Source organism: Astyanax mexicanus, chromosome 15, assembly GCF_023375975.1.
Source record: "Astyanax mexicanus isolate ESR-SI-001 chromosome 15, AstMex3_surface, whole genome shotgun sequence".
Classification (NCBI taxonomy): Eukaryota; Metazoa; Chordata; class Actinopteri; order Characiformes; family Acestrorhamphidae; genus Astyanax; species Astyanax mexicanus.
In genome coordinates this window covers 54,728-170,861 of record NC_064422.1, presented here as the reverse complement: position 1 = coordinate 170,861, position 116,134 = coordinate 54,728, and the positions used below count along the sequence as shown (strand labels likewise).

Here is a 116,134-nt window from a genome sequence, read left to right as displayed (position 1 = left end):
TGACACTCAACTTTTCACGGGGTTCCAGAGGTCAAATTGCCTCCAGATTTTGGCTACCCCCCATTCTAAGGGATGCTGATCACAACTATGTAGGTCCCATGTAGGTCACACCTACGGAACTACGTCAGACAGAGAGATGCTGAGAGTAAATTGCTGATTTCTCCACCAGGGGGCATCTTACGAAAAAAAACTAAACTCCACTGCCCGAGACGCATCCAACGGTACCCCACTGGTCTGCCTAGGTTGACCGGAAATGGGGGCTGCCATTGAAGCCCCATTCATTTTTGGACTTTGGTTTTGGAGAGGTCGGGGTATTTTTTCGTTATATTTTGAATGGGGAGCTATGAGGAGAATGACACTCGACTTTTGACGGGGTTACCCATGTCACATTGCTTCCAGATTTTGGCTACCCCCCCATTCTAAGGGATGCTGATCACAACTATGTAGGTCCCATGTAATAAATATGTTAATGTTTAAGAAATGTCTCTTTTTTTCTTGTAGTGTAATACATTAATAACATATTAACAACATTATAAAATAAGTTTAATTATATTCTAATAGGTATAAGGTTAATGAGAAGAACTGGTAAGTCAAGGTAATGCACTTTATTAGGGTGTAAAAGGTTTTTTGAGCTTCCTGAGACCTTTGGTTAGGGAGTTAGGGGATGTGTTTACTAAAGTGTCTTAGTTTACAAAGGTGTATTTTTCAAGTTTTTTTATAATGTTAATTAATATGTAATTATATGAAATTATTGGTAATATTAGGTTTATTTGGGCAACTAGACGGACAGACTGACACATTTTGAGCTTTCCAAGACCTTTGGTTAGGGAGTTAGGGTGCATGTTTACCAAAGTGTCTCTGTTTACCAAAGCGTATTTTTGTTATTTTTTAATAATGTTAACTAATATGTATTTATCGGTAGCATTAGGTTTATTATGGCGACGAGACAGACAGACTGACACATTTTGAGCTTTCTTTGATCTTTGGTTAGGGAGTTAGGAGGTTTGTTTACTTAAGTGTATATGTTAACCAAAGCGTATTTTTATTATTTTTAAATAATGTTAGCTAATATATATTTTTCGGTAGCATTAGGTTTATTTGGGCGACTAGGGTTAAATCAATGGAATAAACTGCCTAAATGTGTCATTTGATCTGCCTGGGCGCCCTGAAAAACAGTGGTTTGGTTCACGTGACACTTAAAGGTGAGCTTAAAGTGGAAAAATAACACTTTGGTGAACAGCCACGCTTATGTGTACATTTATCCTAACAATGTTAACAATTTAATTAACTATGAATAATGTGGTTGGGCAGTGTGGTTGGGTGCTGTTATTCAGTTCTCATATTACAGCTGTCCCTCCAATTTTAATAGCACTGTAGCTTTCATTCATCCTTCTCATTATACACATTCATATCACTGCAACATGCTGGGTGGGGGGAGGAGGGGGGTCAGGTCTTCTCACACCCTGGTTTCGTGCACCCTGCCTGGGGTGTGGGTTGGGTGGTTGTTCGGGGCCGGGCTGGCTGCTTCCCTAGGTTGCCGCTGGCTCGGTACTGGTGCCCGCATGCCCGCATTAGGTGTTTATGTATGTTCTGTGTGTGTGACTGGTGTGCGTGACTGCTGTGTGTGACTGGTCTGTGAGTGAATGTGCATGTGTGCGACGGGTGTATGTGTGACGGATGTGTGTGTGACAGGTGTGTGAATGTGCATGTGTGCGTGAACAGTTGGTCCTGGGTTTGGGGCTGACTGAGCATGGACACCTGTGGGACATGGTTGCTGAGGGCGGGTTTTTGCCCTCCCTACCGCTCCACGCTGCTCTCCGCCGATCGTCACCGCTGTTCCTGGGGGGGTGGGCGTCCTTGGGTCCATGGGTGCGTGGCCGGATGCCCTAATGTGGTCTCTGGCCCGCCCCCTTGGTGGCCGTGGCCTGGGGGTGGCTTGGGCCCCCTTGGCGTGGGGGGGGGGCGTGCCGGGTGTCGGGCTGTTCCCGGGTGCTTGGGATCTCGGGGGCCGCATGCTCGGCTCGTGCAGGGGATGCTGGCCTGCCGGGGGGGTGGGCTGCTCGCTTCCTTTGGCTCTCTGGACTCTTGCTCTTTGCCATGGGGGCTTCGTCTGGAGTCTCCCCCGTCCTCATCTGGGGTGTGCTCATGGTTACCATCGGGATGTGTGGCCGCGGGTCTTCTGGGCTCCTAATGGGCTGTGGATGGTCTGGGTCCACTGGGTTCTTCCCTATCTGCCTCTGGATCGCAGGGGCATGGTGGCGGTTTCTTGCCTCCATTGTGGTAGGCATTTCATGACATAATCCGTAACACATGACATATTTTTGCAAAAAACAATAGAATAGAAGTAACTGTGCGTGTGTGTGTATGTATTTATGTGTATGTATTAATATGTATGTATATTTATGTATGTGTGTATATGTATAAGCATATGTATAGTTAGATATGTGAGTATGTGTATATATATGTTTGTTTATTTTATGTTTATTTTATTTTATTTTTTTTGTTTGTTTGTTTTTTGTTTAGTTTTTTTTTTCTTTTTCTTCTTCTTGTACCCCCCTCCTGTACCTCACACTCCGATCCTTCCAACCCTGAACTCCCACAACTATATCCACACAAAATATATATATATATATAAAAATATATATAATAATAATAGTAATAATAATAATAAAAAAATAAAATAAATAAATAAATAAATAAAAATAAAGTATTAATTGTCCTCCGAAGAGGGGGGGTGGTGGTTGGGCCAAAAAAAAAACTATGAATAATGGAAACAAGTCATTTCTTAAACATTCAAAGATTTATTTTAGCATTTTAACAATATTTAAACACACAAACACAACACACTACTACAATATTAAATAAACTACTATAACACAACTATTTACAACAATACTCAAGAAAACTCAAGAATATAAAAAAAAAAGTGCAAAAAACGAAAACTATTTACATTAACTGACCAGGTTAGGGTTATTTACAAAAAAAAGCAACATTTACTGTTGCCGCTCCGCCGATCGCCGCTCCGCCGCTTGCCGCGCTGGTTCCAGCTCCACCGCCGGCTCCGCCACTGGTAGACGGCCAACTGATGGTCCCCCCGCTGGCTCCGCCACTGGTAGATGACCAACTGATGGTCCCCCCGCTGGCTCCGCCACTGGTAGATGACCAACTGATGGTCCCCCCGCTGGCTCCGCCACTGGTAGACGACCAACTGATGGTCCCCCCGCTGGCTCCGCCACTGGTACACGGCACACTACCGCTGGTAGACGGCCCGCGGATGGTCCCCCTGCTGGTGCCCAGCCGGCACTTGCTGGCCCGATTCCCACGTCCAGCACGGAGACCATGGGGATCGCCGGGGACGATGCCCTCAGTAGCGCCAGCTTCTGAAGTATAAAATTCTTTTTGGCCTTCTGAATAGCCCAATTAGTTTGGGCAGGCTATAAAGCAAACAAATGGATAAAAAAGTATTCACTAAGCATGTTACTAATAATGTACAACTAATTAAATAATAAAAATAACATATTAACAATATTATAAAATAAGTTTAATTATATTCTAATAGGTATAAGGTTAATGAGAAGAACTGGTAAGTCAAGGTAATGCACTTTATTAACTTTAACGGGGCCACGCCCCTTTTCACCCACAATGCAGTGCGACGTGTTTTTTTTTTTTTTTAAGTTAGGAAGTTTACATATGTGTCTCTGTTTACCGAAGCGTCATTTTTTCCGCTAATACCGTTATTTCTCCGTCTTAGAGGCATTGAGGCAAATAAAGGTCTATATCTCGGTCACAGTAAGTCCTAGGGTCACCAAAATGGCTATTTCGGAACAATTGTGGGATGTTACCTATCGATTTTGGTGGCTATTGAAGCATTCTAGCGCTCGCGCGACGCTAAAATGCAGTTTATTTATTTATTTTGGCGCAAGTTGCGCAACTTGTGACGTCATGGAAAAGTACAAAAAAGTTTACGGCGCATGTGTGAACACGACGGACACTGCCCCGGACAGTCCAACGGACGAAGAGCCATTTTGTTCGAGGGAGAGAGAGGAGAGCGAACAAGTACAGTGCGAGAGTAAGAATTTTTCGATTTCATTGGTAGTTTATAAATTAATCAAAGTCATTTAATTTAGTTTAGATTAGAGTTAGATTAGATTAGAGTGTTAGATTAGGGTTCGATTCTACGGGGTTTTTTTTGCAGTTTCAGTTATTTTGAAGTTAAAATGGTTAGATAAGGTTCGGGGTTAGGGCATTATTCACCAAAGCGTGGAAAATGAATGGGTTTGTATAGCCGATCTGTCATCATAATCTGAATGACAGAATGGTATTTTGGATCCTAATTTTCCCATAGAGTTTACCATGAACCTGTCATTCACGAATACGTCGGTACTGCACTTTAGGGGGCGTATGTACTCAATTTAGACTTGAGGTTCTCCAATGAGTATTAGGTGGATCTTAGGAGATTGACAAGTCAGACTCCTCCCAAACTTTGTGGGCGTGACCCTTGGGGTCAGGTGATGTTCACCAAAGTGGCATCCCTACAGTTGGGTGAACTTTACTCCTAACCCTAACTGAACTTTTTTCCAAATATGGTGGGATGAGTCATAGGGGGTGTGGCCAAGTTCACCAAAGTGTATTGATACCGTTTGGTGAACTTGGTTCCTAACTATTTTTTTTCACGCCCAAAATCACTGAGTGTGGTCTGGGGGGGCGTGGCCACGCCCCCAAACGGGGTTTCAGGGTGATCCAAAGCTAACTTTTGAACCATGCCTCATACAGGGAAACCAAGAACATAGCCATATGTTGGACTTCAAGTAGGTTGTCCGTGTCCTGCGCCACGCTTTTGTGAACCGTGACACATTGGTGAACGTTGCTCCTAACTCATTAACCATGGGACTCGGACCGAAATCAAGGGCTGATTTCGGTCCGACCTCTCGCGCTTAATAACCTACTTCAACCGAGGGGTGAACCCCTACACATTGGTGAACAATGCTCCTAACTCAACAACCATAAGACTTAGACCAAACTCGAAGGCTGATATCAGTCACTCTTTCCGCATGTAATAACCTACTGCTACCGAGATTTCCATAGAACCACCGGAAATTTCATCCTCTGTGATCCACTTGTAAACGCAGGAGCCTCTCGGACATAGACCCAGCAAGACCGTTGTTTGGTTTCAGATTGAAATAAAAGCTTTCTTTCCAGCGGGGGAAAACTCCAGATATGCGTTAGAGGGGCTCCCCGTGAGTAACATATCCAAAAATGGGGCCCCTAGGTCAAAGGGTCGCCGAGATACGGCCCCTAGAAGGTTTGAAGGGTAGGCCCAGGGGCCAAATCGGGTGTCTTTTTGGACCCCGCGAGGGCCAGGAAGGTCGTAGGGTCACCAAAATCGGTAGGCTGAATCGGACCTAAGGTCCGATTCAGCCTGCCAAATTTGGAGTCCCTAGGTACAACCGTCCCCGAGATATGAACCCTTAATCGATTTAATTTATGCCTAAAATTAGGCCCGAAACCTTCAAACGGCCGTATCTCGGGAACGGTTCGAGCGACAGGCACGAAATTTTAGAGGCTGAATCGGACCTTGGGTCGTGGGAGGGCCAGGCTTCGGACGTGGGAGGGGCCTGCGAGGGAGGGGGAGGGGCTAGGGCCGCAGGACCAATGCAGGCCACAAGGGAGCGGTCGTGTGCTTCACATATCCGAAGCACTTGTCCCTACCACCTAAGGTCTAGGACTTATGGGTACCAACGTGACGGTGAACATTGGTCACACATTGGTGAACTTTGTTCCTAACTCCATAAAACCATGGCACTTGGATCCAATTCACCAGCCGATTGTAGTACGTCCTTACCCGCCGGCCAACCTAACGCCGTGCCCGAGTCCGTAGGGGTACCCGCTCTAGACTCCGCCCACCCAGGGGGCCGGGCTTCGGATATGTGGTGCGGCCTATCCCAGGGATGCCCCCCACCGAAACTGGTGACTCTAAGACCGATTTTACAATTTTTGGTATTTTAAACTGTTTTTTTGGCCATGCACCTGGTCACAGACGTAAAGACTTTAAAAAAGTTTTTTCCGGCTTATTAAAGTGGCAAAATAACACTTTGGTGAACCCCCACGCTTTGGTGAACATATGTCCTAACCATGTTTTTTTTTTACAGCGTAATAATTGTAGTTATATAGTAATTACATAGTAATAATAGTATAAAATGTGTTTAATTATATTCAAATACGTATTAGGTCAATGATCAGAACTGGTAAGTTTAAATACATTCTTACAACTATGTAGGTCCCATGTAGGTCACGCCTACAGAACTACGTCAGACAGAGAGATGCAGGGAGTTAATTGCTTGTTTCTCCACCAGGGGGCATCCTACGAAACAAATTTGTGTCTCACTGGACTCCACTGCCCAAGACGCATCCAACGGTACCTCATTGGTCTGTCTAGGTTGACCGGAAATTGTGGCTGCCATAGAAGCCCCATTCATTTCGGACTTAGGTTTTGGAGAACTCGGGGTATTTTTTCGTTACATTTTGAATGGGGAGCTATGAGGAGAATGACACTCGACTTTTCACGGGGTTCCCTAGGTCAAATTGACTCCAGATTTTGGCTACCCCCCCATTCTAAGGGATGCTGATTACAATTATGTAGGTCCCATGTAGGTCACGCCTACGGAACTACGTCAGACAGAGAGATGCAGGGAGTTAATTGCTTGTTTCTCCACCAGGGGGCATCCTACGAAACAAATTTGTGTCTCACTGGACTCCACTGCCCAAGACGCATCCAACGGTACCTCATTGGTCTGTCTAGGTTGACCGGAAATTGTGGCTGCCTTAGAAGCCCCATTCATTTCGGACTTAGGTTTTGGAGAACTCGGGGTATTTTTTCGTTACATTTTGAATGGGGAGCTATGAGGAGAATGACACTCGACTTTTCACGGGGTTCCCTAGGTCAAATTGACTCCAGATTTTGGCTACCCCCCCATTCTAAGGGATGCTGATTACAATTATGTAGGTCCCATGTAGGTCACGCCTACGGAACTACGTCAGACAGAGAGATGCAGGGAGTTAATTGCTTGTTTCTCCACCAGGGGGCATCCTACGAAACAAATTTGTGTCTCACTGGACTCCACTGCCCAAGACGCATCCAACGGTACCTCATTGGTCTGTCTAGGTTGACCGGAAATTGTGGCTGCCATAGAAGCCCCATTCATTTCGGACTTAGGTTTTGGAGAACTCGGGGTATTTTTTCGTTACATTTTGAATGGGGAGCTATGAGGAGAATGACACTCGACTTTTCACGGGGTTCCCTAGGTCAAATTGACTCCAGATTTTGGCTACCCCCCCATTCTAAGGGATGCTGATTACAATTATGTAGGTCCCATGTAGGTCACGCCTACGGAACTACGTCAGACAGAGAGATGCAGGGAGTTAATTGCTTGTTTCTCCACCAGGGGGCATCCTACGAAACAAATTTGTGTCTCACTGGACTCCACTGCCCAAGACGCATCCAACGGTACCTCATTGGTCTGTCTAGGTTGACCGGAAATTGTGGCTGCCATAGAAGCCCCATTCATTTCGGACTTAGGTTTTGGAGAACTCGGGGTATTTTTTCGTTACATTTTGAATGGGGAGCTATGAGGAGAATGACACTCGACTTTTCACGGGGTTCCCTAGGTCAAATTGACTCCAGATTTTGGCTACCCCCCATTCTAAGGGATGCTGATTACAATTATGTAGGTCCCATGTAGGTCACGCCTACGGAACTACGTCAGACAGAGAGATGCAGGGAGTTAATTGCTTGTTTCTCCACCAGGGGGCATCCTACGAAACAAATTTGTGTCTCACTGGACTCCACTGCCCAAGACGCAACCAACGGTACCTCATTGGTCTGTCTAGGTTGACCGGAAATTGTGGCTGCCATAGAAGCCCCATTCATTTCGGACTTAGGTTTTGGAGAACTCGGGGTATTTTTTCGTTAATTGGAAAAATAACACTTTGGTGAACCCCCACGCTGTGGTGAACATATGTCCTAACCATTTTTTTTACAGCGTAATAATTGTAGTTATATAGTAATTACATAGTAATAATAGTATAAAATGTGTTTAATTATATTCAAATACGTATTAGGTCAATGATCAGAACTGGTAAGTTTAAATACATTCTTTAATGGTTAAGAAATTACTCTTTTATTGTAGTTATATAGTAATTGCATAGTAATAACAGTATAACATTTAAATGTGTTTAATTACATTCAAATACGTATTAGGTCAATGAGGAGAACAGGTATGTCAACATAATGCACTTTTTGGGGGTTTGAAAGGTTTTTTAGTTAGGAGTTAGGAGTCAGGTTCACCAAAGCGAGGCTGTTCACCAAACTGTTTTTTTTTTATCAATTTTGGACAAATGAAAGGTCAAAGATCAAATATTTTTAGTGTAGGTTACTGTAGGGGAGGAGACTGTTCTAATGACATATTTTTTTGCTGTGTAAAATCTTTTTTTCAAGTAGTTAGGAACTTTGTTCACCAAACTGTATCAAGTTCACCAATACGTAGAAAGTTCACCAACATGTCGTTGTTACCTAACCCTAACCGAACTTTACCAAATATGTTTGTGGATGAGTGTGGCCAGGTTCACCGAAGTGTATTGTACCGTTTGGTGAACTCCAGGTTCACCAACATGTATCCGTTCCCTAATCCTAAGTTCGACTCTGATATTAATTGATAATATTAAAACCTTATACACCCACATAAAGTGCATTACCTTGACTTACCAATTCTCCGCATTAACCTATTACCTATTTGAATATAATTAAAATCATTTTATACTGTCGTTACTATGTAATTAATGTATTACTCCAAGAAAAAAAGAGACATTTCTTGAACATTAACATATTTATTATATAAAAAAACACTGCAAAACACAACAAAGAACAACACTGCACACACACATACACCAAACTTCAGATAAAAAAAACAAACAACAATAACTATTTACAAAAAAAAAAAAAAAATTAGCTGCCCAACCATTTCCGTTCCCACTCAGGTCCACCAAATAAAATTCCCATCCCTTAATATTTTTAAGGAGAACGGCTAATGGATCTTTAAAAGCGTAGTCACATCGGCTGTCATCATCTTCTTCTAAAGCAGCAGTTTGGACAGACTTCTTATGAGACTGTTTTAAGGTGGAGGACTGCACTGGTTTCTGTGAATCTTCTTTATGTCTGGATGCCAAAAATTGCAAAAAACACAACTATTTACAATGAAAAAATTGGGGGAAAAAAAATTCAACGATGCATGACAAAAAATTTCTCAAGATCTGAAGAGCCAGATTCATCCAACGACACTTCAACGTCCTCGGGCTCTTCTGCAAAAAACTTAGATATGTCCCTCTTAGCGCGCTTTTTCCCCTGGAGTTTGCCCTCTTCCTCCGAAGACCTCTTTCTCTTTTGACCACTACCGGATGGCGCCGATGACTGCTCCGGCATGCAGACAGCTGAACTTTCCGCCGGCGTGGTCTTCGGCGGCGAAGTTGGCGGCGAGGTCTTCGGCGGAGAGGTCTCCTCTGAGGTCTCCTGTGAGGACTCCCGTGAGGTCTCCTGTGAGGACTCCCGTGAGGTCTCCTGTGAGGAATCCTGTGAGGTCTCCTGCACGGTCTTCTTGGAGGTCTCTGATGAGGTCTCCGACGAGCCCTCCTGCAACTTCCTAACCTGTGCAGCTTCGTCGGCAGTGTTGAGTGGCAGGTAGAACAGCTTCGCTGTGGCACATCTGCCTGTGCACAGCTGCCTTCTTAGAAGGGCTTAGGTCCTTAGTCTGAAAAAAAATCAAACAAATAAGCAAATTATTAAAACTTGAGTTCAGTCTAGCCTTGGTTATTTAGTGTATGTCAATAGCCCATGTACTTACGTAGTGCACCACTGAAGTTCGGAGGTTACGGAACGTAAAGGAGCCCTTCAGCCCCATCTTCTTCCACTCCTTCTGGAAGTAATACACAAGCTTTCTGCATTTTCCTCCAGAAGCAGAAAAGAAGTAGGGGCTGTCGGACCCCTCAAAGTTGTCTCGCATGTCAAGCAGGGACATGAACCAGCTGTATTCCTTTTCGTTCACTGACACCTGAGCATGCCCATAGGTGCCCGCAGATTTGTGGCTTTGAACCTATGAGAAAGGGGAAAATAAAAAACATAAAAATAAAAAAGCTGTAAACATCCGTTTAGGGACAAAGTTCACAAAAGTGTGGCTGTTCACCAAACTGTATTTTGATCAAATAACACATACCTCAATGATGCTGCGGTTGTCCTCAAGTTCGGCCTCTCGGACCTCGGACACGAGCATGTTTTCCATCACCCCTGTCCGATGTCCAGAGAGGCTGATGAAGTACCCCGCCAACAGACCGAACACTTCACAGAGTCCCTTTCTGGAAGGATCCTTCTCCAATGCACCTATGAAAAGGATATGGCACTAAGTATGCTTGTATTAAAAGAACAATTTTTTAGCCTTTTTTCATAAAAATAATACTTACTCAGTTTCATGGGAAGGATCCTCCGCGCCTTCTTTCTAAAGGCTTTTGAAGAGTCAATTGGCACTATATTTCCTGTAGAATAAAGAACACATAAAAAAAATAATAATTACAACAGTGTTTAGGTAAACAAAAAAAAAATAATAATAATAATAAAATAATTAGATACTTACTTCGGCCGGCTTTCCGGATCTTCTGCCGGTGAATCGTCACATCTCTGTGGAGGTCCCTCAGCCGCTGTTTGAGCTGGCTCAGGAGGCGATCAAAGGCCTTATCACTGACCTTTGTGACCCCGACCGGCTGGTCTTTCAGGAAGAGCACGAATTTCCTAATATTTATTAGGTTCACCCTGATAGTAGTTGGCTTCATGCCATCCTCCTTTAGGACCTGCACCCAGCTAAAATAAATACATAATAGAACAAAGCAAACAGTTAATAAAAAGTAAAAAAAAAAAATAATAATAATAATAATAATAAATAAAGTATTTAACAAATACTTACTCAGATACTACTTTGGCTTCCTTAAGGAAGGCAAAGTCCCCTCTCAACAGCTGCCCCTCTCCTGAAAAAAGCAGGAAACGCCGTACGTGGCTGCGGCACGTGTTTCCGTTGTCTTTTACTTTACTGCTCGGGTTAGACCCGACACAGTATAGAAAAAAAGTCATTGAGCATTTGTTCTGTAACACACTGTCATGGTCAGAACAGAATAGCAGACAAGCGCAGATACTGATAAAAACAATAGATGTTTATTATAAGAATAAACAGATGTATTCAGGGTCGATACAGAAACAAGGGTGATCACCAGTAGACAGAGCAATGAAGACAAAACCATACCATAAACGAGAGACAGTCCAGAGTTCATACACAAGCAATCCAGTATCAGAGATAATCCAAGAGGCGGTGGTGAAAGCACAGTCCAGGTCATACACAAAACAATCCAATATCAAAGGCAGAGGCAAAAATCGGCGTCGGGAAACAAAAGGCAAGGTCATACACAAAGTAAACTGAGACAAGAGATAAGTAACGCTTTGTATGAGGATAACCTACAATACGCGGCGATGAAGTCTGTTTGGCTTGCACCTTTATAGTGCCAGTAATCAGTATTCGGGGCTTCCTGGTGGAAGCAGGTGAGGTGTCACGTGATCAGGTGAGTGCGTGATGTCAGCGGGTGGTGCATTCTGGGTAGTGTAGTTGTTAACCTGAGAACCTCCGTTAGAGCTGGGTGTGGAAGGGACAGAGGAGCTAACAGCACCAGACGTGACAGTACCGCCCCCCAAGGGAGTCGGAACGGAGCCGGAACGGGGACGACCACGACGACGTCCACCCGACGGGCAGGGAGTACCGGCGGGAGGACCAGGCGTAGCCTCAGAGGTGACGGGCAGGCGGGGGTTGCGAGACTGGGAACCCCTACGCACCGGAGCCGAAGAAGAGAGTGAGCGCTTGGGACGCCCACGGGGTCTAGGAGCAGGCTTACCAGGGTGACGGGCATGAAATTCGGCCAGAAGAGCAGGATCCAGCACATCCCCAGCGGCAACCCAGCAACGCTCCTCAGGGCCGTAACCCTCCCAGTCTATGAGATACTGGAGCACACCGCCACGCCTGCGGGAATCCAGCACCTCTCGAACCGCATAGGTAGACGAAGCCTCCCCCTCCACTGCCGCGGGCGGCACGTCTTCTGGAACACCCTCAGCCAGCGGACCTGGGACAAGAGGCTTGAGCAAGGAAACATGAAATGAGTTATGCACTCTGTACTGAGAAGGCAACTCAATCTTATAAGTAACGTCATTGACTTGTGAAAGAACTTTAAACGGGCCAATATACTTGGGTAGTAGTTTCCTACAGGACCCCTCAAACCTCAAGTCCCGGGTCGACAACCACACACGATCTCCGGGCTGGTATTGGGGGGTGGTACCTCGGTGTCTGTCAGACTGCTCCTTGTATTTGCGCAAGACCTCAGAAACCTGCTGATGTGTTTCCTCCCACACCTGCTCACTCCGCTTCATCCAGTCATCCACGGCGGGTACATCGGAAGACACAGCTGTCCACGGAGCTAACGGAGGCTGGTACCCCAGAACGCACTGAAAGGGTGTAAGACCAGATGTGGAGTTAGTGAGTGAGTTTTGGGCTATTTCCGCCCAAATGAGATACTGAGACCACTCTGTAGGATGTTTGAAACAGTACAATCTAAGAAATTTTCCTAATTCCTGGTTAACTCGTTCACATTGACCATTGCTAGTGGGGTGAAAACCAGAGGTGAGACTAACGTGCACTCCTAAGTGTTCAAAAAAGGATTTCCATACTCTGGAAGTAAATTGAGGACCCCTATCGGAGAGGATGTCCTCCGGAATACCAAAGTGTCTAAAGATGTGTGTGTATATAGCCTGAGCTGTCTGAAGAGCAGTGGGTAGTGCTGGAAAAGGGATAAACTTTACTCCCCTAGAAAATCTGTCAACAACAGTAAGAACAGTGGTGTAACCCTCAGATTCAGGTAGGTCTGTGACAAAGTCTACAGCAATGTGTGACCAGGGTCTGTCTGGGACGGGTAGAGGAACTAGCTTACCGGCTGGAAGGGTTTTGGGTGTTTTGCATTGTGCACAGACAGAACAGGAAGCTACGAATGAGTGTATGTCAGCTCGCATGGTTTCCCACCAATAGCGAGCTGAGATCAGTTGCAGCGTACGTGTAACCCCTGGGTGACCAGAAGTAAGGGCAGAATGTGCCCAGCCAATGAGTCGTTCGCGAAATTGCTCAGGTACAAAAATCTTGTGAGGAGGACAACCCTCCGGAGGTGGTGTGTTAACTGAACCTTGCTGAATAAGATCGTCAAGTTCCCATCTAATGGCAGCTATACGAACTGTGGGTGGTAGAATGCGTTCTGGTTCGGAAGGGTGGCTACCCTCATTTGACGAACTGAAAACCCGGGATAATGCGTCAGCTTTAGTATTACGGTGACCTGGACGAAATGAGATAGAAAAATCAAATCGCGAGAAAAACAAGGACCAACGAGCTTGACGGGGGTTTAGACGTTTAGCAGTGCGTAGATATTCCAAGTTTTTGTGATCAGTAAGTACGGTAAATGGGTGTGCAGCCCCCTCCAGCCAGTGACGCCACTCCTCTAGAGCCAATTTGACAGCCAATAACTCTCTATCCCCTATACCATAGTTGCGCTCAGCAGGTGACATTTTACGAGAGAAGAAGGCTATGGGATGTAGCTTAGGCGGTGAACCGCTGCGTTGGGAAAGAACAGCCCCAACGCCAGTATCAGATGCGTCGACCTCGACTGTAAACGGTAGTTCAGGTTTGGGGTGCATGAGAACTGGAGCTGAAACGAAAGCAGCTTTTAACTTATTAAATGCCTGGTCGGCTTCAGGAGACCATTTAAGGATCTTAGTGGCGTTCTTAGTGAGTGCGGTGAGTGGGGCAGCTATACTGCTGAAGTTACGAATAAAACGCCTATAAAAATTTGCAAATCCCAAAAAACGCTGGAGATCTTTGATGGACAGGGGAGTGGGCCAACTAGTGACGGCGTCTACTTTACAGTCATCCATAAGAACTCCCTGGGAGCTGATAACATAGCCGAGAAATGCGACTCTCTGAAGATGGAACTCGCATTTCTCGGCTTTAGCATAGAGATTGTTCTCCAATAAACGTTGGAGGACCGAACGAACATGCTGCACGTGAGAGTCAAAATCAGACGAATAGATCAGAATGTCGTCTATAAAAAGTGTGACGAACTTGCCAATCATGTCTCTAAAAATGTCATTCATAAATGACTGAAACACGGCGGGGGCGTTAGCGAGACCATAACTCATAACCATGTATTCATAGTGGCCATTAGTAGTAGTGAATGCAGTTTTCCACTCATCCCCCTCCTTAATGCGGATTAAATTGTACGCACTACGCAAATCGAGTTTGGTGAAGTAAGAGGCGTTGCGCAACTGTTCAAGTGCACACGGAATGAGAGGCAGGGGGTACGCAAATTTTTTAGTGATAGCGTTTAAACCTCGGTAATCTATACAGGGCCTCAGTCCACCGTCTTTTTTCTTCACAAAGAAGAAACCCGAACCAACAGGAGATTTTGACGGGCGAATGAAACCCTGAGCTAACGCTTCGGAAACGTAATCTGTCATAGCCTTCTCCTCATCGAGAGTAAGGGGGTAAACTCTAGCTTTGGGTAAGGTGGCACCCTCCACTAGGTCAATGGCACAATCACATGGGCGATGAGGAGGCAACTTAGTAGCATTGTCTTTACTGAAAACCTCAAGCAAATCAGAGTATTCGGGAGGAATAACAGGAGATTCAGAAACATGGGGACTTTCCACAGTAGTGGACTGAATAACTAAACTATCCAGAGCTAAACAATGTTCATGACAGTGAGCAGACCAAACCGTGATATCCCCATCGCGCCAGGAGACAGTGGGATCGTGAGTCTTCAGCCATGGCATGCCCAGGATAACAGGATGTTCGGTGCAGGGAAGCACGAAGAGTGGTAGTTCCTCATAATGGAGAGCGCTGGCTTGAAGAGTGATGGGCAGAGTCTGCAGGGTAACCGGCTTGGAGCGAACAGTCTTTCCATCAACAGCATGGATGGCTAATGGACGTAGAAGTTCTCTGGTGGGTACTCCATGCTCCTTAACTAGGTCCAGACTGATGAAGTTCCCCTCCGACCCGGAATCTACAAGCGCTGGGACAGAGAGCATACCAGTAGGTAACATAATATTTACAGGCAAAGAAAAACATTTAGAGCGAAGGATTGTGTTATGCTTACGTACCACGTTAGCGCGTGGAGAGCACTCCACGCGCTGTCCCAGGGCTGGAGCTTTCACAGGTCGGGTCAGGAGACCACACTCAGCCTTGAAATGCCCGGCCTCCCCACAATAAAGGCATAGGCGAAGCCGGATTCGACGCTGTCGCTCCTCTGGAGTTAGCCGGGTTTTCTGGATATCCATGGGCTCTGGGGCAGGCAGCGCAGCTTTCTCCGGAGTGGGAGCGCGGGTCAGAGACACAGGAGTGTGTTGAGTGCGAGGACTGATCTTGGGTCGGCGCGAGAGAAGTTGATCCAACCGGATCGACAGTGAGATGAGCTGATCCAGGGTCAGTGAATCATCTCTGCAGGCTAATTCCCTCTGTACATCTGGGTTAAGTCCGCATCTAAACACGTTGATCAAAGCAGCGTTATTCCACCCACTACCAGCTGCAAGAGTGCGAAACTCCAGAGCATAGGAAGCCACCGGCTTCTGACCTTGCTTTAGAGCCAGCAAAAGTTCTCCATTAGATTGTCCATAACGCGAATGATCAAACACTGAGCGGAAAGTAGCTAAAAAGTCAGTGTAACTAGCCCCAGAAAGTTCTTCCCAAATAGCTGTAGCCCACTCGAGTGCCTTACCAGAAAGCCGTGAGATAACAAAACCGATCTTAGCTTTATCGGTTGTAGGCGGTGAATTACTGAAAAACACGGAGCATTGTAAAAGAAAACCGCTGCATTTTTCCGGATCCCCATCAAACAACTCCGGTTTAGAGACAGAAAATCCAGGCACAGAAGAGTTAGCGTTAGGCATACTGGGGGTAGCTAACGGGCTAGGGCTAGGCTCAGTTACGCCTCTGAGGTGAGCTAGCAGCTCAGCTAGTTGTTGCTGCTGCGTGGTTTGCTGGCGGGCTAGCTCCGAAACAGCTTGGGTCACACCAGCGAGCGTTTGCTGGTGCTGACCGAGTAGCCTCCCCTGGTTGGCTAAACCAGATCTAATAGCCTCAGTATCTGCTATCTGATCTTGTACGGCCGCGTATTCTGTCATGGTCAGAACAGAATAGCAGACAAGCGCAGATACTGATAAAAACAATAGATGTTTATTATAAGAATAAACAGATGTATTCAGGGTCGATACAGAAACAAGGGTGATCACCAGTAGACAGAGCAATGAAGACAAAACCATACCATAAACGAGAGACAGTCCAGAGTTCATACACAAGCAATCCAGTATCAGAGATAATCCAAGAGGCGGTGGTGAAAGCACAGTCCAGGTCATACACAAAACAATCCAATATCAAAGGCAGAGGCAAAAATCGGCGTCGGGAAACAAAAGGCAAGGTCATACACAAAGTAAACTGAGACAAGAGATAAGTAACGCTTTGTATGAGGATAACCTACAATACGCGGCGATGAAGTCTGTTTGGCTTGCACCTTTATAGTGCCAGTAATCAGTATTCGGGGCTTCCTGGTGGAAGCAGGTGAGGTGTCACGTGATCAGGTGAGTGCGTGATGTCAGCGGGTGGTGCATTCTGGGTAGTGTAGTTGTTAACCTGAGAACCTCCGTTAGAGCTGGGTGTGGAAGGGACAGAGGAGCTAACAGCACCAGACGTGACACACACAGGTAATAAAACTTTGTTAAAATGTTATTAAACAGTCATTACAATAAATAAAACATTCAGTTAAAATTCTAAAACAATTTTGTATAAACAGGTAGAATGAACATATATGCACTTACCATATTTGGGGTTATGCTCATCTTCAAAGGAGTCTTTTCTTGTGAACTTTTTCCTTGTCTTCTTCTGGGGGCTTGACATATAGAGCCGGACCAGCCGGGCCAGCTCTTCGTCTCGTGACTTGCAGTCCTGCCTGGGGCAGGCCCCCGGACTCAGCCCCAAACGTGCCATAAGCTCCATATTTTGGCGGCGGAGGTCCTCCTTCTCCCTATCGCAAGCCTCATTCCCGCAGGATGTGCATGGGATGAAGGGGTCCTCCCCGCCGCTTGCCCCGCCTCTGCTTGCAGCTCCTCCGCTAGCCGCGCCGCTGCCGCTTGCCGCTCCGTCGCCGCTTGCCGCTGCGTCGCCACCGCTTGCCGCTGCGTCGCCGCCGCTTGCCGCTGCGTCGCCGCCGCTTGCCGCTCCGTCGCCGCCGCTTGCCGCTCCGTCGCCGCCGCTTGCCGCTCCGTCGCCGCTTGCCCCGCCGCCGCTTGCCCCGCCGCCGCCGCCGCTTGCCCCGCCGCCGCTGCTGCTTGCCGCGCCGCCGCTGCTTCCCGCTATGCTTCCTCGTCCTCCGCCGCCTCCGCGACTGGTGGACGGCCCGCCGATGGCCCCCCCGCTGGTGCCCAGCCCGGCACTTGCTGGCCCGATCCCCACATCAAGCACGCTGACCATGGGTATGGCCGGGGAGGACGCCCTTAGCTTGGCCAGCTGTTGCAGAACGTAGTTCTGTTTACATTTTTGGATCTGCCACTGTGCTTTTGGGAGCTATAAAGTAAACAAACGTATAAAAAAGTATTCACTAAGCATTTTACTACCAATGTACAACTAATTCAATTCAGAATGCTAAATATATATACACATATAAACATATATATTAGTTTTACATGCCTCAATATCGCCGTGGCAGTCCACATAGTGGCGATCCAAACGCTTCACTGTTTTGCCACATCCTAGCTCCTGGCAGACGAACTGCCCAGAGACACTAAACATCAAAAAAAACATTAATATTACTTCAATCCTATACAAATGTACTCGGATAACACGTTTTTTTAAACTAATTAAGCATCAAGTGTAACTATTACTAGCCTAATATGCGTAAATAAATGAGTTTTTACCGTCCGCTGGAGAGGCTAAGCAATAGCAGCTTCTCCTCGTTTGCAACGTTATGAATGCCTGAGAGGTGTTTAGGCAAGTTGCTATACACCACATGGCACAAAGGGCACAACTGTTGTCTCATTTCTGCCACAAAACATAAGCAACATCAAAACAATCACTTTAGGTTAAGACAAATCCGTTTTTATTCTAATTTATCACTAAAATCTGAAGAGCTCTAATGTAACGCTACTTACTTGGTCAAACTCCGACGACTCCACTGACTGACGAATACGCTTACTCACTGTAACAAAGAGGACTCCACTGACGCATGCGCTCTTCGGGTGTCGCATTGCGGAAAAAAGGGGCGGTGCCCCGTTAGCGATGACGTGGCGCTATGTTCACTAAAGGGTGGATGTTCACTTAACTGTATTTTGATCAGTTTTGAAGAAATGACAAGTCAAATAACATCCATTCTTAATGTAGGTTATTTTAGGCAACTATACTGTTCAAACTACACACTTGGTGGTGTTAAAAATGTTTGTTTAAACTTAGTTAGGAAACATGATCACATAAACGTGGCTGTTCACAAAAGTGTTATTTTTCCACTTTAAATCCACCTGTAAGTCACACCTTCACCAAACCACGGTTAGGTTGTTCAGGGTGCCCAGTCAGATAAACTGACATTTGTAAGCTGTTTATTACGTTGTAAAAAATCATGGTTAGGTGGACTTAAAGTGGAAAAATAACACTTTGGTGAACAGCCACGTTTATGTGAACAAGTATCCTAACCATGTTTTTTACAACGTAATAAATAGCCCAAAAAAAGTGTCATTTGATCGGCCTGGGCGCCCTGAAGAACCTAACAGTGGTTTGGTGTATGTGTGACTTAAAAATGGCGTTAAATTGGAAAAATAACACTTTGGTGAACCCCCACGCTTTGGTGAACATATGTCCTAACCATGTTTTTTTTTTACAGCGTAATAATTGTAGTTATATAGTAATTACATAGTAATAATAGTATAAAATGTGTTTAATTATATTCAAATACGTATTAGGTCAATGATCAGAACTGGTAAGTTTAAATACATTCTTTAATGGTTAAGAAATTACTCTTTTATTGTAGTTATATAGTAATTGCATAGTAATAACACAGTATAACATTTAAATGTGTTTAATTACATTCAAATACGTATTAGGTCAATGAGGAGAACAGGTATGTCAACATAATGCACTTTTTGGGGGTGTGAAAGGTTTTTTAGTTAGGAGTTAGGAGGTTAGGAGTCAGGTTCACCAAAGCGAGGCTGTTCACCTGTTTTTTATCAATTTTGGACAAATGAAAGGTCAAAGATCAAATATTTTTAGTGTAGGTTACTGTAGGGGAGGAGACTGTTCTAATGACATATTTTTTTGCTGTGTAAAATCTTTTTTTCAAGTAGTTAGGAACTTTGTTCACCAAACTGTATCAAGTTCACCAATACGTAGAAAGTTCACCAATACGTAGAAAATTCACCAACATGTCGTTGTTACCTAACCCTAACCAAACGTTACCAAATATGGTGGTGGATGAGTCACAGGGGGTGTGGCCAAGTTCACCAAAGTGTATTGGTACCGTTTGGTGAACTTCATGCCTACCCCTAACCGAACTTTACCAAATATGTTTGTGGATGAGTCACAGGGGGTGTGGTCAGGTTGACCAAAGCGTCCAGGTACCGTATGGTGAACTCTTTCCTAAGTAACATTTTTTTCATGTCCGAAATCGGTGGGCGTGGTCTGGGGGCGTGGCCACGCCCCCTTAACGGGGTTTCAGAGTGATCTAAAGCTAACTTTTGAACCTTGACTTGTACAGCTAAACCAGAAAACTTAGCCATTTATCGGATTGGAGTAGAGTGTTTTAGGGTTAGGGACCAGGTTCACCGAACTGTATTAAGTTCACCAATACGTGGAAAGTTCACCAACAAGGTATTAAGTTCACCAACATGTTGCTGTGACTGAATCCTCAAACAGACCCTTTCTTTCCAAGTTATGAGTGTTTGAATCTTGGGTTTTCTAGGTTGTTTTTTGAGTTCAACATGCCGACTTCTGCCAAAGGTCACTAGGCTTTTCCGTTAGGTTGTTCAGGTCAACTATACGGACATTCTGACAGTGGGTTCGAGTGTCTTTGTCCCATACTTTAGGAGATAGGACTTCAAGTTCACAAATCCGTTATGGGTTCACAGAGGTGTTATGACTTTGGTCTGTATGTTTTTTTCACGCATGTATAACTTTTTGCCCAAACATCCTAAAATTATGGGACGCCCATGAGGGCGCCCTACGCGTCATGAGGATGATGCCTGTGTCATTTACGTGCGAATCGGAGACATTTTGTTGAATAGGTGTTAGGACTGACCAAGACAGTTCAGTGAACCAATGACAGTTTGGTGAACTTTCGGCTATGGACTGATCATGGTCTCCTCTTTCAAATTAGGAGAGTTAGGAGTGACGTTTACAAAAATGTTACTCACTGTGAACGCCATCTGGTGGTTTGGCTGCGGTACTGCAATTTTTACTAAAACGGAAACGGAAGTAGATAGAAACGCCATTCCAATTTAAAAAAAAACTAGGGCCTCCCTGGATCACAGTTGGAATGGTGTCTCTAGCTCTTTCCTACGATTTTTAAAAAATCGTCAAAGTTTTTCTATGGGATTTCCCATTCATTTTTTTTGACCTTTGAACTTCAATAACTTTTGATAGAAAGGTCAAAGGTCAATTCTGACACCACCACTGGATTCCATTTTTCGAGTAGATAATTATAGACCCCATGTTCACAAAAGCGTATCGTGCCCTAATTAGGGTTAGTGTTTAAGAAATTGGCTGGGCTGAAGATTCTGAGCTCGTGCTTACGTCCTCACATGTCGCGGGAAGTTCAGTGTTCACGTGTCTTCAGTGAGAGCTGCTCCCAGGCAGAGAGCTACATACGTTTGGCTCCACGTTTCTCCGTGAAGAGTCATTTAATTTACATTTTAAAGTCATTTTCTGTTCCTTCTGTGCGTCATAGAAGATTTTCCTCCACCTATACCCAACGTTCTCACATACGTCAGCAGCGCATCACTCTGCTCGGCGCAGTTGTTTTGAGAAGGACCGCTCTTCTTTCACCATGCCTCACTCCAAGCCTCAGAGATGATCAAGTCTGGAATGAACATTGGTCGTTTGAACTTCTCCCACGGTTCTCATGAGGTTTGGCCTTTTGTTTTTCCCACTATTTTTTACGTCACTGTGACGAGCAGACAGGCTTCTGTGCTTGCTAAATTTCCTTCGTGATCAATAAAGTATCTATCTATCTGTCTGTCTGTCTGTCTGTCTGAGCCCAGGCAGCCGCAGGAACGTCCGGTTTCCTTTTATGCACCACATCCCCCGTATCCCTTGGTTCTGGAGGAGAGTGGTCCAAGGCCTCATTACAACAACTTGGAGGATAAGGTAGACAAGAACGAGATGCCGATGCCGACCACTGACATTTTCTTCAAGGAGCTACCACACACACGTAAGTATTATTCCTATTGAGAGGTTTAACAATTGTTATTTTAATAGAAGCATATTAATTGTTCTGTGCTTTTAATAGACTTGTTACAGAAGGACCCAACACGGGTCCGCCTGTGCGGAGTGTTCGGCCTTCTGGCCGGATATTTCATAGGAATATGCGGCCACAGGACAGGAGTCCTGACAAATATGTTGGTCTCGGAAGTCCGGGAAGCCCAGCTAGATGGTGAAACTGTGAGTATGTTACAGGAATGATTCTTACATATTTGGAAAGTACACAGGAAATTTGGCAGTGTTAAATGAACACTGTTAGTGTAAAATTAACACTTATTAGTGTTAAACTTTACACTCTCAGTGTTGATTTAACACTGCCAAATTTCCTGTGTACTCACCCCCTGTGTTACAGGAAGTCTAAAAATACGCTTTGGTAAACACAGACACTTTAGTAAATATATTTCCTAACTCCCTAACCCTAGCTCTCAGGAAGCTCAAAATGTACCAGTCTTGTCTGTCTAGTCTCCATAATAAACATTATATAAACGATAAATACATATTCACTGAAATCAACTTTTAATGGGTTGCTCTTGTTTTGTTTCTCATTTTTCAGGGAGCAGGGAGAAAGTGATAGTGAGGAACCGGACCTTCGCCAAGGACACCATTATTATTATTATTTTTTTTGTAAATAGTTAATATTTGTAAATATATTTACAAATATTAATAAAAATATGTTTTTATATAGAATAGCAAAATGTGTCAATCTGTCCGTCTAGACGCCAAAATAAACCTAATGCTACCGATAATTACATATAAGTTAACATTATTAAAAAACTTCAAAAATACACCTTTGTAAACTAAGACACTTTAGTAAACACATCCCCTAACTCCCTAACCAAAGGTTTTGGGAAGCTCAAAATGTGTCAATCTGTCCGTCTAACCCCCCATAATAGCTGGTATTCCCCCCTTTATATTGATATACCATTAAGAGAAATTTATTTTTCTTTATTAACAAAAGGTATTATGTCTAATATAAAAATATATTTATATTTATATCCAATTAATAGAAGATTCACAGTTCACTTTTTTTTTTCCTGTTTCCCTTTTTTGCCCCAGGGAAGAAGAACAAATTGCGAGTGTATTATCTGTCCTGGCTGAGGAACAAGATCTTGCACAATGACCCGGAGGTGGAGAAGAAGCAGGGCTGGACCACAGTTGGGGACCTGGAAGGCTGTGTCCACTACAAAGTTGGTAAGTTCCAAGTTCATTTCTGGACACAAGACAGTAAAGCCGTTTCAGTTTTAAAGAATTAACTGAATCCTGCTGTGACTTTAAAGAAGTCATTTCTTACGCTGGTGCGGTAGATTAATGCACCCCCTGTGACTCATCCACCACCATATTTGGTAAAGTTCGGTTAGGGTTAGGCAGACAGTAAAAGTACAAAAAGGAACGTTGGACGAGGAGTGAGATGAGGAAGTTAGGAAAAATAAAAATACACCCTGGTAAACACAGACACTTTAATAAATACATTTGCCAGTCTTGTCTGTCTAGTCTCCATAATAAACATAATATAAACAATAAATACATATTCACTGAAATCAACTTTTAATGGCTTGCTCTTGTTTTGTTTCTCATTTTTCAGGGAGCAGGGAGAAGGTAATAGTGAGGAACCAGACCTTCGCAAAGGACACCATTTTTTTTTTTTTTGTAAATAGTTAATATTTGTAAATATAAAAAGTTTTGAAGTTTGCTGTGTTTGTGAGTGTGTGTCTCTGTGTGTGCAAATAAATATGTTAATGTTTAAGAAATGTCTCTTTTTTCTTGTAGTGTAATACATTAATAACATATAAACAACATTTTAAATTAAGTTTAATTATATTCTAATAGGTATTAGGTTAATGAGAAGAACTAAATAGAAACTTTAGATACTTAATATTCGAGGACTCTGTTAAGAAAAGGTGTTATTTAAACATATTTTTGATGTTTTTATATAGAATAGCAAAATGTGTCAATCTGTCCATCTAGACGCCAAAATAAACCTAATGCTACCGATAATTACATATAAGTTAACATTATTAAAAAACTTCAAAAATATCACGTTACATGTCCCAATGTGTCATGATTTTTCATTTCTAGGGCTCTGGCAACACTTTGGGACATTGTTTACATACTTGTTAATCTTGAATAAATGTTATTAATGGTTAAGAAATGTCTCTTTCTTGAACATACACATCAATATAATAAGTCAATATAATATACACGATGTATAAGTAGTGCAGGGTTCTTTTGCAGGGTCCATGGTGGTAAGTTAAATGTAAAACCTGAAGAAACACCCCTTTTAAATTTTTCTTTTTGGTTTAGGACTAAGGATCACGAAAGCGTGGCGGATCTCCAAAGTGCTTATTTGTCATTTTTGGCTAAACCTTACGTCCTATTTTCACCAATCCTATACCTATGTGTTGGGGACGGCAAGCCGCACCAGATGACACAAAATTTTTGACCAAAAGTATTTACTGTAAGGAGATAGGGCCCAGTTGTTTTTTTACAGAAAGCGAAGGGTTAATCCACTAATTCATTGGTCACTTGGTCCGGCTCGGCGTGCCGACCCACCCCAACAAGTTTGGTAGCGGTCAGACTTACGGCTTAGCCAAAAAATGCAAAAAAGCGCTTTGGAGATCCGACACGCTTTGGTGATAAAAGCCCTAACCAGATGATTTTACACTTAAAAAAGCTTTTTAATTGCAAAAAAGTGAAATGTGTGGAAGAAGACCCAAGTACAATGAACATATGCGAGTTTGGTGACCCTAGGGTCAAAGGTCGCTGAGATACGATTTTTTTTTTTCAAATTTTTTTGAAGCCTGAGTGTAGGCCCGAAAATCCCTTTTTTGCTCCCATGAGGGCTAGGAAGGTCACGAAATTTGGTTTGCATATTGTATTCATCATTCTGAAAAACATATCCAAATTTGGTGAGTGTTACGGCCTGGAAAGCCAGACCAGTAACATATGCTAGGACGACACCCGCTCACGCATTTTTAGCCCAGACCAAAGATGATACCAACCACAGAAATACAAGCCAAAATGATTTATTTATAATAATCAGTAGCATTTACGTCAGGGATAAGTAATGCCTAAAATAACAAACCAACAAAACTAACTTAGAAATTTAGAGCTCACTTACCTAACAAAAAAAAGGAAATAAAAATACATAAATCTTCCCTCCCTCCCTAACTAACAAAACACAGGAGAAAAGAAACCCCCTCCCAAAGAAACAGGCCTTATCCCCTACAGTGCTACCTTGGCTTTTAGTATTATTTGAAGTGTATTTACAGAAGTAGTATAACAAAGTTAAGTAACATATTTTAGTTATCTAAACAGCTCCGTTTTGACTCACGACAGCACAAACAATCAGAATAGTACGACAGGTGGTTTGGTCTGGGCGGCGTGGTGGTTGAATGGGTCGGGTGTCGCGCTGCACTCCACATCGGCCAGCGCTTTATAGTGACGCAGGACCAGGATCAATTAATCAGCTCCTCCCTCTCACAGGTAACCTGCAGGACTGATAGAAAGAGTGAAGGAGAGCGCAAGAATGAGGTAGCTTAGAAAAGGGAAGGCAACAAAGAAAAATATAAACATCTCCCTCCGTAACACCCCCACCCTTTAGAGCAAACTATGTTTGAGACTAAACCTCTCTATAAGCGCGAGAGAGCGCGTCAGCAATGACATTCTCAGAACCCTTTTTATACCGGATTTCCAAATTAAATCCCTGGACCAGAAGAGACCAGCGCATTAAGCGATGACTGGAATTACGCATACGGTTCAAAAATACCAGCGGGTTGTGATCCGTATATACAATAACAGGCAAACTACTAGACCCAACATATACCTCAAAGTTTTGCAGTGCAAGCAACAGTGCCAATGCTTCTTTCTCAATAGTGCTGTATTTCACCTGGTGTTTATTAAACTTCTTGGAATAAAAAGAAACAGGATGATCAATACCATCCGCATGCTCCTGAAGCAACACCGCCCCAGCACCTACAGCGCTAGCATCCACTTCTAATTTGAACGGGCGTGTGAAATCAGGGGCTGCCAACACGGGCGCAGTACACAATAGCGCTTTAATCGAATTAAATGCAGTAGTACACTCTACAGACCACACAAACTCCCTTTTTGTACTCAGCAGATCTGTTAACGGGGATACCACACTAGCAAAGTTTTTGCAAAACCCCCTGTAATACCCCACCATACCCAGGAAGCGGCGCAGCTCTCGTTTGGTGGTGGGCGTGGGAAAATCAGCGATGCTTTCCACCTTCGCATTCACAGGACACACTTGTCCCTGTCCAACCCGTTTTCCCAAATAAACTACAGAAGCTTTCCCAAATTCGCACTTAGCCAAATTTAGAGTTAGTGATGCCTTACGTAACCGGCCGAGCACTGTTCTAAGCAGCTGAAGATGTTCACCCCATGACGAGGAGAACAAAATAACATCGTCCAAATACGCCTCACAGTGGTCAACACCAGCTAAGACAGAATGCATTAAGCGTTGAAAGGTGGCAGGGGCATTTTTTAAACCAAACGCAAGAACGGTGTACTGGAGGAAATTATCGGGGGTCACAAAAGCAGATACTTCGGAAGCTCGGGGCGTCAAGGGTACCTGCCAATACCCCTTTAGCAGATCTAACTTGGTTACAAAACGAGCACCCCCAATCCTATCGACACAGTCATCCATCCTAGGAAGAGGATATGAGTCTGTCTTTGTTACTGAGTTCACCCGACGAAAATCTGTACAGAATCGAGATGTACCATCGGGCTTAGGCACTAACAAACACGGAGAGCTCCACGGACTAGTACTAGGTACAGCCAAACCGTGTTGGAGTAAGTAATCAACTTCCCCTTTCATAAGGTTTCTTTTATGTGGGTTAACACGATATGCATGCTGTTTAATTGGACGGGAATCACCAACATCAATATCATGTTGCGTCACAGTGGTTCTAGTAGGAATGTCAGCAAAAAGATCCACATGATCTTTTAAAATGTCAGTGACATCCGTTTTCTCAGCCTCGGACAAATAAGACAAGTACGAATCAAGATCAGATAAAATAACTGAGTTTTCCAACCGTGCGCAAGAGACTGGAACATCACGCATCACAATGTCGTCATCTTTACAATTATAATCAGGATTAAAAGTAACAGTCGCAGCTGGAGTTACCTTCAAATCACAGTCAGGCATGTTATCTTTAGCACTTGCCACCGCGCTATTGCTCTCTCTAGATACATACCGTTTAAGCATATTAACATGACAGACACGAGTTTTCTTGCGCCGATCAGGTGTACAAATGACATAGTTGGTTTCACTCAATTTTGAATCAACAACATAAGGACCGGTAAACCGAGCCTGTAAAGCAGAACCCACAACTGGTAGCAACACAAGTACCTTATCACCCTCACTGAACGTGCGGGGTACAGACTTTTTATCGAACCTCTTCTTCATTTTCTCCTGAGCTGAACCCAGCTGTGTCTGAGCAAATTTACAAGCATGCTGAAGACGGTCACGAAACTCACTAACGTAATCCAGCACGTTTGTCGGCACATGTCTTTCAGACAACAACTCTTCGCGAAGAAGCCGAAGTGGACCTCTAACCGTGTGCGCAAAAATTAAGTCCGCAGGACTAAACCCTAACGACTCTTGCACGGTCTCCCGGATCGCGAACAGCAACAAGGGAATACCCTCATCCCATTCCTTACCTGTATCTAAACAGAAAGTGCGCAGCATGGATTTTAATGTCTGGTGGAATCTTTCCAAAGCGCCCTGGGATTCAGGATGCCATGCGCTAGAGAACTTATGCTCAATGCCGAGCTGTTTTCGAATCTGCGAGAACACCTTGGACATAAAATTTGTCCCCTGGTCAGTCTGAATAACTCTCGGCAAACCGAAAGTGGAAAAGAATTTTACAAGAGCTTTGGTCACAGCTTTGGCATTAATTGTGCGTAACGGTATAGCCTCGGGGAATCGCGTGGCCGCACACATTATAGTTAAAAGATACTGATGGCCCGACTTAGATTTTGGCAATGGCCCGACACAGTCCAATATTATACGCTCAAAAGGCTCACCTATGGTGGGAATAGGATGTAATGGAGCAGGAGCTATGTTTTGATTCGGCTTGCCTGCAACCTGACAAACTGAACAAGACCGACAGTACTCCCGAACGTCGGATTTTAGCCCCGGCCAAAAGAAATAACGAAGTATGCGCTCGTACGTTTTATTAATACCCAAATGACCGGATAGAACATGATCATGGGCAAGAGCCAGGATGTGCGAACGGTAAGAAGCAGGGACAACAAGTTGGTGAGTTGTATTACACTGACGTGCATTACTTTCGGTTGGTGACCATTTTCGCATTAACACCCCATCATCCCAATAATAAGCCAAATTACAGCGATCGATATTTTCTCTCTCTACCACAGAGTCAATACACTTAGTTAAAGAAGGGTCTAATTTCTGAGCTTGAGCCAGTTTTTCTTTGCCAGAATAAGCATTAGAAGTACCGTGCCCTTCAGAATTCAAAGAAGGTTCAGCTTTGTGTGATGGCAATTTAATTTCACATTCCACAGTCTCCTGTGGTGAAAGCATGAACGTATCGGCCAAATTAAAATCATTATCCAGCTTACGAGACTGTGCGCGCGTCACAGCACATGCAGGAAACACCGTGGGAAATTTCTGAAACAATTCAGAGGATTCACTCACATTTCCTTCCGGCGAGTCAACCACAACAGGTAAAGGGAACACTTTTCCCCCAGCCAAATCATTACCCAACAACAGGGTTACACCATCCACTGGCAATTTGGAGCACACACCTAATTCTACCCGTCCTGTTACGAGCCCTGATCGAAGGTACACGGTATGTAACGGGACCTTCATGCAGCCCAGCTCCATGCCGCGTACCAGCACGCTTACCCCACATGACGAGGAATCAGAAAAATTCAACACACTATCCAGTATAAAGGATTGAGCGGCCCCAGTGTCTCTAAGAATAGTAACAGACGTCCACTCACTACTGTCACAATCAAAGGAGACGAAACCATTTAATAAAAAAGGTGCGTAACTAGGATCCGCTTTACCAAAATCGGCTTGAGGACCAGCTGCTTTCTGCACAAAGCCAACATTTTTAGCACCACTACCACCTCTCTTGGGGGTTTTCTTACTTTGCCAAGCCTTGCAGTCTGCAATAAGATGACCAGGATCCAAACAATAAAAACACACTCGAGAATCACCTGAACTATCACTTTTTCGTGCTGTATTTATTTTAGTAGACGCGCTACGAAAAGTCTCGACTGGAACACTACTCTTTTCAGCAACACGGCGCGCTTTCGTTTCCCTTCCTAACGAAGGAGAAAACTCGGTTTTGTGAGTCAAAACAAATTCATCAGAAAATACAGCAGCATTAGCAACTGAAGTAACTTTTCGCTCATTTAAGTATACAACAATATTATCCGAAATACACTCCTTAAAAGACTCTAATAAAATCAGCTCCTTTAGCTGTTCCATGTCACTGATTTTACTTGCATACAACCATTTTTCAAAAAGGGCTCTCTTTTCATGAGCGAATTCCACATACGTTTGGTTGGCAGTTTTTACATGGGCTCTAAATTTTTGTCTATAGGCTTCTGGTACCAACTCGTAAGCTCGTAAGACCGTAACCTTCACAAGATCATAATTTAAACTTTGTTCAACTGAGAGAGTAGAGCACACCTCTTGCGCTTTCCCAACAAATTTGCTCTGGAGCAACAGAGACCAAACTTCTTTTGGCCACTTTAACGCAGCAGCAATGCGCTCAAATGAAGAGAAATAAGCATCTACTTCAGTCTCTCTAAACGGGGGCACCAAGTTAATGTACTTGCTAACATCAAAAACAGCAGGGGTTGCAATACCTGTTGGCGTTCCAGGATCCACAGCAGAAGCGTTTACAGAACTTGGGGAGCTAGATGCAGCAGGTGCAGGAGAAATTAAGAGCCTCGGTTTTGGGACTGGTTTAACAGATGACGCCACCTCTAACTCAAGCCTTTTCAACTGCAGCATACGATCAGTTTCAAGTTCAATAGCCCGGAGCCGAACTAACTGTGTCTCATACTCCTGCCTTTTAACTTTAAGATCGAGCTCTTTAAGCTGTATAGCTAAAACAGCATCAGCCTGAGATGTTACAGGAGCAGCAGCAAAAAGTTGAGATGGCCCTACAGCCGGTACGTCTTCCCCCGGAGGGATTACCTGTTCCGGAGAAGCGGCTTGATCCAGGCCAGGACTTGGATCCGACACCGCCGCAGACGCTTCTGACCCGCCCACCCCAAGGACCGCACGTGCAACTGATTCAAGCTCTGCAGATTCTGGCAATACCTGCAGCTCCACCAGCTTAGTATAAAGCACAGCTTGGATCACGTGCTTTGACGCTCCACCAGGTACAGAAACTTCAAAGAAGTCAGCAATCCGCAACAAATCCACCTTACGGCACCGTTGGAACTCCTCTATAGAAGGACAGAGAGTGAAAGTGGTCAAATTAAAGGTACCAGAAGCCATAATTAACACTTACCTCTACCGCCCCACACCAAAAAAAACTGCCAACCAAATAAAAACGCTCATACAACAGGCTCAAAAAGGCGTTTAGACGAGCCCCCAATTATGTTACGGCCTGGAAAGCCAGACCAGTAACATATGCTAGGACGACACCCGCTCACGCATTTTTAGCCCAGACCAAAGATGATACCAACCACAGAAATACAAGCCAAAATGATTTATTTATAATAATCAGTAGCATCAGGGATAAGTAATGCCTAAAATAACAAACCAACAAAACTAACTTAGAAATTTAGAGCTCACTTACCTAACAAAAAAAAGGAAATAAAAATACATAAATCTTCCCTCCCTCCCTAACTAACAAAACACAGGAGAAAAGAAACCCCCTCCCAAAGAAACAGGCCTTATCCCCTACAGTGCTACCTTGGCTTTTAGTATTATTTGAAGTGTATTTACAGAAGTAGTATAACAAAGTTAAGTAACATATTTTAGTTATCTAAACAGCTCCGTTTTGACTCACGACAGCACAAACAATAAGAATAGTACGACAGGTGGTTTGGTCTGGGCGGCGTGGTGGTTGAATGGGTCGGGTGTCGCGCTGCACTCCACATCGGCCAGCGCTTTATAGTGACGCAGGACCAGGATCAATTAATCAGCTCCTCCCTCTCACAGGTAACCTGCAGGACTGATAGAAAGAGTGAAGGAGAGCGCAAGAATGAGGTAGCTTAGAAAAGGGAAGGCAACAAAGAAAAATATAAACATCTCCCTCCGTAACAGTGAGTTTGTTTTGGCAATTTTTATTTATTTATATGTTTAGGACTAAGGATCACGAAAGCGTGGCGGATCTCCAAATTGCTTTTTTGTCATTTTTGGCTAAACCAAGTTTTGGCTAAACTAAGTCCTATTTTCACCAAACCTATACCTATGTGTTGGGGACGGCAAGCCGCACCAGATGACACAAATTTTTTGACCAAAAGTATTTACCGTAAGGAGATAGGGCCCAGTTGTTTTTTTACGGAAAGCGAAGGGTTAATCCACTAATTCATTGGAGTAAATGTGACATAGGGCTTTGGACGTGGGAGGGGCCTGCGAGGGAGGGGGAGGGGCTAGGGCCGCAGGACCACTGCAGGCCACAAGGGGGCGGTCGTGTGCTTCACATATCCGAAGCACTTGTCCCTACCACCTAAAGAAAGGAGAGAAGAAAAAGTGTCCTGAAAGACGACCTGCAGCCTTTCAGAAATGGTATATCAAAGGAGCTGATGCTGAACACGGTGCAGCGAGGTGTGGGAACACATTACCAGGTTATCGGGCACAAGCTCTACCGAGAACAGGACTGCATGTTCCCGGCAAGGTGCAGTGGAGTGGAGCATTTTATCCTGGAAGTGATTGGACGTGAGAGATAAATTTGAAGGGGCTGAACGTTAATTTTAATTAGTTGCTTTTGTTTTCTTATTTTTCAGACTAAAAACCTCTCACCAACCAAAAAGGCGGCGGTGCGCAGGTACATGTGCCACTCGGAGGCAGTAGCCTCCAAGTTTTATGTGCCACTTAGCACCGAGGAGGCCCGGATGAAGAGGAGGAAGAGGATGTACAGGAGGAAGAGTAGGTACAGGAGGAAGAGGACAGTGAAGAAGAGGAAGAAGAGGAAGAAGAAGGCCCAGAAGAACCAGAAGAAAAAGAAGAGGCCGACCGCCACTCCGGAGAGGCCATTCTCAGTTCTCCACGCTATAAAACATACAGCAAAAGACATTTTAAAATATTAAGGGATGGGAATTTTCTTTTTTGTGCAGTACATTGCTTTAATTTTTTTTTTTGTTGCTTTTACATAGTTTTCATTGTTTTTGAATAGAAACCTTTTATATTGTGTAGTATTTTTAAAGAATGAAAACTTAATGCTTGCTTTTATTTGTTTTCCCCATTGTTTATTATTATTATTATTATTATATTTAATTTTATTTTGTTTAGTGTCTTTTTTTTTGCTTCTTTTTCTATTTATTTTTTATTTCTGTATTTTATTTATTTATTTTTTAACATTGTTTTCCTATTTAGATTTGGTTTTCCTTCTGTAGTTTCTTAAAAAAAAAGAATGCTTGCTTTTATTACATTTAATTGTCCTCTGTTCATTTATTGTTGTTGTTTTTTAATAAAGTCGCTGCTTGAATTATTTTTCCGCTTGTTTATTGTGCATACTTTATTGCATCTTTCTGAAAATAAGCAATTTTATAGTGTTATTAAAACACAGACAAGCATGCTATTAGAAAATGTAACAGGTTACTAGCAATCAAAACAACTAGCTAAGTTAGCCGATTTTGTCAATGAATGTTTTATATTACAACACAAACCTATTGCCTACATCACAGTCAAACCTAGAATCTCCTAGGTATTTAGTTCGCTAACCAGATATATTAATATTCAAATTCCACAAAAACGTTACATCTCAGTCAAACCTAGAATCTCCTAGGTATTTAGTTCGCTAACCAGATATATTAATATTCAAATTCCACAAAAACGTTACATCTCAGTCAAACCTAGAATCTCCTAGGCACCCCAAACCCAAAAAGTATAAAATATATTTGTAAAGTATAAAGTTCATTAAACTATTGTTGCTTGTTATAACCGTGGTTTCGTACAATGAGCAGTCGGCCAAGTTGACTTTTATTTTGAAGCATGTGAAAAAAAACTGTGGTGACGTCGTTTCCGGGACTCAGGGACGAGCTAGGTGTCGTAGAAGAGGTCGACTGACAAATGATATCTGCGGCCTGACGCTGTTGGCTGAAAACCGAGAATATATTTAGAATATATTCTTTCCTCCTCAAATTTTTTCAAGCACTAGTGGGATAAAACTGTGGATTATAGGAGACTGGATTGACTCTTAAGTTTGGACGCGTTTTGAAGGTAAGAGCTTGGGCTAGCGCTGAGGGGTGTTGAGGGGGATGTGGGGTTTCCCGCCGCGGTAAACAAACAGTTTTTAACTGTAAACATGCGCTTCGACGCGCTTTTTCAGCTCTAATTCAGTAAAACAGAGCACAGTTTCGGAATCAGGAGAGCCAACCGATTAGAATGGTGTATAACATGACCGCATTCGATCAAATATGAACGAACTATAAACGCAAATATGAGAGTTATGTATTCTTATATTCATAACCAAGGCATATTTCGCCCTAAATGTTTATTTTCTGAAAGGAGATACTGCTAAATAGGCTATATATTGTTTGTCTATAATGAGCCTATAAGTGTTCATAACTATTCATAAACACATCCATATATTATTTTTCATTTCTGGCCCGCCGGCGGGCCAGGGCGTGTTAAGAGGTTAACCTCTTAAGCTCCAAGCCTATTTTGACCATTTTCCGCCTGAAATTACATACTCACATTTGAAGGCTTATCGCTCTAATATTAAATAATTCAGAGTCAAATCTATGAATTAATATTGCTTAAAAGCCTTTACACAATTCATTTAAGACACTTTAATTATTCAATTGAACATGTAATGGCCAAAATATGGCAAAAAAACAAAACAGGAACATTTTAGGCGCTTTTCAGATTTTCTATTTTTTTTTTTTTCAGACATATAAAATGAACTATTTATATGGATGAAGGGTTTTACTAGCTAACATCGTAAAATTTGTCCGATATAGCCATAAAATTTTGGTGATTTTAGGACTTACTGTGGCCGAGATATTTAGCTTTATTTGCGTCAGTGCGTTTATAAGGGCCAGCGTTTGGTTAGAGAGTTAGGAGGTGTGTTAACAAAAGTGTATATTTCATGTTTTTGAATTAAAACTAATTTTGTCTTTTAAAAAGATTAAAACCCAATCTTACAAATTTTAGAGTACCTCCCTCCTCCATCATCAACCTCGTAAGGACACTTTAGGGACCCATCAGCTATTCACCTAGGTATTTCTCGGTATAAGTAGGTTTATTAGGGCGACTAGACAGACAGATTGACACATTTTGGGCTTTCTAAAACCTGTGGTTGGGGAGTTAGGGTATTCATTCACCAAATGGTCTCTGTTCACAAAAGAGTATATTTTAAGTTTTTGAATAATGGTAAATAATATGTATTTCTCGGTATGTTTATAAGGTTTATAAGGGCGACTAGACGGACAGATTGACACATTTTGGCATTTCTAAAACCTTTGGTTGGGGAGTTAGGAGGTGTGTTAACCAAGAAGCTCTGGTGAGTAAAATTTACCTGCTGATAGATAGCACTGATAGATTATGATGCTATCCTTAAACTGGTGTGTATCTAAGCAGAAAATGCAGAATAAATGTAGCTGAATTGACTGGGGCAAGTTAAAACGTCAAAATGCAAGTTACATTATTAGTTACCTCTTAATTTCAACAGTTGCATTCATTTGTATGTTTATAGATGTATAACAACCTGCTGTAGAATTATTTGTATATTATATAAGTAGTAGTCATTAACGTAAACTTGTAATTTTAAAGAAATTTTGTCTTTTAAAAATCTTAAAACCCAATCTTACAAATTTTAGAGTACCTCCCTCCTCCATCAGCAGCCTCGTAAGGACACTTTAGGGACCCATCAGCTATTCACATGTTAAGCACTTGAGGTGTGAACACGCCCCCCGTTATACAGGTATAAGTAGAAGCACACTTCTTCACTAGTTCACTTCTTTCCCTACAGACTGGAGGAACAGACTGCTGAATCTCCGCTGCTGATCCAGGAACACACCGCTGAAGCTACGCTGCCGACTGCTTGTTCTCCGTTGCTGATCAAGGATCAAGAAGCTCTGGTGAGTAAAATTTACCTAGCACTAATAGATTATGATGCTATCCTTAAACTGGTGTCTAGCTAAACAGAAAATGCAGAATAACTTTAGCTGAATTGAGCAGGCAAGTTAAAACGTCAAAATGCAAGTTACCTTGTGTAACTATAGTTAAAGCTAGTTTTTAGCTTGATTTTTTTTTAAATTGTACACCATAGAAAGCAGGTTGACTCAAGGTATGGATTGGCAATAAGTTAATGTGTGTTTCAAAAGATGTTGTTGTCATGAGTTTCGGTAAACTTATATATTTATTTATTGATTAGCACTTTGGCGTAAAATACACTTTTCAACTTCTCCAAAGCGCTGGATAGCACAATTTATTTGTCCTATGTTTAAAAATGTGCTCATTTATTTCAGATGGCTCCCTGTCCAGTTTGCCAGAAGGTGCTGTCCTCCATCTCTGCGCACCTTTCCACAGTACATCATGTGGAAAACGTAGAGGAGAAGAAGATCCTGATTCAGCTGGCGAATCAGAAAGTGTCGATCCTGACATCTCCGTGTCCTGTTCCGGGATGTGGGTATCAGAAGTCTCGTCTTGACCGCCATCTGACCAGCTGCCACCGGGACCTGTCCGACCAGGCCAGGGATAGATACATACAGACGGCACAGAGGATCAAAGCCATTACTCTCCTGAGAGAGTTGAGGGCCAGCAGTCCGAACGTGCCCATGGCCACTCGCTTGGACTTGGCTGCTGCTGACGAGTGAGTGGCACTTTCTAAATAGCACTGTTAGTTAAAAGTTCATATTTATTTCATATGTCTCTATTCTAATGTGTTTTTTTTCCCTGTCTTTCATGTTTATCTCTCTGATAGATCTTCAACGCACGACTACGACCGAGTACTCGAGTCAGCGAAACCTGGCGTCCTCGATATCAGTCGTAGACTGAGAATGGGACAACAGGTGGAAGAGAGTCTGCAGACACTGTTCCGGTACGTCTGTGAGGCGATACTGCTGAAGGAGCATCAACTGGCAGAGAGTGCTGTGCTGAACTTCAAGGTAGCTTTTCTTGCTGTCCTTAATGCCTTGCATTTCTCTCAAATGTTTTATAAATACAAACTGGCTAATGAAGATATATTTTTTTCACCCATACAGGTAGAGCATTGGGTAGCTCGAACCCCGTCAGCCAGTGGCATTGTCCTTGACCACTTTGACATCAGTCTGACTCCCCAACAGGAAGAGGTACAAGATGTATAATATAGATGTATAATTTAAAATTCAGTTTTGAATGTAGTTTGTCAAATACACTAAATGAATAATGTTCCTTTTTTATTTTTTGTTTCAATACAGTGGCTGGAGATGTACTTCGCTCACATCAGGTCATGGAGCGTGAAAAAGTCCAGCCCCGATGTTCACGATGGAGGCAGCTTCTTTCTCAGCCAGAAAGGAGCTCCTGTGGTTAATCTGCAGCTTGATATGAAGCGGCTATGGGAACTGTAAGTCCATCAGATTAAAGGCTCATCCAAAAGCACTGCTCCACATATAGCTTTATAATAACATTGTGTGTCTTTTGTTAACACAGGTATCCACAGGCTTCAGGGACCGACCTGCCAGCAGTTGCCCCCAGTAGCCAGCCGAGGTAATTTTAAGCAAGGCATCTTATATAACAAACGCTGTTGTTTTTTCACTGTTGTTGTTTTTACTTATGGATTGGTCTTTATAACACTCGCCCCATCTTTTAGCTCTGCTGCAGGTTCTGAAGAGGGGGACGATGAGCAGCCTTCCTGCTCACATGCTGTGGGACAGGCAACTGGACAGCCACAGGCTCAGAAGAGGGACCACTCCCCTTCATCCTCTTCATCGGATGGAGACACAGAAGAGCCTAGTGGTAGTCGGTAAGCTTTGTGTCATTTCATAAATGAATAAAAGGCATGTTTATATGAGCATGATTGAAAGCTTGTTGTTTCAGACAGTGCTGTCAATATGTGTTCTTATAATGTGTGAATGTCTATTTCAGCTCTGCGATTGCAAGGAAGCGGAGGGCTAAGTCCACCTGGCTTAGTTTTCTTGCCCTTGCCCTGACTGTTCATGCCACGACACCCACATCTGAGGAAATTGTCGGCGGTGGATTTGATCAGGAATCCCTCCGTTACTTTCGCAACAAATGGAGGACAGTCCAGCGTGAACAGCGCATCCAATATATCTTGGGTAATGACTTCCTCTCTCTTTTATCAACACACAGTCTCTGGGCAACAAGTCTTATCTATGAAGAAGATGCAAGAAGAAGAAGAAAAAAAATAGTATAAATTTAGAACCATTTGTTTTACATAAATATATGTACATAAAACATTTAAATAACAAAAAAAAATATTTACCCGCAAATAAGGGTGGTGCTGGCCATAATGACGCTGAAGGCTGTCAACAATGGCCCCACACCCACCCTCTGGGCAAATAAACTCAATTATTACTACTCTGTTACACAAGTAATAAAATAACCCATACGTGTATTTCTGTCACATGCTCACGTTCTAACCAACTAAAATGTCCTCTCTCTTTTTCACAGATAAATGCAAGTTCAGGAACCGCCCCTCAGACGCCAGGGTATACCATCTGCTCCGTGCTGAGAACTGGTCGGCCAACTGTCCAAGCGCCATGGATGTGGTCACGTCTTGGGTCCCCGTAAAGGACCACATCAAGAGTCCGGACATCATCCGGCGCATTCAGGAACAGTCTTGGAAAGGACTTTGCCTGAAAGACTTTGGGCCACCAAAGAACAAAGGTAAGGCCATTTGATGTTATGCCAGGATTCTATTAAAAGTGTCATATTTAAAAACATTTTTTTGCAATTTTTATATTACCACCCTAACCATTAACATTTTTAATATTACCACCCTTACCATGAATTCTTTTTAATAGTACCACCCTAACCACTATGTCTTATTCTCTTTTGAAGGGGTGATTGCGACGATGCCCTTTTCCAAGGGAGAGGTGGTGTGCGACTACCATGGAGAGTACGTCACCCAGGAAGAAGGGAATCGGTGAATGGAACAGCTGTTAGACGAAGCCTGTTACGTCTTCTTCTTTGCGGGATGTGGGGAAAAGGTCTGCATAGACGCCCAACATTCTCCATGCCAGTGTCACCCACACCAGGACACGTTTGGTCGTCGGATGAACCATTCAAGGAGAAGTCCAAATGTGAAGCCACACGTTTTCAAACTTCCACTCCCAGAGGGAACAAGATGGCATCCCATTTTCCTCGCGCTTAAGGACATCCAAGTCAACGAGGAACTTCTTTGGGACTACGGTGTCCTCTGCGACGAGGGATTTGGAGGCGAAGCTGCTGCACTGGACTGGTTGGCTAGTTGAAGTCCTGGACAACAACCTACCCCTCTGCCATCTCATACGAACTCACTGCACGCGGCACTTTACTTCACCCTGCACCACAACTCATTCTGTACCTGTACTGTCGCCTACTAGACTTCACACACACACACACACACACACACACTGGGCTTTGGGCTTTATTTAATTTGGTCAAATCTCTTAAAATGACAAGCAGACATTCAAGTGGGCTGATGTGGGTGAAATCTGTGGACTGACCATTGGGGGCGCTATTAATGATATACCTGTTTGTTAAATAAAAATAAAAAAAACTAATAAAAAAAAAAAATAACAGAATAAAGAAGCTAGCAGTTATCTAACAGCCCGTGGCTCTATCAAAAAATCTTTAATAAATTTTTCTGTTTTGGAAAATTAAGTTTCTAAATAAAGAGCATTTTTGAGACGGACAGTCCGATTTTTTTTTTCATTATAGTTCAACCTCACGGGCCAGATGTTTCTTGCTTGCGGGCCGCCTATTGCCGACCTATGACCTAATACCTATTAGAATATAATTAAACTTATTTTACACTGTATTATTATATAATTACTGTATTTCAACAAGAAAAAAGAGACATTTCTTGAACATTAACAGATTTATTATATAAAAAACACAGAAAAACACAAAAAAGAACAACACTGCACACACACACACACACCAAACTTCAGATAAAAAAACAATAACTATTTACAAAAAAAATAGCTGCCTAACCGCACACACACACACACACACACACACACCAAACTTCAGATAAAAAAACAAACAATACCTATTTACAAAAAAAAAAAAGCTGCCTAACCGCACACACACACACCAAACTTCAGATAAAAAAAACAAACAATAACTATTTACAAAAAAAAAAGCTGCCCAACCGCACACACACACACACACACACACACACCAAACTTCAGATAAAAAAAAACAAACAATAACTATTTACAAAAAAAAAAAGCTGCCCAACCGCACACACACACACACACACACACACGCACACACACACACACACACACACCAAACTTCAGATAAAAAAAACAAACAATAACTATTTACAAAAAAAAAAAGCTGCCCAACCGCACACACATTTTTTGTAAATAGTTATTGTTTGTTTTTTTATCTGAAGTTTGGTGTGTGTGTGTGTGTGTGTGTGTGTGTGTGTGCGGTTGGGCAGCTTTTTTTTTTTGTAAATAGGTATTGTTTGTTTTTTTATCTGAAGTTTGGTGTGTGTGTGTGTGTGTGTGTGTGTGACTCCGTTTAGAGCTTGGTTTGAGGCAGAGTCGTTACAGAGCCGTTTCTATCAGTCGGGGAGGAGCTTCTTCACGCTTCTTCTGGACGCTGTGCCAAACTCCATACCCGAAATAGATCAGCAGACCTGAGGTCAGAATGAGAAGAAACAGCTCAGTTTTTGCAGATTTTACCATATCTAGTGGAGTCCCACAGGGTTATATTGTAGGGCCTATGCAACTAATGGTAATTCTGACAATAATGTAGCTATGAAAGCAAAAGTAAGTCTATTTTACGTAAAATTGAATATTTCCAATCATTACTCAGATACTTAGAGTTAAATCAACTTATAATAACTTGAGTTTTGTCTGTTTTCTATTGGTTTTGGCACAATTTATTTGCATACTGGGTATTTCCACCAGTTGCTGACCCTCACCATCAGTGTGTAGTCACCCCCCAGGCTACCTTAGGTAAACTTGGTTTGATGTACCGTATTTTTCACACTACAAGGTGCACCGGATTATAAGGCTCATTATGCGACTCTAGTAAGGAACAGGGGTGTCCCCATGTTTTCCTTCTAATTCAGCTGGTCTATAAAGCTAAGCTAAGTTAAGTAAACAAAACTGTAATTCTTAAAAAACATTTTCTTTTAAAGTTAAACGAGCGCTGGATGTTAATCTACACAGATTTATCTCCTTAAAACGGGTTATCTGGGTGAATAAAGCACTTCTGTTTATTTACAGTTAGATACGCTTAGATTTCCAGAGTTCCACTAAGACTAGCTGCGGTTAGCGGCTAATGCTGCCCGACAGTGCTACACTGAAGAACCCTGAGTGTTCTGGTAATCCAGGGCAACATTAGCTAGTGGTTCGTCCTACCAATAATACTAGCCTCTGAACGTTGAAAGAGATAGCGTTTGGCATTGTTAGCAGCTAATGCTAATGTTCCAACAGTGCTAGCCAGGGATAGCAGCAGGCTACAGGCTGATTATTCTCACCTCTGAACGGCGAAAGAGGTAGAGCTTAGAGTGGTTAGCGACTAATGCTAATACTGCTGCAGCAATGCTAGCTGGGGTTAGCAGCAGGCAACAGTTCGATCATTCTCAGCTCTGAACGGCGAAAGAGGTAGAGCTTAGAGCGGCTAGTGGCTAATGCTAATGCTGCTCCAGCAGTGCTAACTGGGGTTTACAGCAGGCTACAGGCTGATCCTTCTCACCTCTGAACGGCAAAAAAGCTAGCACTTAGCACAGTAAGCAGCTAATGCTAATGCTGCTGCAGCAATGCTAGCTGAGGTTAGCAGCATACTACAGGCCGATAATACACACAATCTGACTGATAAAATTCATAATTTTTTTTTCTGGAAATTTAAGGATTTTAAGTGTGCCTTACAGTGCGAAACATACAGTAGGTTGTAGGTCATAAAACCAAGCTTAGCTGCTAATTCATATTTTAGTTAAATAAAATCAAAAGGAAGACTAAATACAAATCTATTTTTTCATCTGAACATAAAATTTGACATTTTTTTAATGGTGTTTATGCTGAGTGTAACTGAGGTGCTGGTGGATGTCGGTGATTCAGGGTCGCCCTCATGTCTATGTTACCTCCTGTCTCTCTCTCTCTATCTCTACCATTAATAAAGCTGTTACAGTCAGACCTGCTTTAGCCATTAGCCGCTAAAACTGAAACTGACGTACTGTAGTTTCAGCCCTCAGATGAGAACATTAGTCGTATTTGTTGGATTTGATTTGGTTTAATTAGTTAAAAAAACTTTCCAACACAACAGTGGAAACCCCAGCTTGAGATGTTCATCTTACCTATTGCCATCCAGACGGCGTAGCGGATCCACGTATCTGATCCCAGCTGAACCATCAGATAAACATTCACAAAGGTGCTAACCACAGGAAGCACCGGCAGCAGAGGAACCTGCAGAGTTTAGCATGAACAAAATAGTAAATAGAATAATATAGTATATTAATATAGCTATTTATAGGTTTATGTTTGAGTAAAATGAACATTGTTGTTTTATTCTATAAACTACAGACAACATTTCTCCCAAATTACAAATAAAAATTCAGAGCATTTATTTACAGAAAATGAGAAATGGCTGAAATAACAAAAAAGATGCAGAGCTTTCAGACCTCAAATAATGCAAAGAAAACAAGTTCATATTCATAAAGTTTTAAGAGTTCAGAAATAATCAATATTTGGTGGAGTAACCCTGTTTTTTAATCACAGTTTTTTTTTCATGCATCTTGGCATCATGTTCTCCTCCACCAGTCTTACACACTGCTTTTGGATAACTTTATGCTGCTTTACTCCTGGTGCAAAAATTAAGCAGTTCAGTTTGGTTTGTTGGTTTGTGATCATCCATCTTCCTCTTAATTATATTCCAGAGGTTTTCAATTTGGTAAAAACAAAGAAACTCATAATTATTATACCCCCATCTGAAGAAACTCAACAATAGATGAGAAAACATGGAACGCTGGTGAACCTTCCCAGGAGTGACCGGCTGACCGAACAAAATTACTCCAAAAGGGCATGAAGAACTCATCCAGGAGATCCCAAAAGAACCCAGAACAACATTTAAATAACTGCAGGATCTCACTCACCTCAGTTAAGATCAGTGTTAATGATTCAATAATAAGAATAAAGAGACAAACGGGTAAAAATTATCTCCATGGGAGAATTGCAAGATAAAAAACACTGCTTTTTACATACTGAACGTAAAATGTAAAACATGGTGGTGGTAGTGTGTGTGTGTGTGTGTGTGTGTGTGTGTGTGTGTGTGTGTGTGTGTGTGTGTGTGTGTGTGTGTGTGATGATGGTCTGGAGCTGCTGGACTTTAACTTGCTGTAATGGATGGAAGTAGGAATTCTACTGTTCTCTAACATAAAATCCTGAAGGAGAATCAGAATCCGTCCATCTGTTCCTTACTGACCTCAAGCTCAGGAGTACTTTACTTGGGTTCTGTAGCAGGACAATGACCTAAAGAACACAAACCTCTAATGTTCACTGTCTCTGAATGGATTAAAAACTAAAAACTAAATGAAGGTTTTGGGGTTAAAGGTCTAGTTAAAGTCTGGATGATTGAGATGCTGTAGATGATCTTAAACAGGACTTTTATTCTGGAAAATGCTCCAATGTGTCTGAATTAAAACTGTAATTCTATAAAGAAGAGTGGAACTAAATTCCTCCACAGAGATGAGAAAGGGCTAGATTGGTTTGGATAATCTGAAAAATATCAGTATTACAAAAAATCCCAGCTGGGTGACTCTCACCATGAAGGCAGCTTTGACGCCGCTTTTTGGTTGCCTCCAGATGATGATAACGGTGATGAGTAGACACAGCAGAGCTACGGTGATGATCAGGATCATCCACCACTCGCCCACCGACTGTATTCCCTTAGTCAGGATCACACTCAGAACCACTGCAAGAGCAACTGCACAAAAAAAACAGACCAAAAATAGGGTTTTTCAGTGAGACTGAGGTGGAACTGTATGTAGATAAAGGCATGATGTTGTACAATCAAACTACTGAAAACCAAAAAAAAAAAAAAACGTTTTATTGCTTTAGTTTAAGTGATATTAGAATGTTTTTTACATAAGTAGTAGTTCCCAGCTAGACATTGTTGAAATATTATGAGAATGTTAGAAGTGACGTTCCCAAAACTTTTTGCAACAGTGATGTTGCAGCAACGCTTGAAAGGGTTTAAACATTCTGAAAATTTCTGATATAATAATTGGTTAATTGTAAACCAGCTAGACATTCTGGATACATTATACTGTACGTGTACACTTAGTTCCGACCCTGCAATGTGATTGGCTGAAAGGCGTTCTATGAGTGCCGTTTTCAGCCTGTAATGCACTGTAACCAAAGCTCTCCATGTGTTACTCCACGTACAGGTAACCCAGCAACGATGCAGCGCTTACAAACCAAACACAAACCAAATACGATGTGATTATACACCACTGGGGGGCGCTGGTCTCCATAGAGGCAGTGCAGAAAAAACATGTCTCTAATAGGTGGCGTAGACAAAGACGTGGCCTTACGATTTAAAAATATGCATTAATACACACATTTTCAGCCACTAATATCAGGTTAAGAGTTGTTATTATTAAAATAAAAGCTTAAGTGTATATATTTTTATATTTTCTAGTTGATATTGGGTATTTTAAGCTGAATGTAATTTAAAGCTTGTAATTTCACAGTTCCTGCTGCTGGGGGGGCGAGGTAAACAAAACTTTCTTAAAAAAATAATAATAAATAAATAAAAATCAGTCAAACGAGCGCAGGACTTTAATCTACACAGATTTCTCTCCTGTTTATTTGGGTGAGTAAAGCGCTTCTGTTTATTTACAGTAAGATTAGATTTCCACAATTTTGACTGAAATGGTTGATAATGCCATGACAAGCAGAGCAGCAATTAAACTATTTTAACTGGCGGAGTTTTATAACAGATCCTATTTTCTCCTCCTCTTTAACTCAAAATCTTTTAATAAACAGTGATAATGCAAAACAAAGCAGTTACAGCACGAACTTCAAGTGTATTATTGCATTTATTATACCACAATTCCATTATCACTGTTTATTGAAAGATTCTGAGTAAAAGAGGAGGAGAAAATAGGATCTGTTTGGTTATAAAAACTCCAGCAGTTAAAATAGTTCCATTGCTGCTCTGTTTGTAGCTGCGTTTGTGCAGTTTGGCTTGTAAGCGCTGCATCGTTGCTAGGTTACCCTGTACAGTATGTGGCGGAGTAATACTGTACATGGAGAGCTTCGGTTACAGTGCATTACCGGCTGATAACGTTACTCATAGAGTGCCTCTCAGCCAATCACATTGCAGGGTCAGAACTAACTGTGGTATAATAAAGATTCTAAAAAATCGATGATAATCGATTAATCGTTGATTAAATGCAATAAAGAGCAATAAGTTTACAGGACTTACTGGTGCAGATGGTCAGGTACGACACGACGCTTGAACTTGTTGAGGTTGGTGAAGACGGCGGCCGTAGAAGATTCCACTTCTGCTTGTAGTTCATCTCATTTGGATCTGCTTGGTATCTGCAGTCATACAACGTTTGTTTTTTAGATTGCAGAATGTCCATGTTGGTTTTTCCAATATACTCAACTGGCCCAAAGAAACAGTCGCTAAAAAACGAGAACGTTAGCAGTGAAGTCTTTGTTCAGAAGAGTGGAACGTACCTGAGGATGAGGATACAGATGGCCACCAGGGTGTAGGCAAACAGTGTCCCAATGGACATCATGTCCACCAGAGCCTTCAGATCAAACACCAGAGCCATGATAGCTGTAAAACAGGTACACTGATTCCTCACATTCTGTTCAACTTTAAAATTACTGCTATCTGTAAGATTAAGTCCTATTCTATTGGCAATACTTTCCTACTATAGGAATTAGACAGGCTGTGTGTGTGTCAGCAATGGATGCAACTAAGTAGTTGAATGCAGCGATTTTCTCTTTCTCAACTGCAACCATCTGGTAACCACTTAGCAACCACCACCAATATTATAGCAACACCTTAACTACCACCTAGCAACCACTTAACAATGACATATCAACCTTCATGTATACCATTGCAACACCTTAGCAACCACCTAGCGGCCACCACAGATACCCTCGCAACACTTTAGCAACCAGTTGGCAACACCATGGCAATCACCCAGAAACCACTGAGCAACACTATAGTAATCACCACAGATACCATCGCAACGCCTTAGTAACCACCTAGCTACCACGTAGCAATGACATAGCAACCAATACAGATACCATACCAACCCCTTAGCAATCAGTTAGCAACACCATAGCAACCACCACGGTTACATTGCAACACCTTAGCAACCACCTAGCGCCCACCACAGATACCAATGCAACACCTTAGCAACCACCTAGCCACAACTTAGCAATGCAACAGCAACCACCACAGATACCATACCAACCCCTTGGCAACTACCTACCAACCACCACGAACACCTTGAAACACCGTAGCAATAGCAGATACCATAGCAACACCATGGTTACCAACCAGCAACCACCTAGCAACACCATAGCAACCACCACAGATACACTGCATCACCTTAGAAATCACATAGCCACAATTTAGCAATGACATAGCAACCACCACGGTTACATTGCAACACTTTAGCAACCACCTGGCAAACACTACAGATACCCTTGCAACATCTTAGCAACCAGTAAGCAACACCATAGCAATCACCCAGCAACCACTGAGCAACACTATAATAACCACCACAGATACAGTACCATAGCGACACCATGGTTACCACTCAGCAACCACCGAGCAACACCTTAGCAACCACCTACCAACCACCACAGACACATTGCAACACCTTAGCAACCACCTAGCAGCACCATAGCAACAAATGCATAGCAACACCCTAGCAATAGCAGATACCATAGCAACACCTTAGCAACGACCTAACGACCACCACAAACCACCTAGAATCACCATACCTAGCAGCACCATAGCAACAAGTGCATAGCAACACCCTAGCAATAGCAGATACCATAGCAACACCTTAGCAACTCCTTAGCAACCACCACACACACACTGCAACACCTTAGCAACACCTTAGCAGCACCATAGCAACCACATGGGATAGCATAGCCACCACCTAGCAACACCTTAAAAACAACCACATTGCAACCACTTAGTAACACTATAATATGACATGAGATGACCCTACTAATCAGTGTGAGCCACATTAGCTGTGCAATGATCCTCTGTTTCCCTCAGAAAATTCACTTTTTTTTGTTTTTTATTAAATTAAAACTACAAGTAACAGAGCTGGTGAATTCTCAGGTGTGTTACCTGCCGCGACTCCTGAGGTGAGGGTGGCGATGACGGGACTCTGGCGGGAGCTGATGTTACTCAGAGGTTTGAAGAGCAGTCCGTCTCTAGCCATGGCGAACAGGACCCGGGGCATCGGGAACATCATCCCCAGCAGACTGCAACAAAACAACCAATCAGAGGGCATTAGATCAACAGTATTCAGTTTATGTAACAAAGTAACAAATGGACATTTGTGCACAGCATAATCTTAACCGGAAACAACTGCGTACATTTAATAGGCTATATGTCATACTGGGGATTAGTGAAGAACTCAAAAAAAAAACATTTTGTGATTTTGTGAAAACTTTGATTTTCATTGGTGCACTTCTTTTCTTGATATTTATCAATAGCAATTACAGATTCCTAAGGTGTTTTCAAGCTTAGCAGCAAGTCTACGTATCTTATTCCCACACTATTGAAGCAATTATCGCTTGTAAATTATCGTAAACATCTGGGAAACCCTGTCATGAGTAGCTGTGTTAAAAAGAGTTTTGATTTTAAGATGTTGAAAACAATTGATGCAAATTCTCTAAAAACGAAGGATTGAAATGTGTGTTTTATCACAGCTGATTTATTCTAGTCTCAAACATTATGAAGGCAGTGTAATATACGTATTATTAGGAGCACTAAACTGAGCAATAAACGTCTATTTTCTGGTGTATTTTCATCCGTAAGGCGCACCGGACTATTAGGCTCATTAAGCGACACTTAGCAACACTATAGCAACCACCATGGATACCATAGCAACACCATGGTTACCACCAAGAAATCACTGGGCAACACTATAGCAACCACCATAGATACCATAGCAACACCTTAGCAAGCACCTAGCAACCACTGAGCAATGACATAGCAACCTCAATGGATACCATAGCAACAGCTTAGCAACCACCTAGCAACCCCTTAGCAATGACATAGCAACCTCAATGGATACCATAGCAAAAGCCTAGCAACCATTTAGCAACATAGCAACCACCACAGATACTATCGCAATGCCTTAGCAAACAGTCAGGAACACCATACCAACCATGCAGCAACACTATAGCAACCAACACCGATATTATCGCAACCCCTTAGCAATCAGTTAGCAACACCATAGCAACCACCACGGTTACATTGCAACACTTTAGCAACCACCTAGCGATCACCACAGATACCCTCGCAACACCTTAGCAACCAGTTAGCAACACCAAAGCAAACCCCCAGCATCCACTGAGCAAAATTATAATAACCACCACAGATAGAGAACCACAGCAACACCATGGTTACCACCCAGCAACCACCTAGCAACACCATATCAACAACCACAGATAGCACAGCAACATCTTAGCAGCCACCTAGCCACAACTTTGCAATGCCACTGCAACCACCACAGATACAATACCAACCCCTTGGCAACCACCTACCTACCACCAGGGACACAAATCGAAATGTGAGCATGGGTGTCGCCATGTTTCACTTCTAATGGGGAAGCTGGGGAAGCGCCTAATTAAACAAAACTGTAATTCTTAAAAAATAAAATTTCTTTCAAAGTTAAACGAGTGCTGGATGCTAATAGCAGATTTCTCTGCTGAAATTTTTTTATTTGGGTGAGTAAATAGCTTCCATTTATTTACAGTAAGCTTAGATTTACAATATTTTGTCTAAGGGTGAGTTTTCAGTGAAGTTTCTCCAGCACTAAGGCTGGGTTCAGCAGCATTAGCACTAGCATTAGCCGCTAACTACAGTGGATAGCGCTAGACTAAGGAACCAACTAGCGGCTCATCCCATGTACAGGTGCTGGTCAACGAATTAGAATAATTTGAAATAGTGCAATCATGAAATTCTTTGAATGCATTTTTTGTGCAGAAAGCAAATCAGGTGTTCACCGCACCTGTCCTACTCGTTAGACTAATCACAGAACTCGTTACCTGGAAAAAAATTTGCTCAGCTGAACTTTCCAAAAGGCCCATTTAGGCCATTTAACTGTGACACTGTTGTTTTATTGAATTAGAATAATGGAGAAACCGTTTCATTGAATTAGAATAATTTTTATTATAATTACAATCATCACTTTCTCAGTATTTTGTGGCTGCCCCCTTGGCTTGTATGACTGCCTGAAGTCTCCGCGGCATCGATTTGACCAGCTTGTCGCAAGTTTCCGCACTCACAGCTTCCCAGGCAGTTGCGATGTTCTGCTTCAGTTGGTCCAGCGTAGTAGGCTTTCTGTCGCGAATTTTCCGCTTGACGATGGCCCAAAGGTTTTCAATGACATTGAGGTCAGGCGAGTTGGCCGGCCATGCCAAAACTTCAAGCTGTTTTTTAGTGAACCAATCTTTGGTTGACTTTGCCGCATGAGCCGGTGCTAGATCCTGTTGAAATATGAAGTCTTCTTCGCCGAACTGTTCCTCAACAGTCGGAATCAGGAACGTTTCCAGAACATCTTGATATACGGCAGCATTGACAGTCTTCTTGAGGAAGCAGAGTTTCCCTACACCTCGAGCGGACATGCATCCCCAGACCATAACGCTCTGGGGAAACTTGACGGATCTTTTCACGCACTTGTGGTTGTAGGTTTCGCCACCACGACGCCAGACACGAGGACCTTGGTCACCGAAGGAGATGAGCGTGATTCGTCACTGAAGACCACTTTCTGCCAGTCTTCAGCAGTCCACTCGCCGTGTTCTTTGGCCCACTTCAGCCGTTTCTCCATTTGTTTCTTGTTCAGAATCGTTTTTACTGCTGGAACGCGAGATTTGAAGCCGAGTTCGCGCAGACGACGGTAAGTGGTTGATCTGGAGACGTCAGCGCCGGTCTGCTTGTTCCACAAGTCGGTGAGCTCGGAAGTGGACTTGAACCGGTTGCTGACTGCGATCTTTTCAGCTGCTTGTTGTCGCAAGCAGAAGTTTTTCGGACGCCGGAACAGTTGGTGCGCTTGCTGCAGTTTTTCTTGAGAGCTTTGCAGACGGAAGACTGGCTGATGCCGAGCTACTCAGCAATTTTAGTTTGGGTCAAGCCTTGTTGGCGAAGGGCTTGAATTTGAGCCACTATTCCGGTTGAGAGGTCGCGCTGCTTACCCATGATTGATTTTACAACTTAGAAATTCTACTCAACCCTGACTTTATACTGCACAGTGAACACTCTTCACAGAAAACAAAAATTCGAGCATTTATTCTAATTCAATGAAACGGTTTCTCCATTATTCTAATTCAATAAAACAACAGTGTCACAGTTAAATGGCCTAAATGGGCCTTTTGGAAAGCTCAGCTGAGCAAATTTTATTCCAGGTAACGAGTTCTGTGATTAGTCTAACGAGTAGGACAGGTGCGGTGAACACCTGATTTGCTTTCTGCACAAAAAATGCATTCAAAGAATTTCATGATTGTACTATTTCAAATTATTCTAATTCGTTGACCAGCACCTGTAGCTTATTACAACATGGCGAACACGCAGACAGCTCAATATACTCACCTCTGAATGGTGAAAGAGCTAGCACTTACTGTGGTTAGCAGCTAATGCTAATGCTGCTGCACCCAGCCTTAGTGCTGGAGAAACTTCACTGAAAAATCACCCTTACAAAGTGCTGTACTTCAATGTTAAAGTGGCTTTACTTCTCCTTAATACCTGACTGGTAGAATTCATACATAAGGAGCACCGGATTATAAGGTGCACTGACTATTTTTAGACAAATTAAAGCATTTTATAGTCAACACAGTTTATTTTACAGCTGTATTTGCCTTTTTAACAGCACAATCGGTCTCAACCTGTTCCAGACCCATTTTAACTGGACTGAACTGCATTAGCTGTTACTGGAATCTCTTAAAGACCAGCATTATCTGTCCTGTAAATCCTGACGAGTAAATGTTTAACTTTTCTCAGCATCGCAGAGCTCGGCATTATCCATCACACACTCATTACCAAGCGAATCAGGAACCATTTGGAGTTACGAGTTTCCGCTTGCTCGTCTTGTAAGAAAAGACAGTGGCGCCTCATGTTGCATCGAAAACGAGCCCTAGAATATCTAGGTTTAGTAGAATAAAGAGAGTTCAAAAGAAAATCTAGCAGAACCAAAAAAATACAGGTTTAAACATGCCAATTTCACATCCCCAAAACTGTTACATCACAGTTTTGACTGATACAATTTGCATTCCCAATATTCACATAAACCCAGTGCACTAGTGTAAGCCATTAGCTGTGTCTAGGCTGCATTTCTCAGCTACTTCTACATCATAGAAGATTAGGAGGACGCAGCTGATGTATCCTTCACATTCTTCAGTTACCCACACATAACTGTGCACATGCATTTTTTAAATATAGGTATTTTTGTTCGAAATATATTTAATTTCCCTGACGAAATGATGTGGGACCTTTTTGATGGGCGTGGTGTTCTGGAAATCTCTATCTTGGCAACAGAAAACACAGGATGTCATACCTGACTGGGATCAGGCAGAGAGAGAGAGAAAAGGGAGACACTGCTGGGATGGAATACGAAGCAGTTGTGTTTATTAAGAAACACGGGAATAATATAAAACTCAAAAATGGAAAACAAATGAAAACACAATGAACATGCAACAATAACTAACTGGGGAAAACTAGAAACAAACTTAGAAACTGACAAATAAAGTGGGACTGGGCAAAGTAAAGAAAAAGCTGAAAAACGGGAGAAACGGAAAACGGCCAAAACAATAAAACCAGGAAGTGGCCAAAACAATAAGACCAGCGCGTAGCGCAGTACAAAGGGGAAAACGGGACAACTAGGCTACAAACTAGAACGAAAAACTACTAAGCAGAGCTTAGGGAAAATGGCTAGACTAAAAAACTCAAACTGGGCAAAGAAACAAAATAAGAAAATATAACAGAAAATACTTAGGCAAAGGGGACTCCGGGAAAACGGGAAGACAGGATCGTCTGAGAGAACGCTTTGTAAGACAGCTAACAGGCTGGAACCGCAGGGAAACACAGACCATGATAGTGACCATTACTCGGCGAAGAGTGGAGGAGAACAGCGTGCTTTTAAGCTGCTCTCCACAGCTGAAGCCAGTCTGTGATCAGGGCTGAGCAGCCGTGTGTGTGTGTGTGTGTGTGTGTGTGTGTGTGTGTGCTCTGAAGGAGCGGATGTCCTTATATGGGCATAGTGCTCTCTCAGAGTGCGCCGGAGGGGGGGGCGCGGTTGCTCAGGCCTGACACAGGAGCTCCACTGACTGAATAAAACCTAGACAGACGCCAACAGTCAGACGTTCATCGCTATCTTGACAACTTTTACATCAACAATAAACAGAATAGTAAATAAAATAACATTGCTGTTCCCGTAAATGAGCTGCTGGAGCTCCTTCACAGCGTCAACCAGCAGCTCAGTTTCCTCTGCTGAGAAGAGTTTGTTGAACACGTCCAGGTAGCTGCACCGTTACAATAGCAATCCACCAAAGTCAGAGCTCACCTGACTCTTAAAGGGAATGATGAGCAAGAGACACTCTGATTGTTTTTTTTATTTCACATTACGCCCAAAATGAACCACACCCATGATTAATTAAGAGAATTAGTACGTCTTTTACGCAATTTGAGCTAAGCAAAGTGTACTTTTCTCATCATTACGATAGCAAAGACACACTGACACATTCTAAATCAAGTTGCACAGTGCAAGTTTCATCCCTTTAAATCGCAAAAAGTAGGGTCCAATGACTGATAACTTAATATATTAAATGTAAGACAATGTTTTTTTTACTTTAGCATGTAAAACATGAACATTATATTGAGTATCTTCACATTTTTATGCCCAAATTTGAGAGATTTTAAGCAAAACTGTAGATTTTTAAGATTGAAACACATTTAATATAGGAAATTAAACAACAATAGCCCACAATACTTACAGTATATCCCCTTTTCTACAGGTTTGTTGGTTTATTTCACGTTATGCCCAAAACAACCATGATTAATTAAGAGAAATAGTGCATGCCCAATGGGTGTACTTTTCCCGTCGTTATGATAGCAAAGACAGTTTAATTAGAACCCCAGTCTATAATAAAGGTGGCCACATGAAATTTTAATAATTTGATCACAATTTTGCCTTTTTGAGTTATTTTCAGAGGAAAGTAAATACACACTAGAATAGAATATATTTTTTGCAGAGACGTAAGTAGTGTACTCACTTTTGGAGGATATTGTATTGATTTTCTTTTTGTACTTGAATTTGTTTATTTGGATGATGCATTCTTAATTTATTTTAAGTTTTTTTTTATTTAATTGTGCATTTTATTTCATTTATTTTATTATAATGTTGTGCAAATGTAGTGTCTGTACCTTCAACCGTCCTTATTTTGACCATAAAAAAAAATATATATATATATATATATATATATATTCTTTCTTTTCTTACTTCTGTCTTTTATTAAAAATAATGCAACTTTATGTTTTATAGAGATTTTTGGCTAAAATTTCTTTATCTAAATGTTACATACTGAAAAGATACTTATTTTACCTTGGGTGAATTGACAAATATCTTACAATTATGATTACTTATCTTAGTATCTATAATTACATAATCATTGTGTGAAACCTTGTATTTTATACGCATTAACCAATACTCACATTATATTTGATCATTTTTATTACTCACAGTGTATTTTATACACATTTATATAGAAGATTAACCAATAATCAAAATATATTCTTTACATATATAGTAAAACATTGTTTGATCAGGCATGTGACTAACACAGACTCTATTATGACAAATTAACCCACATGATACATAAGGCATTTACTAACACATAGGATCTATTGTATGGCGGTCTAACCACGCGCTACTAACACATTAACATATAACATATGAAATTCATTGTGCGACTTGTGTAGCTCATGCTTGAAGTATTTCGTTCACTGCATGTCTCAGACTAACGGCCATCAATCATCAGCTAGTGCACTCTGTATGAACTGAATTGATACAAAGGAGACTTCGGGATGAACAGTGCGTCCTTTCTCTCTCTGTGTGTAAAATCCTTCACCTATCAAAGCGGGAGGAGGACGCACGCACATAGTGAGGGCGGCACTGTCTAATTACTGAAACAATATCACACTGTCCGGCTGGACACAGTCAAGGCCAAACACTAGTGGTCCGGTCAGACATGTGAATCTTGAGTACTAACACGTGAAATTATGCATATTAACATGAGCTAATCGTTAGCAACGCCTCATCAGCAGGTTTCACGTCATTTTGGGGTATAAACATGGAGTCGGATCAGAGGGGTTCAGAACTTTTACTGGGACGGCTGTTAGACGGTCTTTCATGTGTGGGTTCTCCTGAATATTCAGTACTTTGTAATAAATACTTGGTTTGCTTTCAACTCCGCTCCACCTGTCTGCGACTCTCTATCAAAACGAACACGTAGGGGAGTTGTACCCTGGATGAGGGGTGGGTGTGGACCCATCTTACATTTTCTTTTCTACAACAATACCCAAACCTTCCCAGTCTTTTAGCAGAACACTATATTACCCAGAAGGCGTTTTTATTGCAGTATATTGTGATGTATTGTTATTGTTGCGTTTCATTGTTCTCATCACTGACCTTGTGTGTAAAGCCAGTGAATTCAGAACCCCTGCCAGGAAAAGCACCCTCTCTCGGGAGCGTACCCACGTCTATTAAGCTTTAATTGCACTTAGAAAATGGAAATACCCAAGATACTGTTCTAAGCTACGCTGAAATAAGGAAAAAAGAACCTGCAGCTTCTCCCGAGAGAGGGTGCTTTTCATGGCAGGGGTGCAGAATTTGAAAGTAAAAAGATAATTTTAAAACAATGACTTGACTTTGCTATGTCAGTGTATGTAATATTTAAGAGCAGTATTACCTGGTGGAAAGCGCACACTGTGATCCCACAGCTACAACGTACTTGGCCGGATCCCAGCCCACGTGGGTGAAGGCTACGGGCAGCGGGCTCTGAACGCTCAGCTGGTAGTACGGCATCATCAGCGTGAGAGCGGCAGACACGCCAAAATACACCACAAAGCAGATGAGCAGAGAAGCTACGATACCGATCGGGATGGACCTCTGGGGGTTCTGGACCTCCTCACCTGAAGAAGAGAGAGAAATCCAGGAAAGAATGCTAATAATCGTATTTTACGGACTATAACATGCAATTAAACATACTTTAATATCCCTAAAAATCATCAGTATTAGCATTAGCCGCTAACCACAGCGCTAAGCTCTAGGTCTTTCCCTGTTCAGAGGTGAGTATTATTATTATCAGCCTGTATCCTGCTGTTAACCCTGGCTAGCACTGCTGGAGCAGCATTAGCATTAGCCGCTAACCACAGTGCTAAGCGCTAGCTCTTTCCCTGTTGAGAGAGTTGAGTATTATTATTATCAGCATGTACCCTGCTGTTAACCCAGGCTAGCACTGCTGGAGCAGCATTAGCATTACCCGCTGACTTTTACACTAATTAATTACACTTTTTGTTGTTGTTGTTTTGGTCGTGTTTAATTTTTAGTTAACTTTTAAAACCTATGATTTTATGATTCCTACTAAATTCTTTTTTTTTATCTTATTTGTTTTATATCTTATTATATCTTTTTATTTATTTATTATTTTTCTTTGACAATCTGATTTACTATGAATTATTCAGCATCTACTATGAATTATTCAGAATCCCTTAATAATTATTCAGTATCTACTATGAATTATTCAGTATCTCAATTCCTACTATTTTTATTGAATTTGTTTTATATCTTATTTTAAATGATCTTATATAACTTTATTAAAATGCTGGGTCTTTTTATTGGCTCAGCTACACTGTAATGTAACTGTAACTCAGTTTAAATGTAACTGTAACTGAGTTTAAATAAAGGTTGATTGATTGATTGATTCATTGGTTGATAGATAGATTGATTGATAATATATATAGGAATAAAGGAGGGTAGACTCACCTGTAGTGGCGATACAGTCAAATCCCACGAAGGCATAGAAGCAGGTAGCGGCTCCCGCTAACGTTCCCTCAAACCCGAACGGGAAGAATCCTCCCACTCCGTAATTCACCGGAACAGTGGAGTTTATACTTGAGTTTCTATAGAGAGCAGAATACACAATACAATACATAATCAATACATTATCAATGCATTATCAATACATTACAGAAGAACATTAATATTATACATTTCTAAAGATCTAATATAAAACAGAAACTCTTACACTGAGACTGTGGCGTTGATGATGTCCTCCTCAGTTAGCTGCCAGTTCGCAATATCACCTGAATTAATCACATATCTCATTAATTATTCAGTACACACTGTGAATTATTCAGTATCTAATATGATTTACACAGTAAATACTATACAATAATTAGTATGCACGTTCAACTATATATTATGTATTATGAATTGCTCAGTGTATGTTATAAATTATTCAGAATCCACTCTAAATTATTTAGTGTCCACTATGAATTATTCAGTATCTACTATAAATTACTGAGTACTTCTTATTATTTAGTATTCACAGTTAATAAATTCAGTATCTACTACAATTTTTTCAGTATCCACTCTGAAGCATTCAATATCCACAATGAGTTATTCTGTTTCTACTATGAATTATGTAGTATCTCCTATAAATTATTCAGTATCTACTATGAATTATTCAGTTTCTCCTATGAATTATTCAGTATACACTATGAATTATTCAGTATACACTATGAATTATTCAGTATCTCCTATGAATTAATCAGTATCTACTATGAATTATTCAATATCCACTATGAATTATTCAGCATCCACTAGAAATTGTTCAGTATCTACTAAGAATTGTTTAGTATCTCCTATAGATGATTCAGTATCTATTATGAATTATTCAGCATCTACTATAAATTATTCAGCATCCGCTAAAAATTGTTCAGTATCTACTATGAATTATTCAGTATCTATTATTAATTATTTAGTATCCACTTTAAATGATTGATTATCTGCTATAAATTTTTCATTATCTCCTATTAATTATTCAGTATCTACTATTAATTCTTCTGTATCTGCCATGAACTTTTCAGTATTCACTATGAATTATTCAGTATCTTTTATGAACTATTTAGTGTCCACAATGAATTATTTAGTATCTACTATTAATTATTCAGGATCCAATATAAATGATTTAGTATCTACTATTTATTATTCATTATCTCTTATTTATTATTTAGTATCCACTCTGCAATACTCCGAATCCACTATGAATTATTCAGTATCTACTCTGCAATACTCCGAATCCACTATGAATTATTCAGTATCTACTCTGAAATATTTAGTATCTACTATGAATTAATTAGTATCTACTATTAATTATTCAGTATCTCTTATTAATTATTCAGTATCCACTCAGAAATATTTAGTATCTACTACAAATTATTTAGTATCTACTATTCATTAAATTATTACGTTTTTATATAAATTACTTAGTATCCGCGATGTATTATTCAGTGTGTACATATCCAGTATCACCTTTGATGAATCCAGAGATAATGACGAATAGCAGCACGACCACGATCACCGCCGTGAAAATCTTGTTCACTATCGCAGACTCTTTCACTCCGAACGCGAGGATACCTGATGAATCACAATAATTAATTTAATTTAAAATATTTAATAACATTCAATAAGTAATTAGTAATTAATTGTATATGAGGTATATAGGTATATACTTGCCTGCTAACAGCATGATGAGTGCAGCAGCGAAGAAGTCTGGGTAGGGGGCGAGGCCGGGGAGGTTCATGGCGGCGTGCTGACTCAGATAATTAGCGATAACGTTTCCGATCAGGTCGTCAATGGTGCCGCTCCAGGCCCGGGCAACACTGGAGGTTCCTGCAGGATTACAGCCCGTCATAAAATCAACCAATCAGATCACTGATAATCACTGACACAACTTTATCACCTGTTAATCATTCAGCTCCAGCACTCAACAACAACTCCAACCTCAATCACTGCACTCATTCATTTATATTATATTCATATTAGATACAGGGGTTGGAGAATGAAACTGGAACACCTGGTTTTAGAGCACAATAATTGATTGTGGTGACGGACAGTTCTGGTGGAAACAGGAGAGTTGAGGTGCACATTGAATTCTGCGTGATTTGATCAGCCGTGGTTTTATGTTTTTTGGATATAATCCGGGTTAGCACCCGAACATCCCCTTCAGACAGCTTCCTCTTACAGCATCCACAGTTAATCCTGTTGGATGTGGTTGGTCCTTCTTGGTGGTACGCTGACATTACCCTGGATACCGTGGCTCTTGATGCATCACAAAGACTTGCTGTCTTGGTCACAGATGCTCCAGCAAGACGTGCACCAACAATTTGTCCTCTTTTGAACTCTGGTATGTCACCCGTAATGTTGTGTGCATTGCAATATTTAGAGCAGAACTGTGCTCTTACCCTGATAATTGAACCTTCACACTCTTACTGCTCTTACTGGTGCAATAATGTGCAATTAATGAAGATTGAACACCAGGCTGCTCCAATTGAGCCATGAAACCTACAATCCCACACTAAAATGATGACAGGTGTTTCAGTTTCATTCTCCAACCCCTGTACATATATATAAATATATGCTAAAGGGTGATTGTGTTGTAAGGGGTTAATGTGTATCCGGGGTGCATTTCTGAGCTTGCCTATGATGTAGGAGAGCAGGAGGTTCCAGCCGGTGATAAAAGCCCATATCTCGCCCACGGTGACGTAGCTGTAGAGGTAGGCGGAGCCGGTTTTGGGGACGCGGGCGCCGAACTCGGCGTAACACAGCCCGGCGAACACCGAGGCCACGGCGGCGATGAAGAAGGAGATGATGATGCTGGGACCCGCCACGGTCCGAGCCACCTCCCCCGACAGCACGTACACCCCCGCCCCCAGAGTACTGCCCACCCCCAGCGCCACCAGATCCAGCGTCGTCAAACAGCGCCGGAAATCCGACTGCTCGCCATCCGGCTCCAGCGGCTTCCTCCTCACCAGACTCCTCACAAACCACAGAAAACCGCTACAGGACATCCTGCAGAACCAATCAATCAATACATCAATCAATACATCAATCAATTAATACATCAATCAATACACCCTGCCGAACCAGACTCCTCACAAACCACAGAAAACCGCTACAGGACATCCTGCAGAACCAATCAATCAATACATCAATCAATACATCAATCAATACATCAATCAATTAATACATCAATCAATACACCCTGCCGAACCAGACTCCTCACAAACAATAGAAAACCGCTACAGGAGACACCTGTGTTCCATTTCTAAAATGAAAAAAAAAAATCCCACATCACATTGCATTACATTACATCGAATTACATTACCGGTATTAGCAGAATAAGAAATACATGTTCGGTAAACATAGACCTTTTTGGTTGTGTGTGTATGCGTCTCAGCAGTTCAGCAAACTCCAAAACAAAAGCTCCGCCCGATCCGGGGAATCTCTGCTACCGGCCGCATTTAAAACAATGCCTCAACCCAAGAGTTTATCCTGGCTTCGTGTCTTTACTGAGACGCCCCGCACGGCACTTTACTTACTTTCTCTCTCTCTCCTCCTCACCAACTTTAGGACAATTGGTCCTAAATAGCCATATAATTTTGGTGACCCTAGGACTTACTGCGGCCGAGATATTTAGCTTTATTTGCCTCAATGCGTGTACAATCCAGAAGTAACGGTATTATACACTTTGGTGAACATCCACACTTTGGTAAACATTTCCCCTAACTCCCTAACCAAAGATCTCAGGAAACTCGAAATGTGTCAATCTGTCCGTCTAGTCGCCGTAATAAACCTTTTATTACCGATAATTACATATTAATTAACATTATTAGAAAAACTTGAAAAATACACCTTTGTAAACTAAGACACTTTAGTAAACAAATCCCCCAACTCCCTAACCAAAGATCTCATTACATCGAATTACATTACCAGTATTAGCGGAATAAGAAATATATGTTCGGTAAACATAGACCTTTTTGTGAACAATGTTCCTAATTTCCTAACCCTAACCGTCAAACATAACATTACAGTGTCTAACAGTGCTCCGTTAAACAGATTTACTTTACATCGGACATTTTCTAACCTGAAATCGACTTAAAATTTGCACCGCACGGCACTTTACTTACTTGCACTCTCGTCTCCTCCTCACCAACTGAGCGGAAAAAGGCATGTCGGGGCACATAACGGAGCGTGTTCGCACATGCGCAGTGAAGGTTCCGAATTTCTAGGTGACGTCACGGCTAGCGCTACTCATATTAAAATAACTAAAATAGCGTTTTAGGGCCGCGTGGGTGGTACAATGGTCAGATAGCCACCAAATTAACTAGCTAACATCGGACAATTGGTCCTAAAATGCCATACAATTTTGGTGACCCTAAGACTTACTGCGGCCGAGATATTTAGCTTTATTTGCCTCAATGCGTCTAAAATGCAGAAGTAACGGTATTATACTCTTTTAGGACATGTGTTCACCGAAGCACATTAATTACATAGTAACGACAGTATAAAATGATTTTAATTATATTCAAAAAGGTAATAGGTTAATGCGGAGAATTGGTAAGTCAAGGTAATGCACTTTATGTGGGTGTATAAGGTTTATTATTATTATTATTATTATTATTATTATTATTATTGTTATTATTATTATTATTATTCAAAAACTTAAAATATACAATACTAATACTTTTTGTTGTCTATTGAACCATCCTATCTCTAGCGCGAAACTATTTATGCGCATTATAAACGCATTGACGCAAATAAACCTAAATATTTCGGCCGCAGTAAGTCCTAAAATCACTAAAATTGTATGCTATATCGGACAAATGTTACGATGTTAGCTACTGATTTTGGTGTCAATTGAACCATCCTATGTCTAGCGCGAAACTAAAACGCTATTTATGTGCAATATAAACGCATTGACGCACATAAAGCTAAATTTTTTTAAGGTTGCGCTACTGCGCATGTGCGAACTTGACGTCGGCAAGAAGCAGCAGCATGATTGGTTGCCACGTGACGTGACGCACCATCTACCTGGCGGGAAACCACTATTTTGGCGCAGTCGGTGTGTTGGAGAGACAGAAAGTAAGTACAGCGCTTTGCGGTGCAAATTTGACTATTGTAAGTCAATTTCAGGAGAAAAATGTCTAATTTACAGTAAATTTGGTTAACGGAGTACTGTTAGACACTGTAACGTTATGATTGAAGCTTGTTTTAGTTAGGAACAATGTTTAAAAAGGGTCTATTTTTATTATTATTACTTTTTATTATTATTATTATTTTAGAAATGACACTAACGTTTCGTTTGACGCTTGTTTTAGTTAGGAACAATGGTAATGCGATGTAATGTAGTGTGATATGGGACTAGGTCCATTGCTAGCTTTTAACAGGTTATCTATTCATTTTTTTCTTTTTTCTTTTTTCAGAAATGCAAAATCTAACAACAAGGTGCAGGTTTTGCAATGCATCATGTGCCAATGTGGAAATCCATTTGGCCATGATGCATGGCGTAACCACAATAGTGCAGCGAGTTCGAAAGTAAGTATTATTTTATTACTTGAATTGTTATATACTTACCTTTAATTCTAACCCTTAATTGTTATATTTGTGTAGTATACTGAGGACACATGCAACACGTCACCTATACTCTGGCCAGCTATCGCCTTTTTGGGTAAATATATATATATATATTTTGTTATTTAAATGTGTTATGTACATTTATTTATGTTAACCCTTGTGTGGTGTTCTGGTGTTCTGTCCCTGCGCATTTATATTACATACAGTATGTTTAGCCAAGGGCTAATAAACATTGCTTCATTTGTAAATTTGAAACTAAACAAATTTTCTACTCAAATCTTGAGTTTAATTCATTTTCTTTTACATTTTATTAAAAAACTAATAAAAAAAGAGTAGCACTTTTTAAAAGAAATGTAACATAAAAAAGGTAAAGGGCAAATATTAACAATGTAAGCTGTTTATATTTCTTGCAATTTAGGTGAAGCGAGCATGTGTAAAGCATTTTAATGTAGAATTGCTTAATTTAGCTGAATTAAATACAAGTAACAAAGTAAACGAGTGACAAAAATATGAACACCACACAAGGGTTAAACAAATGGTTCTAAATTAATACTATTTTTTTCTTCTTCTTCTTCTTCTTCTTCTTCTCCTTCTTCTTTGTAGACTCACACTCTTGCATTGGAATTATTTGGCGAGGACTCCTGGGCTACAGTTACAAGGCCAAGGGGCCAGGAGGAGGAGGTGGTGAAGAAGGAGGAGATGGAGGAGGATGGGGGCCAGCAGCAGCTGCAGGTGGTGAAGAAGGTGGAGGAGGTGGAGGAGGATGGGGCCAGCAGCAGCTGCAGGTGGTGAAGGTGGAGGAGGAGGTGGAGGAGGATGGGGCCCAGCAGCAGCTGCAGGTGGTGAAGGTGGAGGAGGTGGAGGAGGATGGGGACCAGCAGCAGCTGCAGGTGGTGAAGGTGGAGGAGGTGGAGGAGGATGGGGGCCAGCAGCAGCTGCAGGTGGTGAAGGTGGAGGAGGATGGGGGCCAGCAGCAGCTGCAGGTGGTGAAGGTGGAGGAGGTGGAGGAGGATGGGGGCCAGCAGCAGCTGCAGGTGGTGAAGAAGGAGGAGGAGGTGGAGGAGGATGGGGGCCAGCAGCAGCTGAAGGAGGAGGGGGCGCCAAAAGCAGGGCAAGCTCCTCTCCAGTGTAGCAACTTCTCCTGCAAGAGAAAAAGAAGGACACTGGAGAGGAAGCTTGCCCTGCTTAAAGCAGAACTCAACCGATACGTGAGTCTTAACTTTAAGTGTTATTATATACTTAACTTTCATTGTTATATAATTACCTTTCATTTTTATATACGTAACACTCCACACCACACACACTCCACACACACACACTCCACACCACACCCCACACTACACACACACTCCACACCCCACACACACCGCATACCCCACACCACACACACACTCCACATACCCCACACCACACACACTCCACACCCCACACACACCGCATACCCCACACCACACACACACTCCACATACCCCACACCACACACACTCCACACCACACCCCACACTACACACACACTCCACACCCCACACACACCGCATACCCCACACCCCACACCACACACACACTCCACATACCCCACACCACACACACTCCACACCCCACACACACCGCATACCCCACACCCCACACCACACACACACTCCACATACCCCACACCACACACACTCCACACCACACCCCACACTACACACACACTCCACACCCCACACACACCGCATACCCCACACCACACACACACTCCACATACCCCACACCACACACACCACGCACACCCCACACACTCCACACCACACACCTCACAGTACACACACCCCAGACAGCACACCACGCCCCACACACACTCCACCCACACCACACTACACTCCACACTACACACCCCACAAACACCACACCACACACTCTACACACCCCATGCACTCCACACCCCATTCCACACACTCTATTGACACACCAGGCACTCCCCACACTCCACACCCCACACACACTCCGCACTCCACACCCCACACACACTCCACACCCCACACACTCCACACACCCCACGAATTCCATACCACACACACTCCACACCCCACACACTCCACACTCCACAGCCCCCACCCTACACACACTCCACACCACATTCTCCATACTACACACACCGGGCACACTACACAACTTAGTAACTATTTGACAAGCCAACTTAAAGTTTGTGAATGAACTTTGCCTTTTCTAGTTGTTATATACTTACCTACATTTTTTTTTTGTGTCTATTTTCAGAAAATAACAAAGCTGTGAAGAGGAGAGAAGCTGTGCCCCAATAACGTGTGTGTGTGTGTGTGTGCGTTGATGTTTGTGCGTGCGTGTGTGTTGTGCGTGTGTGTGGGTGTGTGCGTGTGTGTGTGTGTCTGTGTGTGCGTGGATGTGTGTGTGCGTGTGTTTGTGTGCGTGGGTGTGTGTGTGCGTGTGTTTGTGTGCGTGGGTGTGTGTGTGTCTGTGTGTGCGTGGATGTTTGTGCGTGCGTGTGGGTGTGTGTGAATGTGTGTGTGCGTGGGTGTGTGTGTGCGTGTGTTTGTGTGCGTGGGTGTGTGTGTGTGTCTGTGTGTGCGTGGATGTGTGTGTGCGTGTGTTTGTGTGCGTGGATGTGTGTGTGTGTGTGTGTGTGTGCGTGGATGTGTGTGTGCGTGTGTTTGTGTGCGTGGGTGTGTGTGTGTGTGTGTCTGTGTGTGCGTGGATGTGTGTGTGCGTGTGTGTGTGTGCGTGGGTGTGTGTCTGTGTGTGCGTGGATGTGTGTGTGCGTGTGTTTGTGTGCGTGGGTGTGTGTGTGCGTGTGTTTGTGTGCGTGGGTGTGTGTGTGTGTCTGTGTGTGCGTGGATGTGTGTGTGCGTGTGTTTGTGTGCGTGGGTGTGTGTGTGTGTGTCTGTGTGTGCGTGGATGTGTGTGTGCGTGTGTTTGTGTGCGTGGGTGTGTGTGTGTGTCTGTGTGTGCGTGGATGTGTGTGTGCGTGTGTTTGTGTGCGTGGGTGTGTGTGTGTGTCTGTGTGTGCGTGGATGTTTGTGCGTGCGTGCATGTGGGTGTGTGCGTGCGCGTCATATAAAATACATTTATATAAATATATATTATATATATATATATTATAAAATATATATAAAATACAATTGATATATATGTATAAAATCTGTTGCAATAAACCTTTTAATGTTGAAGAAATGTCTCTTTGTCCTTCTATTAATAAAGTAATTGCATAGTAATAACTTTGTAAAATGAGTTTAATTATATTCAAATAGGTAATAGGTTTTAATGCGGAGAATTGGTAAGTCAAGGTAATGCCCTTTATGTGGGTGTATAAGGTTTATTATTATTATTATTATTATTATTATTATTATTATTATTCAAAAACTTAAAATATACAATACTAATACTTTTTGTTGTCTATTGAACCATCCTATCTCTAGCGCGACACTAAAGGGTGATTCTCACTAAGACCTTCACATTAACATAAAAAAGTTTTTCACCTCATTGCAGCGTTTTTTCAAGTTGAGAACGTAAAATAGAATGTGTATTTTACTATTTTGAATATTTTTCAATATATATATTTTTTTAAATAGAATTTTATCATTTGAAGCTTATAGGATCCAGAATAATTCTCATCACCGTTACAGTAAATGAAGAAGCTAGATCAACGGTTCAAAACATTTTTTGATGATTAATTTCATATTTCCACAACATATCCCATCAACTTAACAGCACAGTACCTGACAATTACTTTGATCTTGTTTTTTTATTTATTTATAGCTAAGAAACTCATTACCGAAACAACATTTGTAAAATATATTTTAATTTTTTAATTGATGGACATGATTTTAGAATATGTTTGATCAAAAAAGTGACAACAAGTGAGGGATATACTATAGTAAAATGAACAAAAGTTATGATAAGATGTGAAACTTTTTTTTTTTTTTTTTTTACATTTTAGAGCCATAACGGTAATGAGAACACAATAAAACGGTAAAACATGGAACCAGAAAAACAAGCAAATTTCAGTGAATCAAAACATCAATGACATTGTTTTATATATACATAAGGTTGCGCATGTGCTAACTTGATGTCGGCAAGAAGCAGCAGCCTGATTGGTTGCCCCCCATTATACAGGTATAAGTGGAAGCACACTTCTTCATTAGTTCACTTCTTTCCCTACAGACTGCTGATCCAGGAACACACCGTTGAAGCTCTACACTGCCGACTGCTTGTTCTCCGTTGCCGAGCAAGGATCAAGAATCTCCGGTGAGTAAAGTTTACCTATAGCACTAATATAGATTATGATGCTACCTAAACAGAAAATGCAGAATAAATGAAGCTGAATTGAGCAGGCAAGTTGAAACGTCAAAATGCAAGTTACCTTGTGTAACTATGATTAAAGCTAGTTAAAACAAGCAAGTTTTTTTAAGTGTACACCATAGAAAGCAGGTTGACTCAAGGTATGGATTGACATTAAGTAACCTAATGTGTGTTTCAAAAGATGTTGTTGTCATGAGTTTCGGTTAACTTAAGCCAGACGGACACTGTGCGATTTTAGCCCGATTTTAAGCCCGATCTGGTCGGATGCGACTGAATTTCATGATCGGGCCGAATTTTTGCTTGATCGTGCGTCGTTTGTCGTGCAGTGTGAGAGGGGAAGCGATGTCCGATTAATTGCCCATACGAGCTGCGAATGAGCAGTCGGACGCAACCAGGGATTTCTGACATGCCAGAAATTTTGGTCGCTTGTCTCACAGTGTGAGCTGTTTTGCGGGCCGATTTCTTAACGTCACGACCTGTTTTCCCAAAAATCTGCACAGTAACTATAAATAATTATTAGTCATATTTATTTCTGTCAGTTATAAGGATTTATATTTATGTTCGGTACACAGACTTATAGCTTAATATAGCAGACACAGGCATTCTGCTGTTTAAGAATTTCAACAGATGCTTATTCTCAGTCAATAGCTGGAGTTTTTGAAAAGAAAAATTAAAAGAGAAAATATCTTTGACAAACATAAATTTATTTTATTTCACTTTGCTATTATATCTGAAAAATAAAGCACATTGTCAGCCTCTGGTGCTGCCCGTCAATTATATAAAACTTAAAACATGCACAGAAATATAAAGCTATATTTTATAATTCGTTTCTTTTCGCCAGGGCAAATTTATTAAAATTATAAATATGTTAATTTATTAATTAAAATCTCGTCCAGTGCTCCAGAATATTAGCCACGCAAAGCCAGCTTAGCGCAGCGCGTGGCATTGCGCGCGGCATTGCCTGCATAATAACCTCTGTCTTCTAAAATAAACGTTTTAATAAATAAGGTCGGAGAAGTGTAGTAAAATTAGTGCTATTAAACTTACTAAAGCTAATAAATGTACTGATAATTAATCAAGATAAATCAGACAAAATGCGCTGCGCCTCTCTCTCGCTCTCTTTCGCAGCACGGAGCTGAATTCAGCGCGAGGCTACAGGAACTCAGTTCAGTTGAATAAAAATAAGTAAGGGCCTGTAAGTACAAGCAAAGGACCTGTAAGTAAATATTGTCAAATATAAAGTATAGTTTGAGGTTTTGGTGAGCTGTTTTCATGATTTGAAACTGAAACTAACTGAAACTTTGATTATTCTGTAGGGCTGGCCCGAATAGCGTTTTTTGAGCTCCGGATATTCGGCACTGATTCGAAGCGAATATTCCAATATTCGTTTTTAAAAAAAGAGGTAAAAAAAATAAATAAAAAAAAGCAAATCACTGCCCCTTTAATCCACTGAAAAATGTTCAATTTGCTCTGACAGACGAGACATATTCACCCCGGATTTTTGGTGTTTTTATCCCCCATATTTTTGTGTTTTCACCCCATATTTTTTCTGTGTTTTTAGCCCAGATTTCTTTGTGTTTTCATCCCAGAATTTCTGCTGCCCCACACCGCGGCTTATCCGCTGCGTAAGCAGGCTAGGAGGCTGCTGCTGCACGGTTTCTCCGCTGCGCAAGCCAGCCCAGTAAATTGCTGTTTGTGTTTTCACACTTAGGCTATTTGCTTAAAAAAACAAACAAAAAAAAACGTTTGTTCAGGAAGTATTTTATATTCTTAAACATTGTTAATTATATTAGAGGACAGTCATTGTAAACTGTACTTGGTCTATTTCGGTTAAAGGATTGTGCAGGGCATATTACTGATTTTGTATTTTTGCACTTGGGCTATAAGCTCAATATTAAATATTTCGTTTGTTTAGAAATTATTTTATATTTTTAAACCATGTTAAATTATATTAGAGTAGAGGAAAGTCATTGTTAATGACGTTATTGTACTTGGTCTATTTCGGTTAAAGGATTGTGCAGGGCATAGCCGTATTACTGATTTTGTATTTTTGCACTTGGGCTATAAGCTCAATATTAAATATTTCGTTTGCTTAGAAATTATTTTATATTTTTAAACCATTTTAAATTATATTAGATAAGAGGAAATTCGTTCAGACATCATTTTTGTAGGCCAGGCTTTTGTAACCGATTTAGCCCCTACTGTTGCCACATTACCCCTTACGTTTTATTATATAAATCAGTTTCGTTTTTTTTTATCATGTATAATAGAGGTCTGCGCGAGACTGATTTTTAAACCCACTCTTCCACGCTCCCGCGTTTCTGTCTCGTTACCGCTCCGCAAAAAAATTGCTTCTTTTAATCCCGCGCCCGCCCGCCACATACACATTTCTGCCGCTCCCGCCCCACGTTCCTAATATAAATTAAATAAACTACATTTAATGCTTCAAATTTACTTATATATTTATTAAAACAGCAGCGCTGAATAGTGTGGTCCCGTTCCTTACCCCAGTCCAAACACCATCGGTGTGTGCGTGTGTGTGTCGGTCCATCCTGCGCGTTGAGAGTTTTCTTTAGGTTTTTTTTTTTACAATTATTACAGTTTTCTTAACTATTTATTAATTTGCTCCCGCATCGTCTGGATTAAACTCCCGCTCCAGCCAATAACAGTTCAGTTCTGTCCCGCGCGCAAGATATTCTGACGGGACCCGCGAAAACAGAAGTGGTTAGAGTGAGGTGGAACTCTGGAAAGGAGAAAAAAAACGAATATCCGAATACCAAAATTAAAAACCGAATACCTACTCAACGAACGAATATCCGAATACCCGAATATTCGGGTCCAGCCCTATTATTCTGCAGAAAGCCTGGGTTATTTTAAACGAATTTTTAATGAGTTTATATTTTATATTTTTTATTTATTCATTTAAATTATTTTTCTTCTTTTATTAATCAAATCATTAAATATATATCTTCATAAGATATAATTTTTTTCCCTTTTATGTCAATTTTTATGATCTTTTTTTAAGGTCCTATTTTTCCTTTTTTACGTATATATTTTATTCGTCTATAATAAATGTCAGTTTTTATTCCTATTTTTTATATATATTATTAATCCCTTTTAAACTGTTAATGCTCAGCGGCACTGTAAATGAGGGTCCCTATCCAGTGTGAATAACCTATTGCTTGTTTAATATTCAGTGTTGCAAAACCAGTTTTTACATAAACAATAAACAGAATAAAAAATAAAATTATTTTATTTTATTTAAGCTGCTGGTGTTTCTTTCGCAGCCTGACGCGCAGTCATTTTTCTATGCGCTCTCCTTCTGTAAAACGGACAACCCGTAGAGTCCACGTCGCCTCAGCCACCTGCGAGTCCATGTACGTCTCTTCCGTGGACTTTCAGCGCACAACAGGGCACAAATAAGCAAAGCTAAGCGCTTTATTTTGCAAGGCGTTGTGTTGAAGCGAGAGTTTGTACGCAAAGAAAGCTCCGCCTACGGGCTGCGTTTAGACGTGCAGTGTCAGCTCCCCCGTCGCAGCAGGTCAGTCGGACCGTACAGTGTGTGCAGATGAATCGCAGGCGTTGTTCATACACGACAAACGATTCAAACGTGCTGTTTGAGCTCTCCAGAACGCATCCGATTACAAAAATCGCACAGTGTCTGCCTGGCTTTATATATTTATTTTTTGATTGGTACGTGCGTAAAATACACTTACTCCACCTACTCCAAAGCGCTGGATAGCACAAATTATTTGTCCTATGTTTAAAAATGTGCTCATTTATTTCAGATGGCTCCCTGTCCAGTTTGCCAGAAGGTGCTGTCCTCCATCTCTGCGCACCTTTCCACAGTACATCATGTGGAAAACGTAGAGGAGAAGAAGATCCTGATTCAGCTGGCGAATCAGAAAGTGTCGATCCTGACATCTCCGTGTCCTGTTCCGGGATGTGGGTATCAGAAGTCTCGTCTTGACCGCCATCTGACCAGCTGCCACCGGGACCTGTCCGACCAGGCCAGGGATAGATACATACAGACGGCACAGAGGATCAAAGCCATTACTCTCCTGAGAGAGTTGAGGGCCAGCAGTCCGAACGTGCCCATGGCCACTCGCTTGGACTTGGCTGCTGCTGACGAGTGAGTGGCACTTTCTAAATAGCACTGTTAGTTAAAAGTTCATATTTATTTTCATGTCTCTATTCTAATGTGTTTTTTTTTCCTGTCTTTCATGTTTATCTCTCTGATAGATCTTCAACGCACGACTACGACCGAGTACTCGAGTCAGCGAAACCTGGCGTCCTCGATATCAGTCGTAGATTGAGAATGGGACAACAGGTGGAAGAGAGTCTGCAGACACTGTTCCGGTACATCTGTGAGGCGATACTCCTGCATCAACTGGCAGAGAGTGCTGTGCTGAACTTCAAGGTAGCTTTTCTTGCTGTCCTTAATGCCTTGCATTTCTCTCAAATGTTTTATAAATACAAACTGGCTAATGAAGATATATTTTTTTCACCCATACAGGTAGAGCATTGGGTAGCTCGAACCCCGTCAGCCAGTGGCATTGTCCTTGACCACTTTGACATCAGTCTGACTCCCCAACAGGAAGAGGTACAAGATGTATAATATAGATGTATAATTTAAAATTCAGTTTTGAATGTAGTTTGTCAAATACACTAAATGAATAATGTTCCTTTTTTATTTTTTGTTTCAATACAGTGGCTGGAGATGTACTTCGCTCACATCAGGTCATGGAGCGTGAAAAAGTCCAGCCCCGATGTTCACGATGGAGGCAGCTTCTTTCTCAGCCAGAAAGGAGCTCCTGTGGTTAATCTGCAGCTTGATATGAAGCGGCTATGGGAACTGTAAGTCCATCAGATTAAAGGCTCATCCAAAAGCACTGCTCCACATATAGCTTTATAATAACATTGTGTGTCTTTTGTTAACACAGGTATCCACAGGCTTCAGGGACCGACCTGCCAGCAGTTGCCCCAGTTGCCCCCCTGCCAGCAGTTGCTTCTGCCAGCAGCAGTTGCCAGCCGAGGTAATTTTAAGCAAGGCATCTTATATAACAAACGCTGTTGTTTTTTCACTGTTGTTGTTTTTACACATGGATTGATCTGTATAACACTCGCCCCATCTTTTAGCTCTGCTGCAGGTTCTGAAGAGGGGGATGATGAGCAGCCTTCCTGCTCACATGCTGTGGGACAGGCAACTGGACAGCCACAGGCTCAGAAGAGGGACCACTCCCCTTCATCCTCTTCATCGGATGGAGACCCTGAAGAGCCTAGTGGTAGTCGGTAAGCTTTGTGTCATTTCATAAATGAATAAAAGGCATCTTTATATGAGCATGATTGAAAGCTTGTTGTTTCAGACAGTGCTGTCAATATGTGTTCTTATAATGTGTGAATGTCTCTTTCAGCTCTGCGATTGAAAGGAAGCGGAGGGCTAAGTCCACCTGGCTTAGTTTTCTTGACCTGTTTCCGGTGACTGTTCATGCCACGACACCCACATCTGAGGAAATTGTCGGCGGTGGATTTGATCAGGAATCCCTCCGTTACTTTCGCAACAAATGGAGGACAGTCCAGCGGGAACAGCGCATCCAATATATCTTGGGTAATGACTTCCTCTCTCTTTTATCAACACACAGTCTCTGGGCAACAAGTCTTATATATAAAGAAGATGCCATAATAAAAAAACTGTATCAATTTAGAAACATTTTTTTAACACAAATATATGTACATAACACATTTGAATAACAAAAAAAAAAAGTATTTACCAGCAAATAAGGGTGGTGCTGGCCATAATGACGCTGAAGGCTGTCAACAATGGCCCCACACCCACCCTCTGGGCAGAGGAACTGGCACTCCAAGCTAATTAAAACAAATAAAAAGTAACAACAAATAAATTCAATTATTACTACTCTGTTACACAAGTAACAAAACTCTATTACACAAGTAATAAAATAACCCATACGTGTATTTCTGTCACATACTCACGTTCTAACCAACTAAAATGTCCTCTCCATTTTTCACAGACAAGTTCAAGTTCAGGAACCGCCCCGCAGAGGCCAGGGTACGCAATCTGCTCCTTGCTGAGAACTGGTCGGCCAACTGTCCAAGCGCCATGGATGTGGTCACGTCTTGGGTCCCCGTAAAGGACCACATCAAGAGTCCGGACATCATCCGCCGTATTCAGGAACAGTCTTGGAAAGGACTTTGCCTGAAAGACTTTGGGCCACCAAAGAACAAAGGTAAGGCCATTTGATGTTATGCCAGGATTCTATTAAAAGTGTCATATTTATTTTTTTTTTTTGCAATTTTTATATTACCACCCTAACCATTAACATTTTTAATATTACCACCCTTACCATGAATTCTTTTTAATAGTACCACCCTAACCACTATGTCTTATTCTCTTTTGAAGGGGTGATTGCGACGATGCCCTTTTCCAAAGGAGAGGTGGTGTGCGACTACCATGGAGAGTACGTCACCCAGGAAGAAGGGAATCGGCGAATGGAACAGCTGTTCGACGAAGCCTGTTACGTCTTCTTCTTTGCGGGATGTGGGGAAAAGGTCTGCATAGACGCCCAACATTCTCCATGCCAGTGTCACCCACACCAGGACACGTTTGGTCGTCGGATGAACCATTCAAGGAGAAGTCCAAATGTGAAGCCACACGTTTTCAAACTTCCACTCCCAGAGGGAACAAGATGGCATCCCATTTTCCTCGCGCTTAAGGACATCCAAGTCAACGAGGAACTTCTTTGGGACTACGGTGTCCTCTGCGACGAGGGATTTGGAGGCGAAGCTGCTGCACTGGACTGGTTGGCTAGTTGAAGTCCTGGACAACAACCTACCCCTCTGCCATCTCATACGAACTCACTGCACGCGGCACTTTACTTCACCCTGCACCACAACTCATTCTGTACCTGTACTGTTACACTGTCGCCTACTATACTTCACACACACACACACACACACACACACACTGTATATTATTTGCACATGTATATAGCATTGTGGAATTGAAATGTGTATATAGTGTAAGTGTAGTGGACCCCCCCATTTTTGTCTTTATGTTATTCCCTTAGTCTCATTCTCTGTATTTATTGTTGTGATGTCATGTTATGAGTTGTATGGGTTATCTAGCTCAATCGTGCTGTTGCACTTTGTCACCAGAAGATTGCAGTAAAAGACCAGACTAAGAGCTGAGTAGCCAGTAATGGGTCATGTGACCAAAAACGAAACTTAAGGAACTGTTACAAGAGAAGGCAGTGGTTGTAAAGCTGTAGCTGTATTGTTCTGAGGGAGTAATGGAAATAAAAAACAACGAACCCATTGAAAAGCAACACACTTGAGGACATTTTTCATTTAAGTTTGCAACATAAGTTATTGTGTAACATTTTAACTTTTTTTACTTATATGTATATATGTATATATTTGTAATGATATATTGACTTGTGCAGTTTTTCATTTTTAATAAATTGTTTGTTGTTGAAATATATTGGAATTGGACAGCAATCTACTTCACACACACCTATATGACACCACGCCATATCCAATTTACTTTTCCAACAAGTCAAATCTGAACCAAGAATTAAAGGTAAAGTACAACATGTGTTCAAAAGAGTAGGAAAATACTCAACAATAACAACTGTGTAATAATCAAAGTTAAAGCACAACATGGCAATAAAACTGCGTAAATATCAATAATTGGAACAAAAACAATTTAAACCTCAAATATTTACAAGCATCAAAAAAAAATTAGAAAGTTGCAGAAGGCTCTACAACCATTTCTTCAACATTGTCCTCCTCCTCGCTAGTACTGTCTTGCTTGCCATAGGAAAGGGGGCAGAGGGGAAAACGAGGAATGCGCTTCTCGTCCAATCGGCCCAGTTTGACTCTTGGGGAAGACCTCAGGAGGGCCAAATCCTCATCTGCCACCTTAACCGGACGGCCCAGGTATGAATGACCAGGTGATGGGTCCTGCCCGATCAAGTGGTAATTGGACTGCATGACAAAAATAATTCTAGCATTAGATATCATTCATACATGTATACGTTTACAATTAAACCAACAAAATTAATTCAGACTCACGATGGACTCCATAGACTTTTTGGGGGTCTTCAGGATGAATAGATCCCTTGGAGGGCTGTTGGCAGTACCCTGGACATAACATATTCCTGAGGTCTGAATTGGGATTGATTCAGAAGAGGCATTGGAGACGTCTGAAAAATTTCCTAAATGGCCACTAATGGAAATGAAATATCCGGCCATGAGGCCAAATATCTGGTCCAGAATTTCGCGACGAGGATTACTCTCCAAACGCTCTGTGAAAAACCATAAAAAATATAACAAAAAAGAAAAATTACATTACATTACAATACATTACATTTGGCAGACACTTTTGTCCAAAGCGACTTACAATATTGAAGTACAAAATAATAGAAGTTAAAGGTAAAACATCTTTGGATAGGGCCTTAAGGAGGAAGAAGGAGATGAGGTTAGAAGTAGTTAGTTTTGATAGAGGTGTTAGGAGAGTAAGTGGGTGATGTGAGTCATCTTGTCTAATTGTAACGATTGTATAAATTATGAATGGAAATACACTTACTGATTTTATGAGAAAGGATTTTCTTCACTTCCTGCCTAAAACTCCTGGCATCATGCTTGTCCAGAATGGTTTCTAAATAACAAAATAACAGTAAACAAACTGCATAATTAATAGCAAAACATGTATTTTAACAAGATACTTACTGGACTGTTGTTTCCTCACTTTCTGGCGGTGTGACACCACAGACGTTCCCAGGTCTTTCAAACGGGCCTGGATCTCCATCTGCAGACGGCGGAAATCCACACCCGTCAATTTTGTCTCATGTGCAGGCATGTACACAAGGTACTTGAGAAATTTTTTATGTTGAGGAGATGAATACGAATTGTTGTCGGCTGAAGTCCGTCTTGGGAAAGATGAGTAGCAAATCTAAAAAGAGAGAAAAGGGAGAGAAACACAAACACAAACGCAGCTCATTTAACAACAACACAATAAACAAAGACTTCATACATTGTGAAAAAAATATATAACCTCATACTAACTTACTCAGAGATACAGGATGTTTTTTTAAGAAAGAGGAAATTGCCACGCAGCAGTCTCCCCTCACCAGTGAAGATTAAAAATCTCCTGATGTGTGAGATTGCTGTTTTGGTGTTTTCCACTTTCTTGGGATTTGGGTCGAATCCCACACAATGGTCTTCAAACTTGGACAGGACTGACTCTGTAAAACAAGAATTTCAAGGACTAAAACAAATAGAAAAAAAATAAAAAACATGTTAGTATATTCAACAAACTCAAAATACATACCATACTTGGGGTTTTCAGACTTGGAAAAGGTGTCCCGTCTGGAGAATTTTCTCCTAGTCTGCAAATTTGGGGACTTCAACATAGATGACATTAATGAGGAAAGCTCTTCTGCTTTACGTAGGCAGTCAGGATTGAAACATTCACCCTTGCAGATTCTGTCTGCAACCTGTGAGGCTTTCTGTGCTGCCCTGACCTGCTCCCTGAGCTTCTTCACAAGTCGTTGGCAGCTTCGACTGGTGCAGGGCTCATCTTTTTCCACCTCCCCTTCCTCACTCTCCTTATCCTTATCCTTGCCCTCCTCCTTGTGCTCCTCCTTGTCCTCCTCCTCCTCCTCCCCTCTCTCCTGCTCCTGCTCCTGAATACCAACATCTGGGGCCACTTCATCAAATGCATTTGCCGCAGCAGCATCCTTGGAAGAGGTCGTTGCAGCAGCAGCCTTTGAAGAGGTCGCTGCAGGGGATTGAGCACTGACGGGAACAGGGACATCCACATTCGGCTGGTATCCTATGTCTAAATAGGACACCATAGGGATGTTGGGCTTGGAGGCCCTGAGCTCCGCCAGCTTCTCAATCACAAAACATCTTTTGGCACGAGACAAATACACTGAAAGGACTGATGGCTGTAACACAGAAAAAAAATGCATATAGATTTCAATAACATAAACAGAATGACATTCCACACACATATATATACTATTTACTTTTTTTTACATTTACTTTTTGTGCTTTGATAAAAAAAAAGCTCAATCTCTAACCCTAGTGTGCCCCCTGGTGGAGAAATTTTTGACTGTCCAGGACCTTTGGTTCAGAGGTTAGGACATATGTTCACCGAAGCGTGGGGGTTCACCAAAGTGTTATTTTGCCACTTTAAGCCGGAAAAACCTAAGTCTTTACGTCTGTAGCCAGGTGCATGGCAAAAAAAAACAGTTTAAAATAACAAATTCTAAAAAAAATCTAAAATCGGTCTTAGAGTCACCAGTTTCGGTGGGGGGCATCCCTGGGATAGACCACCACATATCCGAAGCCCGGCCCCCTGGGTGGGCGGAGTCTAGAGCGGGTACCCCTACAGACTCGGCACGGCGTTAGGTTGGCCGGCAGGTAAGGACGTACTACAATCAGCTGGTGAATTGGATCCAAGTGCCATGGTTTATGGAGTTAGGAACAAAGTTCACCAATGTGTCACCGATGTTCACCGTCACGTTGGTACCCATAAGTCACCCGACAGCCGATTTGGCCCCTGGGCCTACCCTTCGGACCTTCTAGGGGCCGTATCTCGGCGACCCTTTGACCTAGGGGCCCCAGAAGCCCCATTCATTTCGGACTTAGGTTCTACAGAGTTCGGGGTATTTTTTGGTTACATTTTGAATGGGGAGCTATGAGGAGAATGACACTCGACTTTTCACGGGGTTCCCTAGGTCAAATTGACTCCAGATTTTGGCTACCCCCCATTCTAAGGGATGCTGATTACAACTATGTAGGTCCCATGTAGGTCACACCTACAGAACTACGTCAGACAGAGAGATGCAGGGAGTTAATTGCTTGTTTCTCCACCAGGGGGCATCCTACGAAACAAATTTGTGTCTCACTGGACTCCACTGCCCAAGACGCATCCAACGGTACCTCATTGGTCTGTCTAGGTTGACCGGAAATGGGGGCTGCCATTGAAGCCCCATTCATTTTGGACTTTGGTTTTGGAGAGGTCGGGGTATTTTTTCGTTATATTTTGAATGGGGAGCTATGAGGAGAATGACACTCGACTTTTGACGGGGTTCCCTATGTCACATTGCTTCCAGATTTTGGCTACCCCCCATTCTAAGGGATGCTGATCACAACTATGTAGGTCCCATGTAGGTTACACCTACAGAACTACGTCAGACAGAGAGATGCAGGGAGTAAATTGCTTGTTTCTCCACCAGGGGGCATCCTACGAAACAAATTTGTGTCTCACTGGACTCCACTGCCCAAGACGCATCCAACGGTACCTCATTGGTCTGTCTAGGTTGACCGGAAATTGTGGCTGCCATAGAAGCCCCATTCATTTTGGACTTAGGTTTTCGAGAACTCGGGGTATTTTTTCGTTACATTTTGAATGGGGAGCTATGAGGAGAATGACACCCGACTTTTCACGGGGTTCCCTAGGTCAAATTGACTCCAGATTTTGGCTACCCCCCCATTCTAAGGGATGCTGATCACAACTATGTAGGTCCCATGTAGGTTACACCTACAGAACTACGTCAGACAGAGAGATGCAGGGAGTTAATTGCTTGTTTCTCCACCAGGGGGCATCCTACGAAACAGATTTGTGTCTCACTGGACTCCACTGCCCAAGACGCATCCAACGGTACCTCATTGGTCTGTCTAGGTTGACCGGAAATTGTGGCTGCCATAGAAGACCCATTCATTTTGGACTTAGGTTTTCGAGAACTCAGGGTATTTTTTCGTTACATTTTGAATGGGGAGCTATGAGGAGAATGACACTCGACTTTTCACGGGGTTCCCTAGGTCAAATTGACTCCAGATTTTGGCTACCCCCCCATTCTAAGGGATGCCGATCACAACTACGTAGGTCCCATGTAGGTTACACCTACAGAACTACGTCAGACAGAGAGATGCAGGGAGTAAATTGCTTGTTTCTCCACCAGGGGGCATCCTACGAAACAGATTTGTGTCTCACTGGACTCCACTGCCCAAGACGCATCCAACGGTACCTCATTGGTCTGTCTAGGTTGACCGGAAATGGGGGCTGCCATTGAAGCCCCATTCATTTTGGACTTTGGTTTTGGAGAGGTCGGGGTATTTTTTCGTTATATTTTGAATGGGGAGCTATGAGGAGAATGACACTCGACTTTTGACGGGGTTCCCTATGTCACATTGCTTCCAGATTTTGGCTACCCCCCATTCTAAGGGATGCTGATCACAACTATGTAGGTCCCATGTAGGTTACACCTACAGAACTACGTCAGACAGAGAGATGCAGGGAGTAAATTGCTTGTTTCTCCACCAGGGGGCATCCTACGAAACAGATTTGTGTCTCACTGGACTCCACTGCCCAAGACGCATCCAACGGTACCTCATTGGTCTGTCTAGGTTGACCGGAAATTGTGGCTGCCATAGAAGCCCCATTCATTTTGGACTTTGGTTTTGGAGAGGTCGGGGTATTTTTTCGTTATATTTTGAATGGGGAGCTATGAGGAGAATGACACTCGACTTTTGACGGGGTTCCCTATGTCACATTGCTTCCAGATTTTGGCTACCCCCCATTCTAAGGGATGCTGATCACAACTACGTAGGTCCCATGTAGGTTACACCTACAGAACTACGTCAGACAGAGAGATGCAGGGAGTAAATTGCTTGTTTCTCCACCAGGGGGCATCCTACGAAACAGATTTGTGTCTCACTGGACTCCACTGCCCAAGACGCATCCAACGGTACCTCATTGGTCTGTCTAGGTTGACCGGAAATTGTGGCTGCCATAGAAGACCCATTCATTTTGGACTTAGGTTTTCGAGAACTCTGGGTATTTTTTTGTTACATTTTGAATGGGGAGCTATGAGGAGAATGACACTCGACTTTTCACGGGGTTCCCTAGGTCAAATTGACTCCAGATTTTGGCTACCCCCCCATTCTAAGGGATGTCGATCACAACTACGTAGGTCCCATGTAGGTCACACCTACAGAACTACGTCAGATAGAGAGATGCAGGGAGTTAATTGCTTGTTTCTCCACCAGGGGGCATCCTACGAAACAGATTTGTGTCTCACTGGACTCCACTGCCCAAGACGCATCCAACGGTACCTCATTGGTCTGTCTAGGTTGACCGGAAATTGTGGCAGCCATAGAAGCCCCATTCATTTTGGACTTAGGTTTTCGAGAACTCGGGGTATTTTTTCGTTACATTTTGAATGGGGAGCTATGAGGAGAATGACACTCGACTTTTCACGGGGTTCCCTAGGTCAAATTGACTCCAGATTTTGGCTACCACCCCATTCTAAGGGATGCCGATCACAACTACGTAGGTCCCATGTAGGTCACACCTACAGAACTACGTCAGACAGAGAGATGCAGGGAGTTAATTGCTTGTTTCTCCACCAGGGGGCATCCTACGAAACAGATTTGTGTCTCACTGGACTCCACTGCCCAAGACGCATCCAACGGTACCTCATTGGTCTGCCTAGGTTGACCGGAAATTGTGGCTGCCATAGAAGCCCCATTCATTTTGGACTTAGGTTTTCGAGAACTCGGGGTATTTTTTCGTTACATTTTGAATGGGGAGCTATGAGGAGAATGACACTCGACTTTTCACGGGGTTCCCTAGGTCAAATTGACTCCAGATTTTGGCTACCCCCCATTCTAAGGGATGCCGATCACAACTACGTAGGTCCCATGTAGGTCACACCTACAGAACTACGTCAGACAGAGAGATGCAGGGAGTTAATTGCTTGTTTCTCCACCAGGGGGCATCCTACGAAACAAATTTGTGTCTCACTGGACTCCACTGCCCAAGACGCATCCAACGGTACCTCATTGGTCTGTCTAGGTTGACCGGAAATGGGGGCTGCCATTGAAGCCCCATTCATTTTGGACTTTGGTTTTGGAGAGGTCGGGGTATTTTTTCGTTATATTTTGAATGGGGAGCTATGAGGAGAATGACACTCGACTTTTGACGGGGTTCCCTATGTCACATTGCTTCCAGATTTTGGCTACCCCCCATTCTAAGGGATGCTGATCACAACTATGTAGGTCCCATGTAGGTTACACCTACAGAACTACGTCAGACAGAGAGATGCAGGGAGTAAATTGCTTGTTTCTCCACCAGGGGGCATCCTACGAAACAGATTTGTGTCTCACTGGACTCCACTGCCCAAGACGCATCCAACGGTACCTCATTGGTCTGTCTAGGTTGACCGGAAATTGTGGCTGCCATAGAAGCCCCATTCATTTTGGACTTTGGTTTTGGAGAGGTCGGGGTATTTTTTCGTTATATTTTGAATGGGGAGCTATGAGGAGAATGACACTCGACTTTTGACGGGGTTCCCTATGTCACATTGCTTCCAGATTTTGGCTACCCCCCATTCTAAGGGATGCTGATCACAACTATGTAGGTCCCATGTAGGTTACACCTACAGAACTACGTCAGACAGAGAGATGCAGGGAGTAAATTGCTTGTTTCTCCACCAGGGGGCATCCTACGAAACAGATTTGTGTCTCACTGGACTCCACTGCCCAAGACGCATCCAACGGTACCTCATTGGTCTGTCTAGGTTGACCGGAAATTGTGGCTGCCATAGAAGACCCATTCATTTTGGACTTAGGTTTTCGAGAACTCTGGGTATTTTTTTGTTACATTTTGAATGGGGAGCTATGAGGAGAATGACACTCGACTTTTCACGGGGTTCCCTAGGTCAAATTGACTCCAGATTTTGGCTACCCCCCCATTCTAAGGGATGTCGATCACAACTACGTAGGTCCCATGTAGGTCACACCTACAGAACTACGTCAGATAGAGAGATGCAGGGAGTTAATTGCTTGTTTCTCCACCAGGGGGCATCCTACGAAACAGATTTGTGTCTCACTGGACTCCACTGCCCAAGACGCATCCAACGGTACCTCATTGGTCTGTCTAGGTTGACCGGAAATGGGGGCTGCCATTGAAGCCCCATTCATTTTGGACTTTGGTTTTGGAGAGGTCGGGGTATTTTTTCGTTATATTTTGAATGGGGAGCTATGAGGAGAATGACACTCGACTTTTGACGGGGTTCCCTATGTCACATTGCTTCCAGATTTTGGCTACCCCCCATTCTAAGGGATGCTGATCACAACTACGTAGGTCCCATGTAGGTTACACCTACAGAACTACGTCAGACAGAGAGATGCAGGGAGTAAATTGCTTGTTTCTCCACCAGGGGGCATCCTACGAAACAGATTTGTGTCTCACTGGACTCCACTGCCCAAGACGCATCCAACGGTACCTCATTGGTCTGTCTAGGTTGACCGGAAATTGTGGCTGCCATAGAAGCCCCATTCATTTTGGACTTTGGTTTTGGAGAGGTCGGGGTATTTTTTCGTTATATTTTGAATGGGGAGCTATGAGGAGAATGACACTCGACTTTTGACGGGGTTCCCTATGTCACATTGCTTCCAGATTTTGGCTACCCCCCCATTTGGCTACCCCCCCAGGAGCAGGAGCAGGGCCAGCAGCAGCTGGATGAGGAGGAGGAGGAGGAGGAGGAGCAGGGGGGCGAGCAGAAGCAGCAGCAGCAGCATCAGGAGAAGCAGGGTGCGCCGAAAGCAGGACAATCCATCCTCCAGTGTCAGAACGCTTGCTGCAGGCGTAAAATCCTGACACTGGAGAGGATGATTGTCCTGCTGAAGGCCAAAATTCACCTTAAACGTAAGTCTTACCTTTAATTGTTATATACTTACCTTTAATTGTTATATACTTACCTTTAATTGTTATATACTTACCTACCTTTAATTGGTATATACTTACCTACCTTTAATTGTTATATACTTACCTTTAATTGGTATATACTTACCTACCTTTAATTGTTATATACTTACCATTAATTGTTATATACTTACCTTTAATTGGTATATACTTACCTACCTTTAATTGTTATATACTTACCTTTAATTGTTATATACCTACCTACCTTTAATTGTTATATACTTACCTTTAATTGTTATATACTTACCTACCTTTAATTGGTATATACTTACCTACCTTTAATTGTTATATAATTACCTACCTTTAACTGGTATATACTTACCTACCTTTAATTGGTATATACTTACCTACCTTTAATTGGTATATACTTACCTTTAATTGTTATATACTTACCTACCTTTAACTGGTATATACTTACCTTTAATTGTTATATACTTACCTACCTTTAATTGTTATATACTTACCTACCTTTAATTGTTATATACTTACCTACCTTTAATTGGTATATACTTACCTTTAATTGGTATATACTTACCTTTAATTGTTACATACTTACCTACCTTTAACTGGTATATACTTACCTACCTATTCACTCAAACAAAACAAGAGCAAGCCATTAAAAGTTGATTTCAGTGAATATGTATTTATTGTTTATATTATGTTTATTATGGAGACTAGACAGACAAGACTGGCAAATGTATTTATTAAAGTGTCTGTGTTTACCAGGGTGTATTTTTATTTTTCCTAACTTCCTCATCTCACTCCTCGTCCAACGTTTCTCTTCATACTTTTACTGTCTGCCTAACCCTAACTGAACTTTACCAAATATGGTGGTGGATGAGTCACAGGGGGTGTGGCCAGGTTCACCTTACCCTACATGGTGGATGAGTCACAGGGGTATGTAAGAATTATTCCTGTAACATACTCACAGGCTGAGAGATTTTAGGTCAAAATGTCATGTTGATATCTGGGTGCTATAGGTTGAGAAGCTGGGAACTGCAACACTGGAGTTGCAGTTCCCAGGTTCTCAACCTGTAACACCCAGATATATGCGAATATGTATTTATGGTTTATATTATGTTTATTATGGAGACTAGACAGACAGCTTCCTGAGACCCTTGGTTAGGGAGTTAGGAGGTTTATTTACCTAAGTGTCTCTGTTTACCAAAGCGTATTTAATTATTTTTAAATAATGTTAACTAATATGTATTTATCGGTAGCATAAGGTTTATTATGGCGACTGGACAGACAGACTGACACATTTTGAGCTCCCTGAGAGCTTTGGTTACGGAGTTAGGAAATATATTTACTAAAGTGTCTCTGTTTACCAAAGCGTATTTTTATTGTTCCTAACTGTACATCCTTTTCATCCTAATTAAGTGCATTACCTTTTCTTACCAGTTCTTCTCATTAACCTAATACCTATTAGAATATAATTAAACTTATTTTATAATGTTGTTAATATGTTATTAATGTATTACACTACAAGAAAAAAGAGACATTTCTTAAACATTAATATATTTATTTGCACACACACACACACACAGACACACACTCACAAACACAGCAAACTTCAAAACTTTTTATATTTACAAATATTAACTATTTACAAAAAAAAAAATGGTGTCCTTTGCGAAGGTCTGGTTCCTCACTATTACCTTCTCCCTGCTCCCTGAAAAATGAGAAACAAAACAAGAGCAAGCCATTAAAAGTTGATTTCAGTGAATATGTATTTATTGTTTATATTATGTTTATTATGGAGACTAGACAGACAAGACTGGCAAATGTATTTATTAAAGTGTCTGTGTTTACCAGGGTGTATTTTTATTTTTCCTAACTTCCTCATCTCACTCCTCGTCCAACGTTCCTTTTTGTACTTTTACTGTCTGCCTAACCCTAACCGAACTTTACCAAATATGGTGGTGGATGAGTCACAGGGGGTGCATTAATCTACCGCACCAGCGTAAGAAATGACTTCTTTAAAGTCACAGCAGGATTCAGTTAATTCTTTAAAACTGAAACGGCTTTACTGTCTTGTGTCCAGAAATGAACTTGGAACATACCAACTTTGTAGTGGACACAGCCTTCCAGGTCCCCAACTGTGGTCCAGCCCTGCTTCTTCTCCACCTCCGGGTCATTGTGCAAGATCTTGTTCCTCAGCCAGGACAGATAATACACTCGCAATTTGTTCTTCTTCCCTGGGGCAAAAAAGGGAAACAGGAAAAAAAAAGTGAACTGTGAATCTTCTATTAATTGGATATTAATGCTCCCTGCTCTGCTCCCTGCTCTGCTCCCTGCTCTGCTCCCTGCTCTGCTCCCTGCTCTGCTCTCTACTACTCTGGTCTGCTGCTGTGCTGCTCTGCTGCTGAAAGCTTGCTTTAATCTTCAGCTTCTACACTTTTCTCTGTTTTCTTCTCTTTTACTCTCTTCACACTTACTAATCCACTTTTAGTCTGCTTCCTCTTTGCTCTACACACCTATTAATCCACTCTCAGTCTACTTTTATAGACTTTTCCTCAGGTTTGCTGGATTAGCTGTTTGCTGCTGCAGTTTGTTTGTGTAAGTTTCTAATTTCAACTGAAACAAGGTGAGTGCTTTTTTTTCTCCATGGCTTCTGCTCAGGTTTACACCTGTTTAGAGTGTGGCATGTATAGCTTAGATCCCTTATCCACCGATACTGGTAACAATAGTGGTATTTGTACTAAGTGTGAGATAGTTAGCTCCTTGGTGGATAAGGTGAATAAGTTAGAGCTGCACGTCCGGGGTTTAATAAGGGATAGACAGCAGGATTCACTGTTAGCAGCCCCGGGTGTCTCAGGGAGAGTTAGTACCCCCTCGACTCCGGCCTTAGAGCCCTCACAGCGGGGCGAATGGGTAACGTCTCGGCGGCATAGTCGAAAGGCTAAGGCTAATGCTACCGCAAAGGCCACAGCCAGCCCACCTAAACACCACGCTCCCCCAGTTCACGTGTCAAACAGGTTTGCCCCGCTCAGTGAAGCACCAACTGAGGAGCCTGTTAAAGGTACTCTGGTGATAGGAGACTCTATCGTCCAACACGTGAAATTAGCTACTCCTTTAGGGGCACCAGCGGCAACAGTTACTTGTTTACCGGGAGCCAGAGCACCGGACATTAGTGGCAACCTTAGGTTAGGGAATAGGAGATATTCGAGGGTAGTAATTCATGTAGGGGCCAATGATATTCGTCTGCGGCAGTCTGAAGTAACTAAGGCTAATATTAAAGAGGTGATTAAACAGGCCCAGACGCTGTCCGAGGAGGTAATCTGCTCTGGCCCCATCCCAATGAGGCGTGGTGATGAAGCTTACAGCAGGCTTTCTTCGCTGAACCGCTGGATGTCCAAGTGGTGTGCAGAAAATCATGTGGGCTTTATAGATAACTGGCTACACTTTGAGGGCAAGCCTGGTCTTTTAGGTAGGGATGGTGTCCACCCCACGCGGGAGGGTGCTGCCTTACTTTCATGCAGCATAGCTCATAGTCTTTTAGCTAGTCGGCAGAGTAGTATTAGAAGCTGCTGACAATCCAGAGCCGGGACCAGGCCGCAGACAGAGAGGCTTAACCGACCGTCTGCGAGCTGCAAAGAGACGTTACCTAGATACCAATGTATTCAGACTGTGTCTGTCCCCCGAGTCAAACAAAAACATCAAAAAACTAAAACAGTAAATCTAAATAACTTAACTTATATTAAACAGTCATATCCAGACTGTAGTACTAACATTTCAAGCCTAAAGATTGGTTTACTTAATATTAGATCTCTAAATTCAAAAGCAGTTCTGGTGAATGAAATGATAACTGATCAGAAATTCGATGTTCTGTGTCTGACAGAAACCTGGATTAGACCAAATGAATATGTAGCATTAAATGAAGCCGCCCCCGCAGGCTATAATTATATACACAATCCGAGATTGTCCGGTAGAGGAGGTGGGGTCTGCATATTTTTCCAAAGTACCTTAGTTAGCAATCAGAAACACTATGAAAATTTTACTTCTTTTGAGCTTCTTTACACCAGTATAATTAATCCAGTTACAAAAAAGAATGCATTTTCTTTAATTAATATCTACAGACCACCAGGGCCCTATTTAGAATTTTTAAAAGAATTTAGTGATTTTGTCACAGATTTAGCAGTAAGTAATGATAAAGTGATTATAGTTGGAGACTTCAACATTCATTTCGAAAAATTGGATGATCCATTAAAAAAGGCATTCACATCGATTTTAGACTCAGTTGGTATTATTCAAAATATAACAGGACCTACTCATTACTGTAATCATACTCTGGATTTAGTTTTGACCCTGGGCGTGAGCATAGATAACCCGAATATTCGTTCTCAAACCTCCGCAATTTCAGATCATTACCTTATTTCATTTAAATTACATCTTAGTCATAATATACGTACATCCCCTAGCTACTCTGTAAAACGTTCAATTACGCCTTTTACAGCCCAACAATTTACAGATAAGCTTCCAGACTTATCAACTCTAATATATTCTCCTATAGACCCAGTAGAACTAGACAAACTAACCGAAGGTTTAGAAAATACCTTTCGCTCTACCTTAGATGTTGTAGCTCCCCTTAAACACAAAATAGAGAGACAGAAAAAGCTCGCACCGTGGTACAATGATCAAACTCGTACCTTAAAGCAGTTAGTACCAAATTTAGAGCGTAAATATCGATCAACTAAATTGGAAGTGTTTCACTCTGCGTGGAAAGACAGTCTTGTTAAATATAGAAAAGAACTTAATAAAGCCCGCTCAGCGTATCTGGCCTCACAGATCGAGATAAATAAAAATAATCCTAGAGTTCTCTTTAGTGTTATTTCCAAATTAACTAAAAACCAGGCAGGTACTGAACCTCAGATTCCAGCCATTCACACCAGCAACGATTTTATGGACTTCTTCAATAGTAAAATTGAAAACATTCGGGATAAAATTAAACAGATAAATATTACATCCTCTCTGTCATCTGGTCTGGCTGATCTAGAACAAAACCCTGTTACTGAAGTTAGGTTGGAAGTCTTTAACCCACTTCCACAGCTAGAACTAGAGAAAATTATCTCCTCTTCAAACAGCACAACCTGCACACTTGATGCTGTTCCCACAAAATTATTAAAACAGGTACTGCCAGATATAATTAAACCTCTGTTAATGATAGTAAACTCATCGCTCGCCCTGGGCCATGTACCCAAAGCCTTTAAAACAGCTGTAATTAAACCTCTGATCAAGAAACCAAATCTTGATCCTAGTGTACTGTCTAACTATAGACCTATTTCAAACTTACCCTTTATTTCTAAGATTTTAGAAAAAGCTGTAGCCCAACAACTTTGCTCTTACCTGCAAAGAAACCAGATCTATGAAAAATTTAAATCTGGATTTAGGCCTTATCATAGCACTGAGACAGCTTTAGTTAGAATAACAAACGATCTACTTATAGCCGCCGACCAAGGCTGTGTTTCCTTACTCGTACTTCTCGATCTGAGCGCAGCCTTTGATACAATAGATCATACTATCCTTTTAGAAAGACTAGAGAACATGGTCGGTGTAACCGGAACTGTCTTAGCATGGTTTAAATCGTACTTAACCGATCGCTATCAGTTTGTGAGGATAAATGATATGTCTTCCAGTTATACCAAGGTAAGATATGGAATTCCACAAGGCTCTATATTAGGACCGTTATTATTTACATTATATATGCTCCCACTGGGCAAAGTTATTAGAAAACACAATGTGAATTTTCATTGTTATGCGGATGACACGCAGCTCTTCATATCAGCCAAACCTGATGACAGAGTGAGATTAAAGAAAATCGAGGATTGTGTAGAAGATGTAAAATCATGGATGTCGCACAACTTCCTCCTATTAAATAGTGATAAAACAGAAGTTCTCCTATTAGGCCCCAAAGCTGCTAGAAATAAATTATCAGACTTAATGCTAAATCTGGCTGACTTCTCAGCCACCCCTGGTTCAGCAGCTAAAAACCTTGGAGTTATCATAGATTCAGATCTAGCATTCGATAAACACATATCTAATGTTACTAGAACAGCTTTTCTACACCTCCGTAATATTGCCAAGCTAAGAAATGCCCTATCACTGCATGACGCAGAAAAATTAGTACATGCCTTTATTACCTCAAGGCTAGATTATTGTAATGCGCTACTGTCTGGATGTTCCGGCAGTAACTTAAATAAACTTCAGCTAGTTCAAAATGCTGCAGCCAGGGTCCTTACTAAAACTAGAAAATTTGACCATATTAGTCCAGTACTATCAGCACTGCACTGCTTCCAGTCAAATTCCGCATAGACTATAAAATTCTCCTGTTAACGTATAAAGCCCTACACGGGCTCGCTCCTGAGTATTTGCGAGACCTCATCTCCTGTTATGAACCACCGCGATTACTCAGATCTCAGGGTGCTGGTTTATTAGTAGTTCCTAAAATTCAGAGGAGCTCTGCAGGAGGAAGAGCTTTCTCTTATAAAGCTCCTCAACTCTGGAATAATCTCCCCGAATATGTTCGGGACTCAGACACAGTCTCAATCTTTAAGTCTAGACTGAAAACTTACTTGTTTAGTTTAGCTTTTGGTAATTAATGTTTTTCCCTTTAGATAAGGCTGCAGATTCAGGGGTTCATGGACAGAGGAAATTGTGGTAAACTGAGATGCTGGTGCTGTTGTTCTCCCACTGCACACGGTCACTCAGGTTTGTGGACGGTGGAGTGGGTGGATGCTGGTGTTTCAGGGTGCCTCCATGTCTATGTTACCTTCTGGCTCTCTGCCTTTAGTTAGGCTGTTTTATTTAGATCTGCCGGAGTCATTTGCCACACTCTGATAATGTTTTAATATTCTCAGTTTTGCATAAATCCAGTCAAAACTAATTCCATCTCTCTGCCTTCCTCCGAGTTACTGACTGCCCACCTGTCTGACCCGATACCGATGTTGGACCCTCAGGCTCTCGCGTCTCCTGTCCGGCCAGACTGATGGAAGTTTCTGAAGTCAGCTCTTCTCCACCACCACCACAGATCAGCTGCTCATCGACCATCTCACTCTCCACTACTGATTACATCCTAGCCATTAGTGGCGCTATTACACTCCTGAGTACATAAAACCTATATAGATGTATAAAAGACTTTTTAAATTTCTATTTAAAAGCCGTTTGACCAGTGGTAGGATGGTCCCCCCTTTAATGTGAGTCTTGGTCCTCCCAAGGTTTCTTCCTCCTCCTGCAGCTCTGAGGGAGTTTTTCACTGGGGGTTCTGTATTCTGTATTTTCTATGTTTAATCTTTTGCCTGATTCTTTGTCCTGTAATCATGTTTCTGTAAAGCTGCTTTGTGCCAACACCAGTTGTAAAAAGCGCTATACAAATAAATTTGATTTGATTTGATATAAATATAAATATATTTTTATATTAGACATAATACCTTTTGTTAATAAAGAAAAATAAATTTCTCTTAATGGTATATCAATATAAAGGGGGGAATACCAGCTATTATGGGGGGTTAGACGGACAGATTGACACATTTTGAGCTTCCCAAAACCTTTGGTTAGGGAGTTAGGGGATGTGTTTACTAAAGTGTCTTAGTTTACAAAGGTGTATTTTTGAAGTTTTTTAATAATGTTAACTTATATGTAATTATCGGTAGCATTAGGTTTATTTTGGCGTCTAGACGGACAGATTGACACATTTTGCTATTCTATATAAAAACATATTTTTATTAATATTTGTAAATATATTTACAAATATTAACTATTTACAAAAAAAAAAAATAATAATAATGGTGTCCTTGGCGAAGGTCCGGTTCCTCACTATCACTTTCTCCCTGCTCCCTGAAAAATGAGAAACAAAACAAGAGCAACCCATTAAAAGTTGATTTCAGTGAATATGTATTTATCGTTTATATAATGTTTATTATGGAGACTAGACAGACAAGACTGGTACATTTTGAGCTTCCTGAGAGCTAGGGTTAGGGAGTTAGGAAATATATTTACTAAAGTGTCTGTGTTTACCAAAGCGTATTTTTAGACTTCCTGTAACACAGGGGGTGAATATGTAATCATTCCTGTAACATACTCACAGTTTCACCTTCTAGCTGGGCTTCCCGGACTTCCGAGACCAACATATTTGTCAGGACTCCTGTCCTGTGGCTGGATATTTCATAGGAATATGCGGCCACAGGACAGGAGTCCTGTTGGTCTCGGAAGGCCGAACACTCCGCACAGGCGGACCCGTGTTGGGTCCTTCTGTAACAAGTCTATTAAAAGCACAGAACAATTAATATGCTTCTATTAAAATAACAATTGTTAAACCCCTCAATAGGAATAATACTTACGTGTGTGTGGTAGCTCCTTGAAGAAAATGTCAGTGGTCATCGGCAACTCGTTCTTGTCCACCTTAACTTCCAAGTTGTCATAAAGAGTCCTTGGACCACTCTCCTCCAGAACCAAGGGATCCGGGGGGTGTGGTGCATAAAAGGATACAGGACGTTCCTGCGGCAGCCTGGGATAGATAGATAGATAGATAGATAGATAGATAGATAGATAGATAGATAGATAGATAGATAGATAGATAGATAGATAGATAGATAGATAGATAGATAGATAGATAGATAGATAGATAGATAGATAGATAGATAGATGTCTGCTGGCCACAGATAGATAGATAGATAGATGTCTGCTGGCCACGTTGTGGTATCCAGTGAGGTGTTTGGAAAGATTAGAATATACATTGTGGCAGATGGGGCACTTCTGCGTCCTCATTGTGTGCCTAAATTTAAATCCAACCCTCCGTAGTGTACAAATAATCCCGCCCCCCCAAAAAAAATATTTCTATTCTATATCCCCAGCTAATCTAACCCTAGCTAATCTAAACCTAATGCTAAAGCTAACTCCTAATCTAACGGAAATGCCACAGTTTGATAAAAAAAAGGCTTAAACATTTTACTCTTACATTTTGTACTTTTTTGTGTATGTTTTTGAAAGAGAGAAAAAGGACAACAGATAGGGATAGATAGAAATGCCTTCATATAGAAAAATATACTAACTTACGCCTTGACTCTTCTTTCTACTTTGCACTTTAATGAAAACTCCCTGAATCTTCAGCAGCCACAAAAAAAAATATTAAAGCAATGTACTGCACAAAAAAGAAAATTCCCACTTGAAAAAAAATATCCCTTCTGGATTGTAGACGCATTGAGGCAAATAAAGCTAAATATCTCGGCCGCAGTAAGTCCTAGGGTCACCAAAATTGTATGGCTATTTAGGACCAATTGTCCGATGTTAGCTAGTTAATTTGGTGGCTATCTGACTATTGTACCACCCGCGCGACCCTAAAACGCTATTTTTGTTATTTTAATATGAGTAGCGCTAGCCGTGACGTCACCTAGAAATTCGGAACCTTCACTGCGCATGTGCGAACGCGCTCCGTTATGTGCCCTGACATGCCTTTTTCCGCTCAGTTGGTGAGGAGGAGAGAGAGAGAAAGTAAGTAAAGTGCCGTGCGGGGCGTCTCAGCAAAGACACGAAGCAAGGGTAAACTCTTGGGTTGAGGCATTGTTTTAAATGCGGCCGGTAGCAGAGATTCCCCGGATCATTATGGCCAGCACCACCTGTATTTGAGGGTAAATATTATTATTTTTTTGTTATATAAATGTGTTATGTACATATATTTATGTAAACAAATGGTTCTAAATTGATACTATTTTTTCTTCTTCTTCTTCTTCTTCTTCTTCTTCTTCTTTGTAGACTAGTGATGTTGCAGTGGCCATAAAAAAGGCTGAAACTCAATGCCTTTCTCAAAGATTAGCCCAGCTCCGGAGACTTGCCGGAGATTTGGCAATGCCTCCGGGGCTGGACTTTACCTTTAACAGGGTAAGGGACCAGGAGGAGGTGGAGGAGGAGCAGGAGCGGGAGGAGCTGGAGCAGCAGGGCCAGCAGCAGCTGGAGGAGGAGGAGCAGAACTGGGAGGAGCTGGAGCAGCAGGGCCAGCAGCAGCTGGAGGAGGAGGAGCAGAACTGGGAGGAGCTGGAGCAGCAGGGCCAGCAGCAGCTGGAGGAGGAGGAGCAGAACTGGGAGGAGCTGGAGGAGCAGGGCCAGCAGCAGCTGGAGGAGGAGGAGCAGAACTGGGAGGAGCTGGAGCAGCAGGGCCAGCAGCAGCTGGAGGAGGAGGAACAGAACTGGGAGGAGCTGGAGCAGCAGGGCCAGCAGCAGCTGGAGGAGGAGGAGGAGGAGGAGGAGGAGGAGCAGGGGGGCGAGCAGAAGCAGCAGCAGCAGCATCAGGAGAAGCAGGGTGCGCCGAAAGCAGGACAATCCATCCTCCAGTGTCAGAACGCTTGCTGCAGGCGTAAAATCCTGACACTGGAGAGGATGATTGTCCTGCTGAAGGCCAAAATTCACCTTAAACGTAAGTCTTACCTTTAATTGTTATATACTTACCTTTAATTGTTATATACTTACCTTTAATTGTTATATACTTAACGTGTGTTTATGTTTGTTTGTTTGATATGCAGAGATATCAAACTAAGTTACACTTCGATCAATTTAAACTGAAGGTGAAGCAGATGATGCCCAATAGGCTTAGTAAGTTTTTGTTTTTTATTATTTATTTGGGGGGCGGGGGGGATTGTTAGAGCTTAAAAATCAATGAAAGTTTGAGCTTTCTTTGATCTTTGGTTAGGGAGTTAGGAGGTTTGTTTACTTAAGTGTATATGTTAACCAAAGCGTATTTTTATTATTTTTAAATAATGTTAGCTAATATATATTTTTCGGTAGCATTAGGTTTATTTGGGCGACTAGGGTTAAATCAATGGAATAAACTGCCCAAATGTGTCATTTGATCTGCCTGGGCGCCCTGAACAACCTAACAGTGGTTTGGTTCACGTGACACTTAAAGGTGAGCTTAAAGTGGAAAAATAACACTTTGGTGAACAGCCACGCTTATGTGAACATTTATCCTAACAATGTTAAAACAATTTAATAAACTATGAATAATGGAAACAAGTCATTTCTTAAACATTCAAAGATTTATTTTAGCATTTTAACAATATTTAAACACACACAAACACAACACACTACTACAATATTAAATAAACTACTATAACACAACTATTTACAACAATACTCAAGAAAACTCAAGAATAGTAAAAAAAAGTGCAAAAAACGAAAACTATTTACATTAACTGACCAGGTTAGGGTTATTTACAAAAAAAAGCAACATTTACTGTTGCCGCTCCGCCGATCGCCGCTCCGCCGCTTGCCGCGCTGGTTCCAGCTCCACCGCCGGCTCCGCCACTGGTAGATGACCAACTGATGGTCCCCCCGCTGGCTCCGCCACTGGTAGATGACCAACTGATGGTCCCCCCGCTGGCTCCGCCACTGGTAGACGGCAAACTGATGGTCCCCCCGCTGGCTCCGCCACTGGTAGACGACCAACTGATGGTCCCCCCGCTGGCTCCGCCACAGGTAAACGGCACACTACCGCTGGTAGACGGCCCGCGGATGGTCCCCCTGCTGGTGCCCAGCCGGCACTTGCTGGCCCGATTCCCACGTCCAGCACGGAGACCATGGGGATCGCCGGGGACGATGCCCTCAGTAGCGCCAGCTTCCGAAGTAAAAAATTCTTTTTGGCCTTCTGAATAGCCCAATTAGTTTGGGCAGGCTATAAAGAAAACAAATGGATAAAAAAGTATTCACTAAGCATGTTACTAATAATGTACAACTAATTAAATAATAAAAATAACATATTAACAATATTATAAAATAAGTTTAATTATAATCTAATAGGTATAAGGTTAATGAGAAGAACTGGTAAGTCAAGGTAATGCACTTTATTAACTTTAACGGGGCCACGCCCCTTTTCACCCACAATGCAGTGCGACGTGGTGAGCGCATGTGCCAGAGGCGTCGTCAGAGTTCAGAGAGTAAGTACCTTATTTTTGCGCTCCTTCTAAGTTACACAGATTTTAGTGATAATTGAGAAAAAAAACTGTTTTGTCTTAACCTAAAGTGCGTGTTTTGATGTTGGTTATCTTTTGTGACAGAAATGAGACAGCTAGTGTGCCCTTTGTACCATGTTACATACAGTAACTTGCCTAAACACCTGGCCGGGGTTCACATATCGGGCTTGCACAACGTGGCGAATAAGGAGGAGAAGCTGCTGCTATTGAGCCTCGCCAGCGGACGGTAAAAACTAATTTATCAACGTAATTGACTTTATTAGGATGTAAACGTTTTTTTTTTTTATTACAGTTAAGAACAATAAAAATACGCTTTGTTAAACAGGGACACTTTAGTTAATACATGTCCTAACTCACTAACCAAGGGTCTCAGGGAGCTCAAAATGTGTCAGTCTGTCTGTCTAGTCTCCATAATAAACATAATATAAACCATAAATAAATATTCAAATCAAATCAAATTTATTTGTATAGCGCTTTTTACAACAGGTGTTGGCACAAAGCAGCTTTACAGAAACATGATTACAGGACAAAGAATCAGGCAAAACATTAAACATAGAAAATACATAATACAGAACCCCCAGTGAGCGCGGAGGCAGTTAAAATATTTGCATTAACATAATACATTTTTGAATATATCTAAACTCATTTTATAATGTTGTTAATATGTTATGAATGTACTAATACAAGAAAAAAGAGACATTTCTTAAACATTAAAATTTTCATTTTACAAAATCAAACACAACTATATACATATATACATAACACTTAAACTACACACACACACACACACACACACACTCGTCCCTTGCTGCTCCTGCTCCTCCTCCTCCAGGTAGACCACACTATTGTTAGGTTGTTCGGGGCACCCAGGCGGATCAAACGAACCATTGTGGAGTGTCTACCTTTTTTTTTTTTAAGTTAGGAAGTTTACATATGTGTCTCTGTTTACCGAAGCGTCATTTTTTCCGCTAATACCGTTATTTCTCCGTCTTAGACGCATTGAGGCAAATAAAGGTCTATATCTCGGTCACAGTAAGTCCTAGGGTCACCAAAATGTTTTTTATGGCTATTTCGGAACAATTGTGGGATGTTACCTATCGATTTTGGTGGCTATTGAAGCATTCTAGCGCTCGCGCGACGCTAAAATGCAGTTTATTTATTTATTTTGGCGCAAGTTGCGCAACTCGTGACGTCATGGAAAAGTACAAAAAAGTTTACGGCGCATGTGTGAACACGACGGACACTGCCCCGGACAGTCCAACGGACGAAGAGCCATTTTGTTCGAGGGAGAGAGAGGAGAGCGAACAAGTACAGTGCGAGAGTAAGAATTTTTCGATTTCATTGGTAGTTTATAAATTAATCAAAGTCATTTAAATTAGTTTAGATTAGAGTTAGATTAGAGTGTTAGATTAGGGTTCGATTCTAGAGGTTTTTTTTTGCAGTTTCAGTTATTTTGAAGTAATTTTAAGAAATTGGCTGGGCTGAAGATTCTGAGCTCGTGCTTACTAGGGCTGGACCCAAATATTCGGGTATTCGGATATTCGTTCGTTGAGTAGGTATTCGGTTTTTAATTTTGGTATTCGGATATTCGTTTTTTTCCTCCTTTCCAGAGCTCCACCTCACTCTAACCACTTCTGTTCTCGCGGGTCCCGTCAGAATATCTTGCGCGCGGGACAGAACTGAACTGTTATTGGCTGGAGCGGGAGTTTAATCCAGACGATGCGGGAGCAAATTAATAAATAGTTAACTGTAACTGTAATAATTATGTGGGGCAGCAGAAATTCCGGGATGAAAACACAAAGAAATCTGGGCTAAAAACAGAAAAAATATGGGGTGAAAACACAAAAATCCGGGATAAAAACATCAAAAATGTGAATATGTCTCGTCGGTCAGAGCAAATTGAACATTTTTCAGTGGATTAAAGGGGCCGTGATTTGCTTTTTTTTTTTTTTTTTACCTCTTTTTTTAAAAACGAATATTCGAATATTCGCTTCGAATCAGTGCCGAATATCCGGAGCTCAAAAAACGCTATTCGGGCCAGCCCTAGTGCTTACGTCCTCACATGTCGTGGGAAGTTCAGTGTTCACGTGTCTTCAGTCAGGGGCAGTTCAGTCAGTGAGAGCTGCTCCCAGGCAGAGTGCTACATAGGTTTGGCTCCACGTTTCTCCGTGAAGAGTCATTTAATTTACATTTTAAAGTCATTTTCTGTTCCTTCTGTGCGTCATAGAAGGTTTTCCTCCACCTACATTAAATGTTTTTACATACGTCAGCAGCGCATCACTCTGCTCGGCGCAGTTGTTTTGAGAAGGACCCTCCCCGACAGCTCTTCTTTCACCATGCCTCACTCCAAGCCTCAGGACATGGGCTGTGCCTTCATCCAGACTCAACTTTTAATGGGTTGCTCTTGTTTTGTTTCTCAATTTTCAAAGGAGAGAAAAATCACGAAAAGAAACGTCGGACGAGGAGTCAAAGGAGGAAGTCAGAAGAGGAGTCAAACGAGGAAGTCAGAAGAGGAGTCAAAGGGGGGAGCTAAAAATACACCCTGGTAAACACAGACACTTTAGTAAATACATTTCCTAACTCCCTAACCCTAGCTCTCAGGAAGCTCAAAATGTACCAGTCTTGTCTGTCTAGTCTCCATAATAAACATAATATAAGCGATAAATACATATTCACTGAAATCAACTTTTAATGGGTTGCTCTTGTTTTGTTTCTCATTTTTCAAAGGACAGAAAAATCACGAAAAGAAAAGTTGGACGAGGAGTGAGAGGAGGAAGTTAGGAACAATTAAAAATACACCCTGGTAAACACAGACACTTTAATAAATACATTTCCTAACTCCCTAACCCTAGCTCTGTTTATTAATATAAATAGGTACTTATGGTTGTTTTTTTTTTTGTTGTTGTTTTTTGTGTTTACGTGTTTTACAGCCCGAAGAAATAAAAGAAAGTGGGAAAAGGAGCTTTAAAAGGAGAGCTTAAAAATCAATGAAAGTATGCTTATTGTTTTTTGTTTTGTCTGTGTGTTACAGAGGAGCTCAAACGTTTCCCCTCGAGGGAGGCGTAGCACGAAGCCAGTATAAACTCTTGGGTTGAGGCATTTTTTTTTTTAATTTAATTTTTTTTTTTTGTAAATAGTTATTGTTTGTTTTTTTTATCTTAAGTTTGGTGTGTGTGTGTGTGTGTGTGCGGTTGGGCAGCTATTTTTATTGTAAATAGTTATTGTTTGTTTTTTTTTTATCTTAAGTTTGGTGTGTGTGTGTGTGTGCAGTGTTGTTCTTTTTTGTGTTTTTCTGTTTTTTATATAATAAATCTGTTAATGTTCAAGAAATGTCTCTTTATTCTTGTTGTAATACAGTAATTATATAATAATACAGTGTAAAATGAGTTTAATTATATTCTAATAGGTATTAGGTTAATGCGGAGAATTGGTAAGTCAAGGTAATGCACTTTATGTGGGTGTATTTAGGTTTATTATTATTATTATTATTATTATTATTATTCAAAAACTTAAAATATACAATTTGGTAAACAAAACCTACAGCAAAATACATTTCTAAATATTTAGGGATGGGAAATCAGTTTATTAGGAGGACCTGAGTGGGAATAAAGGGCATCCAGGCCGAACATTCAGATGTTGAGTGTGCTGGATTTGGGGAGACCACCATCCCACCACCCGCCACTTTCCCTGAAGAGGAACGGAGATGATGATCATGAAAAAGAAGAAGAAACTGGAGAAAGAACAGGAGGAGAAAAAGAACCAGCCATTCGCCGTTCTCAAACGTTTCCCCTCGAGGGAGGCGTCTCAGCTAAGACACGAAGCAAGGATAAACTCTTGGGTTGAGGCATTGTTTAAAAAATTTTTTATTTTTTTTTGTAAATAGTTATTGTTTGTTTTTTTATCTGAAGTTTGGTGTGTGTGTGTGTGTGTGTGCAGTTGGGCAGCTTTTTTTTTTGTAAATAGTTATTGTTTGTTTTTTTATCTGAAGTTTGGTGTGTGTGTGTGTGTGTGTGTGTGTGCGGTTAGGCAGCTATTTTTTTTTTGTAAATAGTTATTGTTTGTTTTTTTATCTGAAGTTTGGTGTGTGTGTGTGTGTGTGTGTGTGTGTGTGTGTGTGTGCGGTTAGGCAGCTATTTTTTTTTGTAAATAGTTATTGTTTGTTTTTTTATCTGAAGTTTGGTGTGTGTGTGTGTGTGTGTGTGTGTGCGGTTAGGCAGCTATTTTTTTTTGTAAATAGTTATTGTTTGTTTTTTTATCTGAAGTTTGGTGTGTGTGTGTGTGTGTGTGTGTGTGTGTGTGCGGTTAGGCAGCTATTTTTTTTTGTAAATAGTTATTGTTTGTTTTTTTATCTGAAGTTTGGTGTGTGTGTGTGTGTGTGTGCGGTTGGGCAGCTATTTTTTTTTGTAAATAGTTATTGTTTGTTTTTTTATCTGAAGTTTGGTGTGTGTGTGTGTGTGTGCGGTTAGGCAGCTATTTTTTCGTTACATTTTGAATGGGGAGCTATGAGGAGAATGACATTCGACTTTTGAGGGGGTTCCCTATCTCACATTGCTATGCACAGGCTATGTCAAACATATTTAGATTTGGATCACAATTCCAGTATATAAGACTACACTGAAATATTTTGGAATCGGGATGTTGAATGTTAAATGATTTGACCAAATTAAAGGGATAGTTCGGTTTTTTTGACATGAGTCTGTATGGCATCATCATAACCAGTGTCGTGCATCCACACTGACTTACCCCCCACAGCGTCCTGTGAGCCGAGTTCTTGTCCAGTTTAGGTCAAAGCGAAAGTAGTCCGGCATGTTTGCTGGGGTCAGGAAAATAACTCCTTTTTCTTCCCAAAGCAGTACGTGTTCAAAAGAGTGATTTATTTACATCACAAAAAACTAACCCTGCAAAAGTCACGCCTCGTAAATCACTTGGGTCCTACTTTCTCTCATTCCATATCAATGCGCGCGGCGCTGCAACACAGAACAACACAAAACACAGAACAAGTTGACGCGTGCGCAGCTCGCTGTCAGAATGACGCGCACTGATACGAAATGAGAGAAAGTAGGACCCAAGTGATTTACGAGGAGTGACTTTTGCAGGGTTAGTTTTTTGTGATGTAAATAAATCACTCGTACTGCTTTGGGAAGAAAAAGGAGTTATTTTCCTGACCCCAGCAAACATGACTACTTTCGCTTTGACCTAAACTGGACAAGAACTCGGCTCACAGGACGCTGTGGGGGGTAAGTCAGTGTGGATGCACGACACTGGTTATGATGATGCCATACAGACTCGTGTCAAAAATACCGAACTATCCCTTTAAATAAAGCCCAAAGCCCAGTGTGTGTGTGTGTGTGTGAAGTCTAGTAGGCGACAGTACAGGTACAGAATGAGTTGTGGTGCAGGGTGAAGTAAAGTGCTGCGTGCAGTGAGTTCGTATGAGATGGAATTCAAGTATTCAGCCAGTCCAGTCCAACAGCTTCGCCTCCAAATCCTTCGTCACTGAGAACACCGTAGTCCCAAAGAAGTTCCTCGTTGACTTGGATGTCCTTAAGCGCGAGGAAAATGGGATGCCATCTTGTTCCCTCTGGGAGTGGAAGTTTGAACACGTGTGGCTTCACATTTGGACTTCTCCTTGAATGGTTCATCCGACGACCAAACGTGTCCTGGTGTGGGTGACACTGGCATGGAGAATGTTGGGCGTCTATGCAGACCTTTTCCCCACATCCCGCAAAGAAGAAGATGTAACAGGCTTCGTCTAACAGCTGTTCCATTCACCGATTCCCTTCTTCCTGGGTGATGTACTCTCCATGGTAGTCGCACACCACCTCTCCCTTGGAAAAGGGCATTGTCGCAATCACCCCTTCAAAAGAGAATAAGACATAGTGGTTAGGGTGGTACTATTAAAAAGAATTCATGGTAAGGGTGGTAATATTAAAAATGTTAATGGTTAGGGTGGTAATATAAAAAATTCAAACAAATATTAAAATATGACACGTTTAATAGAATCCTGGCATAACATCAAATGGCCTTACCTTTGTTCTTTGGTGGCCCAAAGTCTTTCAGGCAAAGTCCTTTCCAAGACTGTTCCTGAATACGGCGGATAATGTCTGGACTCTTGATGTGGTCCTTTACGGGGACCCAAGACGTGACCACATCCATGGCGCTTGGACAGTTGGCCGACCAGTTCTCAGCACGGAGCAGATGGTATACCCTGGCCTCTGAGGGGCGGTTCCTGAACTTGCACTTATCTGTGAAAAAGAGAGAGGACATTTTAGTTGGTTAGAACGTGAGCATGTGACAGAAATACAGTTATGGATTATTTTATTACTTGTGTAACAGAGTAGTAATAATTGAGTTTATTTGTTATCATTTTTTATTTGTTTTAATTAGCTTGGAGTCCCAGCTCCTCTGCCCAGAGGGTGGGTGTGTGGCCATTGTTGACAGCCTTCAGCGTCATTATGGCCAGCACCACCCTTATTTGCGGGTAAATATTTTTTTTGTTATTTAAATGTGTTATGTACATATATTTATGTAAAACAAATGGTTCTAAATTGATACTATTTTTTTCTTCTTCTTCTTGCATCTGATATGTAGATAAGACTTGTTGCCCAGAGACTGTGTGTTGATAAAATAGAGAGGAAGTCATTACCCAAGATATATTGGATGCGCTGTTCACGCTGGACTGTCCTCCATTTGTTGCGAAAGTAACGGAGGGATTCCTGATCAAACCCACCGCCGACAATTTCCTCAGATGTGGGTGTCGTGGCATGAACAGTCACCGGAAACAGGTCAAGAAAACTAAGCCAGGTGGACTTAGCCCTCCGCTTCCTTTCAATCGCAGAGCTGAAAGAGACATTCACACATTATAAGAACACATATTGACAGCACTGTCTGAAACAACAAGCTTTCAATCATGCTCATATAAACATGCCCTTTATTCATTTATGAAATGACACAAAGCTTACCGACTACCACTAGGCTCTTCGGTGTCTCCATCCGATGAAGAGGATGAAGGGGAGTGGTCCCTCTTCTGAGCCTGTGGCTGTCCAGTTGCCTGTCCCACAGCATGTGAGCAGGAAGGCTGCTCATCATCCCCCTCTTCAGAACCTGCAGCAGAGCTAAAAGATGGGGCGAGTGTTATAAAGACCAACCCATGTGTAAAAACAACAACAGTGAAAAAACAACAGCGTTTGTTATATAAGATGCCTTGCTTAAAATTACCTTGGCTGGCAACTGCTGGCAGGGGCAACTTGGGCAACTGCTGGCAAGTCGGTCCCTGAAGCCTGTGGATACCTGTGTTAACAAAAGACACACAATGTTATTATAAAGCTATATGTGGAGCAGTGCTTTTGAATGAGCCTTTAATCTGATGGACTTACAGTTCCCATAGCCGCTTCATATCATTAGGTAGATTCACCACAGGAACTCCTTTCTGGCTCAGAAAGAAGCTGCCTCCATCATGAACATCGGGACTGGACTGTTTGACACTCCATGACCTGATGTGAGCGAAGTACATCTCCAGCCACTGTATTGAAACAAAAAATAAAAAAGGAACATTATTCATTTAGTGTATTTGACAAACTACATTCAAAACTGAATTTAAAATTGTACGTCTATTATATATATATATATATATATATATATATATATATATATATATATATATATATATATATATATATATATATATATATATATAATACATTTTGTACCTCTTCCTGTTGGGGAGTCAGGCTGATGTCAAAGTGTTCAAGGAAAATGCCACTGGTTGATGGGGTTCGAGAAACCCAATGCTCTACCTGTATGGGTGAAAAATCTTCATTAGCCAGTTTGTCTTTATAAAACATTTGAGAGAAATGCAAGGCATTAAGGACAGCAAGAAAAGCTACCTTGAAGTTCAGCACAGCACTCTCTGCCAGTTGATGCTCCTTCAGCAGTATCGCCTCACAGACGTACCGGAACATTATCTGCAGACTCTCTTCCACCTGTTGTCCCATTCTCAGTCTACGACTGATATCGAGGACGCCAGGTTTCGCTGACTCGAGTACTTGGTCGTAGTCAGGCTTTGAAGATCTATCAGAGAGATAAACATGAAAGACAGGAAAAAAACACATTAGAATATGGACATGAAAATAAATATGAACTTTTAACTAACAGTGCTATTTAGAAAGTGCCACTCACTCGTCAGCAGCAGCCAAGTCCAAGCGAGTGGCCATGGGCACGTTCGGACTGCTGGCCCTCAACTCTCTCAGGAGAGTAATGGCTTTTATTCTCTGTGCCGTCTGGATGTATCTGTCCCTGGCCTGGTCGGACAGGTCCCGATGGCAGCTGGTCAGATGGCGGTCAAGACGAGACTTCTGATACCCACATCCCGGAACAGGACACGGAGATGTCAGGATCGACACTTTCTGATTCGCCAGCTGAATCAGGATCTTCTTCTCCTCTACGTTTTCCACATGATGTACTGTGGAAAGGTGCGCAGAGATGGAGGACAGAATCTTCTTGCAAACTGGACAGGGAGCCATCTGAAATAAATGAGCACATTTTTAAACATAGGACAAATAAATTGTGCTATCCAGCGCTTTGCAGAAGTTGAAAAGTGTATTTTACGCCAAAGTGCTAATCAATAAATAAATATATAAGTTTACCGAAACTCATGACAACAACATCTTTTGAAACACACATTAACTTATTGCCAATCCATACCTTGAGTCAACCTGCTTTCTATGGTGTACAATTTAAAAAAAATTCAAGCTAAAAACTAGCTTTAACTATAGTTACACAAGGTAACTTGCATTTTGACGTTTTAACTTGCCTGGTCAATTCAGCTAAAGTTATTCTGCATTTTCTGTTTAGCTAGACACCAGTTTAAGGATAGCATCATAATCTATTAGTGCTAGGTAAATTTTACTCACCAGAGCTTCTTGATCCTTGATCAGCAACGGAGAACAAGCAGTCGGCAGCGTAGCTTCAGCGGTGTGTTCCTGGATCAGCAGCGGAGATTCAGCAGTCTGTTCCTCCAGTCTGTAGGGAAAGAAGTGAACTAGTGAAGAAGTGTGCTTCTACTTATACCTGTATAACGGGGGGGCGTGTTCGCACCTCAAGTGCTTAACATGTGAATAGCTGATGGGTCCCTAAAGTGTCCTTACGAGGCTGCTGATGGAGGAGGGAGGTACTCTAAAATTTGTAAGATTGGGTTTTAAGATTTTTAAAAGACAAAATTTCTTTAAAATTACAAGTTTTCGTTAATGACTACTACTTATATAATATACAAATAATTCTACAGCAGGTTGTTATACATCTATAAACATACAAATGAATGCAACTGTTGAAATTAAGAGGTAACTAATAAGGTAACTTGCATTTTGACGTTTTAACTTGCCCCAGTCAATTCAGCTACATTTATTCTGCATTTTCTGCTTAGATACACACCAGTTTAAGGATAGCATCATAATCTATCAGTGCTATCTATCAGCAGGTAAATTTTACTCACCAGAGCTTCTTGGTTAACACACCTCCTAACTCCCCAACCAAAGGTTTTAGAAATGCCAAAATGTGTCAATCTGTCCGTCTAGTCGCCCTTATAAACCTTATAAACATACCGAGAAATACATATTATTTACCATTATTCAAAAACTTAAAATATACTCTTTTGTGAACAGAGACCATTTGGTGAATGAATACCCTAACTCCCCAACCACAGGTTTTAGAAAGCCCAAAATGTGTCAATCTGTCTGTCTAGTCGCCCTAATAAACCTACTTATACCGAGAAATACCTAGGTGAATAGCTGATGGGTCCCTAAAGTGTCCTTACGAGGTTGATGATGGAGGAGGGAGGTACTCTAAAATTTGTAAGATTGGGTTTTAATCTTTTTAAAAGACAAAATTAGTTTTAATTCAAAAACATGAAATATACACTTTTGTTAACACACCTCCTAACTCTCTATCCAAACGCTGGCCCTTATAAACGCACTGACGCAAATAAAGCTAAATATCTCGGCCACAGTAAGTCCTAAAATCACCAAAATTGTATGGCTATATCGGACAAATTTTACGATGTTAGCTAGTAAAACCCTTCATCCATATAAATAGTTCATTTTATATGTCTGAAAAAAAAAAAAAAATAGAAAATCTGAAAAGCGCCTAAAATGTTCCTGTTTTGTTTTTTTGCCATATTTTGGCCATTACATGTTCAATTGAATAATTAAAGTGTCTTAAATGAATTGTGTAAAGGCTTTTAAGTAATATTAATTCATAGATTTGACTCTGAATTATTTAATATTAGAGCGATAAGCCTTCAAATGTGAGTATGTAATTTCAGGCGGAAAATGGTCAAAATAGGCTTGGAGCTTAAGAGGTTAACCTCTTAACACGCCCTGGCCCGCCGGCGGGCCAGAAATGAAAAATAATATATGGATGTGTTTATGAATAGTTATGAACACTTATAGGCTCATTATAGACAAACAATATATAATTTTAAAGCTTAGAATCTCTGCTTTTTCAGTTATTTAGCCTATTTAGCAGTATCTCCTTTCAGAAAATAAACATTTAGGGCGAAATATGCCTTGGTTATGAATATAAGAATACATAACTCTCATATTTGCGTTTATAGTTCGTTCATATTTGATCGAATGCGGTCATGTTATACACCATTCTAATCGGTTGGCTCTCCTGATTCCGAAACTGTGCTCTGTTTTACTGAATTAGAGCTGAAAAAGCGCGTCGAAGCGCATGTTTACAGTTAAAAACTGTTTGTTTACCGCGGCGGGAAACCCCACATCCCCCTCAACACCCCTCAGCGCTAGCCCAAGCTCTTACCTTCAAAACGCGTCCAAACTTAAGAGTCAATCCAGTCTCCTATAATCCACAGTTTTATCCCACTAGTGCTTGAAAAAATTTGAGGAGGAAAGAATATATTCTAAATATATTCTCGGTTTTCAGCCAACAGCGTCAGGCCGCAGATATCATTTGTCAGTCGACCTCTTCTACGACACCTAGCTCGTCCCTGAGTCCCGGAAACGACGTCACCACAGTTTTTTTTCACATGCTTCAAAATAAAAGTCAACTTGGCCGACTGCTCATTGTACGAAACCACGGTTATAACAAGCAACAATAGTTTAATGAACTTTATACTTTACAAATATATTTTATACTTTTTGGGTTTGGGGTGCCTAGGAGATTCTAGGTTTGACTGAGATGTAACGTTTTTGTGGAATTTGAATATTAATATATCTGGTTAGCGAACTAAATACCTAGGAGATTCTAGGTTTGACTGAGATGTAGGCAATAGGTTTGTGTTGTAATATAAAACATTCATTGACAAAATCGGCTAACTTAGCTAGTTGTTTTGATTGCTAGTAACCTGTTACATTTTCTAATAGCATGCTTGTCTGTGTTTTAATAACACTATAAAATTGCTTATTTTCAGAAAGATGCAATAAAGTATGCACAATAAACAAGCGGAAAAATAATTCAAGCAGCGACTTTATTAAAAAACAACAACAATAAATGAACAGAGGACAATTAAATGTAATAAAAGCAAGCATTCTTTTTTTTTAAGAAACTACAGAAGGAAAACCAAATCTAAATAGGAAAACAATGTTAAAAAATAAATAAATAAAATACAGAAATAAAAAATAAATAGAAAAAGAAGCAAAAAAAAAGACACTAAACAAAATAAAATTAAATATAATAATAATAATAATAATAAACAATGGGGAAAACAAATAAAAGCAAGCATTAAGTTTTCATTCTTTAAAAATACTACACAATATAAAAGGTTTCTATTCAAAAACAATGAAAACTATGTAAAAGCAACAAAAAAAAAATTAAAGCAATGTACTGCACAAAAAAGAAAATTCCCATCCCTTAATATTTTAAAATGTCTTTTGCTGTAATGTTTTATAGCGTGGAGAACTGAGAATGGCCTCTCCGGAGTGGCGGTGGGCCTCTTCTTTTTCTTCTGGTTCTTCTGGGCCTTCTTCTTCCTCTTCTTCCTCTTCTTCACTGTCCTCTTCCTCCTGTACATCCTCTTCCTCCTCTTCATCCGGGCCTCCTCGGTGCTAAGTGGCACATAAAACTTGGAGGCTACTGCCTCCAAGTGGCACATGTACCTGCGCACCGCCGCCTTTTTGGTTGGTGAGAGGTTTTTAGTCTGAAAAATAAGAAAACAAAAGCAACTAATTAAAATTAACGTTCAGCCCCTTCAAATTTATCTCTCACGTCCAATCACTTCCAGGATAAAATGCTCCACTCCACTGCACCTTGCCGGGAACATGCAGTCCTGTTCTCGGTAGAGCTTGTGCCCGATAACCTGGTAATGTGTTCCCACACCTCGCTGCACCGTGTTCAGCATCAGCTCCTTTGATATACCATTTCTGAAAGGCTGCAGGTCGTCTTTCAGGACACTTTTTCTTCTCTCCTTTCTTTAGGTGGTAGGGACAAGTGCTTCGGATATGTGAAGCACACGACCGCCCCCTTGTGGCCTGCAGTGGTCCTGCGGCCCTAGCCCCTCCCCCTCCCTCTCAGGCCCCTCCCACGTCCAAAGCCCTATGTCACATTTACTCCAATGAATTAGTGGATTAACCCTTCGCTTTCCGTAAAAAAACAACTGGGCCCTATCTCCTTACGGTAAATACTTTTGGTCAAAAAATTTGTGTCATATGGTGCGGCTTGCCGTCCCCAACACATAGGTATAGGTTTGGTGAAAATAGGACTTAAGGTTTAGCCAAAAATGACAAAAAAGCAATTTGGAGATCCGCCACGCTTTCGTGATCCTTAGTCCTAAACATATAAATAAATAAAAATTGCCAAAACAAACTCACCAAATTTGGATATGTTTTTCGGAATGATGAATACAATATGCAAACCAAATTTCGTGACCTTCCTAGCCCTCATGGGAGCAAAAAAGGGATTTTCGGGCCTACACTCAGGCTTCAAAAAAATTAGAAAAAAAAATCTTCTTCCACACATTTCACTTTTTTGCAATTAAAAAGCTTTTTTAAGTGTAAAATCATCTGGTTAGGGCTTTTATCACCAAAGCGTGTCGGATCTCCAAAGCGCTTTTTTGCATTTTTTGGCTAAGCCGTAAGTCTGACCGCTACCAAACTTGTTGGGGTGGGTCGGCACGCCGAGCCGGACCAAGTGACCAATGAATTAGTGGATTAACCCTTCGCTTTCTGTAAAAAAACAACTGGGCCTTATCTCCTTACAGTAAATACTTTTGGTCAAAAAATGTGTCATCTGGTGCGGCTTGCCGTCCCCAACACATAGGTATAGGTTTGGTGAAAATAGGACTTAAGGTTTAGCCAAAAATGACAAAAAAGCACTTTGGAGATCTGCCACGCTTTCGTGATCCTTAGTCCGAAACATACATATATATATATATATATATATATATATATATATATATAAACAAAGTGTTGCCAGAGCCCTAGAAATGAAAAATCATGACACTTTGGGACATGTAAGGTAATGGATCACCAAAGTGTGGAGGGAGTCCCACAGTGTTGCCAGAACCCTAGCAATGAAAAATCATGACACTTTGGGACATGTAACGTGCTAGACCACCAAAGTGTGGAGGGAGTCCCAAAGTGTTGCCAGAAACCTAGAAATGAAAAATCATGACACATTGGGACATGTAACGTGATAGAGCCCCAAAGTGTGGAGGGAGTCCCAAAGTGTTGCCAGAGCCCTAGAAATGAAAAATCATGACACATTGGGACATGTAAGGTACTGGATCACCAAAGTGTGGAGGGAGTCCCAAAGTGTTGCTAGAGCCCTAGAAATGAAAAATCATGACACATTGGGATATGTAACGTGATAGAGCCCCAAAGTGTGGAGGGAGTCCCAAAGTGTTGCCAGAGCAACAAATCAAAAATTTTGTGTCAGATCAAAAATTTTGTGTCATCTGGTGCGGCTTACCGTCCCCAACACATAGGTATAGGTTTGGTGAAAATAGGACATAAGGTTTAGCCAAAAATGACAAAAAAGCACTTTGGAGATCCGCCACGCTTTCGTGATCCTTAGTCCTAAACATATAAATATAGAGCCCCAAAGTGTGGAGGGAGTCCCAAAGTGTTGCCAGAGCCCTAGAAATGAAAAATCATGACACATTGGGACATGCAACGTGATAGAGCCCCAAAGTGTGGAGGGAGTCCCAAAGTGTTGCCAGAACCCTAGAAATGAAAAATCATGACACATTGGGACATGTAACGTGATAGAGCCCCAAAGTGTGGAGGGAGTCCCAAAGTGTTGCCAGAGCCCTAGAAATGAAAAATCATGACACATTGGGACATGTAACGTGATAGAGCCCCAAAGTGTGGAGGGAGTCCCAAAGTGTTGCCAGAGCCCTAGAAATGAAAAATCATGACACATTGGGACATGTAACGTGATAGAGCCCCAAAGTGTGGAGGGAGTCCCAAAGTGTTGCCAGAACCCTAGAAATGAAAAATCATGACACATTGGGACATGTAACGTGATAGAGCCCCAAAGTGTGGAGGGAGTCCCAAAGTGTTGCCAGAGCCCTAGAAATGAAAAATCATGACACATTGGGACATGTAAGGTACTGGATCACCAAAGTGTGGAGGGAGTCCCAAAGTGTTGCCAGAACCCTAAAAATGAAAAATCATGACACATTGGGACATGTAAGGTAATGGATCACCAAAGTGTGGAGGGAGTCCCAAAGTGTTGCCAGAACCCTACAATGGCCAACCCATGACATGCCTGGCACTCTTAAGTGAAAAAGACTCAAAGCATACTTTGACCTAGGGGCTGCCATAGAAGCCCCATTTATTTTGGACTTAGGTTTTGGAGAACTCGGGGTATTTTTTCGTTACATTTTGAATGGGGAGCTATGAGGAGAATGACACTCGACTTTTCACGGGGTTCCCTATGTCAAATTGACTCCAGATTTTGGCTACCCCCCCATTTCTAAGGGATGCTGATCACAATTATGTAGGTCCCATGTAGGTCACACCTACGGAACTACGTCAGACAGAGAGATGCAGGGAGTTAATTGCTTGTTTCTCCACCAGGGGGCATCCTACGAAATTTGTGTCTCACTGGACTCCACTGCCCAAGACGCATCCAACGGTACCTCATTGGTCTGTCTAGGTTGACCGGAAATTGTGGCTGCCATAGAAGCCCCATTCATTTTGCACTTAGGTTTTCGAGAACTCACACTTTGAGGGCCATATCTCAGCGACCTTTGACCCTAGAGTCACCATCTTTGGATATGTTTTTCGGATTGACTACTACTACTACCATACCGATTTTGGTGAAGCTGTGACCTTCCTTTCCTTGGCAATGCCTAAAAAACTTTTCGGGCCTACTCCATGAAAAGCCTAAAAAACACACTTTGAGGGCCATATCTCAGCGACCTTTGACCCTAGAGTCACCATATTTGGATATGTTTTTCGGATTGACTACTACTAATACCATACCTGAAAATCCTCAGAATCCTATCGTGAGCTCTAAGTCTAACAGGCTCCCGGCTTGAAATTTTGATCCGGTCACTCGGTACTGGGAGTGGTCGTACCGTCTCCAAAGTGGGAGGGCCTTGTCCTGGGATTGAGCCCACCACCCCCTGTGAACTTCGGGGACAGTGCACCGCCTTCCCCCCCGAGGGCCCACATGGGGCCCCGATGGGGCCCCATGTGGGGCCTCGGGGGGGGCCCTGCCCCCCCCCCTCTGCCCTACCTGTGACACCAACGGTTAGGGCTTATATCACCAATGTGTCCTCAATGACACATTGGCACTCTGCCCATCCCCCTAGGGTTAGGACTTATATCACCAATGTGTCCTCAATGACACATTGGGACTCTGCCCCACCCCCTAGGGTTAGGACTTTAATCACCAAAGTGTCATCTGGGACACCTTGGGACCTTAGCCACACCCCCCTAGGACACACCCCAAACGTTTGGGAGGAGTCAGAGCAATTAAATCAATTCATGGCAGTCCCAATCTGTCTCACGACTCACTCAAATAAATGCGCCCCTTAGCGTTGCAGTACCTGCCACATTGGGTAGACACCTTCTGTATTCTATTGAATGGGAAAGTTAGGATCGCAAAGTCCGAATCTGGCACCCACACTTTGGTTATTCCAGCCCATGTTAATCGGGACAGAATGGTGATTAATTACATACATTTCAGAATCAAACTACAATTGTAACTGAAATGTCCCTAAATGAACTGATTTTGAATCGAATCGAGACCTTGTCAATCGCAATCTAATCGAGCTGGAAAATCAGTGACTGTACCCACCCCTACTCTTTCATCATTCTAAGCAGGAAAAATCAGTGGCTGACTAAATACTTTTTGCCCCACTGTTCTTTGATTAAAAATCAAAGTAGCAGCAAGTCAGTCATACAGTAAATGTTAAACAGTCTGACAATTAAACAATGTTTAGCACAGCTAATCAGAAGACTTCACTTAGCTAGCATGATAACTAATGCTAAATACCATTCTGTTCACCACAGTACAACACACTCTGACTGAAACTCAGCTGAACAGCTGTTTTTTACTAGGTTAACTAACCTGAGTACTGATAATAAAACCTGTCTTAGAGACTGAAGTCATAGTTAGATAGATGATCACTATGCTGCACACTGTGTAGTTACACCCATTACTATGAGCAATTCAGTCAGGACAAGTCTTTTAACTTACCTCTAGCATGAAAGTGTTTTGCTGTCCATGTGCTTCTTCTTTTTTTTGGCCTTTTTGTAAGCCTTATCAGATTCCGAAGAGTCACTGATTCCAGGTGAACCAGATGATTCAGATGAAGAATCGTCCACACGGAATTTGATGTCCTCATTTGCAGGATCAGGAATCATGCCTATGTACAGATATATGACATTTAATAATAATTCATTGAAATGTTTAGCCATTTTGAAAAAACTGTAAAGGCTCAGAAAACAAGTGATTTGCAAGTTTGTGTAAGTATTTAATTGCAATCTAAATTCTGATTCTCTTTGTTAACCCTCTGCAACTGTGCTGGAATGGCACAGCCAGTTGAACAATAAACCAGTTTTGACGGTCTGAAATTTGCATGCTTTTTTAAATATTATAAAACAAACTATAAATGAATTTTCAATATATAATATAAATGGCAGAAAGGCAATAATAACTTTAGATTTACTGATAAAAACGAAGCATACAATATTACCTAGAAGTACATGTTTTCAAGTGAAAGCTATTTTACTACACAAATGCACAAAGAGTTAAACAGCAGCCTATAAGCATTCTAAATATATTCTAAATGACTGTAGCGACTAAAAGTACTAAAACTGACAATAACAGAAATAAGGTAATATTGAGTGCTTGAAATAGAGTTAAGTATACTTAAAGAACAACAAAACAAAAAAGGTCATCATGGAAAGGGTCTTTAGAAATGTGTGCAGTCATTGCTTAAAAAAATGTACTTATTTTAATTATGGTATAATAATTAAACAACTAATAATAATACAATAATATGGCCTACACGTCTAATAATTACACATTTCATTTATTTATAGTCTTGCTTTTGTTGTTGCATTTGCTTTTTACATTAAATTAAAAAAGTGTAATTAAATTTAAAACTCATTAAAACCTTATTTTAAAAAACATTTTCTAATGGAAAATAGTATCATCTACTGTTTTTATGGTAGAACTACACATTCATTTCATGTTAAAAACTGCTTACTGGAGTTATGATGAGTATTCTTGTAGGTTTTAACAAATTGCTGATTTTAAAAATATTCTTAAGTATGAGAATATGAAGTACTTAGCATTATGAACATTTTGGGATATGCACACTTTCTGCAGACCCTTCAATATCATTTCAAGTTCAGGTAATTTCTAAAAAATAAATAAAGCTAAGTTATACCAACATTTTAAACTAGGAGTTTAAAAAATATATATATTTTTGAGTGTACATCCAAACCTTTGTTTTTGAGCTGGCCCCTAAGGAAGTCTCTTTCATCTTCCAAATCTTTGATCTTTTCTTCTTGCCATCTTAACTTCTCTTCCAGAAATTCTAATTTTGACATTGATGACACAGTGCCTAAATTAAGAACAAATTACAAACATAAATACATCAATATTCACAAAAAAAAAAAAAAAAAAAAACTAAACTAAACATAGAGGGTAATGGGATTCATATTTGCAGCCAAAAATAATCACAACAAAATAACAGTATGAAAAGAAAAAGAAATGTTCTTACATTTTCTATAAATTATTATTATTTTTTTTTTCACACACATGGCATTATAGCCATTTACTATTTTGCAAGTTGACTGCTTACTGAAGTCTGATGTGATGCTCCTACTTGATCCTGGAGAGTTTCCCTTGTCCTTTATCAGGTCCAGTGCTGTATTTATACAGGGAAATAATATCATCAAATGGTAAAATATTTTCAAGTTACTGTTATGGAGGACTCTGATGAAGGTTCTTTTTTATTTTTTTTCCCCCTTACCTTTTCCTTCCTGGCACTCATTTTCTTTGGTACCCATGTCTTCTTCAGTTCCAAGGGCTTTAAGCCGTTTGTTTGCCCGCCTTTTAGCCTGTGGATTACAGTGATAACTTTAATGTTGAAATTAAAAACAAACCACAAGCAAATTAAGTTCACTAAATTGTGACATTTTAAGTTAAGATTTTACAACAATAGAAATTGCACATAAAGACAGTTTAAGAATAACAGCATTAATTTAACAATGCAGAGCCACATACATATGCATATGCATTCAAAATCCGCTGACAATTTGAGCAATTAACCTCTTAAGCTCCAAGACTATTTTTACCATTTTCCGCCTGAAACTACATACTCACATTTGAAGGTTTATCACTCTAATATTAAATAATTCAGAGTCAATTCTATGAATTAATATTACTTAGAAGCCTTTACACAATTCATTTAAGACACTTTAAATTATTCAATTGAACATGCAATGGCCAAAATATGGTAAAAACCATGAACATTTTTAGGCGCTTTTCAGATTTTCTATTTTATTTTTTTTTATTTTCAGACATATAAAATGAACTATTTTTATGGATGAAGTGTTTTGGCAGCTCTACATTTTGCTATAATGTTTTTACAATCATCATATAAAATTTTAATCCGGAGAGACGGAGGCTGCGTCCGAAATCGCGTACTTCCATACTAAACAGTATGCAAAAGCAGGATGCGAGATCGGGTAGTGTGTCCGAATGCGCAGTAGGCGAGTTTGAGGACGCGAAAAGTTCCCGGATGACGTACTGCACCGGGAGACATTTTTAAGTATACAAGCCCAGCACACTTCACCCGCTAATATTTCCCACAATCCACCTGGAGCCGCGCTGAGCTGAGGGACCTGGCAGTGACCGGCGGAGGAGAGGAGTGGAGAGAGAGAGAAGTTTATGAGGTGAGGAGATTCAGATATATAAACTGTTTTGGTTGTTTGTGATATCAGGCTGTAAATGAGAGATTTATGAGGGTTAGTTTAAGTTAAAGTAGCGAGTTATAGGGGTGTGGGTTTGTTATTAATGCTGCTGCAGACAGAATAACTTTAATTTCGTATCTGAACTGCTTTACTGAGTAGCGTTAGCCCTGTGCTTCTGAGATCAGTTAGCTTAGCTAGAGTTATCAAACTTATCACAACTCTTTATTAATCTTCTGTTCTACAACACCAGCGATTACTAACTCACTACAGCCCTGTATGCTGCTGCAGTGCTGAGGAGCTGGGGCAGGTTTAATTTAATACTGATCAGTCTGTATAAACTCTAGAGGTGTGCCAAAAAATCGATTCACATAAGAATCTTGATTCTCATTTACTACGATTCAGAATCGATTTAAAATGTCCCAAAATCGATTCTGAGGGGCGGGTTTTGGACTGATTTTGGGCTGGGTATTTTTGTTGGACCTGGCAACCCTGGGGATAGCGCTTGTCCTTTCAAACGGAGATCTTCCAGACACACACAGAGCGTAGGTGTTTGAGAATCACCGGTAAGATGGCAGAACAAGCACTATATTACATTAGATTAACGTGTAGTTTCAATGTTTTATGGCAGAATGCTTCATAACAAGCATAAAAAAGATCGCTAGTAGTTAGTTTCAGTAACTGTTAGCTAGCTAACTAGCTAACTTTCCAGTTCCACCTTAAATAACGCTACAGGTGGCAGCGGGCTGCAGCATTTAAGGCGGAACGGAAAAATACAATAAGCTAATCAGAGCTAATTTCAGCTCCTCATCACAGAGGAATTAAGGAATGGACCATATGAATTAATTTCTCCACCTCCTGCCCCCTTTCTGAAGAAATACAACGACCTTAAATTAACTAGTTAATCAGCAGCTGCTCCTGAACTTTAGCGCTCCACTGCTATCATCACATCAGCCCAGCAGCGTCACCTACACACCACCGCTAGTAGCCTGGTAATAAAGCAGTGTTATTTATTATTTATTTATTGTTCATTAACGTCATTGTGATATCCCAGTGATTCCTCTGTCACTGAGGACCCACATTCCTGCACATTTTATTGTTTTTGTAACACATTACCTGCTCCAGGACCAGTGTATATTATGGAGGGTTTTTTTTCAATAAGATTCATAAGCCAGAAGCAGAAATTTTTATAATTCAAATCGTTTTGAATCAAAAATCGATTTTGAATCGAATCGTGGCCCCCAAAATCGGAATCGAATCGAATCGTGAGATAGTAAACGATTCCCACCCCTAATAAACTCATCTGAGGAAAAAGGCTGCTGATATCAGAGAGGCTCTTCAACAGACAGACTGACCATTTTATTTAGTTTTATTAAATAGCTAGCTAACGAGCCACAATGGTTAGACTTTTATGTTGTTCTAAATTTATATTATATTTGTTTAATGCCCAAGCTAAACTTTATGATTTAATCTGTGTGTGTGTTTCAGATTCAAGTATCCTGCTAGTAGAGAGAGAGGATTAAGACGAAGAGAAGGAGAAAAATGAACAATAACCAATAAAAAAATAAATAAAACCACTTAAAATACTTGCCATTCTTGTTATTTGTGGGGAATTTATTTAATGTGTAAATATGCAAGTGAGGAAAATTTTTCAATTTACATTATATTGCCAAATCTCATACCTAGTTTTCCCGAAACTGACTGGATCTACTGATAACATCTTCGGTAGCATATTTTATTTACATCAGTAATGCATATATGTTGGCCTTTGTTTAAAACTGTCAGTAAAAGATTATGTATAATAAAAAAGATCCTGTGTTTAAATATTTTTGCTAGAAAAGGTGAAATGGTAAGGCAGGAATTAATTAATATTTTGTTTTTTTTGTTTTTTTACATTCTTTTTTTTTACATAACATTCTGATATGTGTTATATTCCATTAGCAAATATTTATTATTACTTAATATTTGCTAATGGAATAAAACAAATATCAGGTAAAGGTAAATTAGTTAAATATGTATTATTATTATTCATAAATACTCAATGAGCTATTTCTATGAATTATTAAATATTTCAGATTTGATGAAAATAATAGTTAAGTTTTATTTACAGTCTTATTAAATAGGACAGGCTGGGGGTTAATTTATTAATAAGAGCTGATTAATGAGGGGATTTTAATGAAATTCATTTGGATAAAGCTCTGTAAACTGTACGCTGGTTAGGAGGGGTGAGAGGTGAAAGGGCGTCAGAGGTAAGATGGTGGATGTAGTGCGTCCGAGGCTGCGGCTGCGTCCGAAATCGCGTACTTAAGCAGTACGTACTGGATTGGGGTGAGTACGCACTGCTTGTCGAGCAAAGCAGTACGCTTTTTCAGTACGCCAGACCGCAGTACGCACGCAGCCTCGGACGCACTACATCCACCATCTTACCTCTGACGCCCTTTCACCTCTCACCCCTCCTAACCAGCGGCACACTTTACAGAGCTTTACCCTAATTAATTTCATTAAAATCCCCTCATTAATCAGCTCTTATTAATAAATAAACCCCCAAACTGTCCTATTTAATAAACACTGACTGTAAATAAAACTTAAAATTAATATTTCCTCAAATATGAAATATTTAATAATAAATATGAACAGACTGTTTAATATTCATGAAGTATATTAATAATACTTGCTTATGCAACAAAACAATTATCAAAAAGTTTCAAAGATAAATACCAAAATGTTAATTAATTCCTGCCTTTCCATTTCACCTCAGAATTTCCTTTTCTAGCATAAATATTTAAACACATGATCCTTATTGTTATACATTATCTTTTACTGACTGCATTAAACATAAAGGCAACATATATGCATTACTGATGTAAATAACATATGCTAGAACCAGTCGGTTTCGGGAAAACTGGGGATCATATTTGGCAATAAAATGTAAATTAAAAAAATATTTTAGTTATTTTATTTAATATAATTTTTCCCTCACTTGCATATTTACACAAATACATTTCCCACAAAATACAAGAATGACAAGTCTTTTAAGTAGCTTTATTTATTTTTTTTATTCGTTGTTCATTTTTCTCCCTCTCTTCATCTTCATCCTCTCGAGTAGGAAGGATAGTTGAATCTGAAACACACACAGATTAAAACAGTTTAGCTTGGTCATTAAACAAATATAATACAAATTCTGAACAACATAAAAGTCTTACCATCCTGGCTGGTTAGCTAGCTATTTAATAAAACTAAATAAAATGGTCAGATTTTGGTTATAATTTATTAATGTGATTTTGGCAACCAGTCTGTCTGTCTGTTGAAAAGCCTCTCTGAGCAGCCTTTTTTCTCAGATGAGTTTATACAGACTGATCAGTATTAAGTTAAAACTGCCCCAGCTCCTCAGCACTGCAGCAGTATACAGGGCTGTAGTGAGTTAGTAAACGCTGGTGCTGTAGAACAGAAGATTAATAAAGAGTTGTGATAAGTTTAATAACTCTGGCTAAGCTAACTGATCTCAGTAGCACAGGGCTAACGCTGCTCAGTAAAGCAGTTCAGATACGAAAATAAAGATATTCTGTCTGCAACAGCATTAATAACAAACCCACACCCCTATAACTCGCTACTTTAACTTAAACTAACCCTCATAAATCTCTCATTTACAGCCTGATATCACAAACAACCAAAACAGTTTATATATCTGAATCTCCTCACCTCATAAACTCTCTCTCTCTCCACTCCTCTCCTCTCCTCCGCCGCTCCGCCGCTCACTGACGGGTCACTCAGCTCAGCGCGGCTCCAGGTGGATTGTGGGAAATAT

The 116,134-nt window shown here is 41.3% G+C and overlaps 5 protein-coding genes and 2 long non-coding RNA genes across 7 annotated transcripts; 4 read left to right on the top strand and 3 right to left on the bottom strand.

Annotated features, from left to right (window-relative positions):
• Positions 1–44,070: 44,070 nt before the first annotated feature.
• On the bottom strand, positions 44,071–44,881 carry LOC125781318 (cationic amino acid transporter 2-like). Its single transcript, XM_049465065.1, has 2 exons — positions 44,658–44,881; positions 44,071–44,516 (listed from the first exon to the last, which is right to left on the bottom strand). The coding sequence occupies exons 1-2, from the start codon at positions 44,753–44,755 to the stop codon at positions 44,363–44,365; spliced, it is 252 nt and encodes an 83-aa protein (XP_049321022.1). The 5' UTR covers positions 44,756–44,881; the 3' UTR covers positions 44,071–44,362.
• Positions 44,882–52,969: 8,088 nt separating this feature from the next.
• Positions 52,970–59,973, bottom strand: LOC125781319 (cationic amino acid transporter 2-like). Its single transcript, XM_049465066.1, has 6 exons — positions 57,939–59,973; positions 56,975–57,130; positions 56,771–56,875; positions 55,482–55,539; positions 55,220–55,356; positions 52,970–54,366 (listed from the first exon to the last, which is right to left on the bottom strand). The coding sequence occupies exons 1-6, from the start codon at positions 58,306–58,308 to the stop codon at positions 54,140–54,142; spliced, it is 1,053 nt and encodes a 350-aa protein (XP_049321023.1). The 5' UTR covers positions 58,309–59,973; the 3' UTR covers positions 52,970–54,139.
• A 681-nt stretch (positions 59,974–60,654) lies between these two features.
• On the top strand, positions 60,655–63,948 carry LOC125781317 (high mobility group nucleosome-binding domain-containing protein 5-like). The gene is made up of 4 exons (XM_049465064.1): positions 60,655–60,835; positions 60,911–60,968; positions 61,478–62,082; positions 63,131–63,948. The coding sequence occupies exons 1-4, from the start codon at positions 60,656–60,658 to the stop codon at positions 63,146–63,148; spliced, it is 861 nt and encodes a 286-aa protein (XP_049321021.1). The 5' UTR covers position 60,655; the 3' UTR covers positions 63,149–63,948.
• Positions 63,949–68,903: 4,955 nt separating this feature from the next.
• On the top strand, positions 68,904–72,640 carry LOC125781299 (uncharacterized). The gene is made up of 8 exons (XM_049465036.1): positions 68,904–69,320; positions 69,431–69,791; positions 69,900–70,045; positions 70,132–70,224; positions 70,328–70,480; positions 70,603–70,796; positions 71,218–71,433; positions 71,607–72,640. Exons 1-8 carry the CDS (start codon positions 68,977–68,979, stop codon positions 72,017–72,019), a joined length of 1,920 nt encoding a protein of 639 aa, XP_049320993.1. The 5' UTR covers positions 68,904–68,976; the 3' UTR covers positions 72,020–72,640.
• A 15,891-nt stretch (positions 72,641–88,531) lies between these two features.
• LOC125781320 (uncharacterized) lies at positions 88,532–89,534 on the bottom strand. Its single transcript, XR_007424530.1, has 3 exons — positions 89,321–89,534; positions 89,066–89,242; positions 88,532–88,817 (listed from the first exon to the last, which is right to left on the bottom strand). It is a non-coding gene; the product is annotated as an uncharacterized LOC125781320 (long non-coding RNA).
• A 1,290-nt stretch (positions 89,535–90,824) lies between these two features.
• Positions 90,825–93,017, top strand: LOC125781298 (probable basic-leucine zipper transcription factor K). The gene is made up of 4 exons (XM_049465035.1): positions 90,825–90,857; positions 91,125–91,389; positions 91,496–91,565; positions 92,858–93,017. The coding sequence occupies exons 1-3, from the start codon at positions 90,825–90,827 to the stop codon at positions 91,507–91,509; spliced, it is 312 nt and encodes a 103-aa protein (XP_049320992.1). The 3' UTR covers positions 91,510–91,565; positions 92,858–93,017.
• A 43-nt stretch (positions 93,018–93,060) lies between these two features.
• Positions 93,061–96,459, top strand: LOC125780458 (uncharacterized). The gene is made up of 4 exons (XR_007424529.1): positions 93,061–93,167; positions 95,371–95,486; positions 95,669–95,744; positions 95,973–96,459. It is a non-coding gene; the product is annotated as an uncharacterized LOC125780458 (long non-coding RNA).
• Positions 96,460–116,134: the final 19,675 nt, after the last annotated feature.

Bases quoted from the DNA above. Each gene is read 5' to 3' on its own strand.
- LOC125781318 (XM_049465065.1), bottom strand. From the start codon at position 44,755: ATGGCTCTGGTGTTTGATCTGAAGGCTCTGGTGGACATGATGTCCATT. The intron at 44,517-44,657 runs GTACGTTCCACT...GTATGACTGCAG, and splicing joins ATCTGTATCCTCATCCTCAG to ATACCAAGCAGATCCAAATG.
- LOC125781298 (XM_049465035.1), top strand. From the start codon at position 90,825: ATGCCTCCGGGGCTGGACTTTACCTTTAACAGG. The intron at 90,858-91,124 runs GTAAGGGACCAG...GAGGAGCTGGAG, and splicing joins TGGACTTTACCTTTAACAGG to CAGCAGGGCCAGCAGCAGCT.
- LOC125781299 (XM_049465036.1), top strand. From the start codon at position 68,977: ATGGCTCCCTGTCCAGTTTGCCAGAAGGTGCTGTCCTCCATCTCTGCG. The intron at 69,321-69,430 runs GTGAGTGGCACT...TCTCTCTGATAG, and splicing joins GACTTGGCTGCTGCTGACGA to ATCTTCAACGCACGACTACG. The intron at 70,225-70,327 runs GTAATTTTAAGC...CCCATCTTTTAG, and splicing joins AGCAGCAGTTGCCAGCCGAG to CTCTGCTGCAGGTTCTGAAG.
- LOC125781319 (XM_049465066.1), bottom strand. From the start codon at position 58,308: ATGTCCTGTAGCGGTTTTCTGTGGTTTGTGAGGAGTCTGGTGAGGAGG. The intron at 56,876-56,974 runs GCAAGTATATAC...GTGATTCATCAG, and splicing joins ACTCATCATGCTGTTAGCAG to GTATCCTCGCGTTCGGAGTG. The intron at 54,367-55,219 runs GTGAGTCTACCC...TCTCTTCTTCAG, and splicing joins TGACTGTATCGCCACTACAG to GTGAGGAGGTCCAGAACCCC.
- LOC125781317 (XM_049465064.1), top strand. From the start codon at position 60,656: ATGGGACTAGGTCCATTGCTAGCTTTTAACAGGTTATCTATTCATTTT. The intron at 60,836-60,910 runs GTAAGTATTATT...ATATTTGTGTAG, and splicing joins ATAGTGCAGCGAGTTCGAAA to TATACTGAGGACACATGCAA. The intron at 60,969-61,477 runs GTAAATATATAT...TCTTCTTTGTAG, and splicing joins GCCAGCTATCGCCTTTTTGG to ACTCACACTCTTGCATTGGA.